A 140,058-nucleotide genomic window follows, 5' to 3' on the forward strand; every position below is an offset into this window, starting at 1 on the left:
GGATGGTGAAGAAGGGTCTTAGGTGGGTTATTTGCACCGTTCGCTACACGTAAAGGAAACGAGTAAGTACAGCCGGACTCGGTGTTGTCTCTGCCATGGGGGTTGGTGGCCACGCTTCACCAGGAGGGAAACGACTGGAGGTGTCATGGGATGGGGGTGGGAAAGGGGAGAGGGCGGGAGGATGTGTCAGGGTGTGGAGGTGGTGGGGTGTGAGGATGTGTAAGGGTGAGGGGGTGAGAGGGGTGTGAGTGAATGCGGGGGTGAGGGGGCACGTGGGGGTGAGGAGGTGCGCGGCAGAGGCCGGGTGTAAGGCTGTGTGAGTGTGCGGGTATGAGGGGGCGTGAGCGTGGATTTGGGGGTGCGGGGATAAGAGCGCGTGGGTGTGCGTGTGTAGGGGACGGCAGCTGGCGAGGGGGGCGGCTGTAGCGGCCGCCAAGCTCCGCTCCCGCCTCCGCCCCGCCGGCGCTGGTGGAAGCCCCCCGCTGCCCGCTCCGCCCCCGTGGGCCGTCGGGAAACCGGGCCGGGGCCGGCCGTGCAGCCCACGCTCACCCCCGCCCCGCAGGTGAGGTCCGAGCGGTGGTTTCTCGCTTCCCCTCAGCGTCGTTTGGGGCGGGACGGGGGGCTGTCGGTGAGCCCACTACTTCTTGCCGTCTCCTTCAGAGCGCGCTCTCCGGCGGCCGGACCGGTGCCTCCCGAGCCGATCGGTCGTTTGCTCTCAGTGGACGGCACGATCTGAACTTCCACACTCTGCCGGTGTGCCCGCCTGTTGGCGGGGCTGTTTCTTAGCTCGGCGCGGGAATACCGTGCGGGCTGGCAGATCGGTCTCCTCACCGAGAGCTGCCCGAGGAGCTGCAGGTGCGTTCCTTCCCGCCCGGCGGGCGGTGATGCGGGAGGAGCAGGCGCTGCCGGCGGCGACAGGTAAAAGCGCTCCCCTCCTTCTCCCCGGACACCTCTGCCCGGTGCGGCGTCGCCTGGTCTTCACCCTTTCCCCCACACGAAGGGGATGGCGCGGTTTTGGGTTTGTGGTTGGGGTTTGGGTTTTTTTTTTTTTTTGAGTTTGTGTGGGTTTGGTTTTTTTTTTTTTTTTTTTTTTTTAAATGTTTTATAGCATGTTAGAGTGACCGGAATGGTGAGGAAGGGTTCAGGTCGGTGACTGAAAGTCTGTACCCGGGATGTTTGTCTTGCAAAATGATTCTCTCAGGCTCTTCCCAGTTCAAACACCGCTCCTTTCCTTCTCGGTGGGTTTTTTTTTTTTTTTTTGGTTTTGTGTTTTTTGTTTTGTTTTGTCGTTTTTTGTTTGTTTGTTTTTGTTTTTTTTTTTTTTTAAGGGAACAGCCTTTAACATTCTACTCTTCTAACCTGCGTTTACATCTTTCAGGTGTAGTCTCTGTAACTTCTCTGTAGAGAAGTTGCCTGCCCCTGTGTTTTTTCCAGCTCTCCCTCAGGAAAAACGTTAGAGCCGTTAGGTTACAAGTCAGGATGCTGAGGAACGGGAGTGAGCAACAACATGGACGTTAATGTAGAGCCCCGGTAAAAACTTTCCGAGTGCTCACAGCGCTGCCCCGAACACTCCCTGGCAGCAACTCTTACCATAGGGAACACCTCCAATTAATAAAGAATAAGACGAAAATGCTGTGATAGGAAAAAGGTACTTAATGAGCTGACTGGAGCTTTTCAAACTTCAAAAGCACAAACGCGGGATCTCCTAAGTGAGAAGACAGGTGAGAAACATACAGATCCTGGCTGTCCTGTAGTTAAACTTGGACATCAGCAAGGCTAAAGAGACAGGTGCTTCTCTACGGGAAGCTGCACTTTACAGGATGGGTTAGGCTAGGTTTCTGAAACTGGACTTGACTCTGGCAACTTTCGGGGGGGAGGAGGGATGGCGGGGGGGGGGGGGGGGGGGGGGGGAGACACACACACCCCGTTGGCTGTGTTACAATGGTATTTTTTTAAATTCAAAAGTTGCTTTCACATGTGATACATTTTAACGTGTTTATGACAGTGTAGGAAATAAAGAGTTCTTGATATACTGACAGAGAGAATTTACAGGGCTAATGTCGATATGAAGAATCACAAAAATAAAGGTTGATGCCTTTCAAGTGTGTAAGCACATCTTTTTTTCAGTGATGAGAATCGATGACTTAATTTTACTGGAATGATTTTAGACTCTCTAAAAACTACTCTGAGAGCTTATTTGTCTAACTCTGGGAGTGCTGAGGCATGGAGGGCAGAAAATTTGGGTTTGACATTGAAAAAGCGAGGAGTATCTTGCAAGAATTCTGATTCATAGCACTCCTTTACTTAGTGAAAATGTTTATATTTATGTTTACATTTGTTTATACATTATAACATCGATGAGCTTCCCTGCCTCAATTTTGTGATTATTTCCAGTGTTAGATGTAACAAAACACTGAGAGACTTTCTCCTAGTAATTAAAAGCTTTTATAAATCGGAAAGCAAGGGTTGGAGGAAGAAGTGCTAAAGTTCTTAAGGTTTAGTGGCTTTTCTCACTATGATGGTAGCAGGACCTGCATCAGAATCAGACTCCGGGTTATCGCTCTTGCATTTGGCAGCCTGACCTCAGGACAGGACCCAGCACAAATCCACAACAGCAGCTGTCTACTTCTTGGAAATAAGTCATCATCAGCTTCAAAAATTGATTTTCATACTACAAGGTGCTTTGTGCTACTTCATCTCAGAGCACTTTCCAGGACAACATTGCTTTTTGAAAATAAAATTAAGCTCTTCCTAGGCAGAAAGAGTGTTATCCCAAATATTATGTGTACAAGAACACCAGAAGTTTGTGGATGATCTGAAAGACCAGATCATAATTCAGTGTCACACATTTTGTTGTGCAGTTCCTCATTCTCTAAACTGCTATTTTGGCACAAATTTACCTCCACAGCTGAAAAGCAGTTGTGTCACTCCTGGCATCTCAGTAACACATGTAGTGGTCCTGACATTGCAGTTACTGAGATTTAGGAATGTTTTATAATCCCAATCTGTTCAGTATTGTTCTGTGATGAATTGCCAAATAAATTACTCGTATAGTGAATCTGTTTAACTGTGGTCTTTCACTTCAAAGTGGTCTTTCACTTAGCTAGCTGTGGGGTTTTTTAAGCAGGTTGTACCCAGCTGAGCTGTGGCACGTGTATTTCCACTGAGCCATTGTAAGTGTGGGTCTTAGGAAAGTTCAGCTGCACTTTGTTCCCACAGTGGCAATTTTAGGACGATGCAGCCTCGAGCACGTTCTCCTGTAATTGACAGATTCTCCAGATGAAATCATGGCTATCTTTATCCAGCGTTCAGGAACGTATTCTGCGTAGTATCGTTCCAGTTACAAACCTGCAACGCTTCCTTTTAATGATATTGTATCTGATTCTGAAGTATTTGTGGAATTTTATTCCCCGCTTTCTATTTCTTTCTCTGCTTTCCTTTGCCCTTACGCTGCTGTCTTTTCCTTTGCAGTGCAAATTGTAGATCAACCTATAAATAACGTGGCTGGACCTTAGCAGCGCTGGTTCCTGTGCCCCTTCTTTCAGGGATTAGCCAGCCTGCTTTGCAAACCTGACAGTCCCAGCCTGCAGATATAATGATTAGCTGGGATTATGAAATTAAATTTATTAATACCTGCAGCCCCTGGCAAGATCTCAGGCACAATGGAACTGCTGACCTGCCTGCACTAAAGCATCTTGGGCTTTCTCCAGATTATGTTCAGACAACATCCTGGCTACACAGTCTACTACAAACAGACTAGCTTTCTTACACCCTCACTTATGTTAATAGTCCTGGAAAAGTCTACAGAGACGGTGAATTTAAGCAATTGGAGGCATTTAATCAGATGTCAGAAAAACAGTCCCATTTCTACTGTTGACCTGCTGCATGACTTCGAGTAGCATTCTTCTCTTTCTATGCCTAATATTTAACATTCTTTTGGCCACAAAAGTTATTTCTACAGATGAAAAGACTTGTGTAATAAGTGCTATATGCCATCACTTTAGTAAAGCAAGCAGTTAAGTGTCAGAAGACATTTAGGTAAATATGAAAGAAATGTAAAATCACCGATGACTTCCAGGTAGGTCAAAAACAAGGGACAACGCAAGCATAATTCCAGTATGTGTGCTATCTAATATATATTTCTCTTTAGTTTGTTTCTGGAAACCTAAATGCACAAATTAATTGGATACTTTTTTATAAAAGACTTGATAATAATCTTGAATATATTACTTGTCAAAAATACCTATTTCATAATAATAATTTGCACATCAGTGAAAGCTGAGATAGACACTACTGAATCATGTATTTTCAGTATAATGCAATGAATCCTTAAAGTAATTTCAACGCAAGTACATTTTAAAAATTATTTATCAAGACAGAGGGGGAAAAAAAACCCCAACAACCAGTCAAAAGGAGATGATAGTACCATAGCAGTGTCCTCATTCTCACCAGTGATCAGAAGTGGGGTGTTTACTTGGACAGAGAAGTTCTGGCCTTCTGTCATCCTCCCTTAATTTCTCAGAACAGGACTATAGTCATAGATACAAAATGAGCAGTCTTTGTGAGGGTCGTACACCCAGAAATAAATGCTACCGAAGGTGAACTGTTTCATCTCATGCATTTGTCTCTTGGTTTTGTGGGGGTTTTTTTGTTTTGTTTTTTGGGGTGCTTTTTTTGTGGTTCCCCCTCCCCCCCCCCCCCCGACATACTAAGTGTGGTGAGGTGTCTTACCCAAACACATGCTATGCATGACCATTATTACACCATGTTACCGAAAACAAACTCTATTGCATAATAGTTAAATACTTAACACATTGCATGTATTAATTGTTCTCGTTGTGATTGGTAAGCCACTGAATGTCTCTGTTGAGCAAAAGCACCTGTAGCTGCAGAGCACAATACTATGGAGTGAAATAAATGGTGGAGGGAGGAAATCGGTGATAAAAAAATGTCATGTGTATTTCAGCTGACTGTTTGTTTGTTTGTTCAACTTTTGGAACAAACTACATTGATATCGTCCTTTGATTTTGGAATTCAAAGTGAAGATCCAATATTGAAGAAAAACAGAGTGATATTACTGCTCTTCAGTCATTCACCAGAACATTACTAGCACTTTCAACGGTAAATAAAAATGAGTCTCTGTTATTTTCCTTTGCAGTTAAACTAATTAAACATTTTTCTTTCTCTAGAAATATACTATAAATGAACAAACATAATTTTCATATCCATGCATAATCTTGTCTTGGAATTGTATTGCTTTGTAAACTGTTAATTATTGATTTTTTTTTTTCTCTAAAGGTTTTCCCTACACTTGGGTAAGCAAACACATGAAAGACATAAATAAAAGTAATTTAATTGGATTATTTGCATGTATGCAGATGTACATTCATACAAGACCTTTCATTATTTATACCACATTAAGCTCTCAATTTTTTTTTTTTTTTTTTTAATGAAACCTCTAGATTTTCTTTGGTGCTATCAAACATTTGTTTTGTTTTAGAGCTGATACTGTCTGCCCAGGTACTGGACTCCTTTCAGCCCGCTCATCCCCAAGAGGAGTGGGGCAGGCTGTGTATCACTTTGCTTATGCATTTTACTCAGACTAGAATGTTTTCAAAGCAGCATAAAGAAGGTAGCGTACTTCCACAAATGTAATTACTTTTACAAAAGACATTAACATTTATGTTCCAGCCACTTAAGAGTTTCTTCTTAGATAAAAAAAAATTATTATGCTTGCTTTTCTTGTTTATTAGGACCCATGAATTTTTTCCCATTAATTTCTAGACATTTAGCATTGTCGTTTTATGAGGAAGAATAAGTGAATGTGACACAGTGTCTCACATCACTGAAAAAAATGCTGCAGGATTTGTTCAGTTCTTGTTTCTTGCACTGATGCAAATCAGGAGTGGTACAACTGTAGCACAGCCACTTGGATGTTCTCAGTATAAATCCATTAAAGTGTAGAGAATTAAACTTTTTTTTGCAGCTTATTTGGCAGAGTGCAACAAAAGGGAGAGCAGTCCAGAAAAGAAAAAAAAAAGTAAAAAAAAAAAAGTGACAGCCATACTTTAAGCATTTATAAATGATATAATTATACCCAAATATTATTTTAAATTTGTCCATGCATTTCTTGAAGTCTAGGAGGTGGGAATTAGTTTTTTTTTTTCTTTTTCCCCCTCCCCTTCTCTTCATACTCTTTTCACAAAGTACTGGAGTATTTACTGGAGCAATTCATACAGTTAAATCCTCTTTTTTCTATTTCTTTTTGGGATGTAGAGCTCTTTGCTGTCTCTGAAAACCACTTGTTCTTTCCAGCCACTAGGAAGGTGTGTGTGAGACAAGTGCGATGACCGAAACACCGGAAGGGATTTCCCTGATAAGAGCGGTCTACCAATGCCGCCTTCGTCTCACCAGACTGTTGGTAGAGGGTGGTGCCTACATCAACGAGAGCAATGACAGAGGTGAAACCCCTTTAATGGTTGCTTGTAGGACAAAACATGTGGATGCCCAGAGTGCCAGCAAGGAAAAAATAGTTAAATACCTATTGGAAAACAAAGCTGATCCGAATATACAGGACAAATCTGGAAAGACAGCCTTGATGCATGCTTGTATGGAAAAAGCAGGCCCTGAAGTGGTATCTCTGCTACTGAGCAAGGGAGCTGACCCAAGCCTGCAAGATCACTCCAATTGCTCTGCGCTTGTGTATGCAATAAACTCCGAAGACAGAGAGACCCTGGAAGTCCTTCTTAATGCCTGCAGGGAGCAAGGAAAAGAAGTCATCATCATCACAGTACACAAGTCCCTGTCGGGGAGGCTGAAAACAAAGCAGTACTTAAACATGCCTCCTGAAGACTTCGAGGAATGCTGTTCCCCAGTTGCTTGCACTTCCCCATCGGAAATAGAATTGAAAACATCTCTATCCCCCGATGCAAGTCCAAATGAAACTAAAAAAGCATTCTTCAGCTTTAAAGAGCTGGATCCTCCTAGATCCAGAAGGGTGGACAACTCATCTCAAACAGTTTCACCAATGAGAAAATCCAGCTCAAGAAAAGTAGGGTCTCAGATGGCACGAGTGCAGTGGCTACACTCTGAGCCTTGGGTAAAGAGCTCTCTGTCAATGTTTCACCAGGATAAAATTGCCTCTTTACAAGAACTTCAGGCTGTTACTCCAGAAGAAGAAGAGGTCTCTTTTAATATCAGTGGCCTTGGCTCATCAAACAGATTCATCACCAGGCACCAAAGTATTGACATAAAAGACACTCCTCATTTATTGAAAACCCTTGATCAAACTGGATCAAGGAAATTATCAGATAATGAGAAAAACTACCAGACTCCTTATGCTGAAGAGGAATATAACTCCAGTGGGATTCCTGAGGGTAAGGATGCCAGTTCGGGACAAATCAGCTTTCTTTCAAACATCAGAAGTATTATCCAGAAGACAAATTTAGGAGCAAATCACTGCAGCTCTGATTCTCAGTTAACTACCAGTCTAAGTCCTGCTGCTGCAGAAGACAGTAAGTCAGTGATAGGAAAGAAAAAGATTCTTTCTCCATCTCACTCTTTGTTACCAAGTTCTAGAGAAGAAGTGGAGAGCATGCCTCTTGTTACTTCAAGCAGGAGAAATCAACCTTTGCTAGAAAGATGGGATTCAGGAGCCTTGTTGTTGGATCAAGCTGCTCAGACAAGACCAGGTTTTCTTCCACCACTGAATGTGAATCCTTACCCCCCAATTACAGATACTGCTCTCATGAACAGGGCTTCTGGGATGATTTCTTGCGGACAAAAACACTTGGTACCAGCAGCACCTGCCTTCCCTAGGGAGACCGAAAATAAGAAAACCTTACTAAGGAGGCAGTCATTACAGAGTGAGCAGATTAAGCAATTAATGAATTTTTAACAGGGGATTAAAAGGTAAAAAAACTGTTACAATATGTACATATTCACTGCACTACCTAACTGTAATTATACATACCACAAAAGATAGCAGTTCTGTAATGTAAGGCGCTCTGCCTTGGAATGAGTTAAATAGCTTAGAGACTACATTAAAAGATACACTGAACTAATGATGCTACTTTCTGCAAACTGAGGAATATGTGGCATATTGTTTTCATAATGTTTTCATATTCACATTGCAGAGCTGCGTTGCACGCATAGCTCTGCCCAGGGAATTCCAGCTAAAGACTGTGAGCTTTCTTTAGCCACCTGGCTGCCCACTGGAAGTCAGTGTGATGCACAGAGCGCTGGAGAGCTCAAGTTCAGCACACGATGCCTGGGAGCCAAGTCAAGAAGCCAGTGCAGCGAGCAAGAAGTCCTGAATAATCGCATGTAAAATGACCAAACTCTGCTTGCACTGACAATTAGGCATGTCAATCAACTTGGGCTTCTCAGGCTATTGGATTGCTGGAATCTGCTCATTTAAAAAGAAGAAGGGCGGGGGGAGGCAGGGGCTGTATCTGAACTAGGGTCTGTTACTTTATGTGGTTCCAAACTCCCCAAAAAACGGATCTTTCTGCTTAGTCACAAGCCTGGGTTTCTTTTCAAGACAGGATACATCCAAATGTTGTCTTGATCAGCAAGGACACACATGCTTGGGAATAAGGAAGAGCTCTGTCCTCCTGCTCAGACCGGTGGGCTGACCCAGGCTGGAGGCCAGGTGCCCCCAAAGCCGCTCTGTCACTGCCCTCCTCAGCTGGGCGGGGGGAGAAAATATCACGAGAGGCTGGTGGGTTGAGATAAGGGCAGGGAGAGATCACTCGCCAGTTACTGTCACAGGCAAACCAGACTCAGGAAAAAAAAATTCATCTAATTTATGACTGAGCAAATCAGAGCAGAGCAATGAGAAATACAGCCAAAGCTTAAACCTCATCCTCCTCCCCTCCTGCCCGGCCCAACTTCACTCCCCATTTCTCTCCCTCCTCCCTGGCAGCGGCACAGGGGGACGGGCAATGGGGGTTGGGGTCAGTTCCTCACACGCTGTCTCTGCCGCTCCTTCCTCCTCAGGGGGAGGACTCCTCACACTCGGCCCCTGCTCCAGCCTGGGGGCCCTCCCACGGGAGACAGTCCTCCACCACCTGCTCCAGCGGGAGGCCTTCCCACGGGCTGCAGTTCTTCACCAACTGCTCCAGCGTGGGGCCCTCCCACGGGCTGCAGTCCTTCAGGAACAGACTGCTCCCGCGTGGGTCCCCCACGGGGTCACAAGTCCTGCCAGCAAACCTGCTCCGCCGTGGGCTCCTCTCTCCACGGGGTCACAGGGCCTGCCAGGAGCCTGCTCCAGCGTGGGCTTCCCACAGGGTCACAGCCTCCTTCAGGTGTCTCCACCTGCTCCGGCCTGGGGTCCTCCATGGGCTGTAGGTAGCTGTCTGCTCCACCATGGACCTCCATAGGCTGCAGGTGGAACCTCTGCTCCACCATCAGCCTCCATGGGCTGCAGGTGGACAGCTGGCCTCACCATGGTCTTCTCCAGGGGCATCTCTGCTCTAGTGCCTGGAGCACCTCCTTCCCCCTCCTTCTTCATTTAGCTTGGTGTCTGCAAAGTTGTTTCTCTCACATCTTCTCACTCCTCTCTCTGGCTGCAGAAACTACTGTGCCTTCCCCCCCAACCCCTTCTGTTACCCCAGAGGCGCTACCACCGTGACTGATGGGCTCGGCCTTGGCCAGCAGTGGGTCCATCTTGGGGCCGGCTGGCATTGGCTCTGTCAGACGTGGGGGAAGCTTCTAGCAGCTTCTCACAGAAGCCATCCCTGTAGCTCCCCCGCTACCAAAACCTTGCCATGCAAACCCAAAATACTGACCTAAAAACCCAATCTGACAGCTATGATATTCACCAAGGAGATTAAAGTCCTCAGTTTGCCTAACTTTAAGCAAAGGACTGAATTTCTTACAGATGGGAAACATTCCTTTGCTTCCAAGCTGTTGCATATTTTTTAAGTATCTCTATCTAAAATCTTTCCTTCCCATTTAGTATTCTGCAATTCCAAACATCTACCTTGTCTTTGTGCATATTCCATAGATGCTCGATTGCTGATATTGCATTTAGCATTTTATAACTCATCTTCTAAAGATTAATAATTATTGAATGTGGTCTGTCATAACTTACAGAAATTAATTGTATTGAAATTGTGTCTGTATAATGTGAATTTCTGTATACTGAAACAAGATACTTTTTTCTGAAAATACAGAGTGGGTACTATCTGCCTTCTTCCAGCTTCAGTCAAAATTCACGCCTAACAAATAAATGTAATGTTATTTAGCCGTGGTGTTAGTACAAGACAATTTCAAGTGGATGAAACATACAGTCCTGTAAATACCTTTTTATGTAAAAATATAAAAATGTCTAACAGTTCCTAGTATGTGTATTTTGAAGAAGGGAACACTTGAGATCTGGAAAGTAAAGGCGTATGGTTTACATCTCTACACAACAGAGTTATATATCAAGTGCTGACCTAAAACTTCAAATTTAAATCTTGAAATCAGTTTTGAGACAAAATCTCTCCAATCTCTAGTGACGAGTGCTAGAAGGCAGACAAACTCACCGTTGATTCTCAAAGGTAGCTAGAATAAGCAAAGATGCAAATTTGTATCACAATTGACAAAATTAATTATTCCCCACAAAATATGGGTATTGAAAGCCATGGTGTCCTTTGCCCTCCTCCCATCACAGCTCTGCTAACCTGGGATGCGTAGCATTCTGGTGGCAGCTGGGAAGGCCCACAGCGAGCTGCGCTATGCTATCACTTTGACTTACTTGCATATGATTGTCACACTCGTTTAGTTTCTCATTGCTCAAGAGTAATCAGTACCCGTCACATTTTTAAACATTTTTTTTTTAACTAGAGATGGACTATCCAGCACTGAAAGACTCTTGGTCATTTCTGGATGGGCTAGCAAAGTCTAGTCTCTGCACATACCCAAACAAGAAGCGTTCACTACGTTAGGAAAAAAACCAAAACCAAAACCCAACAAACAACACCCAAGTTTGCACATTACGCATCCAAAAAATGAGAATGTTCCAAAAGTGAAGGTGTGTACATTTTAAGAGCTACTAAGTACTGGTGGAAACATGGTGAAGGTGATGGAGTATTTGGCTCCATTCAGGTTCTGCATGTTACTTCAGGAGATGATGCTTGATCAGCATCTGCATATACCAGGCAGAAACAAGGATTACGTGGAAATCTTTTTAAGGCAGAAAAATTATGTGGAACATATGTCAATATTAAGTTATTCACTGGGTATAAATTGGTCCCTAAGAACACAACATACAGACACAATAAACTTTTCAAATGTTTTTATGATATTATAAATGGAAATGACAATTTGTAGTCTTTTAATCTCACAATGAAGTTAAATATTTGAAGCTAAAAACATCTTTAAAAAAATACAAATTCTTTTTTTGGAAAAAAATCAACTAAGATCAGATAGTCTAACTGGTATCTTTGCTGAAAGTATAAATCTTGATTTCTGCTGTATTGATTTTAAAATTAATTACATATATGGGAGTACTGCTCCCTCAGTGGAAACTAATTTTAGAAAATGCTCAAAGCAGGAAAATGGCAAATGTCTTGAGAAGTGAAGTTCTTCTGTAGTGTTGCCAGTATTTTGTGCTTAATTTTGATGCAGAAGTAATGTGAAAGGTTAATATTAATGTTTACTGTTGCATCAATGTTACAAATGACCTTCAAAGGAAAAACAAATCCGTTTTGTTCTCTTGATGTTGTTATGATGAATAAATAAAAGTTATTTTTTCCCCTTTCAGGGAATACGGAAATAGACACATTGTTTTATTCACCACTTAGGGGCCACTGAGTCATGACCAAAGGTACTCACTTGTAAGTGTTTTCTCAGGCTGCCTCTACACAGGAAGACTGGAACGGTTAATTAGATTTAATCCAACACAGCTAAATCTGTACGAAGTATTGTTTGAGAGAGGCTCATTCAGTCTAGGTTACTGGGGTTCCACTTCAGCGGAGATACACTTTTGCCACCTTTGAAGTCTTAATCCTTGTCATTTTCCAGTCATCCATAAAGCAAAGAATGGGAAGCAAGACCTGAATTTCTAATGTTAAATTCCCCCTGAAACATCAAAATTTACAAACAACAAAATACCTGTCAGGTGTTCCTTATGCATCTTCATAAAGAAAACACCACAAGCTGAAACTATTTTCTTGTGAATTTTAAGAGCTGTGGCTTCCCATCCAGAATCACCTGAACTAGTTCTCACACCTTACAGTAAAAAACTTGTGAAGCTCGTCCATTCTTACTTATAGAAAGATTAACAGCATAAAATCCTTAAACATTTAAACTATGTAAAACAGAAATGACATTTCTGTGAGCAAGCATTCCTGTTGGTGTAAGTTATAGCTCTCAATAAAGCACACTACCTATGACATTATTGATTTCAAATCTATTTCATAAGTTTAGAAAGATGAAAAACATTTTTTTTTACTTTTGGTTTTCATTTTCCCTGCAAAACGCCGTGAAAATGCCATACAACGAAAATAACTTCTAGACAAATAGTGGTGGCCTCACAAAAAACAGTGGTCTAAAAAACTTCGTATTTTGGTTTAAGAAATTTAGGAACAGTAAGTCACTACACAAGAATGCTGTAAAAAAGCAGTTTTCAAGGTTGTGTTTAAAGGTCAAAATACAGTTTTCAAAATATCCTTCCCTGCACTTTTTGTTTGGCTTTGTTTTATGGAGAAAGGCATTTGGAGTTGCTTTGTTTTGATTTTTGTCTTTTAAGATTACGCAACACTTCCAAAAGAATACTGCCATACTTTGATGCAGCGACACAAGAAAAATGGTAAACTAAACCAGTCATTAAATTCCTTTTTTTCATCAATCCTTAATAAGACCTTCATATTTCTACATCTGTTACGCACGACTAATTGATTTTCCAACTAAAATCAGGTATTTATAAATAAATGGATTTTTACATTAGTAAACCATTACTTCATTAGCTGACCATTTTGTTCACATAACAAGAGAATGGCTTGTTATAGAAAGGCTAACATTAATCATAAATAACCATCCTACTAAAACCATTCCCACTGTATTCATAAAAGGGATAAGGGACAAGATTTTTTTAAAATTAATGTTGAAATCCAGAATTAGAGGAAGAATGCCCATTGTAAAATATTTCCCAGCCACACATTTTCACCTTGAAGTATTACTGGCACTGCAATACCTTCAAGGTAATCAGGTTTGATAAGGATACATACTCTCTGAAAATGGAAAGAAATTTTAAATGAATTAAAAGAAGTTTTAGAACACTGAGATCTACGGAGAAGGCCCCCTGACTCGTGGATATAAGATGCAATTCATAACAAGGTCTCCCCTAAGCTTCAAAAAACAAACAAAACCCAAACCAGCCCAAACACTGTTAATTCCCCAACACTGTAATTTCTGTATTTTTTCTTAAAGAAAAGAACAGGGCCATTTTATCACCAAGTTATTGAGTTATATTTTCTGCATAATTAACTAGCTCTGTCTTCTTTATCACCACAACATAAATTCATGATGGTGGGCTGCGGAAGTGGAAGTTTATGCAAACTCGATTCTGCACATGGTAACTTGGGACAGTCCCAGTTCAGCTTCCTGGGGCTGTTGCACAAAGACTGGCAATATGAAAAAGATAGCATGCACAAAGTGCTGGAATCAAATTTTTGTATCCAAACAATGCACAACAAAAATCACAGGTGAAAGCTTTACAGTGCTTGGACTCAAACATTAAATAGGCTTTAATGGACAGCGCAGAAATGAAGCTGTATTAATATTAGCAAATGGCCTGATCACAGCTGGCTGATAAAACATAAAATGCTTTAATTTGAAGGTTTTAATTAAAGAAAAAGACTGGGTTGTTTGTTTTTTTTCAGTCAGAGTAGGCCAAAACTGAGGAATTCTTCAAATGAATGCTAAATGTGACAATGGGGAGAACTGCTTTTGAAAAATGTGTCTTTGGGGGCCTTTTCTTTGATTCCACAGCACACTTGAACAATATAAACCTCAGAAAATCAGCTTCTGTTGTGCCTTCACCAGTACACTTACATGGTCCTGCAGGATATAACTGAGTAGCTGTGCAGGACTAATGATGTCAATTCTCTTCTGTAATGTGTTAATTTATCTATTTAGTAAGTTCCATCAATTTCACAGAAAAATACAAAGCTTGAACTACACTTGCAGTAAATTAGAAATGTTTTATTAATCAGTTAACTCACCTGGACATCCAGAACAATACCTAATTCCATTAAAGTCAACCAGATTCTTAATATAACAAAGACAATTAAGTCTAAAAACCTGGCTGAAAGATATCAAGACATGAGGCAACACTGACAGAGAAAATGATTCCACAAAGAGGCGGTGGAATATATAGCTCCTAAACAAGGTTTTAAGTACAAGGAACAGATCGCTGACAGAAGGTAAAAAACCCTCAAAACACCAAAACCCAACACAGCAACAGCCAGAGTAACATAGAACTGCCACAGATCCCTGTTTCCAACAGAATAAATAACTGGCTTTCATCTCTCCTTTATTATTTTATTGCAAGCCCCACAGTTAACGCATCTTATACTAGGAGAGCATTTATATGAAGACTGGCATGAAAACAGAGAGACTAATCCCAGTGAATTTATTTACATGCAAGTCAGACCAGGCTGACGTAAACTACATGAACGACTTTACAGGAAACTAAGAGATCCATTGGTAAAAAAGAATACATACAGAAATTCAAATACACAGGACAATCCACAGAGAATAAACAAATTTACCATAGAGTCAAACCATTCTGTCACTGCAAGAATGCTTCATGGAGTTCATTTCCAGCATTTTGTTTAATCTAGTTTTACATGTCTTGTTACCTTATTTAATATTTCTGGTAATCTAGATCATGTCCTCTTTTTATTTTACCCAAATATCCATGTTTATGCATATCCACATGTATTATTCAGTGGTATTTCTTCCATGTTGTCTGCATCCTTAAAAATACTTCTGGCAATTGCTGATAATGTTTTTTAATTAATAGTTTAACCAGTTTTAACTAATTCTAATACTTCAGGTGGGAACTGAAAAATGGGAAAAAGGTTTCTAAATAACAGAAAAGTTTTCCAGTGTGGATGCAAAAAGGCCTAACCAACTGAAAGACAAAATCCCTCAATAAATGTAACTGCCTGCAACAAGGAGCTAAAACAGATCTAGGAGTCTGTTCCAGTCCTGAACATTTATATAAATTGTGGAACAAAAGGAGGAGATACTCTTGTCCCTAAATCTATTAGAAGTAAATGTACGGCTAGAAAGTATTGCTGCTTCTGAATGACCAGCAGTATCTTGGAAAGAAATCTACACTAAGCCTTCAACTAAAATGTTCAATAAAAATAACACAAAACCCCCAATGCTCTTCAATGGCACCTTTCATTCAATAATGAACATGGCCACAGTGATGTGTCCTCAAGCTATTTCCTCTATGTCCCTCAAAAGCAAATTCTGTTATTCCAACACCTGCCCGATTCATTTTGGCTAATGCACTTGATTCTAAAAACTGGCTAATGTCCCCTAAGTGCTTCTTGTTCAATGGCATATCCCAGTAAATAATAACCTCTGAACGATACTATTTCCTACCAATTTATTGTATGTACTATAAATTCAAAGATATGTCTCTAACTTTGGTTTAACTGGAGCTTTGATCATTAATATATCCTGGGGAGTTAGGTAAAAGGGTCATCATCCAGAGAAGGATACCAAGTGATCAGATCTGTTAGCATGCCTTTTCATGCAATGGCTCCCGAACCTGTCTTAGTCAAGATGATCTGGTTTAGAAAGGGGTCTCTGAAGTATTTAAAGTAGTTATGATTAGTTAAGAAATAGTTAATCTCTCTTCCTCCCATGGTATACCAAAGTGTGCATGTAAAGCTCAAAGAAACACATGCTATAAAGAACTGAGAGGTTACATCTGTTCAAATTGGATCATGTTGTCACAGTTAACTAAAATATAAATCGTTTCTCCCAATTCATTAAAAGGAATCACACTGCCAAACTTGACCTTTTGGTGGTTATCGTCATTCATACTGACTGTGTAAATTAAATTAAGTACTCTGTTTAAAAACTAGATAGTTTTCTTCTGTATTTGGAAAAAATATCTCCTAATTTTACCCAAGTATATCTTAGTAGGTGACAAATATGATGAAAGCTCTACCCTTCAATAATCATAGAATCACAGAATGGTTTGGGTCAGAAGTGACCTCAAAGATCATCTTGTTCCAATCCCCCTGCCATGGGGGTTATTAGATAAACCTGGCAAAGGAGCTTGGTTAACAATCAGGAATCTTGAATTTTAATGACTGCATGAAATCACCATATTTCAAAATTTAGGATTAATAAATATAACTAACTTTTCTATCACAGTTGCACTAACACCATAACAAAAAAGTTGTATGAACCAAAAAATGCTGTAATTAATTCTTTAGTACTAACAGCCTGTCCAGTGTTGTGTAAAACATCAAAGTTAAAAAAAAATCATGCATGCAAGAGGAATGGGAAAAGGAAGGCAGGAAGATGCCATGGTAATGTCTCCTCACAGAATCAGCTTTCAGTTAGAAATCAAAATCTCCTCTGTCATGGTGGAAAAAAAAAAAAAAAAAAAGTTGTGATGTTTCGCAAAGACAACGATACACAGCTTGTATCTCAATCTGCACAGATTTCAGTATCTGTATTCATTTTAAGGGATGCAGAAGCAAGAGAGCCAAAAAATGCTTGAAATGAAACAAGTCGGACTCTTCCTGCAGATGATAAACAGGGTTGCAATGATTTGTTTTTCTCAAAGGGAAGTTCAACTTTTGAAAATTTTTGAAATCATATTCTGAGAGTTAAAAATATGCACCGTCCAGGAGAGTTTAGAAAAAATCCTGTACTATCGCAGAAATGTACAACTTTTGCTGCAGGCACTAATCACTGCACAGCTATTTCATTTAGAGTGTCTGCCTTTCAGAAAGATTGCAGCAGAACATTTTATGTAACTCCTGTTATACTTAATTTAGTCTCAAACTCTTGAAAGAACCACCAGCATTTCTCTATCTTATAAAACACTATAGGTCTTTTGACACTGCATCTGATGTATACCTCAATGTAATCCATCTATGTGCTTTACATACAGGACAGGATTATGCTTCATTTTGGGGGTTCTGCTTCCCCAGCACTTCCTGAAGCGCAGCTACAACTCCAACTCAGCCTTCTCACAATCCAAGGACTATGTTGCCGATGGCTCAGAAAGCACGGAGGCAAGCCATGGTGTGAAATGTATAATTATCATGTTGCAGAGAAACTGGTTAGTTTTAATTTGGTAAAAATAACCATTCCTTCTCCCTGGAACATGTAGCATCATGGATATCACTCTTCACATACAGCAAACAGCATCTTCTCTTGACTAGGAGTCAGAACATTATTAATTGCAACAGCATTAAAAATGGAGTGTACCAAGATGAGCTACAAAAAACCCCTTTGGGAACTGCATAGTTCTCTACTTAATACAGTCTTGACTCTTGTCCTCTCCTGTAGAAAACAAAAATAGGCTTTGTCAAAGATTGAGTGTCCCACAGACTTTGTCTGACATAAAAGCAATTAATAGCACACTACTTCGGTCCACAACTACCAGATGGGGCCGTTCTCCCCATTACATGCTTGAAGGGAAGATGTACTAGTATATTTAGGGAACATCAGTAACCTTTACTGCATGCCACTTGGTGAATGAGAGGGAACATGCGTATGATGAGTAAGTAACAATTCTGAACTATTAAAGAAGGCATTAAATTTCTATTTGAGAAGCCTTTCAATAAAGTGTTATACAAAAACTCCTCCAATAACCATGTCTGTGTTCTAGACAATTCTTTTGGGAAGGAAAATCCATTTCCCCGAACAGGAAATCTTCAAGTTTAAAGAGGCTAAGTATTATAAGGTCAGAGATTGTCTGCTTTGTATTTACCATTCTACTCCTATGGCTTTTTTGAATTCAGAATTTTGTGGCTCTAAGATGTCATAATAAACCCTACTTTTATCAAAGTTTTCTCGGATGTAAAGCAAATCTTCTACAGAATACACATCCTCCTTTCCTGTCCAAATAGTGAGGCTGTATCTGTATCAAAAAAAGAGAAAAAAAAAAAAAAGAGAGAGAGAGAAGAGTATGTTATTATCTTAAGCATGTAAGAAAGAAAGACATTGCACTAATAAGCTCCTAAAAATATTTAGGACCATAGTATCTTAACTTTAGGAATGTAATTAAATGCCAAAAACTTTATCTCCTTTACATTTCAAAGTTAAGCAACCACAATTTATGAACTATCAGAATTAACAGTTCTATATGTCCCTGCCCTCCTCATCCCTCTACATCCAGGCAAGTCATCACCCTCTACCCTGCATTTGTGCTACAACTGACACCACTAAGAGTCTCTCCAATCTTCTTCCTATCACAGTGACTTCAAGTTACTGGGAAAAGCAACTGCTGGACCAAAATGCTACCCCAGAAACAGGCACGATCAAACACATCCTAGTTTGCACACAGGGCACGTGGAATGCTTGGTACAGACCAACTAGCTCAAGAATGTGACTGATAAGTCTTTAAATAAGCCTCCGTCTGACACATGCAAACTAAAATTTACAGAGGTCTATTCCTTTGACACATCTTTTTTTCCTCATTGTGGAGGTAAGTCACACAATTTGCCTCCAGTCAAACTTCAAGTTCTTGCTCCTAATGCTAAACTTGCTAGAATCTCCCAGGAGGGCTGCAAAATTCTTAAGATGCACAATCCTACACTGTCCAGAACAATTTATTTGTAGCCTGGTTCTTGTGTGAACTGTTCTGCCGAACCTAGCAAGGATTAAAATAAAAAACTTTAGGCAGACACGCAGGAAAGAAATTTACTAGGCTGAGCTTTTAAAATTTGACAAAATAATAAAGTTACAAGAAGAGCATTATAACAGGAAATATGAGGCAATCTCACTTACAGGTAATTTTCATACTTTTTCACACTTTCATGTTTTGTCACCTATGTGATGTTTAATGATATCATCAGATTAACTGAATGTATCTTCTGTAATGTATCAGAAATACTTTTCTCCCTAATTGCACAGATTTTATTATAACTTTTTTAAAAACTGAAAAACTTCAAAATATCATTTACAGTTAAAAGCAATACCTCCACAATCTCCACATGACAAATGCCTCTTTTTCCCCCTTTGTTTGTTAAAACTATATTAATCTAAAATACAGGTAAATCAGAATTTAGTTGTATGTCAGCAAAAGCAGCTCAGCAATTTCTGTCTAATCACGCCACTAAAAAAGAGTCAAGATATTTATGCTGAGGTTAAGGAGAAAATCTTAATACTTCAGTGGGAATAACACTTGCATCCAATGAGGACATATTTGAGAATGGGACAATTCACAAGACATATTCTTAACATAAGAATATTTTGAAATTAATTTCCCAGTTTAAAATGTTTGATTCTAATTTCCCCACTGTTTCTCCACTTGTTTCTCCACTGTAAATGAGAATAACAGCACTTTATCTTTCCACCCTGTTGTCTCTAATTACTTAGAAATTTTCCAGACAAGTGATTGTCCTAAATTTTTGTTGGGCTTTGACTTTGGTTGGTGCTTAAGGAACAACTTTACTAAAGCGTAGGTAGGCAGAGTAGGTGAAAAAGATGAGTAAATGACACGTTTTATTCTCATTCTATTACATATAAATAATTTTTTTCTATGAAATTTTTATGGGTTTGTAAGAACAGTTTTTAAAAGGAAATCTAAGTCAGTGTTTGGAAACTGCTGAATGTATTTCAAGTACCTAAGCAAACTTAATTAACTTCATAGCAAACTCATTAACTTCCAATCTAAAAATCACCTTTGATGTTTCTACATCACATTATTACAGAAAATATAAATACTAATCCAATAAAAAGTATATATAAGTATTTAAATTGAATTAATTTCAAATTACAACATCAAACTACTTGGTCTCTTTAACTACATTAGTCTTATAAAATGTTTATGAAACTCGATTACAAACCTATATAAGATTCATTACCCATAATAAGTAATTTTAAAAGAGGCTTTTGGAATTTTATTATTTTAAAGAAATGAAGAGTGAACACTTCTGTATGACAAAGCAATTTAAGAACTGAAGGAGATAAAAACCTGAAGGGATAAACAAGAAGAAAAAATATTTTCAACATAATTGGACTAAGTATGTCCACATAAATGTGCTGTATTTAATATAAACAAATATGTGCCTTTATAATAAAGACAACTACGAATAAAGACCCTCAAGCTTACCTATCCGACTGTTGCATTAACCAACACAGCTCAGATATTGACTGTCGTACTAGTGCTGCTCTTACTGGGAAAGTTACAGGCTGGGAAAGTGTATTGCATATCTGGGCCATTTCTTTCACCATCATCCAATCATAGCCTACAGTAAGACCATTTGATTAAAAAGAATTCTTCACAAATACAATCTCTATCAAAATAAAGACACAATGATTTATAGAATGGTTAAGTTGTAAGATGAAACAAGAGCAAACTTGGGTTTTGTGAAAATCACATAATCCTAAAATGAAATCATCAAATTATTATAAATAAAAAATGTCATTGTCCGAGAGGAGAAAATCAATACTAACATGTAAGAAACCCACTGATTTTGAAAATCTTTATTTCCAGTAAATGCACTGTTATTTTACATATAGCTATGGAATGTGATATTTTACAATGTCTAGGAAATTGTATCTTTGTGCCCTCTCTAAAAAACAGTGTTACCACTGACTTCAATATAGACTAGTTTTAACTTGACAGTGACCCTCTAAAAGCAGCTACATTTTTAAAAAAATAGAAAAAAAATTAATCCAGTAAAAGACTTTAAGTTATACAGAAACGAAGTACATAAAACATTTTGTACTGAAAAAAAATGCTAAAATCAAGCAATCTAAAACACTTGAATTGCCTGCTGTTGAGATTTTTACAACCACTGGAGCTAGTTAAAATGGTATTTAACTTTTCTCCTACGGGCTACGAAAAACTTAACTTCAGTAACAGCAATTACTATTTCTTTCTCAATTACTCATATGCAATGCAGTGACTGGAAAGACTAAAAAAGCACTAAATCTTAAAAAAAAAGGTTTTCTTGGGCAAACAGCAACTTATATCAACTTAGTTGAAATCAGTCAAATAAGCTGTTTTTCTCATGTCTTACAGACTGTCATTATTTAGCATCACTATAAAGTGAAATTTAAAATAAAGTTACATTTAGTAAAAAAGGGTACTCAGTACAGTACTTCCAATACGTATTTCCAGCAACTTTTTACTGCACTGAAAATATTTAGGAAAAAGTACTATATATTTTAATAAAATTACTGTATAACATACAACAAAATCCTCAAAACACAATACTAAATCTTGCTAATGAGTAAGTACCAATTTGGAAAGGTGTATAATTTTGCCATTGTAGTTACAGATTATGTTGGAGGGACTATACTACGGCACACAAATGCATGTGCACTGCAATAAAACACCCTAACAAAGTACTTATGAGAATTATGAGAGGAAGCCTGTGAAAAGGACCCTAAAATAATGGCTACATTTTCAGGATCTAAGTTCAAGTTAGGGATTAAAAATAAGAAACTTCAATTATATTCTCAAAACTGAGATTTTTAAAAAGTTACTAACATCAATAAATTGGAAAAATTATTGCAAAAATTAAATTATTCAACAGAAATGAAATGTTAAAAAAATGTTAACCTGCAATTTGATTTCAGTGATCTACTGCAAAAGCACATTGATAGGGTTTTACATTTCCAGCTAACCTATTTTTCTTCAGAAAACGTGCCAGAATTCTGATTACCAAACCAATCCTCCTAGGATTCAGGGAGCAGACTACCTAAAACAGGGCTTAAGCAACTTGTCCCCAAAAATTCCTCAATATGTGCAAATGGGTTGAAGAACAAAATACTGTTTAACAACAGAAATATCAGATTTTTATACAGTTCTGCTGCAACTCAAACATTGAACTAATGGCTGTAAAACACTATCAAATACGCACCAACAACGAAAATAGTAATTCTTACATTCACTATTATTTTCAAATTGACCAGCTGGCATATAACTTTTGAATCAATTATGAAATTAAATTGAAGAAAACAGACTGTGCAGTGTAAGCATTAAATTTTCTATCTTTACCTTTATTGTGTTTGTCAGGGTGCCAGCCAGTTGTCCATCCCAGCGATAAGGTTACATTTGGGAAAAATGAAGTGACAGTGTCGAGGAACCCTTTCGCATCCACTACAGCATTATTTCCATTAGGTCCCGGTAGGATGTCTGCATTGATCCAAACGGGTTGCCTCAAATGCTGCTTCACATCTTCAAGAAGCTCCAAGGAAGGCCGTACGGTTTCTAGGCTGTACCATTAACACAAGGGTGAGATGAAACACCTTACATCAAGGACGGAAAATGTACGGTACATATATATATAAATACGTTAATGAAACTGTCCCTGTAAGACAGACAGCAAATACTGAGGACTCTTTCTACCACAAGTTGACTATTACTGCTGGTATAGATAGCATAAGCCTCTTGTCTCCCTGCTGTCCAATATGACCTGCTTAATGCCTCTTACCTCATGGCTCTCCTAACTCCTGATCCATTAAGACTTTGATGTTATTGAACTCTTAGGAAGGATTTTCATTAAGGAAGCCACTGCAGGCTCTAATATTGTTGTAGTGATTGGTCCCACAGCTCAAAAGTGTGACATAGTAGTGGCAGCAGGAAGGTCTGCCCATCAGATGTTCATCCTACAGCTAATTATTAAGAATGAAATGACTTGAGCAACCAACGTAGCACTACTTGCAAACATTCAACAAAATATATTGTCACATATTCTCACTGTTCTCTCAATTTAAAAAAAAGCATAACTAGAGGACAAAAAATAACCTTTCTCTATCCTACCAAAACTTTCAAAACAGCAGTATTGTGGAAGGAAAGGAAATGTGGAATAATGGGGAAAAAGAATCAATGCCAAGAAAAGACCTATTTTTTTCTCACACAGCAAATTAATTAACATTTTATGTAACATTCAGAAATTTAAAATCATTATGGTCAGTTGTGATTTCCTCACTAATGGCAAGGACCTGTGTTTTCTCCTGTCAGTCATGAAAAGCTCTGAATGAGCCCCCTTCTTGTTTTTCCTCAAAATCTTACAGTGACCTGATACAGAACTGATCCAACAGAAAACTTTTCATGCTGCTCTACAGGGTTAGTTTTCCTGTTCAACATCCTAAACTGGTCCCTCTGGGTGTCACGGGAGCACCAGGAAAGGGAAGGGGAAGAGAAGGCGCTGTGAAGAGCAAGGAGAGGATCACAACTGCTCCAGCTTACACGGATATAAGCCACAGGCTACAGACTCCATGGGTACCTGTTTGAAAAACACAGATGATGGTTAACTGCTCCCATGTCTTCCCAATTCCAAGGCCACTGTACCTCCAGCCTCTTACACTAGTGCTGATGCTTGCCTTAGCAGCAGTGTGTGAGTTCAGAGACATAAAGTGGTAAAAACCTGTTCTCATTGTTTTGTAGGGATGGTTCTGTACCAAGTTATTCCCAAACCTGGCTCATGATGAGGTCAGATGAATTGTGTCAGGATTTGTGGCCAAAAATGGGAATGGCAGCCAGCTGTTACAGTAGGTTAGCTCTAAAGCCAAGACCCTGATCTGCCTCTGTTGTTTCCTGTGAAAAGTCATTTTGCACATTTTAACTTTTGTACTGTTGAGAAAGCTGCATACTGGCAGGAATTCCTCTCAACACTTTCAGTCAGTATTAGGTCAAGTCATCTTAGAGAAAAGCTAGTGATGGCTTGAGTTAACATTATTAGCTGAAGTATTTCTCACATTGTCTGAGGACAGAACAGTCCTCATTCTCCCAGATACAAGGGATTGTCAAAGCAAGTGGAATACTGTCTGTTTTACTACAAAGTACAGGACAATGAAAAGAGAAAAAAGCCCAAAGCAGCATCTCTTGAAACAAACAAACAAAAGAAAAAAAAAACAAAACTGAAACCACCAGACAGCACTATTTTTATTGCACAGCATTTGGAAAATTCAAGCTTACTGCTGATTCTATGTTGAATGATTCTGGCATTTTTTAAGTGGGACTCTGAAGCCCTTTTGCAGAATACATTCATTCCTGTTGATAAAGCCAGCAGGAAATGTGATTATGTGGTCAATCAAGCTGACAGAGTAGAAATATACAAAATATTTCCTTTTAAACGCTGTTGAAATAATCTTCAAAACTTCAGCAATGCTATCCAAAGAATATTACTCAAAATAACATCAAATTCTATTATCACTCATTTGACTATATCTGCACTGTGTGCTTGTATTTTTTAAATGCTTATGCAATTAGACTTTTATAATGCAACATAATTTTAAAAGCTTTTTTAAATCACTGCACTTGGCTGGAAATTCCTTGTGGAAAAATAAGAGGAAGATGTTTAAAATTAATTTAAATAATAATCACAATAATAATAACAACAACAACAACCACCAAACCCAAACAAATCTCTGCTTCTCTTGTCCTTTCCCCTGACTGTCCAGGCAGACATTTACAGATTCTGTTAACAATAAAAGGATTTAGTCTGCCCACAATTTTTGTATTTTCATGAACTTTCACAAGAAAAATGTGATTGCAGTACAGCAGGTACAAATCAATTTTACAACTATCTAGCTTTTAAAAAATGTCTTTTTTTATTTCTTTTTGGTTTTGATAGCATACTTAGGTACTGATGAAGCTCTTTTTAATGTGGAGGTGGATTCTCCATCTGCTGCAAAAAATAGACATTGTACATGTAAATTCAGACAAAGCTAAAGTTAGGAGTTGCAGAGTTGTATAACTGAAAATCACAGCTCACTTTGAATCCCATTTCAAATTTTTCAAAGCAATCTCATGGGGTTTTCAGGTGTATTTTCCATTAAAGACAATGAAACAGCTAATGGTTAAAATTCTAAACGAACCTCTGAAAATTTAATGAAGAAGTTAGGCCAAAGAAACAGAATTTATTTCAATATACATGCACCTTACCACACAAAAAGCAAGACAGCTTTTTTGCATTACAAACCATGCTGAAGAAATATACTGCTGCATCCTATGTGGTATGAGATCGGATATTCAAAGGAGTACACCTCATTTTTTAATTGAGACATCCCCAATAGATTGTTAGTATTGAAGCTGATCAGGAAACAGAATTCCTCTCCTTGGAGAGTGAAGGGGAAAAAAAAAAAAAAAGCTCTGGGAAAATAACGATATTCATGCTGGTAAGGAATGATGTTTCTAAATTATTATGAACTTCAGCAGACCTGCAACAGAAGTTGGCTTTTCAGAAGCTCCCTGAAAACCCTTGAGAATAACACCAGTAAAACTGGATGACAGCAGGAGAGACCTGTGTGCTGCCACACAGAGACCCAGGGGGCTCAGCCCCATTTTGCAGCCTGGAAGCCACTGACTTCCCAGTCAGAAGGTTGTCTTTCCCAATTTCTTTGCACAAGGAGAAGACTCATAGCAGCTTCCCAGATAGACGCTATCATTGCACTTTTCCCGATGGGAAAACTTTGCTCAATAGCAACTCTGTAACAAATTCACTGAATATGAAATCATTATTGTAGTTCAAAACGCTTTTACAGCTTTTATTCTTGCAATGCATTCCATAATACTGATTATGTTTCACTGCATTTTCTGTTCGGGAAGGAATGCATTACAGTAAATTGCACAGTGTGGTGGGTTGACCCTGGCTAGGGGCCAGGTGCCCACCAGAGCCGCTCTATCACTGCCCTCCTTCTCTAGACAGGGGAGAAAAAGTACAACGAAAAAAAAACTTATGGGTCGAGATAAGGACAGGGAGAGATCATTCTCTAATTATCATCACGAGCAAAACAGACCGAACTTAGAGAGGGAATTCATCTAATTTATTACTAAGCAAAACAGAGTAGAGGAATGAGAAATAAAACCAAATCTTAAAACACCTCCCCCCACCCCTCCCATCTTCCCAGGCTCAACTTCACTCCCAGCTTCAAACCTCCGCCCCCCCCAGCGGCACAGGGGGACGGGGAATGGGGGTTACGGTCAGTTCATCACACGGTGTTTCTGCCGCTTCTTCATCCTCAGGGGGAGGACTCCTCACACTCTTCCCCTGCTCCAGCGTGGGGTCCCTCTCACGGGAGACAGTCCTTCACGACCTTCTCCAACGTGAGTCCTTCCCATGGGCTATGGTCCTTCACCAACTGCTCCAGCGTGGGTCCCTCCCATGGGGTGCAGACCTTCAGGAACAGACTGCTCCAGCGTGGGTCCCCCATGGGGTCACAAGTCCTGCCAGCAAACCTGCTCTGGCGTGGGCTCCTCTCTCCACGGGGCCACAGGGCCTGCCAGGAGCTTGCTCCAGCGCGGGCTTCCCACGGGGTCACAGCCTCCTTCAGGTGTCTCCACCTGCTCTGGCCTGGGGTCCTCCACGGGCTGCAGGTGGAATCTCTACACCCCCTCATCCTTCCTCCATGGGCTGCAGGGGGACAGCCTGCCTCACCATGGTCTTCACCATGGGCTGCAGGGGAATCTTGCTCCGGCGCCTGGAGCACCTCCTCCCCTCCTTCTGCACGGATCTTGGTGTCTGCCGATGTTCATACATCTTCTCACTCCTCTCTCTGGCTGCAAAAGCGCTCTCTAACTGTTTTTCTCTTTCTTAAATACGTTATCACAGAGGTGCTGATTGGCTTGGCCTTGGCCAGCAGCGGGTCCGTCTTGGAGCCGGCTGGCATTGGCTCTGTCAGACACAGGGGAAGCTTCTAGCAGCTTCTCACAGAAGCCACCCCTGTAGCCCCCCCACTACCAAAACCTTGCCACGCAAAACCAACACACAGTAAGAAAAAGTTTGGTCTACCATCACCAAAAGATAGTTATCGCTACCTGAAAAATGGTATTAGTAAGAATGCAAACAATATAAAAATACTTTTATCTTGAGATACCTCTTAAAATCCAGCTTGATGCCTTTATTTGTGTTGACAATCTCTTTTAGCCATTCCTGCAATGTGTTGTCACTGTCTGTTTCAGGTGGATGAGCCATGATAGGGTCTCCATTTCCTCCCTTGCCACCACGAAGAAGAACATCTGCTTCTATCATGTGCACATCACCTGTTGATTTAAAAAAGAAAAGCTCTTAACAGAAGCAAATCCAATAGTTCCAGCATCTGCTTCAGAGTCACAATTACAGGGCAAGTCTTTCTACACTAGACTGTGCACACTTACTCCACAAAGATCACCAAATATGAGTTGCTGTCTGTGAAGCAGCAGAGATGCATTTCTTTGGGTTCTTAAGTTACTAAACTCTTCAGACATCTACAAGCGCATGAAAATTGATTTTTGTAGATACATTTGGCCAAGTAATCACAATGGGTTTTTTTTTCAGAGAAACAACAAAGCAAATATGTAAAATGTGAATCCACTCTTGCTAAATTTCAAATATTTTCCCCTCATAACAGGATTCCAGACAGAGCCTTTTAGAGAAAAGATGACCAGAACATTTTAACACTGGCAGAGACTGAGTACTCCCCTTGTCTTGTTCTCAAAACTTACCAACCCATCTCAGCCAAACCTTTTAAAAAAAAAGGCAGGCAGCCAGAAACATCTCATACAAAAATGGTAGCTGACACACAAGACAAGTGACTGGAAATCTTAGGAATGCTGCAAGCTCTTGAAAGCAGCTTTCTCTAATGAGAAGCATCTGAGAGCCTGGGCAGTGCTACCAGCTTTGCAGAGACTTCAATATATACAGTTACTTAGACTGAAATTACAATAAAAAAGGTAATTATACAGTCAATAGAAAGCACATTACATATAAAATTACATAAATTACATATTGCCCCAATATTCACATCAATTACATAAAAATTCAGTGAAATAAATTGCTCACAAATAATCTGAAATACTTAAATAATCTTGAACAAAATGGGGGGGGGGGGGGGGAAGCAGTAATAAAACTGTCCTGTAGAATACAAGAAATATTACCCAGCGTGTCACAACATCACACAATTTCAAACCCAGAAGATCCATCTGTATAGGGTCAAAACTACCTGAGAATCCCTAACCGTTTCTGAAGATGGGACACGTTGTGCAGTACAGCCCTGACAAAGCCATCACAGGCAGCTTTCCTCACAGCATTACAGCTGCTGCTCAATGGGCTGGCACCCACAGCAAAGCTGGTTTGGGAGTTACGGTAGTTTCCTATGAGGTTTTGCTATGGAAGGAAGGAAGGAAGGAAGGAAGGAAGGAAGGAAGGAAGGAAGGAAGGAAGGAAGGAAGGAAGGAAGGAAGGAAGGAAGGAAGGAAGGAAGGAAGGAAGGAAGGAAGGAAGGAAGGGAGGGAGGGAGGGAGGGAGGGAGGGAGGAAGGAAGGAAGGAAGGAAGGAAGGAAGGAAGGAAGGAAGGACGGACTGATTTTTAATCAGGTCATTTCCATTTTCTGTTTTCCAGAGGGATCCACAAACAGAAGCGTCAGCACACTGGGAAGGGTGACCTAATAAGAACAGGAAAAAACAGGGGCAACTTGACCACTGCTGCCTAGGCTGGTGTATCAGGGAGCTGCGGTCTAACTTCAGTACGATCACATCAGACGAACCAGTTTTACCTGCAGCAGCAGTTCCACTGTGCAAACGTATAAACTGAACAACGTTCCAAATAAGCTTGAGTGCATGAAACCAGAAAACTCCTTACTCATGCCCCTGTGCTGCTGGTGGGCAATGAAGGGCTTTGTTAATCTGAAGGGCTGACCTGACAAAGGGCCTGCACGTCTGGTAGCTGGTTGCCTTTTTGCAACTAAGTAAGTTTGTCTAATAACAGGGTACCACCTCCAAACCTTGTCCTGCCGGCCTTAAGTGATGCTGGACCGGCGGTTCGCAGGTGCAGACGGCTGCTCCGGGATGGGCTTCGCTTCAGAACAAACCGGGAGCGCCTGACCGCACGACCGGGCCCCCTCTTTCCGTCAACCCTCAATGTTAACAACGAGGCGGCCACCCGCAGGCAGGGCGGGCTGGCAGCGGCTCACACTTACTTCTGGCGGCCTCCCCGGCTCGGGCCTTGCTGTTCGCGGCGTGGAACCATCTGATGGCCGCCCCGTCTCTCGCTCTGATGCGCTGCGACCTCAGAAAGTAATCCACCGCCTCCTCACTCCAGGCGCCTGCGGCGGCACGAAGGGAGACGTCCCCTCAGCACCGCCGCTCCGCAGAACCGGCCCCGGGCTCCCCTCCACCGCGGGACAGGGGGGAAGAGACGGCGGGGGGCGGGGGAAGAGGCCCGGTCTCTGCCGCGCAGCTCTTACCCTGCGCCTCGTCCGCCATTGCCTCAGCGGCGGGGTGGGGTGGGGGTGCTCTCCTCCAACTGCTGAGGCGGGCGGAGGGCCGTAGGCTGCCGCCGCTCTCCGGACCGGGGAAGAGCAGCGAGGACCCTCTGTCCCGGCCGGTGATAGCGAGGGTTGTGGGGAACGTTTCCGCAGGAAGCGGAACCAGCGCCCGGCCGGGGCGCAGCCAGGGCACCCCCCCCCCCCCCCCCCTTCCCCCGGCCCGCTGCGGGAAATGGACTACCAGAACCCCCGAGACGCTGCAAAGACAAACACATGCACCGAAGAGTTGTCTTTAAGTAACAGAGGCGAGATACCAAGGAATTGAGTTAGCTTTATTGATCATTATTTAAAAGGAGTTAGTAGAGAGTAAGTGGCAAGAGTCGGCTGTTGCTTTGCTTACCCCGCAACGGACATGGGCAAAAATGTGCCTGCGCAACACGATACCGGCGGCTACAGCCTCCTCCGACCCAGTCACAGTCCGTAACTACCGTCCAACCTTTCACTGTTGTTTCCTTGACCGTCTAGGTGTAGCTCGTTTTTGAGCAAGGACGTGTTTTGTTCATACTGCGCATGGTGTGGTCTTAAGCTCTTCCCCAGAACTGCAGTTTCTCTGGTGTTACATTAATTAGCTCAAGTACAGCCTCAGCTTCCTCCAGAGTAAGATCTTGAAGCCTAAACCCTTCTAGAACTGGTATTTTGAAGCACAGGTAACAGCACAGCAGATCAGATTAAGTTACAAATTGTTTTTGATACAAAAACATAAAATATCCCCTATTAGCATCAAGAAGGCATCACTTTTAATAGTTTCATTATAAAATTGTACCAGCATTTTTACTGAAAACATAGATCTTGTATATATTTAGTTTTGGTTCTGTTCTTGATAAAGAGTGGTGTGACAGTTACCAAACCCCAATTATGGTTCACTGAACCTCCATACAAATCACATGCATCACAAATACATAAATAGATCTTAAAGACCCAATATAAAAAATACGTACTATACAAGAACCTTAGGTATACTAAAAATCAATATCTGTTCACGAAAATTCACACTTAATACATCAATTCTCCCTGAAAGTAAAGGTGGCTAAGAGGTGGCAAAAGCAGTAGACAGGAACAGAAAAGATATTGCAGAATTCTTGTCTGACTTATTATTGCTAAGTGTAGAATATGTCAAGGGTAATCTGTTTTTATCCTTGTAAGGTCAAATTGTATGAGGACTTCTGAGCACAGAGTAAAGAAAAAAGCAGCAGTATTTATAAAAATAGCATCCATTTAAGTTGGATAAATCCTTATAAATACAAGAAAGAAATCAGTTATTCTGTAAAAAAAAATTCAGAGCATATGGTCCTTAAGCACCAGCATAATAACCTAATATTAAGGACTTCAACTACAAAGTCTTCATAAACATACCTGCAAAATTCTTCCTCATGCTAAACGTGTCAGAAGGCATGCCCTTGTATTTTGTACTGACACATGAAGTTCGTGGTCAGCTACAGAAGATCTCGTATTTGAATCTCAAAAGGCAAGAAAGCAGTTTTGTGCCAGCTTCTACTTTAGTGTTTAGCTCATTAGCACATGGAACGCACATGCTGCAGAGATTTGAACTAACCATACCAATTTTTAGTAACACATTTATCTGAGGTTAAGAGGCAAGACAGTATGGCTTAAAGTTACACTACATATAGTAAATGCTACAACTGTGTAAAGAGGTAATAAAAGCTGCCCTCTTCTGCACCTGTATTAAGTGTAAATTTTCAGAACTTCAGGAAACATTACAAACTACAATTCTTTTGTGGTAAAGTAACCAGAGAGTATTTGAGGGTTTTAAAAAGCAGTTTGAAAAATCTATTAAAACATAACAGGTTTAGAAACTTCAACATTTTTAGTGTTTGTAGCATTGTAACTTTGGTGTTCAGATCTAGCAAATGAATATATTGCTTATAATCAGCCTCATCAAAACAGATGTTCTACAATGAAAAATATTAATTCCATTTTCAATGGTAGACTTGTAGGATCTGACATTCCACCATGAATCACAGGAATTAGAGCACTGTCTAATTCATTCAGGTAGTTCTGTGGAAGAAGGTGACCTCCAGATCCAGCTAAGTATTCAACCTGGAAGGAAAACATACTAATGTTGATATTAACACTTTATTAACAAGAAAACGCACTTCAGCTAGCATGAGTGACAGAATAACATTCAAACACTGGCAATTGTATGGGTTTTGAGGTCAATCATTCCCAATTCTGCTTGCTATTGAGAAGCATGCAACATTCCCCCTGGGTTTACAGGGCACACATCCTCTGCATCCCAGACTGCTTCAGCCTGATGTCCAAGAGTGATCTTTTTATATCCTAGTATCACAGTTGCTATTAGATTAATAGATTAATTTCAAAATATTCTACTGAAAATTAGATTTTTCAGGACTGTATTTCCAGCTTCTCTCAAAAAAGGTAAGGAAGTTTCACACAGAACACCTTCAGAGGCAAGGAACTGAACTGTTCTACAGTTTTGTAATCTTTTGAGGGGCATCGTATCATAAGGGCCCTGCCTTCCCTCTCTTCCATCCTCAGCTTGACAGACCAGTCCTTTTCTGTACATATTTTCAGTGGAAGTATCTCTTAAGAAGTACATTAGGGAGCAAAACCAGCAGAAAACTACATACTATGAAAAAAGATCAGAAAATTAGCTCTGTGATTCTCCAAATTGATTCGAGGCAAAGAGTGCTAGATAAAGTCGTAACTAGGGAAGGACTGCTGCCTTACTACAAGCAGTTATTAGTGAATTTGGGCAGAATAAGGAAACAGGACTATTTCTTTCAAGAAAAATTAGTCATTAAGACAGCTTCTTCATGACATTTCATCCTCAGTCTGGAGCTGGGGCAGGACAAAAAACTAAAAGCATTCAGAAAAAGATCCAAGGTCTTTACAAGAGAGAGATTTCATTTGAAATGGAGTGTCTGCAATAAAAGTTGAAAGATTACCATATCTGAGTCAATAGAAACTCTTAGGCCTATCTTAGTCATCCCATTCTTTTTCAAGGCTTTAAGGTGTGGGCAAAGAGCAGTACTGCAGGCAATAGCAATCTCTTTAGCAAACTGCTGAGGAACAGGACCGGATACTTCATGGTCCTTTAGAAAATAGAATACCTGAAATGATAGAAAGGATAAGCACTGTTAGCAGCCTGGTTGTATTACAAAGTAAGGAAAAGAGTAATTCAGTGTACGTATAACACAGAACAGAGCAAGCTACAATGCTTGTCTGCTTGGCAAAGTATTGTAGTACTATTCATCTATTCAATCAAAATACTTAAGTAACCATGGGAATGTCTGGATTATGTATTTATAGAGTTATCCAGCTAACAGACTTAGACTTTTTCAGAGGAGGAAAATGAAAGTATGTAAAGTTATCAAAGAGCTACAGACAACATTCTGCCTATCGGTATGGCTATACATCAAAAAAAGTTAGTTTCTTTAGTAGTATCACTTAGTATGATTCACTTTACCACTTCACTATAAAAACACTCAAGACGAATGTAATTTACTAACTTCGGTACACTTCATGACCTTTCCCTCTCTTTCCAAGTCTCTGCTTTGTGGAACTTTTTCACTCCAAGTTCCTTCCATTGATTTTCCATCGACTGGGCTTAAAATTCTATGGAAGATAATAGTATGGTTAATAATTAAAACAACATTTTATGATTTAGATTGAGTAACTTATATGAAATAATGTTTAGCCATCTGTAAAGGCTATTTAAACAGCTTTACAACAAAATATAATACAGGACTTGCAACGTGAAAATACAGATACTATAAAAAGAAATATCCTAAATAGGGAACAAACAACACTTGATAAAAACCTAATCTTACATGTTTCAGAAGCTATAAACCATTTTAGGTAAAGTCACTGTTTGATCTAATTGGTCAGACGAGCCACAGGCATATCAAGTCAAGCCCAGGGCCTGAGAAACTACTTAAGATGAGACAAGTTTTGAATATAATTAAAGTTTGAAGCTACATAAACAAGCATTCAAAGCACATCAAGTAAAGATGTCTTACATCTCATTTTGATTTGTTGAATGCTGGCATTCCAAGCAGTGAGTGGCCAAGGGTAGTTCTATGCACTTCCAAGCCCCCCTAACAAGAAGCTTAAAGAGATTAATTGTATCCTCACACAGGCCGATTAATGATTTGATAGAGGACTTTCAAAGGAAACTGAGAGTTCCCACACTCTTCCTGACAACTTCCCAAACCGAGAAAACTGTATTAATTTTGGTGAACTACAAGCAAAATTGTTCTGTTAGTGACATCTAGAGGATTGCAGGTAGTTTACCATTCTATTCCCTTTCAGGTTTTAGTATTGAGAACCATAGATTAATTTCAAGAAATTAAAGGTGGACATTTGAAAAATGAGAAGAAAAATTCTCTAACATGTTTTGCTTTGGTAAAACATTTACCTTTTGTTTGTTTTTTCTTCATTTTCTACCCAGCAAATATCTACATATTCTTTTATGTCTCCTGTATCCATTTTGCCACAAGTTATTTTGAAGTCCTTCTTGTCTCTTAATGCCTGACGTAGGCTTTCCATTATTTCTGGTGTTATTTGTACCATTAGTCCATCTAGAAGAAAACCAGTTAAAATTCCAACTTATCTACAGAAAGATTAGCTTTTTAGTAGAATCTTGGCTTAAATTCTAGTGGGACCAACTCTCTCCTACAGCTTGTTAATAAATGCACATCAAATGGACTCCATCCCTCAACTACAGCATTAAATGTTATGTGAAAGAGGAAGTAATAAAAACCTTTCTTGTCAACAGAACTAAAAGATCAGTCTTAGAAAGGTTTTTTGCATTTATGTGTCAATATATGTATTTCATGAATACAGCAATGAAAATAGTTCCACATATAGGCAGCCATAAAAGGCTTGCACTGACTAAAGCAAAAAGAGTTAAAACTTAGTATGTTTTAAAACAAGTAGGTGAACTAGCATGTATTTTTTATACAGCCTTTGTTTCCAGTAAGTTTTCTACAAATTTAAAAATCCTGAAAAAAAGTTTAGCTTACTAAATAAAGGAATAAAGAGGAATAAAGATCTTGCACAAGACTGCTGCTGTTTAAGTTCTCTTAAGAAGGAACCACATGCAACAAAATTCTTACCTTCAATTATACTGGATTTAGCTAAAAATCCTGAAGATGTTTTTAAGGCTCCATTAAATACCACAAAACTTGCACCTGTAACTAGAAAAAGTAGTAGGAACAAAGTGAGCACCACTTCGTATCACTCAAGTTTGTCATTACTAACATTTAACTTGCATTCCCTTTTAAAGAGGCAGGCAAAAAAGGTACTACTGTACTGAAAGTGCTAGTACAAATGCCTTACAGATAGGATGATACGAAATATACCTCTCTGAAGTGAGAATTTTTTCCAGTTGGACCTTGGCAAAAGAGACCAGCTTTGTTAACTTATTCTGTGAGGGCATATAGTATCCTTCTAAGATACTGGCAGCAAGCAGTCACAGGCAAGCCAAAAAAACCTCTGTATACAAAGAGGAGACAGTTGAAGAAACAGTGGTGTGGGGCTTGGGGGTTTTTTTATTCTTTAAAACAGACATGCCACTCAACTTCTAAATTAAATTTATTTACAGACGATATTCCTGAAGTTTAGATCATTTTCAGTGGTACTAAAAGCAATTTAAAGAAAAGATGAGGTAAGTGAATTTCCATGATACCAATGTTTGCGTAAGTTTGTCACATACAGTGCTTCAATCAAAAACCACACTAAGAAGCTATGCTTAATGAAGCACAGAACAATTCAGTTTGACACTGGAGATGGTAAGAGTACAGCCACATTAATGTGGAACTCCCCCCACCCCGAACTAATGGGCCTTGTTGAAAAGCATGACTCATCAGCTCAGACACACTGCTGTGCTCCACAGCTATATTACTTGCAGAACGGAAAAGATACCTCTGCACTGTTCTCTCTCTCTGCAGGTGGTTTTATCAGTTTGCTAGGTGTTGTGTAGAGGGACTCACTGTTACTGTATTTCCATACACTCAGTTACTGAGACTATTAATTTACATATGTAAATATATTGCCCAATTCACACTAATATTAAATTTTATTTTGAAATATGGAAAGAATCTGATTATGTCTGAAAATGTAAGTTACATTAGTAACATTCTGGCAACAAAGAGGAAAAAAGTATTAGTCTCCATTTAATAAAAAATTTGTAAGAGGTAGCTAAGTATTGATATAAACCAGCAACATTTTATTTTGCATTTAAGTTATTTTGCTGCTTGAATGCTGAACTTTTTGTCTAAACAACTTACTGGGAATACAAAATATTTTCCTTGCAGCCTAAAAGTGAACTTACATTTCTGCTCTAGAAACGTGATTTTTCTCCACAAGCCAAATTAAGCAGCTTACCTTTCCTAGGATGTCCAGTAGCACTGATTGCTTGTGTGTGATAGAGGCCATGCTTATTCTGCACACACACTAAGTGAGAATCTGCTTCAGTATTAAAACTAGCTCCAATACTAATTACATGTTCATTAGAAGAATTTACCACCTTCATTACCTGTAAATACAAAATTTGTCATTAAACTGACAAATTTATTTATGCAGTACTAATTTTAAATACAGATATAAGAAAAAAACCAGCTATCAAAACCAATACCAAGAATTATTCACTTAGTCAATTCCAGAGAGTTTGAACAACATAATTTGCCATGACTAGCTGCAGGAACACTAAGTACAGTCAAAAACACTACTCCAGTTGAGAGGGATGAGTAAGTCCAAGTACCTAAGGACAATGCAGAATATCAGAGTTGTAAGGGTTTTGTTGGTCTTAAGGCTAAATATGCTAACATGCATTAAGCCTCATGCAGTTTACCATTCAGGGTTGGTTTTTGTTAAAGCTGAAGTAAACAAGTTGTAATACAAACCACACTGGCAAAAAAGGTATTGTTTTTTAAGTTTTAAGCAAAACACCACCATCAGGAAATGTATCATAGAATCATAGAATGGTTTGGGTTGGATGGGACATTAAAGATCATCTAGTTCCAACCGCCCTGCCATGGGCAGGGACACCCTCCACTAGCCCAGGTTGCCCAAAGCCCCATCCACCCTGGCCTTGAACACTGCCAGGGAGGGGGCATCCAAAGCTTCTCTGGGCAACCTGTGCCAGGGCCTCACCACTCTAACAGTAAAGAATTTCTTTCTAACATCTAATGTAAATCTCCCCTCCTTCAGCTTAAGGCCATTACCCCTTGTCCTGTCACTACACCCCCTGATAAACAGTCCCTCTCCAGCTTTCCTGTAGGCCCCTTCAGGTACTGGTAAGCTGCAATTAGATCTCCCTGGAGCTGCCTTTTCTCCAGGCTGAACAACCCCAACTCTCTCAGCCTGTCCTCATAGCAGAGCTGCTCCAGCCCTCTGATCAGCTTCATGGCCTCCTCTGGACTCGCTCCAACAGCTCCATGTCTCTCCTGTCCTGGGGCCCCCAGAGCTGGACGCAGTACTCCAGGTGGGGTCTCACAGGAGTGGAGGGGCAGGATCACCTCCCTCGACCTGCTGGTCACACTGCTTTTGATGCAGCCCAGGACACAGTTGGCTTTCTGGGCTGCAAGTGCACACTGCCGGCTCATATTGAGTTTCTCATCAATCAATACCCCAAGTCCTTCTCCTCAGGGCTGCTTTCAATCCAGTCCTCGCCCAGGCTATAGTTGTGCTTGGGATTGTGCTGACCCATGTGCAGGACCTTGCACTTGGCCTTGTTGAACTTCATGCGGTTCGCACGGGCCCACCTCTCCAGCCTGTCAAGGTCCCTCTGGATGGCATCCCTTCCCTCCAGCGTGTCGACCACACCACACAGCTTGGTGTCGTTGGCAAACTTGCTGAGGGTGCACTCGATCCCACTGTCCATGTCACTGACAAAGATGTTAAACAGTGCCGGTCCCAGTACCAACCCCTGAGGAACACCACTCGTCACCGTTCTCCACTTGGACACTGAGCCGCTGACCACAACTCTTTGAGTGCGGCCATCCAGCCAATTCCTTATCCAGCGAGTGGTCCATCCATCGAATCCATGTCTCCCCAATTTAGTGACAAGAATGTCGTGCAGAACAGTGTCAAATGCCTTGCACAAGTCCAGGTTGATGATGTCAGTTGCCCTTCCCTTATCCACCAACGCTGTAACCCCATCATAGAAGGCCACCAAGTTTGTCAGGCACGATTTGCCCTTGGTGAAGCCGTGTATGAGAAAATCCTTGAAAATACATGCTAAAAGATTTTGAAGAAACTGGTGATTTTTTTAGCATTTAATAGTTACCCTAAAGCTTGACTTTTCACTCATCATTATCCACCTGCCAGCATATCCAGGCAGAAGGAAATGTGCATTCAGATAATTCATGCCTTCCCCCATCACCTGCTTGCATCAGTTTAAAGTTCAAAGAGTCTACTGCACAGCAAATAGCAAACTAATCTAAAGAGCTGCTATAAAGTGGAGAATTCACTTGCAGAACTGCCTGGAAATGGATTACAGAATAAAATCATTACAGCCTCTAAGAACCACCCCCACCCCCACCCCCTTTTTAAGAGCTCATGTTAAAGATGTTACTGGTATGATATGAAAAATAAAGACTAAAGGATTTTTGGATTAGACAGCTAATCAATATGGTTTTACTCACCTCATTATACTTTCTTAGGGGTATTTTAATACAGCTTCTACCCATTTCCACATGAACAAACAGGTTTTCTATGGTATTCAAAGTATACTGATAATTTCTAAGGTCCTAAAACAGACAAAGTTTTTATGTTAGCAGAAAATTAAGTGTCATTTCTCACCTTTTATAACAAATATTACCTAGAAAAAGTACTTTACATATGTCCCTAAGACTTCTAAAGAGTAAAGACATTAAGAGTGGCTAAAGATTTACTGGTAATTTTTTTCCTACAGTGATGTAGGTGAAGCATACCTTAGTGAATACATTAACAAATTTATAGCACTGACAAAGTAGCTCTAACTACTTACTAGTGGATTATTTAGACAATGGCTACTTTACGCATATCCTCCCTCTCTGAAAGAAGAGCAAAGCATAGAAGCCACTATCTAGATTAGTTTGTTTCCTGGCTCACATCTTGTCCCCTACAGCTCTAACTCCTTGAGTTATAGCTTGAATACCACACTGTTTCTCCTACCTTTCTCTGACAGAGGTTACCATCATCTCAGCTGCTTCTGCAAAATTTCCCTATTGTGTTTTATTCCAGAAGAACAGCATTAGGTAGAAAATTCTCATTTTTCTAGCTCAGCTGAAAAAACATTTGAAGAGGCTCTTGTCACCAGCTGAGCCAGGTAATTAGTATCTTCCTCAATCAGCACAGCTGTTCCAAGAAGGGTATTCATGAATACATCTCATACTGCATTACAAGTTTCAATTGAACTGGCATATTGTTTTAGCAATATTAAGGATATACATCACAGATGTCCTTTGCCTCCATCATTTACCACTACCTCAGTCACTTGTGTGGTACTAGATTTTATATAATCTTTACTTGAGGATTTGCACCACAGGTAGTTAAAAACATAATATCAAGACAACATTTTGCAGTTATTTTACAATGATTAAAACTCCTGCTGCATCAGAAGGTGTAGTCCTGACAAGGAGCACGTATTCCCACTGCCTGCTTCAAGCTGACACTACAAATACAGCGATGAAGGAGTATCAGAGTAACTCTTAATTCAGCTGAAAATAAACTCCATAGAAGCCCCCTTCAGCAGCTGCTTGAATGCATTAAATTCATTAAATGAAGCCATTTAAAACCAAAAGTAGCAGCATAGCAAAGTCAGGATTGTGAGATCAAACATTGAACATTAAGATTCCTCAAAGTCTGAGGATGCAAATTCTACATTGGTACTGCCACTTCACCAGTCGGGCAGGGAGCTGGCTCATGGAATTAAAATGTGTTTTTTCATAATGGAGGAATCTTACACTAGTTTTTAGATGGTGCAATTCCTCTGACTCCCTATGTAATAACATGGACATCAGCAGTTGGAAAAAGGAAAGCGGGGCCAAAGACTGCAGTTTCATTCATCTCAGCTGTAATGGTCTCTAGGCTCTCAAGACAAAACTTAGTGATCGCCTAAATAATATGTGCAATTCTTTCCACAACCATATAGCACTTTTCATCACAGCATTAAGTTTTAAGTATTAGAAGATGACGGTTACTGGTCAGGAATATAGGCTTAACTAAGTTTAAATCAAATTATTTGGGTAACAGAGGAAAAAATTCTGCACGGAATGGCATGAATTCCAGACCTGACTCACTCCAATGATTCTTCCAAAACTTAAAGTTCTTCACATAAGAGAGACTGGTTAATTGTGCCAAGATTTAGTTTGTGTGACACAGTAATTACTGTTGTAGTCTGAACACAGCATCTGCCTGTTAAGTCTTACCTTCAGATTCAAAAAATGTCAGATCTAAGACTAGAATTCTAGCACCACACCTATGCTTGGAAGAGAAAAATGCAACTGAACAGTGATTATTAACAGCTTAAATGTAAATGTCAACATTTTTCTCATACATTTAAAGCCATTTCTTGCTACCACAACTAATGTGTAATAATATAACATGAAAGATACAGCTTTTCTAACTCACATATAAACACTCGTTGGTAAGAAAGTTTCAAGTCAGGTATGAAGAGCAAAAATATTAGCCCTTTGTCAAAAATAACTCTGCTTTCAAGAATCAGAGATCTGAGGGTATTTTATACACTCTAAATTACAACAGGAAAGGAAGAGAATAAAACATTTACTCACAACAAGCAGATTCATAATTGTGTGTCCTATCTCTCCAAAGAGTGGCTTCCGGTTCCTGAAACTTACTACAGGAGTTGGATATGCTAAGGTGGGGCAAGAAAGTTAAAAAAAGTCATTTTTACTTAACTGTAAGACTTGCTAATCCAAGTATTTACTTGTATTTTCAGCTATAGCCTATGTTTCTTAGTCTCAGTAACTGAGCAGCCAAAGGAACTACAGGCCCTGTCTGATTCTTTGCCACAGCCTGTCCTTCAGCACTGCATGGATTCCCTGCCCACAGTTAAATCCTACTGTGATGTCATTACATGGAGTCACTCTCAGTGGCAGTAATTACGTGGCAGAGACTTGTTGCTGCTTTCATATGCCTTGTCAGCTATGTTTCTAACAATGGGTGATCTGGACAGAAACATTTTGGGTTCAGTCTTTGGGTCACCAGCTGCGGGAGGGGTTGCAAGGCTTTGTAGTTGCTTGAATAAGAGTACCATATAGGTTAACATTTGTGTTACAGCTTTAACGTAGAAGCAAAGTGAAGTACCACTTAGTATTGATGAGGAAGAATAACGTGAATATGTTCATACAAAGTAACATGCTTTGAAGTCCTATGGTTGCAGCAGGCAACATGCAGATAGAAATAACGGAAGGCAAAGACCACCACAGACCACAATATGAAGCCATTTAAAACCAAAAGTAGCAGCATAGCAAAGTCAGGATTGTGAGATCAAAGATACAAAAATTCGTTAAAAAAAAAAAGACAAGTAGTTTGTAAGAGAAAGAATAACAAAGAAGCTACCACCCTCATCAACATGCAGACAGAAGCCTGGCCAGCAGATATCCACTACTGACTCAAGAAATCCATAAATGAGTGAGTAAAACATATTTATGGACTTGCAGCTTCTACAATGGTAGGCTTATTTATCAAAAATGCATTCAGGTCAGGAAAGTTGCCTATGATACATTTTTGAAATCCATTCTACTTAAGCAACAACTACATGCTGCACCTTACCTGAACTCCTCCTCTCTAAACCATAAGCAGCAATGCAACAGGAAACAAAACAGCACCTACATCGCTAAATTAAATGCCTGGCTTATTCAAGCAAATACACAAGCAATTCTAGAAGGCATTGAGGATAGCATCTACTTTCAGATCATGCTCAAGCTAGCTTTGTCTGTCCTTCAAGGCAATGGGAATCTGCGTACACACTTTCCTTTGGTGAGCCTGGAGCAGAGTCAATGTAAATCTCATTGGGAGAGCAGAAAATGCTCGCTCATATCAGCCTGCAACAGACTGTGGAAGGTAATTCCCACGTGGAGGTTATGTCACTACACAACCCCTAGTGGTGCACATTTACATGCTCTCCACCCACCTCACTTTGAAAGAATGTCTCCTGCATTTTTTCAGGACTACAGATTTCAAATATATGTTAGTTATCCTTACAAGTAATGAACACCTTTATTCATTTTATGAAGCAGTAATATTTTGCAATATACTCAATTTCAGTAATAATTTAATTTGATAAACCTGATTTGTCAGAGTTGTAAATTGGGCTTGTGAACTTCTCTTCAAACCTTTCTCCTATGACAACAAAAGTCAGACATTTTGATATTTTACTACTGTCAGTTTTGGTTTCTCAGCTTTCTCATTAGCTGAGAAAAAAAATATTACAGGAGTCTAGCAGGACAATGTAAGTTCCCAACACTCTCAATAGGTGGTTTCCCATGTATGAAACATCAGTCTTACACAAGTGTAATATAAAATACTGCAGAGATTTTTTAAATATTTTGCCGGTCTAAAAAAAGTTTATTTTCCAAAGGGAATTTTACATTTATACAGCTATTTAAAGTGTTAAAACTTACCCCCATATTCTGCTCCCAATCTCAACATTAAACGGATTGGAAAAACTTTTGCCCAAGGTATTTCCAGCTTATGAATGAGAATGCCACAAAGAAAAGGGTTATCTGGTAGAATGTGATCATCAAGTTTCTGAAAAGTTGGTGAAACAAACAGGAATCCTCCATGCTCTTTGTTACCGAGAAAGTTTTCAGTAAAAGTAATGTTTTCCATGTTTCTTATTAACTTTCCTGTAGAAAAAACAGAGAGTCTTTGCACATCTGGAGAAGTAATACATTAGTGTCAAGAAAACTATTCTACCCAGTGGTCTCCTACAGACTTGGAAGCCATACAGTCTGTTTCACATCTTCCTGAAAGTCTGACAGACATCTAAACCCATAGACTTAAGTGCTCTATATTTACTAAATAAACTAACTCGAATATGAAACTAGTTTTTTTCCTAAACAAATGCCAAAAACCCTGAAGTGTACAATGTTCCAGCACACACTAACTGATGAACTGCAATTAACAGACCTGAAATATTTATACATACATGAGTACTGTACTTCTACAGGTGAAGTTCTAGATGTTCTGAACCATGGACTCAAGGACTTATACCCAGAATCTCTAACACAGTATGACTAAGTAACAACAAAAAAACCCCTGCAAACAGGATGCTTACAGAAGTAGATGAAACAAAGAAACTTAAATTCTTTCCTTCCTGTTGTTTTAGAACCCAAGGCTAACACTGCAAGGTTTTTCAACAAAATCATTAGATACTTAAAAATACTGCAAGAAAAATTATGTATAAACTTCCAGCTTTAGAAATCAGTAAAAAGTTAGACATTAAAATTACATACCTTTCATTGCATCCTTATAGATGTCAATAAATAATTTGAGTATTTCACTAGGAAAAATCTCTTCATCTGGCAAACACTGCAACAGAATGACAATTTCTGCCTGACCCAAACCATGCAGTCCATTAGTTGAGAAGTACCAGCACTTTTCTGAAGAATCTTTAATTAAAAATATAGATACCATAGTAATGCTGTTTGCAGTCAGAAAAAGAAAGCTGGATTTAATGAGAAAGAAAATGTGCACTACTTACACGTTATTAGCTTGACATTCACAAGAAAGTTTGCATTTAGGATAAAAGTTAATGGATTAAGACCTCCTTCCACAAGGAGCAAGATGACCTGTTGGCAAGATGGATGTTCTTCCACTAGGGGATCTAAACAAATTAACACCCAATTAAGTTCAACATGTGAGCCTATTAATCAAAAATTAAAGATTATAGCATATGAAAGACTGTCCCACCCTTCTATCTTAACAGGGTGGTAATTATCTCAAACTTAGAATAACTACAGATCAACCAATGAATAGCTTACTCTAAGGTTCAAGGAATGTATAAGAATAAAGCAGTAAGTTCTAACAAAGGTGCAAACTAGGGCTACAATTAATTTGGTAATTACTGATTAATTGTGTATGCTGTCTCCTCATCCATCTACTGGTATGTTAGCTACCATCAATGAGCACAGTCACTACTATAATGCATTTAGGTGATGAAGTATTCTTTTCATTACATATTGATCTTATAATAATATGTTCAATTATCCAACTATCCAATATGCAGCAAATGAGATTAGAACTGTATTAAAATACAAATTATATACAAGTTTAGAAATCTTGCATCAGGTGATTAAATATTAATAATTTTCTCAAATTTTACCTTTTCCTTTTTCACCCACTGCAAGTAAAAGTGGTGGCAGCTTATCACCATCAGGAACAAGGCTGATCTCTTTACGAACGCAATTTTCAACACCACACAGTGCTCTGTAAGTTGAAGGACTAACAGGCATAATACTTGTAGTCTGACCAACTGAACTGGAACAAGTCTTCTCAGCTTCTGCAGTAGGAGAACACTCTTTAGTTTCTAGAGTTACAGATTTATAACTATGTACCACCTCACTCTGGTCTGGAATGGCCTGCTGCGCATCATCTGAAGAAACAGAAGAGCATAATTCCTTCATTCTTGTAATAATATCAATTTCTTCCTGAGGTTTTGGATTTAGATCAGTTAATATGTCATCCTCCTCTGGGTCTGCAGCCTATGAAGAAGAAGAAAGAATCTACACACTTATCTCACAACAAACTAAACTTTCATTATTAGCAAAATGAGAAAGAAATCTATCACAAATACTGAGAACACATTTCATCTAAACAAGAAGAAAGCCACCAAATCTCTTCTGGACGTTCCGCTGCCCGCCCGCCCCCCCCATATCTTTAGGAGTTACATTAGGTGTAGACATATCATTAATTTATTTGTTTGATAACACAAAATTCATATCAAAGCACTGCAGATTAGTAATTTTAGCATACAACAGTCAGATGTAACACAATCAACAATAAAACAAATACCCCTCCAGGAATCTGTTCAATATTACTGTTTCCCCACTCATAGCTACTGAACATTGCCATCATTGTAATTTGCCATTATTTGGATCAGCAGTTCAATACAGCAAGTGTATTTCTACACTATGTACTAGTAGTTGAGTCTAGCATATTTGCAGTCTGATTAATTTCCAGTTTGGGGTTAAACCTATACTGCTCCCCCAGTGAAACAGATATAAGCTATGAGCATAGGCACATTAGGATATGAACTGTCACTAAAAAAACCAAACTCATAAATCAAGAGGTGCACTATCATCTTTCAAGTATGTCTGGCTTGTGTCCTATCTCAATAGGGAAGACTTTACACTGCAATAAGAAAAAACCCTAACAACTCTACACTTGCCCTGTAATAGTTCTCCTGATAGGCCATCAGCTTCCAGCAAATCCTCTGTTTTAAAGAGAAAAATTTTTTTGTGCCAGAAAATAATTAAAAGTCACCAACCCCACAAACAGACAAAAACATGACTAAAGTAACCTCTAATAGACTTCTTCCCCAGGAATTTGCCTGCTGGTGTTTCATTTAAGTTTACGGTTTTGACTTTCACAGAATCCTGTGGCAGCATGTTCAGGATGCTTTGTTACCTCAAAGTACAACCTTCACTTTAAAGCTGCAGTATGGTGGTTTTGTTTGAGCTTCTGAAGCTGCATACAAGAACCATCAACTAATTGCCTCCCACTCACTTTGTCATGCTGCTTTTAATTTTAGACATTGCTCATCTTTGGCAAGTGTCAATATTCTACTATTTCCCCAAAATGGAAGACAGGCTATACCTTTTGATTACTAAAATGGGTAGAGCAAGAGCTCCTAAGTATATTCAGCCTCTGGGAGAAGCGCTGATGCATTTAGTGTCATAGTGATTTTCCAGTTCACTCTCTGTTACCACCCCTCTTTGCTCCATCCCTGGAAACATTCAAGGTCAGGCTGGACAGGGCTCTGAGCAATGTGATGTAGCTGAAGATGTCCCTGCTCACAGCAGGGGGGGTTGGACTACACGACCTTTAAAAGTCCCTTCCAACCCAAACCATTCTATAATTCTATACCACCATTCACTTTCCCTTTTTAATAACTGCTTAAATATTTTCTTCAGGTTGATCACTGATCGTAAATTCTCCTTTTCTGGTAAGTGATAGAGTAATAAATGCAATCTCAAAAAGTCCAGCTGAAACCACGCATTCCTTATTATACGTTTAAGGACATAAAGGCATTTGTCATTTTAGCATCTCGTTCATTAATATTAGGAATCTATCTGCCTTCACTATCTGAATAACTTTAACTTTACCTTTTTTATTATCTGTGAGTATACTGAATAACAGAGTCCAGGACAGACAATAACTGTGGGTCTCAAATCTTCATCCCTTTATCATTTAAGTTGGCTATTCAGTTCTATCTTTATGAATTAGAAGGGGATTTTTTTCATTTGTCTTATTGATGTCTAATTTTTTTTCAAGAGCTCTTTTTATGAGCTTTTCTAGATATACAGGTTCATCAATAATATCAGCACTACTCCTACCATTGCCAACTAATACAGACTAATGAAAGTGAGAAGCACAATCATCCCTATAAAAAATTCTTAGCACTTTCTTGCTGTTACTCTGATTGGATCCTTAGGTCTAAAGTTTCTAGGAAAGCCAGATTCACCTGCAACTTCCTGGAGTTTTTCCTTGTTCAAATGAAGTCACATTTACTATTATCTACTCTTCATGAATTAATGCTGATTTACATGCTATACACTTTGTAACTGTTCAGATCTACCCTGTACAAATATTTATCTTGTCTGGTTATTAGCTTTACTGATTTGTTTTAAAAACTCTTAAGCACTGTTAGAATCACAGAATTTATGTTATCACTTGATACAGCACTTGAGAGCTCTATTTTAAGGCTCCAGCTGACGAATCTCTCCAAACCTTTCCACAAACTTGGATCTACTACTTTAGACTTTTCTTCTCTAGTGCAACTAGTTCAACACCATGAATATGATCTATCTTAAAAAGCCAACCCCTCTCTCATTCAATATTAGTTCACATTAGAAGCGATAAGTAGATTTTGCTGCACCCTATAATGCACTCTTCCAGGGCATTAAACAACTTCTGGTTAGTCTAATCCAAACTATAGCAAATCACTGGAAAAAATCACAAACTTCTATTATAATATTATATATATCTCTCTCATATATATTATAATATATGATTATAATAATCATATATTATAACTTCTATATATGTTAACGACAGGTTTCAGAACTATGGCTGAAGTTACCGTGATAATAGTAGTTAATTAAAGCCTATATAGAAAAAAAACCCCTTGTTTTGGAAAATTTTCTGCCGTACCATTTTTAAGTTCAGATACACCCCAAAACAAACATGGTTTCCTTTGAAGTAAAGTCTGCAGAATATTTCAATCCAAGGACTTCACAGCCACCCACAAAAAAATAATCAAGTAATTGGCTCAGATTCCAAAAAGCTGTGAAGCAGAAGTCATATTAAGGTATGTAAGGGGCCCCATCAATAGCAAGCAAAGGTATATTAATGCACCTACAGATATGTCTTAATTCATACCATATGCATCTCTGGCAAGTCAGGGTTTACTGAACTGAAGTCCTGCGATGACCTCTTTGCTCCAGATGAAAGTTTTGTTGTATCTGCCACTTCGCCATTGGGCAAAATACCATCTGCAAACCAAACTCGCCTCTGCTCTTTGGGGCACAGCCCTAGGACAAGTTAAGAAAACACCACTGACTTCATATTATTGTACTGTTCTAATAGCTGAAAAGGATAAAAATTAAGCCCCTTCTCCTTCCAAATATATAATTTGTTTACTGGAACCAAGCACAGGTAGACAGATAGACCAAGCCAGTCTCCAATCAGGCTAATACATGCAAAAGAAAATCTCATAGGTGCACAGGAATCGCCATGCTTAGTTAAATCTATCAGTTCCTACAATAAGGAAGGCTACTTCCTCAATCATCTCTCTGCAGTAAGATAAGAACGAAATACAAATCACAACTATACGATTAAATACACTCTAAAAAAAGTTAGTTTATCACTTTTTAAAAAACTTAGTTTCACGAACGAAGGTCAGGTGTTCAATAAAAGTGGAACAAAGACACTACCTGGCCACTAATCATTCCTATTTACACAGAGATGGAACCTCTACTGCTCCCTAGCAACTTTCCCTAAACAATTACTTTTTGCTTTTACTGTAAGACTGGCAGTCACAACACAAGCCAGAGATCTCCCAAGCTATATAAAAATTAAAGTAGTATCTGCACACAAAAAAATTACAATATAAATAGAGGACAATGAAAAAACCTGTAGCATCTATGTTTCATAAATGCAGACTTAAGACGGACTTGGTCAAACTCATACATGGCATCAAAACTGAGAACTAAAAGTAACTTTCCAGTGTCCCAGAGTTTCCCTTTCCCACAGAAAATATCAGTATACCAAGTATGTATCCATGATGCAATAAACAACACTCTCCAAAGAGATCCTGACAGTGTTAGACATTTATTATATTATATTTAGCATACCTTCAATACCAGGTTGTTTAAGTACTGAGACAGGCAACAATGCAGAAGGTGAAGGAGAGCTAGCACTACCAGATATCTGGACTTCCTCCAAAGATGGAGCAGCAGAAAACTCAGAGCAGTTACTGGAATTGGGGACAGGACCAGTTGGACTCATCATCCTTTCAAATGCCTGTGCTAAAAAAATGTGGTTAGTTTTTAAGATCTCACAATTGATTATATTTCGTTTGCAGTGCAGTCTTATGGGTATTTTTGCAAGACCAGTGCACAATTTGTAACCTAGTTATGAAAAATGAATACTCAAGCTATTGTACAGAAGAAAATTTAGATTTCTTGATTTTCTACCTGCACATTTGCCTAATTCATTCTTAACATGGGAAGAGACCTCCTTGTACATCTTGCTACTTTGCAGTGACTACATTGAACCGTATGATCCCTATACCTTGGTGAAAATACATATATCATTTAATCAAGTCAAATTCCATTCAGGTGGCATATTAAAAATCTACGTTTTCAACTTGTTATTTAAATATTAATAACCAGGACCTCAGTTATCTCCTGATGTTTCCATAAGCACCAATGCTTAGCTTTCAGTTAAGAAAAAGTTATCTTATGATTGATTTACTGTAATACTGTTAAATGACTTGTAAAAACATCAGGATAGAAAGCTACATAAAATGGGCAAATAATGTGAGAACAAGTGGTCATATGGCCTTTAAACATGTAGCAGGCTGCTGTGGAGGGAGAATAACTTTTGCTAGACTCCTGCCACAAACGACCCAGTAGCATAACTTTATATTTAGTCCTACAGAGTTCACACTTTTTTTTTTAATAAAAAATAACCAGCTTGCTACACAAAGTTTGAAATGAGAAACGAAGTCCAACTAAGAGATTAGATTCTTCCCTACATCTCAGAAATAGGAAAACATGCACCAAAGTAGTGAAGCTCCCCCCAAAAAAGCAAAGCTTAAAGGGACACTAGCTGTACCTATTACTCTTTAATGATTACTGCACTTACTCTGTATTAGGTTTGCATGGCAAAGTTTTGGTAGTGGGGGGGCTACAGGGACAGCTTCTGCAAGGAGCTGCTAGAAGCTTCCCCCACGTCTGACAGAGCCAATGCCAGCCGGCTCCAAGATGGACCCACCAGTGGCCACAGCCAAGCCCATCAGCCATAGTGGTAGTGCCTCTGGGGTAACAGAGTTAAGGAAAAAAAAACTAGCGGCAGCTTTTGCAGCCAGAGAGAGGAGTGACAAGATGTGAGGAACAACTCTGCAGACACCAAGGTCAGTGCAGAAGGAGGAAGTGCTCCAGGCACTGGAGCAGAGATTCCCCTGCAGCTCCTAGACAAGACCATGGTGAGGCAGGCTGTATACCTGCAACCCACGGAGGATGATGGGGAGCAGTTATTTTCCAAGTTGAGTCTGTTTTGCCCGTGATGGTAGTTGGTAGTGATCTCTCCCTGTCCTTATCTCAATCCATGAGCTTTTTGTCATATTCTCTCTCCCCTGTCCAGTTGAGGGGAGCAATTGAGCGGATTTGGCAGGCACCTAGCCTCCAGCCAGGGTCAACCCACCACATACTCAAAAAAACCTTTTTACCTTTATTAATATCATCATAACAGCCAGTACAGACTCTTGCTTCCTTCTCCATGTACTGTAGTTTGCACTTTCGTTTGCAACAGCCACCACAAAAAACCTGAACCAGAAAAAGATTGAATATTACAGGCAAAATTCCAGTATTTCCTGAATTAAGTTCCTATCATTTACTCATTTTACTAAGACAGTTTGTATCATATAAAGTACACATACCAATTTTTGGAAGTAGGGAAGGAGAAAAGGAGCTTTAGCTTACGTATCTTACAATACATTTGTTCGGGGAGAAGGGAAAGTACTAGACTAAAAAGGCTTTTACTGTGTCCAGCTCTGGGGTCCCCAGCATAAGACAGACATGGAGCTGTTGGAGTTGAGTCCAGAGGAGGCCACAAAGATATCAAAGGGCTGGACCACCTCTCCTATGGAGATGGGCTGAGAGAGTTGGGATTGTTCAGCCTGGAGAAGAAAAGCCTCTGGGGACAAGTTATTGCAACCTTTCAATATATAAAGGGGGCTTGTAAGACAGATGGAGAGAGACTTTCTACCAGGCCCCGCAGTGACAGGACAGGGGACAGTAGTTTTAAACTGAAAGAAGGCAGATTTCAAACAGATATAGGGAAGAAATTCTTCCCTGTTTGAGTGGTGAGGCACTGGCACAGGTTGCCCAGAGAAGCTTTGGATGCCCCCTCCCTGGAAGTGTTCAAGGCCAGGTTGGATGGGGCTTTGGGCAACCTAGTCTTGCAGAGAGTGTCCCTGCTCATGGCAGGGGAAGCTGGAACTAGATGATAAAGGTCCCTTCCAACCCAAACCATTCTACAATGCTATGATTATGAATCTCAAGAGCGCCACAATTTGGGTCAGACTACAAAGTCTCTCAAGTCTGCTTTTGATCAGGGGTTCTTCCTATCCTGTTCCCCAGAACTACACCACAATCTACCCATACCATAAGCTTTTGAAATTTGGCAGGTATTTCTGTTGGACCAAAGCAATCCTTAGATTTCTACAAACCAACCTTCCACACGTGGCCAGGAATGTCCACATTACACAGCTACACACTCAGCTCTTGCCAATATTGTCTCAGATTCAGGTATCAAACAGAGCAGCACCTAAATTTTTTTGCTGTGAGTGGATCTAATTACACAAGGCCAGGTGCCCACAAAATCGCTAAAATTGGACTGAATTTTTTTTTTAAGATCATAGCTGGAAGCAGCTGGTATACAATTGCACAGCAATTGCAAAACTCTTCCAAGAAATACACTTGTTTGATTCTAAACCCTCTTCAGCCTAATATTCAAGCCTGTTATCTTCATCTCTCATGAAAAAACTTTCAGATAATAGACAAGCCACACAATGTGTACTCAAAGAGCAGGAACAATATTGTCTCTCTTCTGTAGTTTGGTTATCCCTAAATCAGAATTCATTTGGTTTCAGCAACATGGAACCCCTCTCCAGTAACTCACCTTTCCGCATGCACGACAGTGATGTCGTCTTTTTGTAAACGTGAACTTGACTTGGCATTTCATGCAGTTGGGTGCCTCTGAATCAGGAACCCACAACGGTTGTTTCCATGAGAAAGCTGCAGGTATTTTAAGTGATTCTATGTTTTCAGGTGTTTGATTTCCTCCAGCTTCAGAGCTGCTTTCCCCAGAGTGTACAGGTTCAGAATTTTTACAAACATTTATGCTGGTGCCTGAAAGTAGAGCTTCTGGGGCAACTGAACTGGCTTCTTGGTTTTGTCTCTCAAGTACATCAGTTTTATTCAGTTGTCTCTGACCAACAGCTCCTTGGGAAAGGCCAAGCAACTGCTTTGGTCTCGCACCTTCAGTACAAACATTAGAAACTAGCGCTTCATTACCAGTCTCAGTCAGATCCTGAATACGAGATGCATTCTCTTTTGTTACAGATACTGACTCACCGGCAGTAAGAGATACTTTAAGACTACTATTAATGCTAGTTATCTCCTCCAGTTTTGCTTGCGTATGTTCTTCAGTGACCTCTGTGGGATCCAGGTCATTCACATTTGTTGAATTCCCTGCAACTGCATCAGCTTCCATTACGTTACTATCATTGTCTGAAGAGCTCAACACATTGGACTGAAGACTTTGTCCATACAAGAAATCATCAAGCTCAGCATCACTTATCAGAGTATCACTTTTAATAATATTCTCCTCAACAGTAAAGTCAGCCATAACAGGGCTCATATTTTCATTGTAGTAAGGGTCTATACCAACACCATATGGCTCAGCTTCATATTCCAGAAAAGCAGAAGGAAAAGTTTTGATTTGCTGAGAATCGCTGTCATCAATTACATTCTCAGTATCATACTCCTCTCCATCTGTACTTTTTTCCACAATACTTTCATTAATTTTAGCTATATATCCTTCCTGTTCATGCAAGTCAATATTTTCACAGGATTCACTACCAGAGTGATCAGTTTTAGACTTTCCATCATGAACAGTTAAAATATCACTATTAACCTCTGTCATTTCATTTCGAGGTAGAGGATTAACTTTTTCTTCTGTTAGAACTACTGAACCACTGATAGATAGAGGAAGCGGAAGACATGACAGCGAGGTCTGGACATCCTCAACTGAAATACACGAAGTTGAAACACTGTTGAGTATTTCACTGCTCTTAATTACTTCACTACCCACATTGTACTCTGTGATTTTTTTTTCCAATTCTACTTTAGTTGATTGATATGAGGAGTCTGCTAAAACACAATTTCCAGGTAATGTTTCATGGCTTTTGTGAAATTGAGGCCTCTTTGGCAGATCTGAAGGCATGGATTCAACATTACTCTCATCTTTTGAATCTGCCTTTTCTGTGTCATTCGTTCTATAAATCTCTTTGTTTACTGCAGAGCATCCACTTTCATCTTGTGGTTCACAAGGCAATTTTTCATATGCTTTCTCATCTTTGGGACTGTACACATTCAAATTCTGTGATGTTACAGGGACAGAGGCAGTATTAAGGCAAGCACTTTGTTCAAGCTGATCAAGTACTTCACTGCACTTCAAAGATTCCGTTCTGCGTTGATAATCACGTGGATCCAAGATCTTTGCTGTAGCATTACTGTGTGATTTTAAAGCTAGATGATTAACCTCCTCTGTTTTAAGGTGTCCTGAATCTTGTAGCATTGAGTCCCCATCAGTCTGCTCTGTACCACTGCAACCTGCTGATGACACATAAGCGGCAACAGGTATGCAAGATACACCAAAGCCAATCAAACCTTCACTGTACTGGAAGTCATCTGGTTGCAAATTTTGAGTATTTTCATGAGTAGTCACCGAGTGGATTATGTTACCTGTGTCATTAACAAGATCACACACAGGTATACTACACCTTCCCAGGTTTGAAACCTGAATTTCATTTAAGGAACCACTGTCCACAGTGGACAAAAGATCAGGTCCAGCAACGTTCTTCTCATTTTGTGGTGAATAACTCTGAAGCACTTCACTTGTTCCAGTGTGGGTAGCTAGAGAGATTTCTTCTGATGAAGTATGATTGTTAGCATCCTCTTGCAGTTTTGGTGTTGGGTATACATGTTGTAAGCAATCCAGAACTGAAGAAAGTGAATGGTGTTTTGAGTCATATGGATTTTGAGGTGTTCTGTAGCAGTCATATTCATCTATTTTAAGCAAAAAGAGATCAGAAGCAAAGTTTATAAAACTCCTCTCTTTCCACAGTTTACTCCCTCTAAATCTGATTTATTTATTAATACAAGCTTTAACTTGGCATATGTTACTTTCAAATTCCACAGTAAATAATTTGACCAATATTATTATGCTGGAGAACAAGGCAGCACAGGAACTAACCTGTATTCTGTTCAAATTCATCAAGTAGTTTGTCCAAGTCACAGAGTGCAGCTTTAAAGTAACTGTCCATTCTAATTACAGTTCCAGTGAAGCTTTAGCCTTCTTAAACCTAAAAAGAAAAATACAGCATTTCATTCACAGCATTTTGCTGTTTACAAAGTCAAAGTGTTATTAGTAGAAGAAAACTTCTATGAAGTATATTTTTGATAACACTTTCTTCTCCCTCCATGTAAATAAAAGTATGAGGGCTGCAGACTGTCAGCCTCCATGTACTGTGAACGTGCTCTACAGCATACTCAGTACATGCACAATACACTCAAAAATTCACCTAAAAATCAGGAAATTGAAGCTGCCTTATTAAAACCAAATGCATTTGAAAGCATGTACTATGTCATTATAGTATCAGAAGTTTAAAACCAGAAAGCATACTAAGATCTTCTAGTCTGACTCCCTATGCAGTTTATGCTACACAGTTCACAGGCAAAAAAACAAAATAGGTCATCATTATCCTTGCAACACAAGTGAACCGTTTAAATAAATGATGCCTACATAATCCCAGACACTTCATGCTTTAAACTTCAGCAGGAAGCATAAAAAGTACCCTTCTGTTGATAGAAGTGCCAGCAGAAAAAAAAAGTTTAAGAGTTCAACTCTGACAACCAGTTCAATACTGAGCATGTGAGTATGAGACTTAAACAGATTCTCTTAGTTCCCCAGCTACACAACCAATCAACCTGAATTTAGTTTTTTCAGCCATGACCAAATGTTTCACATAAGACTGAACACAGGCTAAACCCTAAAATACATCAGGAACTATAAAGCAGATAACCAGCTGAAGCACTGAAGTACAAGACAGTCATCTTAACACAGAGCTGCAATGCATTTAAGCAGGTTGAGGTCAGTATTCCTCCCCCATGATAATCAACAAGCTGCCTTTAAATCCCCCTCTTCAGCTTCTTCCAAGGCCAGCAGAAAAAGAAGAAAATCCATCATGGTAATTTAGCTCATCATCTCTATTCTACTCAAAGCACAAAACCCATTAACTTTCTCTGAGACACAAACAAAATTATTAAAAAATAATCTCTTTTTCAGAGACTTACCAACTCTCCAGAAAGCAATTTATTAATCACATTCACTATTGCTTGCCTTACTTCACTGAAGTGTAAGGTTTCCTGTCACCGAATTACTCAGATCAGGTGCATTCACTTACTACCACATTAACATGCATATGACAACTTTTTTAAGATTTGTAGTGTAAATAGAGACTTGCATAAAAAAAGTGAAACAAACAGGATACATCACATCGTTTAGTACTTTATATCCATATATAAGCAAAAAATAAACCATCTGAACATAGCACTGTATTGATATCCATGGCCATGAATTTGTCACTGCTACGGTCTTAACATGCTGAACCGTACTTCAAGTCTCACACAGCTATCTAATGAGCATCAAATAACAACAAGTGCATACTTACTGCTGTTTCTCTTACATTCATTTGAATACAGTTCTTGCCTGGAACAATCATCTCATTTCCCAACCTCCTAGCAAGTGGGAGATTACAACTTGAAATGGACATTATTTCAGTTAAGAACCTTACAAGATTAGCAGCTTTTGTCAATTCATTAAGAGATATTAAAGTAGAGATCCCATCCTTACAGTGTGCATTTATGGACAGCAACAAAACTGATGGTGAAAAATTAGTCAAGCTGATCATATAAACTAGAAATATTGAAGGATTATGAGAAAACTGGGGATCAAGAAATACATAATGCTGATTTTTATTCTCTGTAGGGATTTATTATACAACCTTACCACTCAGATACCACTTCAGTTACAACTCATGGGCACACTAACAGCTGTGACCAAAAGGAATGGTGGTCCAAGGCCTTTCACTACTCTGCAGCCACACATTTGCCAAGTCTTCGTTTGTACTGGCACCAAATCTCATCTCATCCCACAAAAAAACAGGTCAAAGAACTAAAAAGACAGAAAGTCAAGTACTTTAGAAGGAGAACAAAGTTAGGTTTTTTGCTTGTTTCTCCACCAAAACAGCTCTCCAAAGTGAAAGAAACACTAACCTACCACAACGTCCTGGCAAGTGCAAGGATCTGTTAATCTGCCTGCTTCGCTCTTAATTATCTACACAAAATACTGTTTGCAGTTGTAGCCCTGCAAGTTAAGCTCCCAATTTACTGCAATTAAAATTTTGAGTATTTTTAAAATCAGCAATATTTTTTTAAAAACCCAAATGTTAATGAAGCAAACAAACATCTATCATGATCAAATTAGACTTAAAGATATCCTCTGAAATTAGTTTTGTTCAGGTATCTCAATGCCCCTAGAATCTCTTATAAAAAAAATTTTGCATATTTCAAAAAATATATCGAAGAGAGGCAAGTAATCTTTTCAGCTATCTTTATCTTATACTTAAAAAGACCTAGAGATTACCTATTATTTTACACTCTTAAGTGGCACAAGACAAGTTCTGAATTAAGCATGTATGAGTTATTAGATTATAATGCTAGATAGGTAGATTAGAAGGATGCATTTGCACTGTACACTGTTGGCCTGTTGACCTCTCTGAAAAAGGAAACAACTCAATGCAAAGAACTGTAGACCCGAAATCATAGGCAAATATTTACATCTATTTAATACAGATTAAATCATTTCTACAGAGAGCTCAGAAAACTATGATACCTCAGTCTATGAAGCCAATAATGTTGTCACATTTAGTTAAATCTATACAGTTTTGAAATAAAATGGTCCCATTTGAGTTTAGTAAAGCATTTTTAACAACGTGACTTTGAATAACTAGCATATCATTCCTGTCATTTTACTACTCTTTCCGAAGTGTTTCACACTTTCAGCTTTTCTAAAAGAGGCCTCCAAGGGAAACAAAAAACCCTACCACAGTAAACAAGCAATAACTCCTTATCTTATCTCTCTCCCACCTCTCTGTCCTGAATCCATGTATTTGCATTATTAAAGAATTGTAAAATCTTTACGTTTTCTTACATTTCATCATCTTTCAGCAACAAGACCAAGTTGTATGTTTTGCTCCCTAGACTTGCCTACAGCCAATCCCAATGTTTACATTAAACAAAGAGTGGATTAGAAGCTAAGAAAAAGCTGTAGTGACATGTTTTTATTAAATGGCTACTTGTTTCCCTGAGCAAAAGAACTATGTAGGACTCATTTGTTTTAGCCAACTGCATTTGTTCTGAACATATTCTTTTAACAACTGTACTTCTAACAATCTGAAAACAGCAGCACCACCACTATATTTTTTTAAGTGGGTAGAAGTCTCAGTAGAAGAAACAGCCACCATCTCCCCAACTCTAGTCTTACAAAACCATTAAGAAAAAACAACTGAGATGGAAATAATTGTTTTGTATGGGCAAGGAAAGCACGTGCACACATAGGAAGAGTGCTGGGTGTGGTACAGCAGACTACAGCTGCTTATGCACGAAGATCTTTCTACTGCAGGTTTTAGAGGAACTGTTGTGTAAACAGCTTGTCCCTTTACCACTCCTTCAATCGTGCCAATTTAACATCTGTTCAGTGACACTGTGAACAGAGCAGGAACTCACCAAGGTAAAATAGAACTTTTCCTTAGTTATTTTTCATCCAGACAAGATCCTCACATAGATGTAAGGAAAAAAGTATGCCAGCAGACCAGAAAGGGCAATGCATGACCAGGAAGGAATCACCACCAGAAAGAAAAGCACAAGGAAGCTTAATCTGCATGCTAGCAGACACCTTCAGGATATGAGTCAGTGCCCTCCTTGCTGCTGTCACCTCTTACACATTTAAAGGCATGGACCTTTGTTGACTAAACAGCATCAACTGCTGTCTTCTGAACACGTTTCCCAGAGCTTCAAATACACTCACTAGACTCTCTTCAAGTTGGTTCTCAGATGAATATATTTTTTAATTAAACTATTAAACTACAATGTTCATAACTGTATCTGAGGCATTAGTTCTCTGCAGTTAGTGCAGTGAGACATACAACTTGAGGCTCTTACCTGCTCCATTTGATTTTTTTTCAAAACAGAAAGTTTTAAATTTTAAAAAAATGGTTCAATCACTGTCAAAGACCATATGCTTTCATATTAAGCTAAATATTTATGTGTGAGGAGACTTCAAGATAAAATACCAGTCCTTCTCAAAGAGGGAGAAAAATAATCAAAGCATAAAATGACTACCGTACAATGATAACAGCTAGTATCTAATATTGTAAAACTCAGTTTAAAGAGCAAGATCCAATAAAGTTTTATTTCAAAAAGTCAAGTTTACATCAGGTGACACAGTTATGGTTAACTCAGGTAACTTAGTTTTAGACATTTACTTTCACAGATTACTGTGCTGAATTGAGCTACTTAGGTCTGTTATTTCCTTAAGACATTTGACTGTAGTGTACCAGTAAACTACAAGGCTTGACGTCAAGAGAAGTGCTTGGGTGCTCACTTACTACTACTTCAGCCAGAAAAACACGGAAGATGACACATTAATGGATAGAAACAGGTCACATTCCGAACATTTTACATTGTTACAGGTCATCAATTCTCATCACACCATGTGTCCTTATGTACATCTCACTTCCTTAACTGGCAGCTAATCTCACTTGAAGAACAGAACACAAGGGTTTCCAAGCACATGGGTTGGCAAAGATCAATTTTTTTCAGGTTAACAGTCAACTCTTCATTTTGTCAAGTGAATATCCTTCAGCTTCAAGACAGAATAATACTTTTTGTTGATGTACTACAAAAAAAGCACACTTCTCTAGGTAAACATTTGGTATGTTTCTAAGCAAGCTCACCTTAAGCCTCTTATCTTTCTAAGCTTTTACTTGTGCCCTGATTTCAAGACCAGCATTCTTTATTATCTCACTCAAGTTTATTTAGTGGAAAACTAACGCCACTCAACTACCATGTCAGGCAGCAGTCACCATGGTGAACTCGGGAACCCAATACCTAGAACAGCTGACGTGAACAGGATTGAAGCGAGCTATTCTGTGGCAATCTCTGGAAGGATTGGGAACTATTAAAATTTAGGTCATGTCAACACCTGGTGAAATGCCCTTCTTTACCTTCTGAGGCCTCCAAGAGGCTTCAAAGCTTTTCTTATGTTATTTGCCCAGTCAGACAAGGCTTTGTCTCTGGCAAACTCCTAATACTGCATAAAGACAGTATCTTAAGAAACAGAGGCTGTAACTCTTCTACATAAAAACTGCTACCTAAGGAAAGCGAATAATGTGATCTGGATGCCTGTGCAATGAGTGCAAGCTTGTCAGTGCATTAAAAAACACTTTATAGGCCACTTCTTTTATACCCTTTATAAATCACTTCTAATTTAACAGGCATATATTCCAGGGTTTGAAACCAACATTCTACTAGGGACTTCTCAACACACTCTTATTTAAAGGAGAAGATAACACGAGTCTGCTAGGATAGAGAACGGCCAAATTACAGCACAGACTGTCAATTTTATTTCAAATACAGTCTCTCCAAATGGAGGTAGTTAGTAGTTTTCAGTGGTGATAACCTGTAAAATAAAATGGATAAGTTAATTACTAACAACTAAGCAGTTTAATCTCAAGCAGCCTTTTGATGTTTAAGAATCCCTGAAAGGCACTCTCTGTAGTGCTAATATATATAGGCATTACCAGATCTGCAGCTAATCACAGCTAATTACCACTGCAGAATCTAGGCTTGCTATTAGATGGAGCATGCTAAACCAACAGAAGATCAGGCTTAAGATAAAGACACACACAAAATTGCCCTTAATTTTAGGTTATCATGAAAGTCTTTTTGCTCACTGCAAAGGTACATTACTTGAACTCCATCATTGTGTTTAATCATTATCTTTAGTCTGAGCAGAAAGCTACACTGAACTTTTATTCTCACAAAAGGATTTAAGTAGGTTTTTTTTCCAGCTTACCACCCAGCAACTACCATAACTAGAACAAAGCCCCTGAGAGAAACACAACCATTGAGAATTATCTAAGCTCACAGTGCTATAGAAGGAAACTACTACATGAAGCCAGTATGCTGCTTACCTCACCTTAACGGTATTTAATTACCAGCTTTCTCCCTCTTGCATCCCCCGTCCTCCCACCAATATCCCTAAACCATACACCTACCCATAGGCTTGAGGGCCTACAGACAAGAACAAAATTAAGGATACAGCTGCCCATGGAGTTCATCAGCAATGAACTTAACAGGGAAGTTCATTACAACTGAGAAAATGCTTTGTGAAAAACTTACATGTTGTCAAATAAAAGCTAAAATCATTCTTGCTGAGCAAGACAACGTATTATCCAATCCCAAAACTGCAGTGGCTGCTGCCACTGCAAATTTAGTAGATGCATCAGGGGTTGAACATAGAAGTTACAGAAGGTTTCAGACACATAAGGAAAAGCTTACATGGTGCACCGCAAAAAAAAACAAACCCAAAACCAACCAAACTGCCTTGCTTAAAGAGCAACATTGTTAGTTGAACACCATTTCTTCAGAAGAACAAAACTCTTATTTATCAACAGCATTATGATACCATGACCAACACCAGACAATTTTATCCTAGACTTCAACTTAAGCCCCTGGAGATTTTCCTTTAACTTATCCACTGCAGAGGATAGTATCATTCACACTACACAGAAAAAAACTGTCTGTCAACAATTACTGATTTTCCACAGTGCTCCAACACATCAGCAGTACTGTCAGCAGCCAGGCCCACAGCTGAAGAATCCACTTCCTCAATTGAACAAACACATCTCTCTCATACCGCCCACAGTGCCATCACCATTAATTGTATCAGCACTTATTACTCAGCATTAGAAAATGAGTCATGGGAATATGACTATTACACCAGGTCTGAAAGATCACTCCTCAGCAGAAATCAGTGTTCTCTCAATATTCTCACCTTCTCCAATTGGCATTATTAACAACCAGATATTTGTATTAGACAACTCAGCAATACAGCACTAGACACCAACAACATCAACTACTAGCAGTCAACTGGATCGTCTTCTGTGCTCTACTCATTTCTCCCAAATGTACTAATAACTAGTTTTCTGCCATTAGAGCCTGCATTTGAATACGGGCTGAGAATGTTTCCTAGTTTATCCAGAAGCATGTCTTAAAACTTTAAATACCTGTAAGTGTATGGTGTAAGCATGTCCATTGTACTCTGTACCCTATTTCAAAATAAATAGAACAAAAGTAAGGAAAAACATCACTAATATCTCTAAATCTCTAGGGGCAATTAATCCACCTAAGCAATCTAATATGTGCAACACAGCATGAAACGTTGTAACAGTACTACGCAGTTAGCTGCTACAGTGTGCAAATAGCAAACTGTATGCAAAAAAACCACAACAATTTGTTCTTGTTTCACCACCATCTTCCACTTCCAAAGCATGCATTCGCTGATGCTACTGAGACTGTACAATCCTTACTGCACAAAGTTTCTCTAACAGCAGCCTTACTAGTTCTGAAGTATACAAGCTCTTCTTCAGGCCTGGAATAAGCTTCAGCGCCGAATGCCAGCTTTGGACGGTTTGCTCAACCCAGATATGCATCTATGCCAGATCATATATGACAAAGGTAGTTAGCACCCACAAAACAGAGCTGACCGCGGCAAGGGGAGCGCCAAGACAAGGCCGTTAGCCTTGTTAGCAGGAGACACAAGTTAGGACCGCGCCGAGCGCCTCCGTAGAAATCCCCGTGAAGCGCTCCGTGCCCCACGGGCGCCCCAGGCCCCAGGGGCTCTTGCCTCTGCCCCGGCTCAGCCTCCCCGACCCCGCCGCGCAGCCCCGGCCAGGAGGCTCGGGAGGCGCCGGCCGCCACCCGCCTCGCAGTTCTCCGGGCAGCCCCGGGCTCCCCCGCCAGGGAGGGCGGCCCGGGAGGCCGCGGTTGCCGGCGGGAGGACGCCGTCCGGCGACACGACACCCGTGACCGCCGTCAGGCCGCCAGTCCCTCTCCGCGCCTCGCCCGGCGCCCCGGTCCTACCGCGGCTCCCGCCAGCCCCGCACCCACATCCTCACCCCTCCCGGGCCGCCGGGCGAGGGGGACGCGGACGACCCAGAGGAGGCCGCGCTCCTGCTGTAGGATGGGGGGGGGGGGGGGGGGCAGACGGCGACACCCCCGCCGCCGGCGGCGGTTCACCTCAGAGGCAGCCCCTCCCCCCGCCGGCGGCTGCGAGCAGCGACGACAGCGCCCCTTGTTTGTGCGCTCAGCCGCCGCTCCGCGCATGCGCGGCGAGGCCCCGCCCTCCCCGCCGCCACGGCCCCGATGATTCCCGGCTTCGCTGACTCCCGGTCCCGCGTCTGCGCAGAGGCCGCGCTCCGCCGGGGGCGGGGGGGTGGGGTGTGTGTGCGTGCGCGTGCGTGTGTGTGTGTGTGTAGCCAGCGGTGTGACGGATGCAGTCCCTCCACGCGGCCTTTCGCGCCCCGCCGGCAGAGGGCGCCGCCACGTCCCGCCCTCCTCCCGCGGGGATGTCGGCGTGGGCAGCTCGCGCCCTGGGCCTCGCCTTTTCTCTTGACATCACCCGCCGCAGTGACGTGACTCTTACTCCGTCAGTCTTGCCACCAGGCAATATGGAGTCGGGGTAGGCAACAGTGAGTGCCACTTCATCTTGTTTGGAAATTACTGTTAACTTAATTAAATCGGGCCGTTTCACCAAAGCAATAGTTACTGTGCTATTACATATCATTAAGGACAATATCAGCTAATGCATTGTCCTAGTCTGGCCCCCAGTGGCGTAATCACAGGACGTTTTTAGGCATTTCCACAAACAGCTTTTTTCAAAAATAAATTTATTCCAGCGCGTGGCTATATAGAGATGACTACAGTTTTGTCTGGTTTGACTCGTGGATTACTTTCTTCATAGTGTGTAGCCTGAGGTGGCCAGGAGTGTGATTTTCGAAGCACTTTTACTGTATTTTCAACTGGTTTTGCACTAGGAACCGGAGAAACGCTGTTTGAACAGAGGTTTTGGCAGCAGGCGTGTATGGGGCCCCATGACCCTTGGGCTTTGTACTGATGACTCCCCAGCATGCCATTTCCCCTATCCTGTTCCAAAACATCCTCTTTCATCTCCATTGCACGAGCTAGCATGTAACTAACCTTTCTCTGATGAGCCAGAGCCTCCTCTTTGTCATTTACCTGTATATTTATTTAAAAGAGAAAGAAAAGAAACTAGTTTATGAGATAAGAACAAGGCATTCTGTGTAAATCAGCAGTTATATTTGCTCCCCTAAGGACTCACGATGAATAGTTCAGCAAAAATACTAACCAAATCTATTAACATCTTCAGGATTTCATGAGGATTGTCTAGCTCTTCAACCTTCCTACAGTCCACATGGGATGAGAGCAGGCCTGATAGTTTTTGCCCCAGACTGTTCTTGTTCCCTTGTAACTTGACACGTCCTAAGGAAAACATAAGTACAAGAACTGTGGAATTGCTTAGGAGGAGAAAACTACTCTGGAATAAAACGGGCATATGTAAAACTGGATTCTGAAGCACCTCCTCTAAAAGGGCAATGCGAGCTACAGCTTCTCCCATTGCACATAACATGGCAGGCTACCTGCATGCAGCACCACCCTTACATCGCTTAAAGGCCAAATAGACTTTTCATCATATATATGAGCAGACTGAACATAAAGTTCTTTTTGCTGTATGGAAAACACTTTGACACTCTACTTAAAAAATAATTCATGGTAATTTGTTTTTAAACAGTAGGTAGCCTGAAAAAAAGATTCTTTGACATAAGCTGTTTAAAAGTTTCTAAGATTTCTAAAAAGATTAAAATACATTAAAATCACAAAACGTACGTATCAGGATTGGAAACAATGATGTCGGTATAGGGGAAACAGATATTCAAGGTCTATGCTGTTTCAGCATTACATCGTGAGGGCACTCAAGGAATTTAAAAGACCCACCAAACTTCTAAGCCTGGCACATTCAGGTCAATGACTAACACAAATGTATGTTGAAGAGCCATTCCTAAATTCTGCTATGGTTTTGACCATGATATAAGCACTTAAATATTTCTCCTTATCCTTTCTCTTAAGGAAGAAAAGGATAATAAGAATTTTTCCTCTTTTACATAGTGCTTTGTAACTCACGGATGACCACATGAAGAAGAGTAATAAATACTGATGTAGATACACATAGAAAATAAAATTCAGTATTTCAGTGAAAGCTCGGTATATATTTTTTGCATTTCTCCTCCATCCCTAACTCTTATATAAGAGATCATTTGAAAAAAATACCTACAGCATATTAAATTGCTGATAGCATCTAAAATGGCCAGGTTAAACTTGCCAGATGTTAGCTTTTTTGTGGTGTTTTCATAATAAACATCTGTAATATCCAGAATGTTATTGTCGTCCTGGATAACAGCTTATTTATTCGAGCATGTTTTTACTCAGATAATACAGTTCATGAACGTGCAGTAAAAAAGGCCTACATTAAAAGCCTAGACTGGTGGCTCTGATGTCCTACAGTAGTACTTAAATATTCCACTTATACACAGACACTCTACCCTACACATGCAAAACTTCCAGTAGAAATTCTTCAACTACATGAAACACTAACGTATTTACAGTTTTGACATAACTTTGTTCCTTTTTTCTTGACTCTTCAGAAGCTTCAGTTAGCAGTTAAACCACAACCATATATTTAATACAATAAGGTCTGCCCGCGCCGCTCGTCAGCTAACTTCTTTTCTAGTCAACCATTACAGAGGTATAGCGTGCCAATTTACCATCGTCTTTCAGACGTCTCCAGTTTATAAATTTCGTTTCCTTCTTAATCTTTATCACTTCTGCAAGCCTCAGGGCTTGGTCCTTCCTCTGCATTAGCTGCTGCTCAAATGCAATTCTGAAGGCATCTGCCATTACATAAGCTTCATCTTTACTCTTCTTCAGATTTTCCATCTGGTTTTAATTCAAAGAAAATTTGAATATTTTGAATATTAAGCAATTTGGAAGCAGTAGCAGATTTAAAATGTATGTTAAGAGACAGAAAGAAGCCATTAACACAGACAACTTTTAAATAAATGCAATCAAGGAGGTAGGAGAAACCAAACTAAGTGCCTTCTTGCCACATTCAGAAATAATTTTTGAAACATGTATTGAGGTTCTTACCCTTCCTCTTCTACACGTGCACACACCACCACCCATCTACACAGACACGTTGGCAGCAGTGCCTATGTATCTCTGCATGAGAAGAGCTTGAGGACAGCATCAACGTCCCATGCCAGTTGGGCCAGGACCAACAGGAGCAAAAGAATGGTATCTATGCCAGGGATAGTAACTTTGGTACTAAAGGGACATGACAGTACTTACTTTCAAAACCAGTAAGTCAGATGGAACTTCTGCAGTGGGACCACGAGGATGGTTACCACATTTGCAGAGTCAAGTACAAATTAGAAGAAAAAATACTTTATTAAAACTATAGGATTTCACTAAATTAAAACCGTAAGAGCTTGAAAATTATGTTATCAATTTAACTGTGATGTAAATACAGAGTTTTCAGCAAGATCAGCTTGCTGACCTAGCTGGGTGAGTGGGCTTGTGAGTGCTGATGTCAATGTGAGGGAGGTGTGCAACGCACTGCCATGGAGGAAGGGAAAGGGGAGTCATCCCTGTCAGTGGTAGTCCACACTCACACTGCGTATATATTTACAGACTGTATACACTTTGAGCGTATACATATTTGTAGATTAAAAAATATGCATGGAAATAAAAAGAATGAGAGATTTTTTTCTTACTAGTAAATCTGGCATTATAATTACAGTTTCGTATCAGCAAAAGTTAGAGCATTACAAGTATTACAAACAAACAAACAAACAAACATTACTTCTGAGAAGCATTCTTGTTTTAAGACACATTTGTTTGTGTAAGCTGCAGTAAAGTGTTTCTGGCTTTATTTGCCTTTGAACACAAGGACCCCTCTGCTTGTTCGTATTTAAGCCAAGCAGCGTTACCTCTTGCTTGAGATGAAGGAGTTGCTTTCGAGTTACAGCTGCCATTTTAGCACAGGGACAAGGTTGCCCTCCAGAAGTGTTGCAGATGCAGGCTCCAAGAACTGCCAGCTTAAAGTCCAAAACAAACCACCAGTTAAATATCTATCTGCATACACGATACGATCCAAGAGATGCTGGGTGACTAGCAAAAAAACCCCATCCTGAAACTACAAAGAGAGTATAAGTATAAGGGTCAGGGGAAGCAAGGTGCAAAAGATTTAGGCACGATTTCTTTTGACTCACAACTACATGTGTGAAATGTATTTTTTTCTACAAGATAACCTAAAGGCAAAAATTGTCAGCATGCATATGCTACTCCCTGCAGACCTCATTAGAATGTTTTTTCACTCAATAAAGTAAAGCAGTAGGCATAGGAGATAAGAATTAAGATGCTAGGAACAAAAAAATAAGCATGCTGGCTTGTAAAAGCCCGATGCTCCTTCTGTCTACTCTTTCTTTGCAAGATAGGAATCATGGTGCACCACACATTAGAAATCTAATTAACAGGCATGCAAGGGCATATTGTCATTAGCTAAAAATGGGTCCAAAGAAACAGTTAATCAGTAAGCAAAATTTATCTATGTATTTTGAATATAAGCATACCTTTGAACCAGCCATTTTGAAAAACATACAATCATACTTACTTCAAGACCTGTAAAATCTGTAATGTCACTTTTATTCAAGGACATGTTTTCCTGAACAATTTTCTGTTGTTTCACATCTAGCATTGCAAGAAATTCCAAGCACTGCTGATTCAGGACTATGAAATAAAAACAAAGAAAGTGATTAAAAAGTCTGCTGCTCTGACTTCTCAATTTCTGGGTTTAATTACACCCAAATTAAACGGTTCTGTAGTTTAAGCATCAGTTTGGGAATGTGATGAGACTATGTAGATCTAGAAACTAAGATCCCAGTTGGCTTTCCTTCTGTGGTTTCCTAAGGTGATGATCCACTTACAGACCGTGCTGGTTTTGGCTGGAATAGAGTTACTTTTCTTCATAGTAGCTGTACAGGGCTGTGTTTTGGATCTGTGCTGGACACAGCGTTGGTAACACCGGGATGTTTCCGTTCCTGCTGAGCAGTGCTCACACAGAGCCAAGGCCTTTTCTGCTCCTCACACCACCCCACCAGCGAGTGGGCTGGGGGTGCACAAGGAGTTGGGAGGGGACACAGCCGGGACAGCTGACCCCAATGACCACAGGGATATTCCACACCATGTGATGTCATGCTCAGCATATAAAGGACTAGGGGAAGAAGGAAGGAAGGGGGGGAACATTCGGAGTGATGGTGTTTGTCTCCCCAAGTCACCATTACCTGTGATGGAGCCCTGCTTTCCTGGGGATGGCTGAACACCTGCCTGCCCATGGGCAGTGGGGAATGAATTCCTTGCTTTGCTTTGCTTGTGTGTGCGGCTTTTGCTTTACTTATTAAAATGTCTTTATCTCAACCCATGGGTTTTCTCACTTTTACCCTTCTGATCTTCTCCTCCATCGCCCCAGGGAGGGAGTGAATAAGCGGCTGCATGGGGTTGAGCTGCTGGCTGGGGCAAAACCACGACACAGAGATACCATCTCCTGTATTACACTGCCTCAGTACTAAGGGCTCATTTCTTTGTACACTTACAACTAATGCAGCTGTTCTTTTAGAATAGCACAATATTGGGAAAATAATGATGTATGTCAGCTATTTTAAAGCTTTTTCGAAACCAAAAGTAAGGGAAGGAGGCTTGAGCCATCTTGCTTGAGACACCTGCAGAACCTGCAGTTTGAAAAGCTCCACTAGAAAGCTGACAAGCTGAATACCTCCAAGTTTGTGCTACGGGAATCTTTAAGTGCTACGTTACAAGTGAGTGTCTCTGATGGATTCCCATTGTAGCAGGATCAGTTGGTGCTCCTGGATGCGGTTCCCTTCTTCCAGGACGTAACTTGGAGCATGGACCGGTTGTTCCCCTCCACACCCAGGGTGTCACCAGGCCAGTGAGATAAGATAGGTGTACTTCTTTCACACCCAACCTACTCTTTAAGCTATGCATACCTGACTTTTCCTATCATTTCATGGGTTTTTTTTCAGTTCAAGTGACAATGTGAGAAGAAAACAAACACAGTTTATCTGTTTGAAGAGGGTTTCTGCATATCCACTAATATCAGCTACCAGTAAAATGAGACTTATCCTGTCAGAAAGCTTCCTTCATTGCTAAATCCTGAGTTACTCCTGAGAAACAGTATATTAAGAGGAATAGCTGTTGGTGGCTTACTTGCATTTTCAGCTTTAAGAGTTTTAACTTCTTCTGTTCGCAGTTTCAATGCTTCCTTAAGAGCTGCATTTTCACAATATATCCTGCAGAGGATAGAAAAAGGCTGTATTATCTTTAAAAAAATATTTTAAAATGAAAAACAAAATTAGCAGGTTAAAACACTGTACCTAATATGTCCACAAATTAAAATTAGGATTACTGAAAAGTTTGAAGAAAAAAATCAAAACTGGAAAGAGCTGAGTTTGACAAAGTATTATCCATGCAGCATTATACAAGCAATTTCCTCACTATGTAAATAACTATCTGTACCAATAATATGTAGTAGATTGTTAGATCCAAATCTGCTAGCTAGGGGCCAATAGGCAACCTAACACTACTCCTAACTAACTTCTGTTACTCCTAACAACCTGTGTAGGCTTGGTCTGACTGGTACTGAACCAAGCCTAAGAAAGCAGGCGATGCCAGGCTGCCTTCTGTGGAGTCACTCCTCGTTATCCGGGCTGCAGGTGGCTCCGCAGGGAGCAAAACCAGAATCTCTGCACTCGTACAGAGGTTTATCTGCAACCCAGATAGCATGTGCTGTTCAAACAGGCTCACCTTGTTCATGAAACCACACCCTCACACAACCAATTTGAAGGCGCCCAAGTATGCTCAAGTGAATGTTAAAAAAAATAAATAATTCATCTACAAGTAGATGGTGCCAACAACTTCAGAGTTTAAGGAGAGGTGAGTTTAAGTACCACATTACCATTAGAAACTCAAAGAAATTTGTAATTATGAACCTCTGAAACACTTGCTAGAAATCTCTTACTTCCTTGAAAGAACAAAATTGTTATTGGACATGTGACAAAACGGCTCTGGTCTGAATTTCAGAACGTAAACTTCCTGTAGTCTTAATGCTGTTCTCAAGAACAGCTGTACTTTCAAGCATTGCAACCTGAGAACATACAATATGCATTTATAATGCCTTTTTCCTTGCAGTATTGAAGTATTTCCTTCTTGAATAGAAAAGTGGCAATCTAAAGTCCTAAATGTTAAAGTAATACAATTTATTTGGTGGATCCCTTCAGCTATCAGTAAATGCAGCATGCTGTAAATTCACAGTTTTGTTAAAAATTAAATAGTAGCGTGAATTATTTCACTTGAACAAACAAATGGAAATACATATTCTTCTCATCCTGCTGTCTTAGGTATCAGAAAACTTTTTTGCAAAGCAGACTGAGCTCCTGGCTCACAGTTTTCTGAAGCCATGTCTCTAGCTTTCAACAGTTAACACTACTTTTGATGCTTCTAACTACCCGGCTGCACTTCCAATCAAAGTCAGGAAAGCCAAAGAGTTTTTCAAGAGATATCCCTTGACAAGTGTAACTAAGTCAACAGGTGAACAAGACGCAATATCTTAACAAAACTCTTCTTACAAATTAATAGCCTGTAAACTTTTGGCTTATTCTTTGAGTCAAAGTTTGAAAATGTTAAGTAAAAATCTCTGCTGAAATAATTGTATAACTGTTATGGGTAGACTGCAGAGATATCATTTCTACATTTAAGTGAGCCTGCTGGTCACATTTTTCAAGGTCTGTTATTGCATTATTAGTTTAGTGCCTCTGGCATCTTCTGCTTGCCTAACCACATCTGCTGTCCATCCAGAGTAACTCTTATTTAAACAAAGAACCAGTTGATCAGCCTCTCTCCAAAGCATTCCATTTTACCTGTATGTATGCTTATACCTACAATGCAAGAAAATAAAGCAATGATTAACCAGCAAATGATATTTCTACATGCATGCACATACCATTATTTTCTATGCCTCATTTACATTTAAAGTAAATAAGGACAGTCTGGCTCCAGCTGGCTAACATAATAACGTAATAGGGTGAAAACAAAAACTCAGCCTAGCAAAGCTAGCCTATAAACACACTAAAGAATTAAGACTTAGTAATTTTAGTAGTTTGAATTGAAAAATACAAATGTGACTAGCATGAAAATTAAATAAAACTTTCCAAATCTGGAAGGAAATTAGGAAAACATGAAAACCCCAGAAAACCTGATGAAGCAAACTTGGAACACAAGAAAGATGACATATAGCATTCAATGCAATTAAAAAAAACCCTCAAAGATACACAGTGTAAGTCAAATACCTGTCATATTTTTCTGTCCATGTGTCTTCTATGTTTTTAAATCTATCCTGATCAAATTCAATTTCCCATTGCAAAGTATTGATTTCCTGTGGAAACAAAACAAACCTGCAGCAGTTCATTACAAGCCTCCCACTGAAAGGAAGAAGAGGAACTGCTGGTGCCGATTTTGGCACTGGCAGACCAATGATGATAACAATCTATGATACTGTTAAAAATACATTTGCTGCCAGACACAAAAAAGTTTCTGCATCGCTGATCTATGGATTCCAGACCATGTTGCATGAACTAATGCTTGTAGTGGCTTGTGACAAAAACAAACCTGTGCTGTCACATTTACTGTTGTGTGGAAAAGTCACACAGGAAGAGAAACAAAGCATAAAACTGACTTTAACAAGGTAGGTCAATGCCACCTTCCTCCTCCTCATCTTCCCTATGAAAATTTGGCACCCATTTCTTAAACTCGTTGGGAAGTTCCAGCTTCATAACTAAGAAATAATGCAACTTACTATGAATGAATGTGAAAGTTACAACAAAGACCAATGGAAAGTACAGAAAGAACTCTAGTAACTTTCAGGCATTATTTGTAGGCACTATAGCATAAAACATCTAGATCAAAAGAGTGATATGTTAACATTTTCCCTTACTACGAAAAAGGAATCAGAATACTTTAAAAAAAAACACCTGGAACTAATGGCAGATTAGTACTGATTTAAATAAACCATCTGATAACCCCTTATTAATAGCAATGAACTTCTGTGTTTTTGCACACGTGTGAAGGAAACATGCACCCTTACCTTTTCTAAAGTTCTCTTCTCTTCCTCAGTTTTTTGAAGCATTGCTTTTGTATGACTAGTGGCTTTATTAAATACTGCCTGCAAAAAAAAAGCACAACTCTGTCAAAAGCTGTAATTAAGTTTGCTTAATTTGTCTTCAGCAAAATTTTCAGTTTTACATCAAGAGAAGTTCACATTCTTAGTTAAACAGTAATGTGCAGAATTACAAACACTAGCAACTTGCTTGTAAGTCCCAGTGGGTTCTAATTTCAAGGCACTATAAAGCTACGTTGCATAACAACTTGTGTTTCAACCCTATAATCTTTTCTGTTGAAAAATGTAGCGTCAATTAAAATGAGATCATGTCTTCTTCAGGGCTTGTCCACAAAATCAGCTCTTAAAAAACTTGGTTACAACATACTTATACTTTGATCCAGGTGTAACTTACTACGAAAGTCTGCGGGTAGAAACTGCAGAACTATAAACGTGTTATGCAAGTAGGCTAAAAACTAGGAAAGTGATTTTAACATAATTGTGATAGCAAATAAAAATATTAAAAACTGTGAACAAAAGACTGACCTAGCATTTAACGCATACTGCCTTGTAAGACAACAGATGGAGCAGTCAACTGAAAGTGTCTGTGCTTTGTAGCAGATTTCAAGCACTGGCAAAATCTGTAATTTAAAGGACTCAAAAAAAGGCCACATTCTGTAAGTTAAATGGATATGATAAGATATCCTCAAAGATAAAATTATGAGAATTTGCTACAACAGTAGAGTCTTCTTAAATAACGAAAATAATTCCATGCAGAAAAAGTAATAAATCGTAGAAGCCAACTCTGTAGACACTTGCAGACTCAATGCTTTAAATTATAGCCCTGAGAAGAACTTAAGGTTTGGGGGATTTTGATGAGGAGTGGCAGGAAGATTTCTTCTGTTCTCCTTCCTTTACTGCTAAGTACCCAAATTATTTCTGAACAACTCCTACCATGCTCTGCAGAATTCTTAGGGCTTCATCTTTTCCTTCAAGCTGTCTTTGAGATGCTTCAAGCTCAACTTTCAAAATTTCAACTTCCTGAAGCAAAATAAAATAGGTACACTGAGTAAAAGCCAAGGTAATCCTGTTAAAACTCGACTGTAACAGCAATGTTAATTTGCTCTCTTCAAAAAAACAATCTTCTCCTATTTCTACCCTATATGATTCTTTTCTGACTAATGGCTTGCTTGTGATGAAGAAACATTAACAGTGCATGCTAGCACAAAATCCTTAAAGAAGAACACTTGTAATTATTTTTCTCTTCCAATGTATTTGGAAAATAAACCACTGCAGTTCTGCCTTGCTAAAGAAGTTATATCTATCAATATAGGTCTGGACCTTTAAGATAAGTAAGCAGAACAGAATACAGTTTTCTTATATATGCAGTGGTAAAATACATACTAAAATATAAATGGTCTATTAATATGATGTACTGTAAATATTTCATACAAAATATCCATACTTTATAGTGTGAATATCATGTTAGGACTGTTAGATCAAAACCACTACTTGTCCAGAAGAAAACAACAACAAAACAGATTCCTGCTCCACGTACACGCCAGTCATATCTTTAAGCAACATTCCCCCCTTCAGAAGAAAGCAGTTTTTCAATTTCCAAGATTTAAAAGAGAATTTACTGCTTTGTATACTTATCTCTTCTTAACCCCTGTGTAGGTCATTCTGGTTCACCTGTGGTCATACAAAACTTTTTTTTCCTAGTTCTTCCAGTTCTATTACTTCAGCAATTGATAATGAATTTGTATTTGGGAGCAGTGGCAATTTACCAGTTTTATCTAATGAAAAATGAGTAAGGTTCCGTGACAGGTTAACTTCCTGTGCACTGAAGGTTCTTCATGCTAAGACAACTTGAAAATGACATATCATTAGGCTATCGAGAAGTTAAAGAACACAGTGCAGGTGAAGTGCATATTTTTACAGCTGAGAACACCCTGCTCTTTCTGCCTGGACTGATGCCAACACATCAATCCATTTAACCACAGTAAAATTAAAATGTAGGAGTTAACTACCTCTCAACAAAAATGCAGATTAAAAACCCAAAGATGATTCTGTGAGAACTGCAGGTTTTCAGGCCCTGAAGCTTAATTAAAAAAGAAGCTTTTCCTGCTGAAAAAGGAGTACAATCCTTAGAATATTCTCTACATCTTTAAACAAACTTGTCCCCTGCAAAAAAATTAAAAAATCCAGAGTATAAACTGCACCTCACACTCTGATTTCCTGGCATAAAATTTAATGAGGCCTCCAACTACCACTCTAATTTCAGGAACCTGAATCCACCCAAGACTCTGGACACGCCAAGATTTCCCGCTAAACTAACACTGTGCTTTAGTTTGCTACATTAAAAGGAAATGCAGATTTCAAGAGCAGCAACACTCAGCACAGTTACTAACCTCTAGAGCTTCCTGAAGTCGTTGCTTTAGTTCTTCATTTGACATTTCAGCATTAGACTCTGTAGGATTGATAAGAGATAATAAATGGTAAGTTACTATAACATTTACAAAATAAAACGTGAGAATTTGTTTTACCCTGAAAACAGGTAACATGCAGAGGTGAATTTTCATCTTTGTGGCGTTTTTTTCTTCTGGAGCTAATAAACAGATTTAAGAAATACATAAATACTAAGCTCAAACACATTGTTTCACAGCTAAAGAAGTGAAATGGGAAAAAAAGGCCTAAAATAAGGACAATTATTTTATATTTTCCTTTAAAGAAAACTCAACACAATAAAATTTCCATCTTGATGAAAAAAATAATTTCATTTTTTAGATTCTTTTCAGATTGTAACTTTTCAACAATCAAACTCAACACAGGAATACCTAGCACTATTTAGAAGTAGGGGCAATTTTCAAGAGACAAAGATGGAAGTACAGCGGTGGAGTATCCCACAAGGTCCAATATTCCTCTAAGCAAGTGGTTACTATTGGTACTGTTTTTTTTAAAATACATGGCTTAGCTTACTGTGGTGTGTGTAGGTAATAGTGGCAACTTGTTCTAAAGGAAAGAAATAAGCAAGTTATACTGAAATACTTCAGTCAAAATACTAAAAATGGCTACAAATGTAAGGCAGAGCAGCTAAAGTGTAATGAACAGCACTGCCTGTATTTGATTTTGTTTACCGCAGTGTTGTCTTCACAAAAAAATGAATGCAAACACCGGGAGAACAGAGATGTGCAGGTTCTAAAAACAACTGCTTAACCTCAGAACTAGGCAAATTTACAAATTTCAAATAAATAGCAAACAAGATTTTGAAGATTTAGCCATAAGCTTTAGACAGAATCTCTGGGAAGACACACTTAAACAAACCAGGAACCCAAGCAATTCAATTTCACAGGTGTACTGAGAGAAAAACAATGCTGTCCCCACTGCAGGATGCTCCTGGGGAAATGTCACTTTCAAATGCGAAACTAGACACTTTAAAAATGGCCATTCTACACTAAGAAGGGCCACAGCATCATTCACTGAAAAGCAATTCTGCTGTTAAATGTTTTGGGAGGAAGATCTAGGAACAGAGACTGCTCTGCTGGCTCGATGGCTTTGAGCATCTCCTCTTGTGACAGCGGATTTATCTGCTGTGCCAACTAATCCGTGAGGCCGGCTGGATCCCAGCAGGCATGCAATGCACACACGCTTTGTGTAATCCTTAAGAGATTTTGAAGTGCTTTGGCAAACGATTTCAATTAAACTTGATGACACCTTGTAAAGCAGCTGAACTGCTCGGTTTTGTCAACAGAGATTTTTCTCATACTGAATAATTAACTTCTAAATTACTCTTACCACAGCTATTTTGTCGTGTGGGACTAGCAACAGGCTTTTTGGATGATCCATTGTAGAAACTGTTTCTTTTTGAAATGGGAAGAGCTGCAGCATCACTTTCTTCCACTCTCCTTACTGAAAAGAGAGAACTGCAGACCTTTCCAGACCCCTTCCTACATCTAAATGAAGAGGAGTTTTGTAAATTTTCCCCTTCATAAACACCTCCAGGTCTTCTCCCAAGTCCATTTCCCAAGTCTCCACATGTCATGTCATCCTCTTCTGCTTCGTCCATCTTCTCCTCCTGGGCTCGGGTTTTAGGTTTAAGGGGTGGGGGTTGTGATTGAGGGCACTTCACTTAGTGATAATATGAGCAGTGCCTCCCCCAAAGCAACCCGTATTTTAGCTAGAAAAAACCAGAAAAACTCCGTAATTAAAGCAACAAAACAGCATTAAAGTGAAAAATCCGGAGGTCTTGGTGCACGGCCGCTTCCAGGTTCGGGCTGCCCACACGACATCGCTCCCGTCCCTCGGTAACACATTAAAGCAGTGAAACCTCCGGCTGCGGACGGGTCTGCCGGCGGTCAAGGGGGTGGCGGTGGACGGGCAAGGGTGGCAGCGCCTCGGTCACCACCCGCCGCCCACCCGCGATATCCCCACGCTCCTGCCCGCCAGCGGACCCCCACCCCCTGCCGCCCCTCACGGTCCCGGCCCCCCCGCCCGGAGCCCCCGGCCCACCTGCCCGCCCGGCCTCGGCGCTGCCGGTCCCGCCCCTGGAGCACCACGTCCCACGCCCGGCACCGGAAAGCGAGCCAACAGCTCCCCGGGAGGCTGCTCGGAGCGCAGGTTGTCTGCCTAAAGTACACCCCGCCCCGCTCCCCAACCACAGCAGCATTTACAAAAATCCCAAGCAACTTTTAGAAACGTGTTTTTACTTTACAAAACGTAGTCATTCAAAGCACTGATGTGATCCTGCCCCTCTGCTCTGCTCTGGTGAGACCCCACCTGCAGTACTGCGTCCAGCTCTGGGGGCCCCAGGACAGGAGAGACATGGAGCTGTTGGAGAGAGTCCAGAGGAGGCCACGAAGCTGATCAGAGGGCTGGAGCACCTCTCCTATGAGGACAGGCTGAGAGAGTTGGGCTTGTTCAGCCTGGAGAAGAGAAGGCTCCAGGGAGACCATATAGTAGCATTTCAGTACCTGAAGGGAGCCTACAGGAAAGCTGGAGAGGGACTGTTTACAAGGGCACTCAGTGATAGGACAAGGGGTAATGGCCTTAAGATGAAGGTGGGTAGATTTAGATTAGATATTAGGAATAAATTCACACTCTTTACTGTGAGGGTGGTGAGGCCCTGGCACAGGTTGCCCAGAGAGGTTGTGGCTGCCCCTGGCTCCCTGGCAGTGTTCAAGGCCAGGTTGGACGGGGCTTTGGGCAACCTGGGCTAGTGGAGGGTGTCCCTGCCCATGGCAGGGGGGTTGGAACTACATAGTTTTTGAGGTCCCCTCCAACCCAAACCATTCTGATTCTCTTAATTCCCAAAAATTGGTGTTGTCCAGGCACACACACCAGAGATCACCATCCACCTGGTTTCCCATGCAAGCAGTAACACTGAAAGGGGCTGTTCAAAAGCAGCACACGTATGTGTGTGTTTCCACAATGTTTGGTCCTGATTCTGTAAGGAAAGTCCATTTTTTTCACCATTTCAGTTTATGCAAGGGTCAAATTGCTGACGCAGTATTCCTCTGCAAGTCTCACAAAAAATTGATACAAAATATGGAATAAAAAATAGAATCATAAATATGTAACCATAATACTCTTTACAAGAGAAATTTTCAAGCAATGTTTTACTATTCCAACTCACGTATACAAGAAGTTTATTAGCAAGCACTTTCTACAGGATCTTTCACAAGGCTTACAAGCCACCTTTTCAGTGAAGGTTATTTCCACTGTGCACAGCCATGCTCTCACGGGACCCAGGCTTCACAAGCAATTAGAACAGATGGCTGCCAGTATTTTCAGTGTAACCATGTTTTGTATCACTGCGGGTTGGTTATCCTGCCAAATGATACAGTTCCTTGATAAACTTACAGTGTTAAATATGTTCCATGATTGGGATGGTTGATGGAGAATACAGAGAGAAAAAGGAGAAGGAAAACTTACTGTTTAATATTCCACATCAGTGCAGATGTAGCCAGTTTCCTTATACTGTAAGTAATTCCAGAAGTTCTGTGTAATCATTTTAAAAAATTCTCTTACCAAGTCACTTCTCTTCCTTCCAAAATGAAGCACCCTCCTTACACCGTATCGTACTCCTCTCGCTCTACCTTCACCTCCACACATTCAAGAATACAGTGGAGTATAGCAGGGTTTAGTCTAACAATTCAGGAGCAGACTAACTCCTTTTCAGGACACTGTTTTATCCTTTAGAAATCAAAAGCTCCTCAACTGCCATCAGTTATCAGGATTTTACAGCTTTTTTGGGGGGGGGGACAGTGGGAACGGTTTGGTTTGAATTGTAAGCTCAAAAAAAATCCTCAATTATTGAACCTAGTTGCTGCAATCGTGTCATTTTCATTGTTTCAGGCACTGTTGAATTTTCACTTGGGTCATTTCTCCTGTGCGCCTCTCCCAGAGTGCTTCAGAGGCTGTTCCAAAGCCTTACAACCTGGCTATTCTGAACCTTCTTCTAGTCCCCAACTGTATCAAATCACAATCAAATTAATTTTAATTTATCATACAAGAATTATGAATGTCATTTATTAAACCCTGTCAGGAAGAGAACCAGCAGAGTTACTTTTGCACCAAATATCAATTGTTGTCCTTCATCCATTGCTCAATCCATTGCATAATCTGATCCAAATTTCTCTCTAGGTCTTCTGGGGTGTTGCTGGGTAACTGGTGTACAATTTCCTCTCTATATGACAACATAGCTTCCTCATAAAGCGTCTGAAAAATTTCACACTGAATGTTGTCTTGCAGCTTTTTCCCTTTGTAGCCCCTAGAAAAGAAGAACAATACCAAGAAACAGGCTTAGATATGCAGAGAACTATAAAGTATTCTACAGGGAATCAGTAATTTATACCCTAAAAAAATCTTTGATGAAATCACAAAACAGTACTTTACTCCTTATTTATTCCACTGACATACCTGCTTTCAAGTCTGTCATACAGAAATGAATTTTCCGTACGAAGTACAAATACTATATGAAACCATCGTTCAGGGAAAAAATCACAGCCATGATAATCGACAATAACTCCACCCTCACTCATTTTATCTTCTAGTTCATCAATTACCTCCAAAAGAAACAAAGATAGGCAAGTTTATCTGACATTACAGAAAGTCAAAATACAAAAATGGTAGGGTTTGAAGTTGGACTTACCCTGTCTTCATCCAAAATCGGACAATCATATTCCTCATCAAAACCTTCGTACAGTTCTCCTGCAGCAAAAATAGTTTGTGGAACTTTGTGAAGTAAGAGCAGTTATTAAAATTAGTTGTATTGTTATGTTTATTTCAGGTGGATGCAAACAAAGGACAGTGTTTGCAGCAAGGAACACTTTGTCTACAAATCTGTACGAGGACAAGTTTGTTATTTTTACCTGACACAAAGTACGCTACTGTTACATAAATGCTTTTTTAACTCATGCCACCAAAAACATTTCTGTTAAAAGAAATTCATTACCTTTTACTTTAATATATAATACATGCACTACCAGCACAGAGTTACACAAAGCAAAAATATCTCAAGTACTCTGACGGACTACTTTGTTAATATGGCCTACCTTCTTTTGCCATGTCACCCACATTAATATAGGTCATTCCCGCTCTTGATGCAAGTTCTTTTCCGAGTGTGGTTTTCCCAACACCCGGAGTACCTAAAGAGAAAAACCCATGTATACCGGTAAGAAAACAATATGCAAGTCCTCTTCAATTAACCTTCTAAGGAGTCAAAAAGGAAGCTTTTGTCAGTCAATGTTGACAAGTTCATATAAGAAAAAGGGGCAAAAGATGCACGATGAGAAAAAAAATCAAATATGAACAATGTCTAGAGATTAAAAAAAACCCCACACAACTACAAATAATTATCTCACTTTGTGTAGAAGTGTTATTCTAACCGGGATGATGCAAACCCAAACCTCATTTAAAACCCCTAATTAATATGAAAACCCCCCAAGTTTCCACGCAGAGCAGCCCGGCACCGGCTCCGCAGGGACCTCACGCCCCAAATGACTCCAGGCAGTGAACGGGGCTGTGGCCTCTCCCCGCGGGCCCGGCCCGAGCACCGCCACGCTCCCTGCCCGCACGCCCGGCAGCCCCGCCACTCCCAGCTTCGACCGGGCCAAGCGGACGGAATACCACTGGCATCCTCCCGCTTCGAGCCGTCCCGGGACCCGTCCCGCCGCTACCACCGCCCCGCACCGGTAAGCAAAACGTTCGGCCGCCTCATGCTGCCGCTCCGCGACGGCGGCCGCTGGTCGCCTAGGAGACACGTGCGCGGGGGCCTCCGACACCGCCGCCGCACGCCGATGGCGTCACCCGCCTTGCCCGCGGGCGGACGGGCGGGCAGGCGCGCGATGGGCAGCTAAGAGCCGCCGGAGCAGAAGGACCCCTCGGGAGCTCGGCGGTGCGGTGTGAGGGGGCTCGGCCCGGCCCGGCCCGGCTCACGGGGTTCCGCTGCCACCTCAGTCCGCCCGGGTGCTGCCTCGGCGCCGGCCGCCCCGGGAGCGGGGTTCTTCCCTCAGGCCCCGCGGTTGCAGTGGGGCCGCCCGGCGGATGGGCCCCGCCCGGGCTGAGGATGTCCGGAAGCTCCTCGGGAAGGCAGGCGGCGCCGGCGGAGGTAGGCCGCGGAGCGGGGGGACAGGGGCTCGGGGCGGGCTGCGGCCCAAAGTCTGCCCTGAGCGGGCTTTTTGCAGCTTCCGGGAAGAGTTCGGCGGCTCCGATTAGCAGTGTTTTTAGGCGTGATAATTACTCCTTGATCTTTCACTTGGCAGTTCCTCTTCAGTTGCATTTTTTAATATGTGTAAAGTGTTTATTTTCTTACTTATTGATGATCAGTGTGTAAAAAAGGAAACCCCTCACGCCGTCCTATCCGACCCACTGGTAAATATGCAAATTCAACTGAAAATAGCTTTTGTCAGAATAACGTTAAAAGATACCATGCAGAACAAAGCCTATTTCCCGGTTGCTAATGCCTTTCTCATATAGTCTCATGCTTGCTAATGGCCTGTTGTGTTAATTTGTAAGATGTGTAAACTGTGGAGTATACACAGACCTTTTTGGAGATGACGTGTCTATTCTCTTGCTCCCATTTTCATAGAAGTGTGTTTTGGCATGCAGCCTGTTAGAATTGCAATGCTAAAAGGTTATCGTGTGCTTGTCACACACAGACAGTGTGTGACCACTGTGAAATTATTTTGGAACCGTAGGTAGGCTGAAAAGTGGCTCTGGACTCTAAGTTTGTCCACCTGTCCTAGTAGGATAGTTCTCAAATCCAAAATTAAACATTAATGCTATTAGCAGTTTCACTGCTTGTCACTGTCAGACAGATTTCTGGTACATCTGTCTGATTCTAGATCAGTCCAAGTTTCCTCACACAGCAAACAAATAATAATACTTGATTTTATTCTGCTGCCTAAATAATTTTTTCTGTCTTCTGTTTCTAACTCTTCAACGCAAATGGCTGCATTGTAAATGTTAAAAAAAAAAAGAAAAAAAGCAACACATACTGAAAACTATACAGAGATAACATGAACATGACCTTAATCTAAAAATGATATAATTAAACTTATGCTATTTTAGCATTCTTATCTCTGTTTTAATTTTACTTCTTTAGTTTGAATGTGTGTTTGTAGAATTTTCAACTTCTTCTGCTTTGCCAGTTTGCTGCAAAATACTCTGTCACACTGTGTAAGATGTAGCTTTTTTAATGCCGAAGAAGCATGTAATCGGCACATTAAAAAACCATAAATGCCCTAGTATGCCTTTAAATGCTAATGAAGTTCTTTACATCTATGAGATATTCTTGTATACACTTGATAAAAATCTTGAATTTTCTAGAGACAATGGTACCAAATTAAGGGGAGGACAGTGCTACATTAATAGCGAAACATTTATATTTTACCAGGTAACAGATTGGTTGGCACGTTCATTTGATGACTTCTTTGGAAACACAAATATTTCTTCTAGTGCCGTTCCTGTGAAGCCACTAGAAGGCAAGTCTGGAAGAAACCGGCAGCAGAAGAAGAAAGACCTGTCTTCTGTGCCAGAAAGTAGCAAAACCAAAGTTCTGCCCAGAAAAAGAGCAAAGTTGTCTTCAGTGGATGTGCCTTGTAACAAGTCCAGACAAAACTGGAGCCAGTCTCAAGATGAGCCATGGGTAGATAGATACAAACCTGAAACTCAGGTATGAGAATTATTCTAAGTGCTAATGTAGTTGTAACATTGTGGTATAACATGTCGTTCTTATGTTCATAATCTGTATTGATCAGGTTCTAAGTATATTCTCTTTTATTAGAGCAGTGAAGTACTAGTTCCGTTTATGTACTGCCTGTATTTAAAATTTTAACAAGGTATTTATCTGTAGGAGATGCATTTTTCCCCAGGCTTCCTGACGAGATAAAGCTACTGATGAGATGTTGTTTCCTGTCCATCCACTCCTAAACTTTTGAACCTGTTACTGAATTTCAGCCAGATCTGACAGCTACAAGTACTAGGAAAATCCAGAGCTAAAGGAGAGAGAACTGAGTTAGTGCACTCATTATGGGAAAGATAAAAGAAATTATCTTGCAGTTAGCTGGTCTGTTAGCATGTTCACAGTACTTGACTAATTGCAGTTTGTGCTATCTCTTGCTTGCTTTATGCATCTGATAAAAAAAAAAAAAACCCAACCCCAAAATGGTTGTTTAAGGAAACAGGCTGAAATGTCATAAACATACATAACTGGAATATGCATGTACATGTCTGTTGATGTTTTAGCATATTTTCTGTTCTTGAATCTCATCATTACAGTCTTAGAAACCAAGAGGTGTATATATGCATTTCATATATTTTAATCTTGTTTTAGAGTGATCTTGCTGTGCAAAAGAAGAAAATTGAAGAAGTTGAAACCTGGTTAAAAACACACATATTTCAGAGGCAGCCAAAGCAGGTAATCTTGCTAAAATTTGCTGCTAGAGATATAAAACCGTACAAATGAGCTGGATGCAGTTTTATTTTAATTTCAGAGAAAAACCTTAACTTACAGGTAGTAACTATACATCTGTTGCATTATTAGAAATCCATTAAGAACACAGATTAGAGCTTGTACGTTTGTTTAAGGCTTATGCTGCTAAAGGTGGATTCTGGTTTTGCTCAGAAATACTATTTTCTAGCATCCATTCAGTTCATACCTCCTTAGTGTGTGCCTGTACAGCATTTTATCTCTCACAGATTAATTTTAAGTATTTTGGCAGATTTCCAGTTGCACTGACTTGAGGTACTAGGACATTTTTAACCTCTTGCTTGATAAGAGGCATTCTTATACACATGCATCATTTACCAGCCTTGTCTACTATTTTTCAGACCTGATTCTCCAGTTCAGTATGTATTATGTTGGTAGTCTACATGGTGTGCAGTTAACAGATACATTAAAAACTGAGCGCAAGTCTTTTGGAGTTCTGGTCTAGCTCTATCAATTACACAAAATATTTAAGTATTCTGATATACTTGTTAACTCAGTTTTTACTGGGAGGAGAGAATCATTACCAGAGAAACCATAGAAGAAATTCAGCCAATATTCATCTTCATGTTTGGGACTTTTCATTTTTTTTTTTTCTTGTGACAGGGTGGCTCTGTTTTACTGCTAACTGGTCCTCCTGGTTGTGGAAAGACTGCAACTATACAAATATTAGCAAAAGAACTTGGCATTCAGGTGCAAGAATGGACCAATCCAATATCTTTAGATTTTACAAAAGAAGACTTAAGAAATATGTTTGGCCATGGTAAGTATTTTGATTTTTTTTCTTTTCTTTTTTTTTTCTTCCCGTTGCTTTTGTGATTTTTGTATTCTGTATTTTTTTTCTTTTGTGTCTCTGTCACATATGAAGTCAGATCCACATCCATATAAGCTAGATCCTTAGTGTTACTAAGAATCTCTTTTGCTTTTATCTGAAAAGGGATTTAGGTTTTTTTACAGTGTTTACTGCAAAATAATTTGCAGTTTGAATCAGTATAAAGAGCTACGTAATAGCCTGGATATCATTTGAGCCAATTAAATAAAAATAGGTAAGTCTGTATTTGTCTGTGTCCTCAATTGAATTCTACCCGTTAAAAATTCTATTTGTAATGTGTTTGGGAAAGGGCTTGGCTGGTTTTCAATGGCTACTGTCAGAAAATAGCATGGATGGGTATTAGTTCTTGTGGGTATTTGTATTCTACTTGGTATAATATAGAACACATTTTTAATTAGTTTTCTTTTTCAGACTCAAATTTTCATACATTTCCGAGTCAGGCCCAAGCAGCTCTCTTTCAAGATTTTCTACTAAGAGCAAATAAGTATAACAAACTTCAGATGCTTGGGGAGTCCTCAGAAAATGATAAAAAGCTTGTTCTTGTTGAGGTAAGTGAAAACTTGTGAAATCTTGTTTTGAAAACAATACCTTTTATAATAACATTGACATGCTAACTAGCTTCGGTTGGTGGACTGGTGTTGCCAGAAGTTAGTCTGCTTTACTGCAGATGAGTTCTTTATTACTTTTTGAGTCTCTACAGCAGGCTAGAACCAAACTCTACCTGTAGTTAAACTATATAAGATAATAGTCAGAATTTGGAGACTTGTTTGAGTACAGAAACAAGTAACAGAAAATCAAAAAGTAGATCAAAGCAATATTGAAAAGTCATACCCATGTTTCTATCTGATTAGCTTTCTAGCAATATATATGTGTATAAACAGGAAGAAGGACCCCCCCACACACTATTCTTGTTACTTAAGGACACAGGAGAGCGTAGAAGATAATGTGAGAATTAGTACAATCAGAAAGGATTTGAAATTTAGCATTCCCTGGTGTTACGTGGGCAGGAGGGGGTTGTTTAGGGCAGAGATGTGAACTCTGAGGGTTTGTAAGCCGTAACGGGAGGTACAGGAGAAGACTTTATTTTTACTTATTCAGGAGTGTATTTCAGTAGCATTTTATTTCTAAGCTTTTCAGGTTTTTTTTCCTGACAGAGGAATTTTGTGATAGTTGAGTTATCTGTAAACTTTCAAGAAAAAGAATAGATGAGATAAAAACTGTAGCTGAGTTATGTGATGTATTGTAGAATTGAGAAGAGCATAGTTTACTTTCTCTTCATGAAGTCACTTCCTTGTGTAGTTCCTCTCATATCTCAAGTAGTACATCCTGCCCTCTTCCTCAGTGAAGCTGCTACCTTGAGTGTTTATCTTCTGAGTAAAACTCATGATTGTAGGCAGTGTAATCACCCAAAGCTGTTTCTTAGGAAACAATGACAGAAAGAAAAATGTTTCTTTTTAGAGATTTTTTTTTTCCCATAATAAAGAAATGCTATGCTTTGGGGTTTTTTTTCCTTTGACACCCCCCCCCCCCCCGATTATCTTCAGTGTTAGCTTTAAATTAAATTTGAATGTGGCTAACTAACTAGGAAGAAAAAATGTGTAGCAATGTGGTGTGCTATAACTGTCTGTAGGAGAGAGTATTTAAATCTGAATATCATGACAGCAGTTCATTTGTTTTGAATAGGACATACCTAACCAATTCTATCGAGACCCCAGCAGTCTGCATGAAATTCTCAGGTGAGTTGCAAATAAGATTTTAGTTATTAGCTTTAGCCACTTGCAGTTAACTGGAGTTTGATTCTTGTTATATTTGCTTATTTTTCAATTTAGGAGATTTGTTCGTACAAGTAGATGTCCCATTATATTTATAATCTCAGATAACTTCAGTGGAGACAGCAACCAGAGGTTACTATTCCCAATGGAAGTTCTAGAGGAGTTGTGTATATCCAATATTAGGTAAGATCCTTTTATCTCATTAAAACTTGATTGAAATGAATGAGAAGTCAGAAACTAATTAATTTTTTTTAAATGAAATTCAACAGTTTCAAGCCTGTTGCACCAACAAATATGATGAAAGTTCTTAATCGAATAGCTGCAACAGAAGCTAGTATGGTAAGTTGTCAAAACTGGTAACTTCTGTGCAGTGCTAGGATGAAAAGATTTCAGACTTTTGTATCTGAAATATGTTATTTATATTTGTTATTGTATTTGTTTGATCTTTAATAGCAGACCCCTGCACGTCCCAAAAAACCCCACCAGTCTTCTCCAACAGAAAACAAGGAACAAACTGGAAAGATGTCTTGTTTTTAAAATCAGTTCTACTTGATCCTTGTTCTAAGTCTTCAAAGTTACTTCTGAAAATTCTTCTGCCTATTACAGAAGATATATATATAAAATGAAACAAATAATAGGAATAAAAGTAATTTTCATTCCAGCAAGGCCAGAAGAGGTCATGAATGTAAATCCTGTGTTATTCCTGAACTGGTTTGATTAGAACCAAGTCTAATATTGAGTGACACCTTGCAAAGAATTATGTGCATTATTGTCTTTAATATTGCTATATAAAAGGTGGCAACATGCTTAAATGGATTAAATGTTTTAAAGTTAGGTGTATTACATGGTTTTAGCACATGGTGGGTGCTCATGTAGTCTCTTGATGGTGTGTATCAGAGGTGGGTCCCCACTGCCAGAATGATATTAAAATACTCCTTTTTCCTTCTTTTTCTTATTACTTTGAATGTTGCTTTTCCTTGTAGAACAGAGAAAAGAATTATGCTCTTGACAGAACTTCTCTGGAGTTGCTCTGCAAAGGTTGTTCAGGTGATATAAGAAGTGCAATAAACAGTCTTCAGTTTTCTTTTATGAAAGGTAAATAACTATGGTTTTGTTAAGTGAATGACATTTTGACCATTTCTGCTCTGAAGGTATTCTGTTCATTGTTGCAGCACGGCTAGGTGAGGTGTGCAAAATATTTTTGACATGCTGCTCTGGAGCAGGGATTAAAGACACAAAGTTTTGTGTATTTGTGAGGTTTTTGGTTTTTTTAAAGCTGAAAGTGTTTAATTTCATGGGTTATATGTAGTCTTAAAACTGAGTAGTATCTACATGTATGTTGATGTAATTTAATGAAATGCCCTCATTTCTTGGTATCTTTGCTACTGGTGTGTGTTAACTGATCAAAGCTTTTATGATGCATCCCTTAATTGGAAAGGGATATTTTCATTGCTTGGTTCTTTATACTTCTGTATGTCCTTATCTCTACCCTTAAAGCATTTCTCAAATAGCTCATTGACTTTGTATACAGCATTTCTGTAATGATTGATTTTGCCTGGGAGTTCCTACAGCTGTTCGTAAATTGAAAAGCTATGAGGTTGCATGACCTACTGTGAATTTATTGAGTGTATTATAGAATAACTTTGAAGTTCAGTGTTTTAGTAGTCTTCAAAATACTTGCTTGGACAATGCTCAAATCAGACCTAGTTTAGAATTATTTTAAATGTTTAACAACATAATTTTAAATGTTTAACAACATAAAACAAGAGACTCGCTGTTATGTCTTTAATAAGCATTGGAAGTCAATAATTGTTAAGATACCAATGTATGTGAGTTACAGAATCTATTGTTTTTAAAAGTAATACTCTGGCATGCATAGTTCATTCTAAGAACTGTCAGATGGTGCCAGCATTTATATTCAACCTAGAAATAAGGAAGTGAATTCAACAGTTGTCTATTGTATGTTGTAAAGCCAGCAATGCTCTTGTTGCTTTTACTCATTTTCTCTCCCATTCACCTTGCAAATAGAAAAATGTGCTTATGGAATACAGGATTAAACATAGTTTCAAGTCCTTGTTGTAAGAGGTAATGTTGTAGTTTGAGTTTTAGAGTGTATTGAAATTAACCTAGCTGTGTTTGTTAAATTACATGGGAGAAGGAAGGAGGGAGTCATGTTTCTAGCTTTAACTTGCAAACGTGGAAACTAAATTCTTCTGATGTTGTCTTCTAGTATACTGAGTTTGTATTGTTCTGTGTTAATCAGAAAAATAAAATTCCTCTCAGTAAAACCGCTTTTATGATAATGCCATGAAGTTAATAATTAGTAGGTTGGGGATAACTGAGAATAGTTTGCAGTAGCTCACTACTGGATGCTAAGTAGCTTCTACATATTGTAGAAAATATTAATAGTCTTAAAATGACCAGTTTGTGTATTTTTGAAAAAAATTACCTTGGAAATGTAAAAACATGAGAGTTATAAAGAGAACTTGGGAGAAAACAAAGGCACATGGCTTGACAGCTTGTGTACATGACATCTCAGAATCATGTACTCAAGTCATAACACACTGAGCATTCTCTTCTCGTGTTTTCTTTAGCAAATTGAGAAGAGCTGCCTTCATGTTGAATATAATTTTTTTTAGTTGTTCAGGTATTTCAGTTAGGTAAATGACACTTTGTCATTTACAAAGTGACATTTTGTAGATTTTGGAGACACCTCACCTCCTCATTGATCTCCTGAGAATGCAGTATTAGGTTTTAGATTTATGTATTTTCTTCCTTCACTTGTGTATATGTGAAACACAAGCAATACATTCATTCTGTAGTAGTATTAATGGGTAAAATGGATTCATGGCAATTGTGGGAGAAAAGAAGGATAACTACTTGAAGGATAAGTTTTCTTAGCTCTATAAGGATCATTCACCTGCCACTAAATCAAATTGTGGATGAAAATTTTTGAGTTTTAAATTAGAGCAGAAGAAGGGTTTTATTCCCTGGAGCTCAAAACGTTGTGGAAATTAGTAGGCTGTTGGAAGAATCACTTAAATGAATGCTGCCTTATATTTCAGTGAGGGTATTATACAGATAATGCAAATAGAACATAAATTGATAAGTGAACAGCATGTAACTGAAATATAATTTACATATATTTGTACTTGCACTTTATAAAGAAAAATTTTTTAAGAAAGACAAGTTGGAGGTGCATTAGAACTAGAATCAATAAGCAAGAATGCTAGCTTTTTTTAAAGACACATTTATTATTCAAAAAGTACTTGGCACCTTAGCTGTGGCTTAAGGGATAGAAGTGGAATGAAGCATGCTAGTTTAGGTGACTGGGTTGTCTTCCTAATAAATGAGTTTTCTCTTAGCGCCTCATTTATATAACCTTTTCTGTTCTTTTTATTTGTTTAGAACATTAGCAGTAGCAATATAATAAAAAACTTTTTTTGGATTCATGTACTTTATCCTGATTTTATTTTTGCTTTTATTGATAGACTGTTCATTGGAGAAGGAGTTTTGGTCAAGGAAGAAAAAGAGCTCCGCACTAAAATGTGAAACAGCAGTATCTAAAGTAGGAAAGAAAAGTAAATCTGATACTTCAGAACACCAGGAAATACAAGCTATTGGTGGCAAAGATGCTTCTATCTTTCTTTTCCATGCTCTGGGGAAAATAATTTACTCCAAAAGTAAGAAAACTTTGACTTATTCTTCCTTTCAATGATCAAAGCCTGTCAGGTGCTAATAGCTAGATTTGCTAAAGTACGGCTTAGGGTGACCTCTAATTCGCAGGTTTGGTCATTGATAATGGTATAAAACCAGGAATAACAGTTTGTGGCAATTGAGACTGCAGCTGTCTGAATCTAATGGGTAAATAAACGTTTTATTAAGATGTACTACATGTATGCAATAAAATGACATAACTGTAGTTGCATTAGGTCCACATGCTGTCACGTGCATAAAGCTAGATAGATAGCCAGCACGTTTGTTACTTTGCACAAACGCAAATTTTGCTTTTTTGCAGAATTATACATTGTTGTACAGTTATGTTCTGTACTTGTCTCTATTCCTAAAGGTTACAGAACAGCCCTGCAGTCTCGTAGCTACTACCTCCCTTATTTGTGTGTCTGCTATCTTTTCCTCCCTACTTTTTATGTCAACTCCTTGTTTTCCTTTAACAGACACATATGCTCTCTCCTTTCTGACCTGAAAACCCCTTCTATTTCTGTCATACCTTGTCTCCCTTTCCACCTCCAAAATACTTTCCACCTTACTACAACTGAAAGCTCTACTTCTTACACACTCAGGTTCTGTAAATTTATAGAACCTATCTGTTCCCTGTGTATGGTTATAGTACTATATTTTTAACACTTAAAAAAACTGTACTTCATAAGCATTTGGTACTTATTAAATGAGTTCTATCTGCACTTAGCTAAATCAGGATCCACAATGCCACTGGATTTCCACGTTTTGGTAATAATTCACAATATTGATTCCAAAATCAACTAAGTGAAAATAGTGATATGAGGGAACATGAAAATAATTAGATGAAATTTGTCATACGAAGTGTAATGCAACTAATTGCATGTTGTTGACTATATGATATTGACTATATAATTAAGTACTTACGCCTGCATCAGGAGTTTTCTGGGGACTGGAAATGGTGTAATCTAGTTGCTGGTAGAGTTGACAGTTGCTAAAAATGGTGCTCAATATATGAGAAAACTACTATTCACGCAGTTACGCATCTCTGTTCTTGGTCCTATTTAATTTTTATTCTGATTTTGACTATTTAATCTGAAATGTGTGTCTTTTTTGATTATGCGCAGAAATGTAACAACATTTCTGATACTAAAACTAAAGATTGTAAAATTCTTCGTAGGAGAACCAGTGTCAGAATCAGAATTTCCTCAGCTGCTGCCTGCTCACTTATCAGAATACCGTCGAGACACCTTGCTTATTCAGCCTGAGGTACATCTGCAATAACTACTTGATTCCAGTGTGGTTTGAAAAAAAACCCAAACAAAACCAGACAAAAAGTGATTGATGCAAGTTCTCAAGCACAGTGTTTTTATCACTGATCTTGATATATATATAGATATATATAGATATATATATATGTATTCGGTCTGCCTAAGTTACAGAGTAATTAATCTGGAAGGGACCTCTGGAGGCTAACTTCAAAGATAGATTAGGTTCCCAGGCTCCTGATCAGTTGACTTTTGAGTCTCTCCAGGGATAGAGATTCTCTCACTTCACTGACCAACTTGTGGTGGAAGGTGGACTTTCCCTTGCTGCAGCCTGTGATTGTTATCGCTCATTCTTTTGCTGTGCATTGCAAATAGGAGTCTGAGTTCATCTTTCCGTTACCTCCTATTAAGAGAGTTGAAGACAGCGATGGCTTCTGTCCCTCCATCCCCACCATTAGCCTTCCTGGGAGCAAACCAACTCACATTTTGTATATAAGCATCACTTCATAGGTCATGTGTGCCAGTTTCCTAATCATGTAAATGTATCATTGCTTTTATAGGATGCTTTTCCTTAAATGCTGTGTAAAACTTTTTTTTTTTTCCTCTCTAATAGGATATTGTGGAAAAATCGCATATGTCTGGAAGCATGTTTAATTTATACCTTCACCAGAACTATGTAGACTTTTTTTCTGATATCGATGATGTAGTGAGAGCCAGTGAATATTTGAGCAGCGCTGATGTCCTTTGTAGTGATTGGAGTGTAAGTGTCATCTTTTTATACGCACATGCTTTTTTAATACTCTGACATTGAGCTTCTAAATTTTTCTCTGAAGTGTTTATGAATGGTAGAAAGCAATTTTCTTAAAGTTGATGAGAATTAAGCTCTATCACTTCAAACTTACAGTATAGGTGACTGACTTTTTAATAAATGCTAAAGTACATCAACTATAGAAGAGATGCAAGTCCAACTTTTTGTCCAACTTCTGTCAGTATTTTATCATAGTGGAGTGTAGTGTTTGTAAAATATTCTACAAAGTATTTTTAAGTAGAACGCATTTATGCAAAAATGTGTTGGAGACTGTGTGCCTTTTCCCTGAAGTAATTGAGCTAGTTTTTTCTTTCAGCCGCATTGAGTAGGAAGTTTCACATTAATCTAAACATATTCTGGGCATGTAATGTCACTGCAATTACAGAGTGCGTTTTAGTTCAAATGAGACACACTGTACAGAGACCTTGAGTTCACATACTGCCTGACTTCTCTCTTAGACACGGCTTGTGATGGAAAAATACAGTGCATCAGTGGCTACCCGAGGGGTGATACATTCAAATACATCCAGAGCCTTTGCCCACCAACAAGGAGGGATGGGGTTCCGGCCTTTACATAAACCCCAGTGGTTCTTTATCAATAAAAAGGTAAATACTTGATTTTTTTTTTTTTTTTTGGTTGGTTGGTTTTTTGGTAAGTTATGGCAATTGAGTGCTATAGGTGAGACTTGCTCACAGTGCTAAATTTTTCAAATATCCTATTTTGATATAATTTACTTCTGAAAAGCAGTTGCTTGAAGAATTACATTGGTATTATTCTTTTAATGGAAAAGTAAATTGGAGACCTCTGACAAAGTCTGATTCCTGTGTCCAAGTCGGCGTACTGCTGGGAGAGTCTTAATCCCAAGTTAATGGAGACACAATCAGTTTTGAAATACTGTGAAGTGTTCCTAAAAGTTTAAGTTTCTATGCAGTTTAAATCACATTAAACTGTTGTGTAAATTTAACAAATTACTGCTGTTATGTTTTATGTGTTCATCAGAAATTAGCTTGTTCATGAGATACCAAAGGTCTTGGCAATTGTTTACATTGGAACTAATACTTCCCTTGCTGTATCTGGCAAAAAATATTGGCCTGGATGGGTGGACAATTCTATAATCAAGAGATAATATTTTCTGAAAACTTTAATGCCCAGCAAAAGGCAAAAATGAAGGACTTGACCATTTTTATGATCTGTATATGTTAACTCTATAACTGCTTGTATTTTTTTCTGGTCTCATTTTTCAGTAGCTGGCATGTAGTCATCCAGCAGGCAAGAAGAAAGTCTGTCTTTTATACAGAGTATCAATGTTAATAATGATTTTCCAGGTTTTTTACTTGTGTTTATTTTCCCCCAACTCTTACAGTATCAAGAAAACTGCCATGCTGCAAAATCTCTCTTTTCGAGCTTCTGTTTACCACCTGAGTGTCTTCAGACAGAGCTATTGCCTTATCTTGCTATGTTAGCAAATCCAATGAGAAACCAAGGTAAGATGGGTGTAACTCTTGATCTTGGACTCTTTTTTTAATTAAAGCATACTGACAAATTTTGTAACCCAAAACGTCAATGCTATCTGTGCTTTTGCCTCAGTTAAAAAAATACTTATGGTAAATGCACATAGCTGGTATCTAAAAATGTTTCTAGTAACATAGCCAAAATTAAAACTGTCCTGTTATGTTTGAAACAACACCAAGAACATTTTTAAAACTTATGTAACTGAAAGAATTAAAATAAGTATCTCTCTTGGCAGAAGTGAGGTGTATACAATGCTTTATAAATGCGTAAGATGGGGTCTTCATGTTGGAGTATTTGAAGTCATTCTTCCCTTTTTTTTTTTACTGCGTGGATTTCTGGTATCTGTGTACTTTTGAAGTTCATCAGGTTGCCCTCTCACTTGGTCTCTTAAGGTCCTTGCACGTTTTTTGTGTCTGCCCACATCCTTACTAGCTGGTCTAACTGGGTGGCATCGGCAAACTTGCTCATCTCACTCTTCACTCCCTTTTTTCACAGGGTTACATTTAAGCATGTACTGGATAGCCCAGGTCCTAGCACAGATCTTTGCAGAACTGTATTGGCAATGTTTTTCCATTGCAAGAGTTAACCGTTATCTCATAGCCCTCTCCACGTTTCCTATTCATTAATTATTTATCAGACTTTACAATGTTTTCTTAAGCTTAAGGCTTCTTTTAAAATACTTTAGTAGAGGATCTGGTGAGAAGACTTTTGGAAACCTAGTAGGCAATATGAACTCGATCTTCATTGCTTACTGATCCCTTTCCAGTAACATCAACAGACTCAAAAGGCTTTAAAAAACCTTTCCCAGATAAAGTAAACAAAATCCAAGTTTGTGGTGTATTAAAAAAACTGTGTCACCTGAGGTAATCCAAGAACGGACAGTTCATGCAGAAAAATTAATTTTTGGATGACGTACCATACAAAGTTACTGTTTAGACAGCTGGGTCGCTTATGGTATGTTAATTACTTCTAATAAAAGGCATCATGTCTTAACTAAGGCCTTGCCATCAGGATCAATTAATTTTGTAGGCTATGGAATAATAATTGTACGTCATAAATACACAGTTGATGAATGTCAGGGGTTCTTTCATGTGTAGGCAATCTGTAAATATGGTAATGTGGTAAACAGTTTGGAAAAAAATACACATGCACAGTGTTTTGGTATCCAAAATATCCAAATATATACAGGAATACTTGACTAAACTTATGAATTATTTACTTATCAGAATGTTTAATTGTATGTTCCTTATGATCTACCCAATATGATTCTGTTGATTCTTTGTTCTTAGCTCAGATTGCTTTTATCCAAGACGTTGGGAGGCTACCGCTGAAAAGACATTTTGGGAGGTAAACTTGACTTCTGTCTTTTCTTAAAGAAAGTAAGACTTTCTTTCTTTCTGAATATATTGAGGAAAAGAATCCTCTCATAGAGAAACATCTTGAATGTTCATCTATGATGTGACATTTTCCCTCACCTGCAGCATGATAATTTTATATTTTGCCTGTTAAAACTTTTTCCATTTCAAGGCTATTTATCATTGCAGTGTTAGGAAGTAACATTTTTACTATAGTCTTGCTTTTAATCCTTGTTAAGCTTTCTTTTCCATTGTACCAAATATTAGCTCTGTCCTAGACATTATCTGTATTTCTCCAGTGCATGATCTGAATAATTTTTTTCACAACAGAAACATTTACATGAGAGTAAGACTGAATTGATTTAAAGAGTATAGTGTGTTTTGCCTGTTGTTTATCATGACATAAAATACTTTTTAATAGAACATTCTCTTGTTCACATGTGTGTTGGTTAGAGGTATAAGAAAGAAAGTATAATGGAGAATTACCCTTATTTCCTTTGAAACAGTGTATATCTATGGAACTATAAGATACTTTAATGAGTGCCTCCTCTGAAATTAGATAGCAGTACTGCTTTTTATTTTGTGGAATTTTTGCCTTAGAGTAAACCTTTGTTTAGAATGCATTTTTTAAATAAAACTATAGCCACTGAAGTTCCTCTGTCTTAGATATTAAATACTGAAAAAAATACTTTTGATTGCAACTGCAAGACTGTAGTGCTCTACTTACAGATTGTGTAGTGCTCGTGGGGTGACGTGGCATGACATGTTATATTGTGACTCTAATGAGCCTTCTGAATCATAGGCATAATTTATACTAGGGCCTCAGTTACATTTCTATAACTTTAGTAATCTCTGAAATAAAAAAAAGTTGTAATTGCATCTTTTTCTCGTAAGGGATCGAGATCAAAGTTAGCTGGAATAAGACCAACTCTTCCATCTCTTAACCAAGAGAGAGAGTTTGTTAGGGCGTCTGACAAAGTATATCATATTTATCACTGTGGTGTTGCTGTCTGAGTTTATGAAATACTGGTGTGTAAGGTAAAGGCTGTATTACCCAAGAACCACCCTGTTCCCCAACAGTGGTATTAAAAGCCATTTTGCTTGCTAGTCATGAAGAAAGGAAAGTGTCCCTAACTAGTATATTTCTTTGCAATCTCCCTACTCTAAGCCAAAATGTTTGTAAGTTTACAAATTAATTGTAGACTTTGTTATGCCATTACTTTTGTCTGCAGCATACCTTTAAATATTGATAAAGGTTTTGAATCTGCAGGAATAAGTGTGTGTCATTTAGAGTTTTATCTGAGGGGTAGCTTTCTCCTGAAAACATGGTAATCCTTCATTTTTTCACCATTTTGGAAAGGAAGTTTGAGGAACAGATATTTTAGTAAGCATTTGCTTCCTTCAGGAATCCTAATTGAAAATAATTTAATTTGTGTTATTAAGCAGTCCTTAAAATAACCTCTGTGCAGCTGTTGCAATGGGAATAAGACTATTTTATTTGTTTCCTGTTATATTTATTAATGGAATGGGAATGGTACTGTAGTAAGAAAACTGTCATCAAGGAGAGTGCATGGTATTTGATCAGCTGGAATTGGTGTCAGGATGAGTTTTTGTTAGTATCTGTGTAAGTTTTCATTATTCCCATGTAAAGTGGGAAAAATAATAAAGGAACATTAGTAACCTACTGATATAGAGATACTAGAAAGTTTGAGAAGTGCAAATAGTAAAAGAAATTATAAAATATAGAAAGATTTCCTTTCCACTCTTTATTTGCCTGTTTCAAGTTCAGTTGCTCCCTGTTCTAAAGGATTTAAGTTTTACTTGGAAAGGGTCTAGTGTATCATGGGCTGTTGTTTGTAAGTTGTTAGCAGTTCATGTACCTGAGGAAAACAAAGCAAAACTACTGTTGCCATAAGGAAGAAACTTCAAACAATGGTGGGTACTGGAAAGTGATGGAGTACAAACACGATCTGGTGTTTTGCTGTTGCTGTTGGTTTGAGGGTATGTAGCACAGTCTTTTCCCCGAGAGGAACTCCAGTGTCTTCTGTAGGCTATCGTGTAAGCTAGATGGGGTTGAGTTCTGGGCACAAGTATCTCTACCTGGAAGACGTGTGCAGAACTGTAAAAACATAATACAGAAGGTAGTGATGTAAGCACAGAATGTGAGTAGCTTGAATTAACTGTGATCAATGGAGACTATTACTATCAGAAAATGTGAAATCCTTAAGCACCAGCGAAGAAGGGTGAGTGACCCGTGTGGTACATGGGTAGTCTTTCCTATTGCAGCATCTCTGTGAGAGAGCAGGAAATGTTCTGTTGCTTGTTGGGGTGGGTTTTTTTCCTCTTTTTATCTTTTTCTCTCTCTTTTTCCCTCTCTCTCTCTTTTTCCCTCTCTCTCTCTTTTTCCCTCTCTCTCTTTTGTAGTAACTTACTGTTGCAGTGATAATTTTACAGGTTAAAGCTTGAAACACTCACTGACAAAGATCCTGGGATACCAGCCATATTTGTTAGCTCTGAGGAGGACTGTACTGATGTGCATGCTGTGGAGATAGCTGTACAGATGGAGAAAACCAGGATGAATGAGAATGAACTGGACGGATTCCCTCTCTCTTCTAGCCAATGCAGTGGAACTGAACTACCTTGCAGTCAGCCTCAGCCTGTTGCAGCTCAAGCAATCATGGAGGAAGATGAATTAAAAATAGAGGAATATGATAGTGACTGAGTACAACAAAATATCAACCAGTGACTTGCCTGAGTAGGTTAATATGCTACAAAGGGCTTTGCTAAAGAGAGTAGTCTGCACAAAAGTACTGCTTTAACTATTAGTTGAAGCTAGGGGGCCACGTCTAAACCTGCCATGTCAGCATTGAGACAGCTCTCCTCAGCTTCCTCTTAACTTTGCGGGATCAGACCTGGCTGAATAATAAATGACAAGCTCTTCCCTGCCTCTCCTGAGCCATGAAATCATCTATATTGATAAAAAGAGTATAATAAATGACTGAAATTAGTTTGAAAGAGACTGTAGATAAGTAGTGTCACTCTTAAGTTATTTTTATTTTTTACACATTTTAATTTACTTTGCAACTGTACAGTATGTTTCCTGAGTACACATTTGATAAGTTGTCAGCATTTGAAGGTTTTATTAAAATTTTTACCTTCAAAAAAAATTGCTGTTTGTAAGCTTGGCCCTACTGAAAGAAGAGATTGAAGTGTATGTGTAAAAAGTTTGATATCCCATACTGTTGATGTAAATAAAACTACTGTATTAATACTGTTTTGTATTCTGCCACAGATTTTTATGTGTTTGGAAATTGAACATGTGTTGACAACAGACTACTTTGGATTCCTTTTTGAAAGATATTTTCATAACTTATGCAGGGTAAAATGTAACAATCAAGCATAAGTCCTTCTCGTTCTTTATATTTTGTAGGAAGTTAATGGTGTAGTATGCAGTTTTTCTCCTTAACTTGCAGTTGTGCTGGGGGGAGAGATAATCCTGGGTTTGGCAACTGACATGTGAGAAGTGTGTTGTGATTGGATAGACCATTTAATACTTCGCTGTTTCTCTGTAACTGAAATTGGGCCATGCAAATCAATCTAGTACATTGCTGTGGTTAGTGATAGCATAGCAATAGGAAAAAAACTCAAACCAACCAACTTTGAATGTGTAATATGTGTTTGCGTTTCTGTATTGCTTACATCCAAAGTTTAGTAGAAGAAAATACATATTTATCCATGATAATTGTGGAATTAATGCTGCTATTAAAGTGTCCAGATTTGTTCTCTCTCAAGGGACAGATGTAGTCGTTACAGCTGTTTAATTTTGAAGAGGGAAATTCTTAAATTCTGTTACAGCTATACTCATTACAGCAAAGTCAAAATGCTTTTGGCTCTTGATGCCCCTTAACTCCTTTCTTCCATATGCATAAACCAATGTGCATAAGCAGTTGCAGGTGAATGCTGAGCTGTGATGTTTTAGGGGGAAAGTCCAACTTCCACCGTGGGTCTAATTCTACTTACTCTGACATCAGTAACAAACCAACAAAAATGAGAGTGATGGTGAGTGCTTCTGAAAGAAACTTTTGTTATTTTACACTCTCATTGATACGGATCCTGCGCTAGAAGGATCAGGAGATCCTGAACACAACAATCTCATAGTCTTATGGCTTGAAAGAAACTAAGCGTATATTTAAAAGCAGCAGAAGACCCCTGGCCCCTTTTCACCCGCAATAAAAGGATTTCTCCGAGCCAACAGGGAAAGCAGCAAAGGATATATGATATCTTTCCTCTTTCCCAGTAAAAATTTTGTTTCTTCCCAAAACCATGTATTTGTTAATGTGTTGGAAAGAAAAACATAGTGTTCTTTTCTTTTTATGGAATATAAATGTGTACATTTGTATTCCTGCAGGAAAGTCTAAACTGTGATTAATTCAACAGGGTATACTAAACAAATCACTGTCTGTGCAAAAAGAAAGTACACAAACCGAAGAGTGGCTCCTAAATAAACGCACACGTACAAAGGCCATGGATGCCAGACTGATGCGTGGGACTTTACGCACCGGCATGCCAACAAATTCAATATATGCACATTGCTGCCGCTTGCCCCGCAGCCACCAGTGTCCTGGATGTGACGGGGAGTCCAGCGTTTCTGGACGTCCGTCTCCATCCCCTGAGGTCTCTCCAGCACCCGGGAGCTGTGGAGCAGGCGGCTGCCCGGGGGGGCTGGGGACACGGCTGCGTCACAGGAGCACAGTCTGGGCCTGGCCTCTGGCTGGGGACACGGTGCCCACAGCAGTTTTGGGCACTTTGAATTGCCTGTGGTTCGGAGACAGCTGTTTGCCCGCATTCCACGTTCATCTCCAGAGTGGCCTCTGCGGGCGCTGGGCTGGAGTCGGGCTGCCAGCGGTGTAACCCAGCTCCCGCTCAGACAGCTGGCTCCTCCTGGGGTGGGGAAGGGTGAGTTTTGTTCACAGAATTACAGACCTGTGAAAACTGGGAGCCAAAAGAGAAACAGTAGTCAGATGCAGCAATACCATATTCTAAACCAGATCAAGACTTGTGGAAGGACAAACTTCTGGGGTTTTCTAATGTGTTTTATCTTCTGATTCAACAAAAACATCTGCAACAGCAAGGTGGCATGTATTCATTGTGCATAAAAGGCTTTCATACAATAGCTGAAAAATGCTACTGATAAAAGAACTTTTGCCTTACGTGACTGAATCACACTAAAAATTGAGCGAGGATCCCCCAAGCCCCAGCTGGCCCTTCAGTAGTGTGGAAGGAAAATCGCTAATGCCTTGCGGACCTTCCTTCGTAAGCCCCACTAGCTGGAAAATACCTGCAGCATGACCCAATGGCCTCGCTAAGTCAGCATCATCCAGTTACTGAAGGAGTGAGCTCTTTGTAAAAGGACAACCTGCCCAAAGCTCTTTTATCCCACTGTCTGGAGCTCCCTCCTGTGAAGCAGCCCACGCAAAAGCACTCTGCTGTAATTTATTGTGTTCTGCTCATTTGCCATGTACTGCAGTTCCGTGAAACAAGTGCCGTGACCCAAAGGCACGTAAACTCTGTACCTGCCCCTCTTGGGCAGTCTGGCTGCCTCCATGTCCTCTCCGGGAGCTGTAGGCACACACTGCTCTGCTCTGACCCAACCAAAATCATTTGCAGGCTCCCGCCATGTTGGGGGCTGTGGGATCCCAGCTTTTAAACGCAGGTCAGTCCAGAACCTTCCTCTTCCAGGTGGTTTCTCAGAGGCAGCCTGCACAGATGAGGTCTTTACACAGACACTGGCACAGGTGATAATGAAAACGCTCCAGAGACTGTGGTGGCTGCCTTTGCTCAAGGCTTGCAAACTAACTTTCAGGAGCAATTACAGTCTGTTCCCATCCAGTGGCAGACCAAGCCGCCTGCTGAACTAGCTACTGTTGCCCATCACTGCAGTGCAGGTCAGGAGAGGGAAAAGACACTGGGCAAAACTGAACTCATTGCAGCACCAATTCAACATTTTGCGCCTGGAAATACTGAAATGCTCCTGACAACGCACGTCATTATTGCAAACAATAAGGACACTGGAAGTCAGAGTGTCCTTACAGACCTGACCGTAAGCCCTCATGCCAGACAGGCACTGTTCACCTAACTCTTTCTTCAGCCCGCATTCTCAGAAATGTGATTAAGGCAGCCCAAAGGACATCGACATCACCACTCCTTTACTTTCTTTAGACCGCACTATCCACATTCATCTATTAAGGGCGAGATTGTTTCTTGCCTACTTGATACCGGCACTTTCCAATGGACTTCATAAGCCTCTGGTTTTCCTGCAGTTTTTTTGTCATCAGAAGCAGTAAATGCTGTTGGTATTTCAGGACAACACATATTTCATCTGGTAACACCTCCTTCACCTACAATTATCAACCCCATTCCTGAATACCATGCTTTCCCTTTAAGTCCTGCTGCCCCTGTTAACATTCTAAAAGAAACCTCTTATATAAATTAGGTTGTACTGTGTATCACAGCCCAGATATGCCTGCACCAGGACAGGGTGAATTTGTGACTCCAGCTATTGTCAAATGCCAGGCCTGTCTCTCCATCATGTGTAACAGTTCCTTGGGAAGACAACTCTAACTCTGAACATCCCCTCTTCCTTCCTCTTTCCCCCAGCTTTTATTGCTGAGCACAACATCATGTGGTGTGGGATATCCTTTGGTCAGTTTGGGTCAGCTGTACCAGCTGTGTCCCCTCCCAAATTCTTGCCCATCGCCAGCCCTACTTGCTGTCAGGGTGGTGTGAGACACACAAAGCTTCTTTAAGCTGTTCTTACCAAAATGGTTAAATGGACAGAATTCACTGTCCAGACTATTAGAAAGACTTGGATCAAGATCCGTCCTGCAAACATCCCTCACAATTGTAGTTTATCCATTGATCCAGAGAGAAGTACTTTTGACAATCTGAGTTTCAGCCTATCTGTTCCTCTGCACCACTGGGATGTGTCACTGCACTGCTGCATCCCGGTGAGGCTGTATGAGGAAAAAAACATTACACTTTGCAAAGTAAGCAGATACTAAACTGGTGAGTGCCACAGAAATATAGAATGAAAACAAACAATATTTTCTTTTTTTCCTGTAAAGTTGCTGACACGGACTCTGCCAATGACTGCCTTAAACTTGGTACTGCTCACAGGATGAGGGTGAGATCACAGAAAGAATGTGGATGAGGGGACCTTGGGAGGACTCTGGACCAACCTCCTGCCCAAAGCAGGGTCAGCCCTGGGGTCAGCCCAGGTGCTCAGGGCTTTGTCCAGCTGTGGCTTGAAACCCTCGTGCACAGAGGTGGAAAAAACCACAACAGGAAACCTGCCCCACTGCCTGACTGTCCTTATGGGGAAAGGTGCCCCTGATCTCCAGCCTCAACTGCCTGGTTTCAGCTGATGCCATGTGCCTGTGGGGGCAGATGGCCCACTGTGATGTCACCATGTGGTGGATGGTGATGTCAGCGAGCAATGGACTGTGACCTCGCATCCCTTGCTGCTTATCTTGGGGCGCCAGCAGAGGCCGGCCCAGCCTGGCTCGTGCCTGGACTCCTGCCGAGCACGCGTGCGAGGTCTGGAGGGTTGAGTGAGGCTTCTCCCAGTGCTGGGTGGTGCTTTGGGGGCTGCCGTCGGCAGCTCTCGGTGCCTGTCCCGGAGCTGTCCCCTGTGTTTCCCCGGCCCTGCCTGGATCAGGCAGCCGGGCACCGTGTGGGGTGCTTGCAGCAGCGGAGGTGAGCCGTGCGGGGAAACGTCCTCCCGGGGTGGCCGTGGGGCGGGCGATGGGGCTCGGGGAGCCGGGAGGGTGTCCTTCTCGAGGGGCCTGGGCATCTCTTCCTCCCTTCCTCTCCTCCCTGGGACAGCGAGTGACCGCAGCCTCTCTCCCTTTTGCAGCACACAACACCCTTTGGCAGCATCGGTGTCAGCAAGGGGGAGCAGCTCCTCATCTTCAGTTCTCCCCAACCTGCTGCGGAGCACAAACATGGCCATGGAGGCAGAGTGGAGCTGCCCCATCTGCCACGAGGCTCGAAGTGATGTTGCCTGTGTGATCCCTTGTCTCCACCAGTTCTGCCTGGGCTGCATCATGCGGTGCGCAAAAACACCAAATTGCCCACTCTGCAGAACACTGATGGCAAAGATAAAGTTTTCTATGCGGGGAGAAGATGATTACCTAGAGCATGTCGTCGTGCCCCCTGCACAGCCATCAGTTGCCAGCAGCCAGGCAGGCCAAGCTCCCGGCCATCTGGACAACAGCAGCCCCCAAAGCCCTCTGGCATCCCCTCCATCCTCTCTACTGGGGGTGCCATTCCTGGAAGAGCAAGAGGCTGCGGGGACAGAGGCTGGGGCTAGCATGGGTGGCCTGCAGCCTGAGGTCTGGGCGGCACTTTTCCAGCGACACCAACATCTCCTCGACCCTGTGCTGCCCTGGCTGCGCTGGGAGCTGGAGGAAATATATGAGGAACAGTGGTGGCTGGTAATGGGAACAGAAAAGCTGATCCTGCATGCCCTGTGCTGCTGTGGGCTGGACGAGGAGGCCGTGGTCCAGCAGATGGAGTTCGGCCTTGAGGAACATACAGCACCACTGGTCCGCGGCCTCATCAATGTCATCGTGGACCGGTGCAGTGAGGAGGCCCAGAGGCTGCTGCGCTCCTACGCTGCCGGGGAGGAAGGCGACAGCCCTGCAGGCAGCTCCAGCCCCACCAGCTCCCGGGGGGGAACTCTCAGCCTCCACCTGGACTCCTCCAGCAGCCCTGCAAGCTCTGACAGGGAGAACCAACCCAGCACATCAGAGGCCACCCCCCTCAGGGGTCCCAGCCGCCCCCCATCTGCGCCTGTCCCTGTAGTGCAGGAGCAGCCCCAGGAGCAGCCGGGGGAGGTGGCGCTGGCAGCAGGTCCCTCTGACCAGGCCTGCAGCCACAGCCCCCCCGCTCCTGGCCGGAGCAGGGACCGCTCACCTGGGGGGCCCCGGCGCCCCCCAAAGAGGAGGGCCCACGGCCCCCAGGACTCTCCCCAGCCCTGCAAGAGGCCGCCCCGCCCGCACCACTAGCAGGGCTCCCTCCACATTTAATTGCAAAAAAAGGAAATAAATTCCTGTTTCCCTGACACCGTCTCTGGCTGCTGCTTTCTCCTTCTCTAGGTGCCTTTCCCTGCCCCTCACACCCCACCACGGGTGGCACCAGCCTGCTGTGTGCCTCTATCTCCCCAGCTACTGACACTTCTGCTCTGCTCTGGTTTGTCTGTCTCTGTCTGACATCAGCCAAGGCAACCTCGCTATGGGGAGGGCTGTCAAGGAGGAATGGACAACAGGCGGGGCCATCCGAAACAGAGACAAGCCTTGGGCTAACAGTATTTGGCCGCTACAGAGCGATTTCTACCAGCTCGGGCCTTTACCAAGAAAAACAAGTCTTTCAACTTTCAGCTCACGCAGGTTGGCATTTTACTTCTCCTTTGTCCAACAGAGAAAGTGATGAAGGAAGGTGGGGTCATCCCAGATCACAAAACAACTCCTTGCTAAAGTTGACACTCAACTGTTGAAAGCTCCCGGCTCCTGGTCCTGGGTAAAGTGAATCATATGGCTGATAAGAGCTCCTGAATAGGGAAGCAAAAGGTTTTCTTTGCATAGGGGTGGTGGGACCAGAGATATTTCAGGCATTTTGTACAACACCTCTACTCCAGAGCAATGGGGGAATGAGAGAAGAAATTTAGAAATATCACCAGAGGAGAAGAGATAAGGACCATGAGCTTGGGAAGGTGCAGATGTTGAAGCATATGCTCAAGTGTTACCTTCTTGCATGCACCCTGTGCACTCATGTTCTCCTAAAATCCCACAGTTACAGCACCAGGAGGGCTTTGGTAGGGAAGTGTCATCTTCTAAGCTGAATCCTATCAGCACTATCTCTGAGAAATTGTACAATGATGGTTAAGTGGCTGTATGTGGTCTTTTTCAAGAAAGTCTTCCTATCTGTTTGTGGTGGCTTGACCCAGGCTGGAAGCCAGGTGCCCACCAAAGCCGCTCTGTCACTGCCCTCCTCAGCTGGGCAGGGGGGAGAAAATATAACAAGAGGCTGGTGGGTTGAGATAAGGACAGGGAGAGATCACTCACCAGTTACCATCATGGGCAAAACAGACTTGACTTGGGGGAAAAAAAAAAAAAATATCACCAAACAAATCAAAGTAGGATAATGAAAAATAAACTCAAATCTTAAAACCCCTCCTCCCACCCCTCTCTTCTACCTGAGCTCAACTTCACTCCTGATGTCTCTCCCTCCTCCCCGCCAGCGGCACAGGGGGACAGGGAATGGAGGTTGTGGTCAGTTCATCACACGTTGTCTCTGCCGTTTCTCCTGTCACATAAAGGGTGTGAATCTGATGTGTGGCTAAGGGAGGCCCTCCTGTTCAGTCACGAGGTTCAGAAAGGACCCTCTTGCTTTCTAAATTCCCTCTCAGAGAGGAGCCTAGGTGTGGCTAGGTCCAGTCTTAGTCCCAGACTTGGTCAATGGTTTATGTCTAAAGGATTATGTGTGTAGCCGCTTATCACTGTCAACATTTGCCTAAAGGACTTTCACTGAGACAGTTTCACAAAGTTGAAACAGGTAATTTTTTAAAGCAACAGATATAAGAGTTCAGAATTGCTAGTGATACATACACTTATTGCAATAGTGCTAATATATGATTATAATGACAGCAAAATGCTATCCTGGGTATTCTTCACCAAAAGGTGAAGGCACAATGCTTACCAGGAAGCCATTCCTATCTTGGGTGGAGGAGAAGGAGCACAGCCTGTCAACTGCCTCTTCTGGGTCTTCAATCTCTTCTCTTCTCCCCAGGGGTACTTTCCTCAATATCCTTTATACCCCACCCTTAGCTATTACCCTCCCTAGGGTGGTGTTTAACATGATTTGAGTGGAGAGTTGAGTACTAGAGTCATATATGTTTAGCATGTACTTCTTTAAGCTCATTGTCATACTTAGGGGTGTCAACTTTAATATTAATTTCACAGATAATTAAGTGAAAGTTCTCACTCCAGGCATTGTGGCCTTCAAGATTCTGTATAAAAAATGTTTATCTGTTTATTCTGCATTCTTTAGCCAAAACAGGACTGTCTTGCTGCCTTAAGACTCCTTCCTTCAGCTGCTTCTTGTGCCAACCTTGTGGATCTCCATCTGCAATGTTTGCACAAGAGATAAGCAGACACTAGTGTTTTTAACTTCTTATGTGCAATTCTCAGACCTCCTCAGGGGAGGGCTCCTCACACGCTGCCCCTGCTCCAGCCTGGGGGCCCTCCCCCGGGAGACAGTCCTTCACCAACTGCTCCAGCGTGGGTCCCTCCCATGGGGTGCAGTCCTTCAGGAACAGACTGCTCCAGCGTGGGTCCCCCACACGGTCACAAGTCCTGCCAGCAAACCTGCTCCGGCGTGGGCTCCTCTCTCCATGGGGCCACAGGTCCTGCCAGGAGCCTGCTCCAATGTGGGCTTCCCATGGGGTCACTGCCTCCTTTGGGGACATCCACCTGCTTCGATGTGGGGTCCTCCATAGGCTGCAGGTGGATATCTGCTCCACCATGGACCTGCATGGGCTGCAGGGGGACAGCCTGCCTCACCATGGTCTTCACCACGGGCTGCAGGTGGAATCTCTGCTCTAGTGCCTGGAGCACCTCCTCCCCCTCCTTCTTCACTCACCTTGGTGTCTGCAGAGTTGCTTCTCTCACATCTTCTTACTCCTCTCTCTGGCTGCATTTTCTATTGTTTTATTCCCCCATCTTAAATATATTATCCCAAAGGCACTACCATCGCTGCTGATGGGCTTGGCCTTGACCAGCAGCAGGTTTGTCTTGGAGCCGGCTGGCATTGGGTTTGTCGGACATGCGAGAAGCTTCTAGCAGCTTCTCACAGAAGCCAACCCTGTAGCATCCCCGCTACCAAAACCTTGCCACGCAAACCCAATACACTGCTATTGATAGTCTGCATCTTTTAGCCCTTCCTTTTACAATTTGTTGCTCAAGTCCAAGCAATAATAGACAAAGCACAATACAATGTGGGGCAGAAAGTCCATACCATTTAAAGCCCAGGAGTGGTACTCCAGAATCCTATCTGAACTACCTTAGGCAAGTGACAGTAGTCTTCCCTTAATCTTCCCTTAATCCCAGTTTTGTTCTTTTGCCACAGTCCTCACTAGAGATGAATTTTAGTCCTCACTAGAGCTACTCAGGCAACAAATGCTGTTTCCCCTTGGAAGAGATAAAGTGCAGCCTAAATGATCATAGATGGTAAGAATTTCTTACGCTTGAGGTGCCTGGGCCCTCGAATGTCCCTGGTACATTTTCCTTACCTCACCTCACTTGAGTGAGGATAGGGATTCTGGCAGACCTAAGAAGCACAGTCAGGAGACAGGGTGACAGTTTCAGCCCCCTGCCTGTCTGTACTTTATGTAAAATGACAGAACACCGGTGCTTTCAGCAAAAGGCCAGAACTATTACAGTAGCACAAAAATATTTCCCAGGGTCACAGAGAATATCTGTGGAAAACCGAAGAAGTGAGCAATGTCTCCAAGGTCTTGATTTAATCACTCAGTAGGAAGAAATCCTTCTGTCTGCATCTTGATGAATCCAGGTACAGCAATCAGGAGTGTAATATTTTGTAGCTGTAGAGATTCGTGTGTTGAGTGTCAGACTGAAATCTTCATTTATTTTCGCTTTGTGGACAAATACAGTTTTAAGAGTATTTAAATAGTCAAGGATAGTATGCCAAACAGCCAAAGAGCCGCAAAGGGAAAGTCCTGTTTAACTCATTTGATATCCTTCTACGATGAGGTCACCCACCTCGTGCATAAAGGGAAGGTGATATCTGAGTCTTTCTGGATTTTAGTAAGGATTTTGAAACTGTCCCTCACAGCATCCTTCTGGACAAGTTGTGCAGCTGTGGGATGAAGAGGTACATGGTGAAGAACTGGCTGAAGGGCAGAGCGCAAAGGGTTGTAGTGAATGGGGCTACATCTGGCTGGTGACCAGTCACCAACAGTGTTCCTCAGGGTTCAATTCTAGGCTGGTTCTGTTCAATGTTTTTATCAATGATCTGGATGCAGGAATTGAATGCACCATTAGCAAGTTTGCTGATGATCCCAAACTGGGAGGTGCTGTTGACTCTCCTGAGGGACAAGAAGCCTTGCAGAGGGATGTAGATAGATTGGATCATTGGGCAATGATTAATAGGGTGAAAATTAACAAGTCCAAATGCCAGATTCTGCACCTAGGATGGAGTAACGCCAGGCACAAGAAGGAGTGGCTGAGCACCAGCCCTGCGGAAAGGCATCTGGGGGTACTAGTCGACAGCAGCTCAATGTAAGTCAGCAGTGTGCCTTGGCAGCCAAGAGGACAAACCACGTCTTGAGGTTCATCAAACACAGCATGACCCACCAGTCAAAAGGGGGGATTATCCCACTGTATTCAGCCTTGGTGTGGCCTCATCTGGAGTGCTGTGTGCAGTGCTGGGCCCTGCAATTTAAGAAGGATATGAAGGTCCCTGAATGTGCCTGGAGGATGGCAACAAAGCTGGTGAAAGGGCTGGAAGGGCTTTTTTTTAACCTGCAAGTTACCCTTGTTTATTCCCAACATTTTTTGTGGAGACCGGAATATTGCACTGAATACGTCATCAGAAAGTACCTCAGCATTCTGTGATGCATTGCTTTTACAGAGTGAGTCCAAGGTTGCCAGGAGATAGCCAGCTTTTCATTAGACATAAGCTCAAAATGCTTGGAAGGTAACCCACACAATAGTCTGAAACTGAAAAATGATGAAGGCTGACCTTTTGTTCCACCCTCCAGATAAATACAGGCACAGGAATAGAATAACTGGTGGCTACAACTCAAATTGCAGCTGTCATCAGTGACCTGAACCTGGAGTGCTTTTGTCAACTTCCCTTCCATGGGCCTTCAGATAGGAAAATCAAGATCAGCTTCTCTCATTCAGTGTTATTTATTTCTTGAGACTGGAAATGCTGACATTAAAGAAAATTAAAATAATGACGTATCAATTAAACCATATCACAGAGGTTGTATTTACATATATGTCGTGTCAACACTGAATGAGTAGTTCTGCTTTCTTGATATCTAAATGGAGATGTGCTTGGAATAAAAATACACTTGGAAAGCTGGGCACGGATACATGTTAGGTTAATGTCCATTGTTCTAATTAATGTCACGACTGAAAAGACATCATTTTGATTATATTACAGAAAAGTTAATGAAACACAGGGGGAAAAAAGCAAAGGAAATTTTACACCAGCTTAGCTATTTCGTGCTGTATACCTGGCAGTGAATGAAGACATTTTAATGTCTTGTAATACCTCCATGCTCAATTACCTCTCTGAAATGCCTGTACACCAACGCACACAGCATGGGGAATAAACAGGAAGAACTAGAGGTCTGTGTGCGGTTGCAGGGCCATGATCTCATTTCAATTACAGATACATGGTGGGATAGCTCACATGACTGGAATGCTGTCATGGATGGCTACGTACTTTTTAGGAAAGATGGGCCAGCAAGGCGAGGTGGTGGAGTTGCTCTTTATGTGAGAGAAAAACTGGAATATATCGAGTTCTGCATAGGGGTGGATGAAGAACGAGTTGAGAGCTTACGGGTAAGGATTAAGGGCCAGGCTAATATGGGTGTTTACTACAGGCCACCTGATCAGAATGAGGAGGTCAATGAGCCCTTCCACTGACAGCTGGAAGTAGCCTCAAGATCAGAGGCCCTGGTCCTCATGGGGGACTTCAACTACCATGATATTTTCTGGAAAGACAACACAGCCAGGCACACACAGTCCAGGAGGCTCCTGCAGAGCACTGATGATAACTTTTTGACACAGGTGGTGGAGGAGCCCACGAGAAGGGTGCTGCTGGAATTTACACTACCAAACAAAAAAGGATTGGTTGAGGATGTGAAGGTTGGGGGCAGCCTTGGCTGCAGTGACCATGAGATGGTGAGTTCAGGATCCTGTGTGGAAGGAGCAGGGCTATAAGTAGGATTACAACCCTAGACTTCAGGAGACCTAACTTTGGCCTTTTCAAAGACCTGCTTGGGAGAATCCTATGGGTTAGGGCTCTAGAAAGTAAGGGGGTGCAAAAGAGCTGGTCAATATTCAGGCTGTACTTTGTCCTAGCTAAAGATGGGTGCATCCCGAAAAGTAGGAAATCAAGCAAAGGAGAAAGGAGACCTGCATGGATGTGCAAGGAGATCCTGAAAAACCTCAAAGGGAAGAAGAAAGTTTACCAAATGTGGAAAAAGGGACTGGCCACTTAGGAGGAATATAGGGACGTAGTCAGAGAATGTAGGGATGCAACAAGGAAGGCTAAAGCCCACTTGGAATTAAATCTGGCAAGGGATGTCAAGGACAACAAGGAGGTCTTTTTCAAATACATCAGCAGCAAAAGGTAGACTAGGGAAAATGTGGGCCCTCTGCTGAATGAGGTGGGTGCCCTGGTGGCAAAGTATACAGAAAAGACAGAGTTACTGAATGCCTTCTTTGCTTCAGTCTTTACTGCTAAGGCCAGCCCTTAGGAATCCCAGACCCTGGAGGTAGGAAAGAAAGTCTGCAGAAAGGAAGATCTTCCCTTGGTTGAGGAGGATCAGGATGGAGAACATCTAGGCAATCTCAACATCCACAAATCCATGAGCCCTGATGAGATGTCCCCATGAGTGCTTGGGGAGCTGGCAGATGTTATTGCTAAGCCACTCTCAGTCATCTTTGAAAGGTCATGGAAAAGAGGAGAGGTGCCTGAGGACTGGAGGAAAGCCAATGTCACTCCAGTCTTCAAAAAGGGCAGGAAGGAGGACCCAGGAAATTATAGTCTAGTCAGCCTCACCTCCATCCCTGGAAAGGTGATGGAACAGCTCATTCTGGGGGTCTTCAATAAGCATTGAAAGGAAAAGAAGGTTATTGGGAGTGGTCAACACGGATTCACCAAGGGGAAATCATGCCTGACCAATGTGATAGCCTTCTATGATGGCATGACCAGCTGGGTGAATGAAGGGAGAGCAGTGGATGTTGTCTACCTTGACTTCAGCAAGGCTTTTGACACCATTTCTCATAACATCCTCATAAGCAAGCTTAGGAAGTGTGGGTTGGATGAGTGGACAGTGAGGTGGGTTGAGAACTGGCTGAATGGCAGAGCTCAGAGGGTTGTGATAAGCATCACAGAGTCAAGTTGGAGGCCTGTAGCTAGCGGTGTGCCCCAAGGGTCAGTACTGGGTTTGGTCTTATTCAACTTATTCATTAATGATCTCGACGAGGGAACAGAGCGTACCCTCAGCAAATTTGCCGAAGATACTAAACTGGGAGGAGTGGCCGACACACCAGAAGGCTGCGCTGCCATTCAGTGAGATCTGGACAGACTAGAGAGTTGGGTAAAAAGGAACCTAATGAAACTCAATAAGGGCAAGTGTAGTGTCCTGCACCTGGGGAGGAATAACCCCAGGCACCAGTACAGGTTAGAGGTTGATCTGCTGGGAAGCAGCGCTGTGGAGAAGGACCTGGGAGTCCTGGTGGACAAGAAGGTATTCATGAGCCAGCAATGTGCCCTCATGGCCAAGAAGGCAAATGGTATCCTGGGGTGCATTAAGAAGTGTGTGGCCAACAGGTCAAGGGAGGTTATCCTCCCCCTCTACTCTGCCTTGGTGAGGCCACATCTGGAGTTCTGTGTCCAGCTCTGGGCTCCACAGTTCAAAACAGACATGAATTAGTGGAGAGAGTACAGCAGAGGGCTACAAAGATGATGAGGGGACTGGAGCATCTCTTGTATGAGGAAAGGCTGAGAGAGCTAGGTCTCTTTAGCCTGGAGAAGATCTGATCAATGCTTATAAATATCTAAAGGGTGGATGTCAAGAGGATGGGGCCAGAGTCTTTTCAGTGGTGCCCAGTGACAGAACAAGGGGCAATGGGCACACACTGGAACACAGGAACTTCCATTTGAACATGAGGAAAAACTTCACTTTGAGGGTGACTGAGCACTGGAACAGGCTGCCCAGAGAGGTTGTGGAGTCTCCTTCTCTGGAGATATTCAAAACCTGCCTGGATGCAATTCTGGAGCAACCTGCTCTAGATGATCCTGCTTTAGCAGGGGGGTTGGACCAGATGATCTCCAGAGGTCCCTTCCAACCCCTATCATTGTGTGATTCTGAAATTGTGATACTACATTTTACCATGACATGCCAAATTTGTCATAAAGTAACACCTGAAATATTTTCTGAAAATGGTTCCAGCGCCATGTCATTAGCATATTATCAAACAAGTTAAGGAATACCATTTTTAAAAAGCAGCTCATTACAGTGCTCTTTATTGGATTCTAGTGTTGTCAAAGATACCAGCATTTATGGTAAATGCCTTCCATAAGCAAGCCCTGATTTTGCTGTAACAGGAAATAATCACAGACTGAGCTCCTATGATAAACAGTGTCAGAATAAACGCCAGAAGCTTTTGTAATCATACCATCTACACAAGAAGACAGCTAATTTTGAGATCTACCTTACAACACTGAATTCTAGCTAGTAGCATAAGGAGAATGCTATGTTATGAATAAAAACATCTGACCCTGTGTATACCATATCAATGAATCATAGAATCATAGAATCATAGAATATCCTGAGTTGGAAGGGACCCATAAGGATCATCGAGTCCAACTCCTGGCTCCACACAGGACCAGCTGAATCAGAGCATATGACTGAGAGCATTGTCCAGGCACTTCTGAACTCAGTCAAGCTCAGTGCTCTGACCACTTCCCTGGGGAGCCTGTTCCAGTGCCCGACCACCCTCTTGGTGAAGAACCTTTTCCTGATATCCAACCTAAACCTCCCCTGTTGCAGCTTCATGCTGTTGCCTCAGGTTCTATCACTGGTCACCAGAGGGAGGGGATCAGCACCTGCCCCTTCGCTCCCCCTCGTGAGGAAGCTGTAGGCCGTGATGAGGTCTCCCCTCAGTCTCCTCTTCTCTAGGCTGAACAAACCAAGGGTCTTCAGCTTCTTCTCATACATCTTCCCCTCTAGATCCTTCACCATCTTTGTTGCCCTCCAATAGTTTTATGTCCTTTTTGTACCGTGGTGCCCAAAACTGCACGTAGTACTCAAGGTGAGGCCGCACCAGTGCAGTGTAGAGTGGGACAATCACTTCCCTAGAACGGCTGGCAATGCCGTGCTTGATGCACCCCAGGATACAGCTGGCTTCCGGGCAGCCTGGGCACACTGCTGACTCATGTTCAACTTGCTGTTGACCAAGACCCCCAAGTCCCTTTCAGCATGGCTGGTCTCCAGCGTCTCATTGCCCAGTCTGTATGTATAGCCAGGGTTGCCCCTTCCCAGGTGCAGAATCTGGCACTTGCCATTGTTAAACCTCATGCGGTTGGTGATTGCCCAGTTCTCCAACCTGTCCAGATCTCTCTGCAAAGCCTCTTCACTCTCGATGGAATCAGCAGCTCCTCCCAATTTGGTGTCATCTGCAAACTTGCTCACAGTGTCTTCTAGTCCTACATCCAAGTTGTTTATGAAAACATTAAAAAGAACTGCCCCTAAAATGGAGCCCTGGGGAACCCCACTAGTGACTGGCTGCCAGCCTGATGTAACTCCATTTACCATAACTCTTTGGGCCCCACCCATCAGCCAGTTGCTCACCCATCTCACTATGTTTTTGTCAAACTGTATGCTGGACATTTTGTCCAGAAGGACACTGTGAGAGACAGTACCGAAAGCTTTACTGAAATCTTAAAAAATGACATCAACTGGCTTCCCTTGGTCACCTAGATGGGTGAGCTTGTCATAAAAAGAAACTAAGTTTGTTAAACAGGCCTTTCCTCTCACAAACGCATGTGGGCTGTGGCCAATGACTGTGTTGTCCTTCAGGTGTTTTTCAGTAACTCCCAGCATAATTTTCTCCATAATTTTACCAGGCACTGAAGTGAGACTGACAGGCCTGTAATTACTAGGGTCTTCTTTCTTGCCCTTCTTGAAGATTGGAACAACATTTGCCAGCTTTCAGTCAATTGGGACCTCTCCAGATTCCCAAGACGGCTGAAAAATAATTAGAGAGGTCTCACAATAACATCAGCCAGCTCTCTGAGCACCCTGGGATGACTCCCATCTGGCCCCATGGACTTGTATGGATCCAGGTGGACCAGCAAGTCCCACACAAGTTTGGGGTCAGCTGGGAGTTTATCGTTACCGCAGTCATGGTCCTCCAACTCGGGGCATCGGGGTCCCAGAGCCCGTCATCAATGTTGAAGACAGAGGTGAAGAAGGCATTAAATGTCTCTGCTTTATGAGAGAAACTTACAAACTATGACCCTGTTTGTAAGGTGACCATTCTCATCCAGTAACGAGCCAATATTCTCTCTGGTCCTCCTTTTGTTATTAATGTACTTACAAAAGCCCTTTTTATTGTCCCCCACAGTACTGGCCAACTTCAACTCTAACTGAGCTTTGGTCACACAAATTTTCTCCCTACAAAGGTGAGCAGCATCCCTGTAGTCCTCCCACATTGCCTGACCCTGCTTCCAGCAGGCCTACACTTTCTTTTTCTGCCTAAGCTCTAGAAGAAGATCCCTATTCAGCCAAGCCAGCCTTCTGCCCTGCCTGCTTAACTTGTGGCATTTTGGAATTGCCTGTTCCTGAGCTCTTAGGAGGTGGCCCTTAAAAAGTGACCAGCACTGATGGAGTCCGATGCCTTCAAGAACAGTTTCCCAGGGGACCTGACTGACTAGTTCCCTGAGCAGCCTGAAGTCTGCTCTCCCCATATCCAGGGTTGAAGCTTTGGTGGCTGTTTTCCTCCTATTGACAAAGATTTTAAATTCTGCCACTTCATGGTCACTATGGCCAAGACAGCCACCAATCGCCACTTCCCCCACAAGACTTTCTCTGTTCATGAGTAACAGATCTAGGAGGGCACCTTTCCTTTTTGGCTCTTGTAATACCTGTACCAGGAAGTTGTCATTGAGGTGTTTCAGGAAACTCCTGGACCTGCTGGTATCAGCTGTGTGGTGTTCCCAGTTGGCCTCTGGCAAGTTGAAGTCCCCCATAAGGACAAGGGCAATTGATCTAGAGGCCTCTCTTAGTTCCTTAAAGAATAATTCATCAGTGGCGTTGTCCTGGCTGGGTGGTCTAATGGCTGACAAACACTTCTATTCACCATTAAAAAAGTAACACTGTCAACCAATATTCTGCTTTCTGCATCCTCACAAGTTATTTGCTGTTATTGTCCAAGAGAAGTTTTCTTACTCACCAACCAAATATACCAGTGTCAAACTGTCAGCAGAACTATTTCTGAATTGTTACAAATCAGGAAATCCCAGATGTTCATATTTGAGGAACTGACCATATTTCTGACTGTAGCTACAACAGTTCACACTGAATCCATTGCAGCTTGAATAACAGACACCAACAAGCCATGGACGAGCATGTTAATTCAGAAAGCAGCACAAGAAACCAAGGGGAAATTTCCGTGAAATCTCAAACCTGACTCACAGCAGGTTGAAAGACAAGTGAATTCTGAAACACAAGCACTGCTGAATTGTGGTTATGCTGCAATATGGTCTGCATCCACAGGTTTGACAAAACAGGAGGTTCTACAGGCTTTTTCCACATTCGGCTACTCCATCTTTGTCTATTCTCTGCATTAGATCTGCACTAGTGTTAAAACAGCTGTGTGCTGAGCAAGCTGAGGAACTGATTTAATGAAAAATAGCGTGGAAAAAATTGTAGGGTGAACACTAGTGTCCATCTTAAAGCAGAATGTGAGAACAAATCACTGGAGGGAGAACTGTACATCCACTTTTGGTGGGAGCACACATGCTCAGTTAATGTGACCTTGGCTGTTACTGGAACATACATATTTAGGGGAAAAGGAAAAGGAAAGGGGAAAGAGGAGGAAAGGGGAGGGAAGGGGAGGGAAGGGGAGGGGAGAGAAAGGAAAGGGAGGGCAGGGGAAGGAAGGGGAGGGGAGAGGAGGGGAGGGGAGGGAAGGCAAAGCAAAACAAAGCAAGGGGAATGGATATGGAAAGGAAAAAAAGGAAAAGGAAAAGGGGAAAAGGGGGAAAGGGAAAAAGGGGAAAAGGAAAAGGGGAAAAAAAAGGAGGAAGAGACCATGGCTATGATGCATAATGATACTTGCAAATAGTTTACTGCAAGTTTCTGATGTTGAAGCACTGTCACAGCTGGCATCACAGGAGCAGTAGCAATGTTTCTGCAACATGAACTTAATTTATTGTGGTAGCTCTATTCTCCACAGTTCGGAGTCATTCAGACTTATTGGCTTGTTTGTAAATCATCCAGTTTTCCTTCTCTCTAAAAGGAAGTGATTACAGGACATACAAGTGTCTTGTTCCCTTGAACAAAAGCAGAATAAGCCTCTTGACTGAGCTGAGTGAGTGGGGATCTGCTCAAAAAATTACATATTGCTAGAAGACCTCCATCAGTCTCTTTAATTGTATCACAGTCTGAGAATGTAATTCTACTGCAATGTTTGGACAATGTGCTTACAAACTGATGACCTTTCTTCATCAGTGCTTAAATCTGAACATAATTTATGTTAGCCTTATACAAACAATTTAACAAGAAAGGCAGTTTAAACTATATCTGCTGTACTCTCAACCTAATTGTTTTCTTACCAAAATGTCAGGGATATTACCCTTTAAAAAATAAGATAAAATAATATTATCTGTTTTTTCACTACATGCAGGTGTAGAAAACTTTCCTGATCAAGAAATAGAGAATTTTTACACTTCTCTTAATAGATTTTTAAGAAATGAAATGAAAATACAGTTGTGTAGGAATTTTGGGGAGCAAGTCTTTGGAGTCTGACTCCACATATGCTCAACTACTCAACTTAGTGCATAATTTCATATCTTAACTAGCGACTATGGGAGAGCTTCCCAAGGGAAATTCTACATCTTGCTTTCAGTCATGCTTTTAAATCCTGAAAGGCTACCACCTCTATAATACTACAACAAATACAAATCTTTCCATGACAGCTTATTATGTATAGGCAGAAAAAAAGGCAATTTAATTTTAATTTTTATATAAACAATGGGATACCTATTAAGGTTAGCACTAAAGACCAGCCTCAGGTATACTTTAACATTACTGAATCAAAACTGGAGTACTGGGTTGCTATATCATGAAAAACTGAAATCTCTATGGATGGAATTTACTCATCTGGATGAATAGGGCCCTAAAAGTCAAACTCCTCCTCAATAAATAATATGTAAGTAAGTGAAATGTAAGTGAAAACTAATAGAACAATATCATTGTTGGGGCAAGAGAAGGATCCATTTACTTGAGGGAAAAGTGCATGACCTAAACTTTTTACATCAAGAAAAATTCTCAGCTTGTGCTCATCACTTGAAAATATATTTTCAGTTTTTGTTGTGTTGATCACAAAACACCATGTTATTATCTTGAAATGGAGAATTCTTGTTCTGAGCAGGAAGCTGAGGCTCATGTTGTTCAAAAGAAATTATAAACTCAGTGTTTAAAATGTATGTTTTACAAAACAACATGTCCTTTTAAAATTTTTTATAGCAAATCTCCTTCAGCTGTGCTAAACAGGAATATTGTAATGAAAAAAAAAGGCTTTATGATATGTACACAAACCATTAATTATGTTGTATAGTTATTTAAAATTTGATTACAGGATCACTATAATTTTCATTGGCACAATTAAAATGGCACAGCACAAATTCTATAAGACACTTTGGAATGAGGATATGGAGGTCTTCCAGCAACCACTGAGCTAGGTTTTGATTTCTTGAAAAAGCTTGAAAAGTGGGGAAATTACTAATGAGAATGAGACATTCGGTCTCAGTTTGTGTGAAGATCCTGCTGCAACTCTTGCCAGAGCTGGAAACACCAGCTGTCCTCAGTCTTGCTCAAGCCAAACTTTGATTTAGTAAAGGACAGCTTTACAGCTTTTTCTAACATTCCTCCTCCCTTCCCACTGATATTCCCTTGGACAACTTGCTGTTTCAGACATGAAAGTAAAGCATTTTAAAGCATAGGGATGATTCTGGGATTGGTGATGGAGGAACTATGTGTATACCATCCATACATTACCATCTGGCAAACAAATATGTCTCCTGCTTCATAAAGCAATTTGACTTTATTTTCTTTTCCAGTTCACACTGTTTAGTTGGACTTCCCAGAAGGAAAATTTCCTTGGATCCAAAGTAATGAGATGTTTTCCAAACTTATCTCATTTTGCACAGAAGGAGACCAGTCAGGATTTACATTGGAAGAACTAAGCTGTTTTAAGTGTGGGCTGGATATGCAATAGCAACATTCTGTTTTATAGTACACCCCAAAGGCTTCATCTGAGACCACTTCTGTATAGTGCTGAGTATAACTACTGAACACCTCCACTTTTTCTTTTAAAATATTCTGGACTAGATCTGGCAACAAACTTGCTGCAGAGACCCACCGATTGTTAGGTAATTTATACAGCCTCCCATACAACTGCTTTTCAGAAGTCTTGTTGCCATCTATAATATTTTACTGTGACTGTTCAATATCTCCCTGTTGTTTTTGGTTCTCTCCTGAGAGAACAGGAGATATACATATCTGCATATAGCAAAGATATTTAATAGCCAACTAAAACAAGCATGTGAAAGGTTAATTCTCCATGAGAACCAGTCTTGCAAATCTTTGAATTAATAAAATGCTATATTTAAGCAAGAAAGAAAAAAGCGAGGAGATGACCAGAGGATCCCTGAAGTCTGCTAATTAGTGATTCTTTCCCATATTTAAATCATTACAAATTAATTTAATTCTCAGAAACACCCATAATTTAGATATATGTTTGGCTGGACAATAATAGAAGATCATAGTCACAGAATTGCAGATTCACTCATCAGTCTTGTATCTTTCCTCTGAATAAAGGAATTTGAGAAACCTGTGGAAAGATATAGGGGACTAGGAAAACCCTTTTTGGCTAACCATATCTTGAGAGTAGACATTTTGCACTGAATAGTTATAATTAAGGCCTTTGTAGACCATGTAATGTTGGAGGCTCTCAAACTTCAAGTTTATCCACTAGAAAGGTATCCAGAAATTAGTACACTTACCTAATTTGGACAATTGCCTTGGGTCTAATTTGATTGTCAATACAGGAAGACATCTTTTTTCTGGAACCTTAAATCTCAAGAATCAAACAATTAAGTTTCTGTTTTAAACAGAATAGGCAGGTTTGGACAGCATGGACACTTACAGAGCTCTTGTAAATGTTACTCGTATTTCCTAGCTTAAGCAAGATTAACCATACAGGAAGCCAGGATCCACACCTGGGTTTAGTATTTCTGATCACAGGGCTAACATCTCCTGAGTCAACAAGCTGGACTCAGAGGACAGAATCACAAACAAAAGCACAGGAATACAGGGCAAGGGAACACCTTTAAGGCTCAGAAGTGCTTGTCTTTTGAACAGGAGCCTTGCATTTCCTTTTAACCAAAATGTTTCAACTCCTCCAACTTTGAAATCTGAGAGAAGCTTTAAAATAAATAGAGGAAATCTCTCTTTCTGAAGGTTGTAATTTTGCTAGTAATGGGTATCTTTTTGCCACAGCCTCATGCCTGTGAATTGTCAGCTTGAGGACATCTGTAAAAAAGACACCTGAGCACTTAGCAATGCTACACCTGAGGGATGAGCTTGTTTTTTTTTCTCCACACTAAGACACAGAAGAGGAAAATTATTTAGTGTTACGCAAACTACAGCACACCCTTATAATTAAAAGTTTCAGAGAGACCTTAAAATAATTTTCATGATCAAATGATACATATCCATAGAGGCATTGATGATTTTAAAAGAAATGGCAACAGGCAAAATTCAAGTAGCCACACTCCTTCCTATTTGGAAATCAAAGGTAAAACTCTCAGTGATATCAGTGAGGACAAGAACAGTCCAACAGCAACTGCTTTTGAAAATTGTATCTTACAAAATCCCCACTGACTATATGACTATGCCGTGCAGAAATGGTACCCAGTAAATTCCTTGGCAAAGCACTAGGTAAGTAATAGAGAGGTAGGAAAAGAAAAATAATCTGTGAACAGCTAGAGAACCAAAGGGTTTCACATCTTCGAAGCCCGACATCAGGAGTGACTTTCATGTGCAGAACTCCGACGTGCACCTTTCTGTCATTTTTCCCCATCCAGGCAAGTACCTTTTGCATGAGCCGCAGTGGGCTGAAACACGCCTTGCAAAAGTGCCTGCTGCCAGCTGTTTTGTGCATTGCAGTCTGCAGCACAAACTGTACATGTGCCACCGGTTCCTTGCTCTGTTCTCATCACTTGTTCAAAGAAATGCAGTGTGTGTGTGAGGTTACCAGAGCAAAAGTGACATCTGTCTGATGTATTCCCCCCACCCTCTGCCGATCAGCAACAGACAGGGCACAGTTTATCCCCACTTCGTAATATCCCGGACCAGCACCACCTGTCCCCTTCACAAGACTGGGCCACAGCAGTGAGTTACCCCTTAGCTAGCAAGCTTACCAGTCATGGACCACATGTGGAGACTGATACTCTTGCTAGATTGCTCCTTGCACAACAAATCAGTTCACTTGATGCAACTCTTCAAGGAGAAATACACCATCCTGTGGTGGGTTGACCCTGCCTGGAGGCCAGGTGCCCACCAGAGCCGCTCTGTCGCTCCCCTTGTTCACTAGATGGGAGAAAGGGTATAACGAAAAGCTTGTGGGTCGAGATAAGGACAGGGAGAGATCACTCACTGATTATCGTCATGAGCAAAACAGTCTGAACTTAGAGAGGAAATTCATCTAATTTATTACTAGGCAAAACAGAGTAGAGCAATGAGAAATAAAAGCAAATCTTAAAACACCTCCCCCCAGCCCTCCCATCTTCCTGGGCTCAACTTCACTCCTGGCTTCAACCTCCGTCCCCCCCAGCAGCACAGGGGGATGGGGAATGGGGGTTATGGTCAGTTCATCACACTTTGTTTCTGCCACTTCTTTCTCCTCAGGGGGAGGACTCCTCACACTCTGCCTCTGCTCCTAGGTGTAGGTTTCCATCCCGTAATGCCACCAAAGTTAAGACTTAACCACATCCAGAAACTGTCAACTGAAAAGACACTAGTAGTAAATATCATTGTCAAGGGTTAAAGCCACATCCAGCTACTATGGATTTTCAAAATTCTAATGTCGCTCTTCAGGAATATATTCTGGACTATAATAAGCACTAATATAGAAATTTCCTATTCCAGTTATTAATTTTTAGTTATGTCATAAATAGAAGTTCACCACTTCTGTTTTCTTCTTTAGAGAAAAATGACCTGATTATTCAGAAATACTACAAACTATTTTCACCAAAAGCACTATTCAGAAAACACACTGAATGTTCAAACATCTAGTGGGATAGAAACAAAATCTGAATAATAAACCAACTCTTAGGAAATGGATCACATATAATATTCAGTTGTCAGTTCTTCCCATTGTCACTTTGATTTCTGAACTGCACCATGACTGACTCTACACTTCTGCAAGGGGAAAGTTTTAGAAGGCTGACCTCCAGGACCAAATTTTTGAGTAACACTCTCAGTTTCCTTTGGGGTATGTTTTTGTAGTTCACTTACTCAGATATTGCAAAACTCCCCACCCTGGTACTAATTATTGCCACTTCAGCAGGATCAGTTGAATTATACCTTCCAAAGGTTGTCTTCTGAAAACTCAGCAGCTAGCAGTACAACTCAAAAGGAAGTAAAAAAAAAATCTCTTTTAAACAGGGCTTTGCTGCCCTGTGCTCTCAAAGGTGCAAAGCATTGCAAGGGCAAGGGTGAAAATAGAATTCTAGTATACAAAAAATTATTTGTTTCCTTGTTTCCTCACTTCTAGGAGCTCTAGCCAGTGCTCCTATCTGGGTGGAAAAGGCATAGTCAGGCATAAGACACCTCTGCCTTTGTGTGAGTCCTTCCAGTCTCTGGCAGACTTTTTGGCATGTGCCCCCTCCACTCACCTTCCTTAACAGCAATAGTATCATCTCAGCATGGTGAAGCTAGCCAAAGCTGAGGTGTCTGCATCCCTTTTCATGCCTTCCAACCTGTGCTCTAGAGATTACCAGAAAACTTTCGTCTTTTCCACATGATTCCCGTCGGGAGCTTTTCGCAGCCTTTTTTGTTTAATTCTGTGCTGCCAAGTGAACCACAGACATTGCCTGACTTGTAACACAGGCGGTTTAAGTGATGGTTGCGCAGGCTGAAGGGCAGGATGGCTAGATCATGGAGGGATTCTACAATGAAGTGCCATCTTTTTCTCTGGAATCACAGATAGTGACAAGATCTACCGTAAGGCTCAGTAACGAGTAGCCTAGTGGTTTTTGTTGGTTTTGGTTTTGGGTTTGGTTTTTTTCCCTGCATAAATTTGATAGTTCTGCTTATCAAGAAAAAGTGGTGTAAAAATTCTGTCCCACCTCACTGTTTCATTGCAGGCCAAAAAGTTAGAAAAGAAACAGACAAGCCTATAGATCTTCCAATTTATAGCACTTGGCATGTCATTTGGCTCTGCAAATAAACTCATTTGGAGAAGGTGCACCCATTTCTCCACCTATCTCACATCCTAAGGGTGCAAAAGGTCAGAGCAGACCAACAGTTTGAAGCCATAAAGAAAAAAGTCCAATAAAGTCCATTAGGAGACCTAGGCTCTACAGACATAATCCAAACACAAAGACCTCAATCTTTCTGAATAAAACCCCTTTCCATCTAACCCAAATGAGGATGCAATGAGCTGGTGAGGAGTTGGTAGACCACAGGCCTGTGTGAGCACACTATTCTTCTATTACACCAAGCTAGCTGGGAGCCCACAGGCGCAGGACTCCATGGAGATCTCGCTGGAGATGATATACACTGCTTCTCAGCAGGGGCATTGACTGGAGTATGCTGCCTACCAGGTCAGCTACCTGACCTTTTGTCCAGTGATTCAGTTGAAAAGCAAGGAGAAGAAGGAAGCAGCAGACACTGGCTTCTAGTCCTACTAAGTCAATGAGATCACACTGTCTTTCACCTTTCAGAGTCAAGTAAATCTGGTAAACGCCTTATTCCTTAACAGGAGGACAGAGAATGGAAACCAAAGGAATAAAACCCCAAAGAGGTGTTCAAAGTATCAAGAAGGGGAAACGTAAATTTATAAAGAAATGCAGTTTTATTACAAGTGCTCTGTAATTACTGTCATGTAAGTATGCTAGTGGAAAAAGTATTTATTAAAGAAAAAGACTGTAAAAAAACCCCAAACCTTCTATGCAGACCCAATTAAGACAATTTTTGAAGTAATTCTCAGTAGCGCAAACACAATTGGGAATGATGCTGCAGCTTTAACATAACAAAAAAGAGTATGAAAAGTCCACATGTGAATCTGTGGGAAAAAATAAGGAACATATATAAAACTGAAAATTACTACTGAAATTCTATAGGCGTATTTTTAAATTTAGTGCTAGGTACCTGTGAACACCTCTGTGCATGCTTAGCTTTGTCCAAGAGAGAGATTTCTTTGTAAAACCACTGACACAGGTGCAGTCCTCCACTGCTGGAGTACGGGGAATTTTGCCTTTGAGTTGAGCAGACACTGTAAGCTGAAGCTGAATCTCTTCCTCACCCATCCTGTCTTCAAGCCCTGCGGGCACACAGTGACCCTCAACACATGGTGATGTTGGCGGCTGTTTATCATGAATAGGTAGCCGTATTGCATGATTCATGAATCATGGAAAAAGGTGGTAATGCCATATTGAGGTTTCTCCACAAACAGCCAACTCTTCACCTGTGGAGCAGGTTTCTGGAAGACCACCTGTGTCTGCTCCTCAGATGCAGTGTCCAGCCTCAGCTCAAGCTCTCCTTGCTGCGTCCCAGCTGCGCCCTGCTGCAACACATGTCGTCCCTCTGGGACTGGCACATCTGACTCTCAGGTGAAGCAAGTGGGAAGCTGGACAGAGGTGCAGTGTTTCAGCCACATAACCCTCCAGCCAAGGCAGAGAGCAGCTGCCTTTCTTTGGTCTGTCCACCTGTACTCAACCACAGCTCAGGACCATTGACTTCCAGAATTATTGCTGTTTTGTTGAATAAAATCTCCATTTCAAATATCCTACTATTACTCTTTATTCTGAAAAAAGCTAAAGACCTGTTTCTGGAAGATTAGCTATATGTTAATTACTCTATAGAAAGAATTAAGTCTGTAAACTCACAGGATGCCTATGCAAACAACAAACAAAAATTGAAAAAGAGGAAAAGTTGTAGGCTAAAAAGATATTTAAATGCCATAACCGATTTGCTGTGATCATTATTAGCAGATCACAAAAGATAATAAAATATAGCTTAAGTTAAATTTGAATAGCAGTACAATGGAACATTCTGTTTCACTGGAATTCATCGATTTGATAATAAACTAAGACACACTGGAAGAAGACAATAGTTAAAATAGCATAATGCCCTGAAAAACCTGTGAGAAATACACTCTCAGGTTGATGAACTGGGGCTTCAGGGTAAGCTATGACAGACAATGTGGAAGTGTCAAAGGTCTTTATAAGAGGGTTTAGCACAAACTACAGAAGAATACTTTTTAAAAAAATATGGATTTGAAAAGGATTATTGGATTTGAAAAGTTATTCCAAGCTTTGAAAAACAGTTAATACCTGGGTTTAACATCCCACTTTCTGCATTTCCAAACTGTGGCATGTTTATCACACCACCCATCTCCAGCTAGCACAGGGAGAGAGACTGGTGCTCCCTTTTGTGATACTGATAATCAGTGCTAACAACTGTGATATCTGAAACATTGCCATGGGTACCACATTAAAATAAATCGTGAAAAACTTTCTTTTACCACATAGCAACTTTTTGGCATGCCATTTTGGCATGCCATTTCCCCCAGACCTGGACTTAACCTCATCCAAAATTTGCATTGCTTTTCTGCGTTTTCTGTGCTTGTCACAATTTGCTCATATGCCAAATGCTGAGCCCCAAGACAGGTGCAGACAGATTTCATCAGGATTTGTAATTGCCCTGCAAATGGCCTGACATATGGTGAATTAAATGTAACGTTGATAAATGGTAATACACAGCAGGTTCATGAAAACCCCAAAATGCAGAGATACACATGAATGAACCAGAATTCATCATCGAGGCCATCCTGGAGTGTGAGGAAATAACTTCTGTCCACTGAGGAAGTGGACTTCTTGTTAGCAAACAAACCATACATTACAAAACTGCATAACCAAGTTGGTGTGAGGTGTTTCATAGCTGAAATGAAGATGTTTGGAACACCAGCGCACATAGCTTCACTGCAGCAGCTTGTAATAAACAGAGGTCTCACATGCTTATAGTATTTAATTTAAGCCTGCTCACCCAAGTCCAAGTGCTATTTCCTCATCACAGAAATTTAACTTTATGTGCATGTTTAAAAAGCTGATAGCAGCTTCCTCATGCTATTTAGGAGTTGCTGGCTTTGCGGCTGTACTTGAAGAGGTGGACCTACTGTGCCCCACAGGAAAACAGTCTATGGTCATGCTTCTCCCTCCAAGTGCTAAGGCTCATGGGGCCTTAGCAATAGGAGGATTTGCTGTGCATCATGCATGTATGGGTAATTCTGAGTCCAGCCAGGCATGAGCTATGGGAAGCATATGGTGACAGCACTTGTGACAGAGTTTTCCTTAGAAATCAAATCAAAAGTTTATGTTTTCATTGAGCCTTTTTGTAGGGTCTTTTTAAGGTTTTCTATTGCCTGTTAATCAGAAGGCGTAAACAACATGGACTGCGTGGCTCCTTTTTTAATCAAATAGTGTCTTTAGTTCAACCAACTGAAAAATTGTCAGATGTTGGATCTCGTTAAATGTGAGTTTGTTGCATCCTCTTAACTTACTTGGTGGTGACAGCTTCAGAAATGGATTCTGCTGCATGTATAAGCTGTCTTTCTTGCATAAAATTCCAAGCTAAAGCTCTGATCTCATGAGAACTGCAGATTTATACCACACTGACAGAGGTAGCATTTGATATTCTATTAGGTAATCAGCTATTTCCTACTTTCATCTTCTTCTAAAATTAGATTTAAAAGACCTTTCTTCTGGTTCATTAAATAAGGATGGAGTTTGAAAAAGAGGAATTTTGTGTCTTCACAACCTCATTAAAAAATAAAACCTTTTGTGTCTGTGTTCCTTTTAAGGAGTTAAGCAACGTTTCCTACACTCTAGACAGGGAGGAGCTCATGTACCTTTACACCTTCCTATATGCCAACAAATAAACTTTGTGATGACAGATTATAAGACCTCGCTACCGCTTCTACAGGAGTACCTGGAATCTAACTAGGAAAGTGGTAATGTCTAGAGATAGTGATCTCACCAGTCTCTGCACGTTTTTCCTACCCAGTGGTCTTCTCTGGTCTTCAGCCTCAGAGAAGGCTGTAAACAACCACAGAAGTTTTTGGAAACACATTTTTATGTGGATCTATGTGAAAAGCTCTTTGATTTCAAAGTTCATTGTGGGAATTTTAAAATCTGTTGTTCTCTTGCTCATAGCTTTTTAGCAGTTCTCTTTTTTCATTGTTGAAAGCTACGAAACTTTGTCCAAAATTGTTTTTCCCAGTTCTTTGTGAAAAAAAAGGACTTGACCTATCTCAACACTCTCTTTCTATTTTAAGATAGGGAATAACTTCTCTTGACAGTTTTTTAAGAAAACGAGATAAATATTTCTTTACTACATTCAACAAGCATAAATTGGAAGGTGCAACGGAAAGTGAAAATTCCTTATAGAGTTGTTACAAAGGCATTATACGAGCCCCCAGTTCCCCGTGCATGTGCTCCTACCTCTACTGTGCTATATTAAGTCTGGAGTGGAGCATGTGAGTTGGTGACTGAAACCATTTGAAGGAAAAGATAGTTTGGAAATGGTCTATACTGAAGTACGTATACATGGTAGATGGCTGTGTGGATATACATATCTTATGCACACAATCATCTGCGTGAGTATCTGTGTATCTATAAATGAAATGGAGGGCCGGTATCATTATACTGAGGACAGAAGGGCCTAAGCCAATACCATATGTAAGATACCTCATGTCTCTGTTGGGGATACCAAAGACAGTACAGATGAAATCCATCATTCACTCTTGAAATCTCAGTCATGCAATGGCACATGAAAGGCAGGGCTGCAGGGCCACTCCTGTCCCATTGGCAACAGAGAAAGGCTCATCTCAGCTCCGAGAATGCTCCTGCAAGGGCCCTCGGGGGGGGGACGGGCCTTGAGTACGACTTGAGTGACGTGGGTCTGGCTTAGTTGTGTATGCTGCTGCATCCAGACCACAGCTTTCTTCTTCGTGCTGTAGTTTACCTTGCCAAAAAGGCCTTTTTCACTTTGAAAAGCTTCCCTCTTTCGTAAATGAATAAACTTTCTACCAGGAAGGCCATTGGACAGTTCCTGAGGGTCAGTCGAGGGCTCAACTAAGGAGTGTCTTTGATGAAGCACATTGCTCCATGCAAACGTAGCTCTTCAAGGAGCACCAAGCCCAACGTTTTCTCTTGCCAGTGCGAACCTGCTCTGAGAGAGTGCAGTGACCAGCCCCGGAGCTCTGGTTATCCCTGCAAAGTGGTGCTTGGATGCAGAGAAGCTGTGCTCTGAAGCCCCCGTGCCCCGTACGCTGGCAGGGATACCACCGGTCGCGTGGCCTGTCATGACTGACTGGCAGGACCAGTCCCCCAGGCCCGTTTGCCCGGAAAGGCCTCCGACCAGGGGTCTGCAGGGCCGGGAGCTGGGGAGTCACTGCGCGGGGAGGGGAAGCACAGGCCGCCTGCTATGGGAAGGCAAAGCCCAGCAGCTGGGCCAGTCTTTGGTCTTCGGCCCTCCCGGAGCTGGGGGTCTCCTATTGAAAGGCTGTCCTGAGCACCCAGCGGGTGGGTACCCACCCATGTGGACGGGACAAGGGTGCCTGGTTTGAGGCCGGACACCGGAGCTGGCTCCTAGCCCGCAAGGGACATCAGGGAGAGAAAGAGCTTCTGTCCCCAGGAGCTGCCGTCAGTGGACGGACGGACGGACGGATGGACGGGAAGGGCAGGAGAGGGGGACCCCCACGCACAGGGTTCTGTGGTGCTTTGGCTGGGATGCTGCCTGCCTCTCCCAGCGCCCCGTGCCTGCACGTGCGCACGCAGACGCACGCAGTCACACCCAGGCAGACGGCCACCATCGCCTTTTGTGCCCACAGCCTTGCCGTGAGCACATGCGTGGGGCTGCAGAGGGGCCCCCGGAAAGTGGCCTCTAAGCCCGGCCATTCCTGCATCTCGAGGAGCTGGAGGACGCCAAGCTGCGTAGCCTAGGGAAGCCTGGACACCTCCAGGGCTCAGAGCTGCCCAGAGCTTTTCCCGGCCTCTGCGGGAGCCGACACACACGCCGCCCTTCCTCATCTCTCACTTTCCCTGCGCCGGCAGAAAACGTGCCGGCAACTTCCTGGGCCTGACAGCGGGAGCAGCACCCTCATGCTCATTACAGCCTAGTCCCTTGTGAAGTGTTCACGAGAGCCTTCCCCGTCAGTGCTGCCTTCGCGGTCGCTACTGAAGAGCAGGCCGTTGCTAACAGGACGACAAAGCCTTTTGTAACATGGGCTCTCCACTGGACACCCCAGGAGGACGACAGTGCTGTAGGGACAACATGCCCCCCAGTCAAGCCATGGCATGAGCCCCACCCCCAGCTCCCAGCAGCCCCCACGCCACGTGCCCCGGCAGAGACACTGCTCTTCCCGTCACATCACGTGGCCTGTGGTGGCTGACTGGCAGGACCAGTCCCCCCCCGCCCATTTGCCCGGACACCCCTCTGACCAGGGGGCTGCGGGGCCCCTCCTGTCCCCTTGACTGCAGAGAAAGGCGATGCAGGGAGCTGCATGGTCACTCTGGCTGGGCACGGGCACCAGCAGCTTTTATTGGTCACGTTCCCCTTTGCAAAGGCACTCCTCGCCCCTGCCACCCGTTGCCGACAGCTCTCCTGCTGAAAAGGCTGGCCGTCGTGACGGTTAAGGCCCCTTCCAATGGATTCTCCGGGGCTGCTGGCAGCTTCTGGGCAGGGCCGGCAGTCCCTGGGCCTTCCCTTCCTCACGGCGCTCCAAGAGCCTCGTCTTCTCCCCCTTGCTAAAGGACACAGAAGAAAGGGCCTCAGCTCTGTGGCTGGGGCGAAGGGCCCGCAACGCCCCAAAGCCTGGCTCAGGCCAGTAGTTCTCTGAGGTGCTGCCGAGGCCAGCCCGCTGCTCTGCGTGGCGTCTCGTGGGCCCTCGTGCCCCAACCAGTCTGCAGCGAGAAGAGTGCCGATCAGCCGGGGGTGAATCCGGGCAGGGCCGAGACTCGGACACACTTACCTCGCCCATGCTGTCTCCGGGCGGCACAGCTCTGCCCGCCCCTCAGACGCTCTCGGCCACGCAGGGCTTCGGCATCTCTCCTTCTCCTGTAGCCTCTCCTTCAGCTGCTCGGCATAGGCCTTTCTCAGGAGGTGGGGAGGGCGATAGGGATCCTCAAACACATGGCGGCAGGGGCTCTGCAAAGGCAGAAGACACTCTCCTCAAGCGCTGCCACCAATAGCTGGGGCTGCTGCCAAGGCTTCGGCCCAGGCGTGTGACTTGCATAGGCTTGGCTTGGTGTCCAAGGCAGTGCTGCTGGCCCCTCGCAGAGGCGCAAGGGCACAAAAGAGACTGCCTGTGCCACAGCCAGCTGCGCGCTTCAGCCTGGGGCCTGAGGGACAGCTTCTCCTGCAGGGCAATGTGCAGGGCAGCGGGCAGAGAGCAGACCCCTGCCTGGCCAGCTGGCCAGAGCACTGCGGCCGTGCCGCTGCCGGGAGACCTTCCCTGCTGCCCTCCCAGGGAGCGGGGAGGGGAAACGCCCTTGTCCCGGGAGCTGCGAAGCGCATGCCATACCTGGCCTCGGCCCGTGTTCTGCCCCGCTCTGTTGGCATGGTATTGGCGCCACACTTCCGCTTCCACCTCTTGGCGCTTGGATGCCATCAGCAGCCGGAGTCTTTTTTCGGCCCTCTCAGTGCGGAGGGAGCTCGTTCCCTGGAGGCCAAGCACATACCGCACGCCACACATGCGGCGTTAGTCTCCTCGGGCTTGGGCAGGGCAGGAGGCAGCTCTTGCTGCCTCTCCTGCCCGGGCCCAGAGCCCGAAATGCGACGCAGGGCTGTCAGATCCCTGGGGCGTACCGTTCGTGAGGGCTGCGGAGCACACGCAGGGAGCTGCAACCGCGGCTGAGCTGGAGGTTTGGGCTGCTTCAGCTTCTCCTGGGCCTTGTCGTGGAGCGCTGGCAGGAATCTAAAGAGGCAGGGCAGGCTGAGCTTGTGGGAGTCCAGTCTGAGCCGGTTGCTCCGGCACCACCAGGCCGTTGGGCAGGAGGGCGACGTGTCCAGCAGGACGTCGTCTCCGGGGCCTTTCGGCATCAGCGCAGGCACCCCGGCCAAGGGAAACATCTCACTCGCACTACAGCCAGGGTACGGTGTGCCCCCGCGCCCCCAGCCACACCGCTCCTCCAGGAGGCTCACCTGCCTTGGCCAGCTTCCTTGGCTCTAGCCTGCTGCCTGGCTAGAGAAACCCTCCGCTGAGCCAGGAACACCGGATCTAGCACGCTCACTGCAAGCGGGAGGCAAGAGAAAAGTGCAACAGCGTCTTTGGGACCCTGCGGGCCAGAGAGGAGCACCCGCAGCCCCCTGCCAGCCCTCAGCTGGGACATTACCTCTGCGGGCACCCCCGCCCCAAGGTGCCGACTCTCTCCTGGGCTTCAGCGAAATCGCCGGGGCCCCTTGGTGGGGGCTCTCAACCTCAAGCCTGGAAACAAGAGGGCACCAGCTGGGTGAAAGGGCGCCACCCTCCCTTGGGGCTGACGCTAACAGGCTGCTGGCAGGCATCTTTGGGAGCCACTGCCAAGTCCCTGGGGGACGCAGCTCTCTGTGGGACCTGAGGGGCCCCATGGTCTCCACCAGCCTCTGCCGCTGCTTCCCTCCCTTGCCTTCCTGCCAGAAAGCTGATGATCCCAGCACGCGCCCTCCCTGCTGCCCCCGCAGACCCTCCCGCCTCTCCCCCTCCCTCAGGGTGCATCCAGAGCGGACTGGCCGCTTTGCCTGCACTCTCCAAGGCAGAGAGGAGCGAGCAGCGGCCGGAGCGGGCAGCACTCCTGGGCAGGAGCTGGTCTTGCCTGAGTTTGGCAGGAGAGGAGCCCCAGCAAGAGGGTGCCCCCACAGCAGGGGCTGAGCAGTTGCTCCCTTGACCAGCTGGGAGCTGCAGAAGCCATTCTGCTCACCTTGGCAGCGTGATGACCCCGTCCCGACTGAGCCGACTAAAATTGTTTTTGCCTGCAAAGGCCACGATACCCATCATCTTGGAGTCCTGCAAGGGGACAGAGACACGTCAGCAGACGCCCAGGGCACGTGCTGGTTGCTCACAACGGCGACAAACCGTCTCGCTGCTCAAAGAGCAGTGTCGGCAGGTGTCGGCAGCCAAGAGAAAGCTGCTGGAGAGAGCTTTGACAGCATTGCCACATAGCCACGAGGAGCAGCCCCGGAGAAATGACAAGCTCACCCCGAGAAGAGCTTCCAGCATGTTCCCTGTGGGATCCAGCTCCAGCAGGCAGTCGTCAGAGAAGGTCATGCTGACCACTTTTCTTCGTACAGCAAGGATGCCAATGCCCTTGAAGGAGAATTCCACCTCCTTATTGTCTCGGAGGGCCCCAGCAAAGAAAAGCAGGGTCTCGTGTATGCAGCGCTCCACGATTTCTTGGCGGAAGTGGATGTCAGTGGCAATCTGCTCGAAGTCCAGCTGTACGAGTGGTGTCTCGTCTAGGGAACAAGCGCAAAGCAACCGAGTCACTCTCACCGCAGTTCAGCCGCCTCCGAGACAAGGTGCCATCAGCACCCAGCCCTCGGGCCACGCTCTGCCAGAGCGCGTCCCCTTTCAGCTTCGGCCGCCTCTCCAGAACGGACGTGACGGACAGCGGAAGGCAAAGAGCAGCTTTGCCTCCTTCCGCGAGCAGTCGGCTGGAGCGTAGGGTAAGCTGGGGAGATGAGGCTGGCTCCCCGCGGAGGGGCGGTGTGCTGGGCTGCGGTACGTGTGCCCACCCTCAGTGCTCTCCAGGTTGGAAGAGCCTTTGCTCGGCCATGTCACAGAGGAGCGGGCACCAAGCCAAAAAGCCAAATGCAAGGGCTGTGCAGGGGAAGCCCCCCTCTTCTTACCAGGAATTTTGCTCTTTGCACACTTGAGCTTGTAAAATTTCCTCAGAAGCCTGCACGGCTGGAACACGGGTCTCTCCACAGGCAAAACCCTGTCCTCTCCCACCGTGGCACGCGCTGGGACAAGGGCAAATCTCCCGACTCCAATGTCCACTCCCTGAAAACGCAAGCAAGAAGAGGGAGCATTGGCAGGGCTGGGCAGAGGCGGGAAGGCTGCCAGGTGACTCGTGTGGCCCAGGGGACGGTACGTTGTGCCCTGCTCCGGAGGCCTGGAGGGGCAGGATGGGGCACGGGCGGGAGGCAAGGCTCACCCTCTTCTGCAAGAGCTGTCTCCGGATGTACCTAGATGTGGAAGCCCAGACTTTGCAGATTTCTGGAAAGGAAAGGAAAGGAAAGGCATGCCATGCTCTGAGTCAGCGACGGCCAACCGTCCAGCAACCCCTACGCAGGGAGGCGATGGCGACAGTGGAGTGCCCTCAAGCCCCGCCTTGCCCCGAGCAAACACTCGCAGCACCGGGGCAGCCCAGCTGCCTTCTTGACCGCCCCCCCAGCCTCCAAGAAGCCCGCCCTGTGCCCAGGACGGGCCTGGGGAGGAAAGGCAGGCATCCGTAGTGTTTTGGGGAAGGGGATCCCGCCCTTTGACACGGGCAGCGGCTAGGGGCCTGGGCTGCCAAAGCCACCCTCGCGCCCAGAGGCACCATCAGGCGGGGCTGGCCTTGCAGCTGCCGGTCCCCCCCCAAAGACCTCCGCTACAGCCCCAGCCTCAGGGTTTCCCCAGCTCGTCTCCACTTCATCTCGGCTCCGAGAGTGCTCCTGCAAGGGCCCTCCGGGGCCTTACCGCTGGTGGTGAGCTCCTTGAGGGTTGGCAGATCCTCGGGCATCAAGGGGTTGAAGAGCAGGTATTTAATCATCTTTGCCCCCTTGCACTGCGGCAGCTGGGGGAGAGATGCTTGTCCTGCTGCAAAACCCCTCTGCTTCTCTCTTCTTCCTCCTCTTCGCCACTTCCTCAAGCGGCGTCTCCAACGGTCTCCCGCCGCCTGCCCTCGCCTCCTCCTGGCAGCAGGGCAGCTCCTGCACAGCAGAGCGCTGGCGAGAGCAGCCCTGGGGTTGCCCAGGCCTCGCCGTGGAGTGTGGCCCAGGGCGCACGGTGGGGAGAGGGAGCTGTCGCTGTGATGCCGGTGTCCCACTGTGACGTCGCACCATGTCACAGAGGGCTGTGGGGACGCGTCACCTCGCAGCCCCACCCACGTTTGGGCCCGGCATGGGCAGGGCAGCCCCGCTGGGCACCCGAGGCTGCTGCGCTGACACTCCCGCCTGCGTATCTCAACTCAGTCCCCCTGGGCCGGCCACAGAGGAACTCTTGGAAGCCGGGAAGGAATGCGCATTAATGATGAAGAGGCTTCGCGCGCTCAGAACGGGGCTGGAGAGGTCCACCCCAGGCCACAAGGGGAAGCAACCCGAAGCTTTGGTTCACGAGACAACGCTCAGCCCCTCCTGTCCCCTACGGCCACTGGGACAGACCTCTTTCACCACACCGGGATCCACAGAGGAGGACCGCAACAGCACATGGTGCGTGGGCTGCTGCGAAGACACAACGTGCCTTGCAAAGGCATCCTCCCACACACACTCGCTGTCCTGGAAGACTTCCCTAGGTATGAGTATTGGCTCCCCAAACGCTCTGTCCAACCCCCAGCGGCCCCACTATCCCACAGGGACCCTGCGTACAGCTCCAGGAGGAAGAGAGAGGCTAACAGCAGCGCCAGGAAAAAAGGGGAAAGCCCTGCAGGCAGAGCGAAAGAGGGAAGAGGAGACCGTAACCCGAGCAAGGCACAAAGGTCCCATCAGCCCGCACCCCAACAGCAGAGCAACAAGGAGCCCCCAAAGGGCTGAAGCTCCCCCCAAAAAAGGTAGATAGCAATGCGCCATCCAGAAAAGCAAGGCGCACCAGAGTGCAGGTGCCAGCACGCTGAGCAGCGTCACCGAGCAGCCTGTCCTGCCGTTGCTCGAGGCAAGACACATGCCTCTCATTGCTCGAGGCAAGACACATGCTATGGAAAGGAAGAGCAGCAGCAGCAGCATGCGAAGAGATGGGAATCTCACCCTTCCAGGTCCCGTGGGAGCTGGGCTCTGGACTGCCCCAAAGAACCCCCAAATTCCAAGCACTCAGTGGCATCTGCAAACTTGCTGAGGGTGCACTCAACCCACTAGCTATGTCGTTAAGGAAGATATTCAGTAGTAGTGGTCCCTGTGCAGACCCTTGAGTGACATGGGTCTGGCTTAGTCGTGTATGCTGCTGCATCCAGACCACAGCTTTCTTCTTCGTGCTGTAGTTTACCTTGCCAAACAGGCCTTTTTCACTTTGAAAAGCTTCCCTCTTTCGTAAATGAATAAACTTTCTACCAGGAAGGCCATTGGACAGTTCCTGAGGGTCAGTCGAGGGCTCAACTAAGGAGTGTCTTTGATGAAGCACATTGCTCCATGCAAACGTAGCTCTTCAAGGAGCACCAAGCCCAACGTTTTCTCTTGCCAGTGCGAACCTGCTCTGAGAGAGTGCAGTGACCAGCCCCGGAGCTCTGGTTATCCCTGCAAAGTGGTGCTTGGATGCAGAGAAGCTGTGCTCTGAAGCCCCCGTGCCCCGTACGCTGGCAGGGATACCACCGGTCGCGTGGCCTGTCATGACTGACTGGCAGGACCAGTCCCCCAGGCCCGTTTGCCCGGAAAGGCCTCCGACCAGGGGTCTGCAGGGCCGGGAGCTGGGGAGTCACTGCGCGGGGAGGGGAAGCACAGGCCGCCTGCTATGGGAAGGCAAAGCCCAGCAGCTGGGCCAGTCTTTGGTCTTCGGCCCTCCCGGAGCTGGGGGTCTCCTATTGAAAGGCTGTCCTGAGCACCCAGCGGGTGGGTACCCACCCATGTGGACGGGACAAGGGTGCCTGGTTTGAGGCCGGACACCGGAGCTGGCTCCTAGCCCGCAAGGGACATCAGGGAGAGAAAGAGCTTCTGTCCCCAGGAGCTGCCGTCAGTGGACGGACGGACGGACGGATGGACGGGAAGGGCAGGAGAGGGGGACCCCCACGCACAGGGTTCTGTGGTGCTTTGGCTGGGATGCTGCCTGCCTCTCCCAGCGCCCCGTGCCTGCACGTGCGCACGCAGACGCACGCAGTCACACCCAGGCAGACGGCCACCATCGCCTTTTGTGCCCACAGCCTTGCCGTGAGCACATGCGTGGGGCTGCAGAGGGGCCCCCGGAAAGTGGCCTCTAAGCCCGGCCATTCCTGCATCTCGAGGAGCTGGAGGACGCCAAGCTGCGTAGCCTAGGGAAGCCTGGACACCTCCAGGGCTCAGAGCTGCCCAGAGCTTTTCCCGGCCTCTGCGGGAGCCGACACACACGCCGCCCTTCCTCATCTCTCACTTTCCCTGCGCCGGCAGAAAACGTGCCGGCAACTTCCTGGGCCTGACAGCGGGAGCAGCACCCTCATGCTCATTACAGCCTAGTCCCTTGTGAAGTGTTCACGAGAGCCTTCCCCGTCAGTGCTGCCTTCGCGGTCGCTACTGAAGAGCAGGCCGTTGCTAACAGGACGACAAAGCCTTTTGTAACATGGGCTCTCCACTGGACACCCCAGGAGGACGACAGTGCTGTAGGGACAACATGCCCCCCAGTCAAGCCATGGCATGAGCCCCACCCCCAGCTCCCAGCAGCCCCCACGCCACGTGCCCCGGCAGAGACACTGCTCTTCCCGTCACATCACGTGGCCTGTGGTGGCTGACTGGCAGGACCAGTCCCCCCCCGCCCATTTGCCCGGACACCCCTCTGACCAGGGGGCTGCGGGGCCCCTCCTGTCCCCTTGACTGCAGAGAAAGGCGATGCAGGGAGATGCATGGTCACTCTGGCTGGGCACGGGCACCAGCAGCTTTTATTGGTCACGTTCCCCTTTGCAAAGGCACTCCTCGCCCCTGCCACCCGTTGCCGACAGCTCTCCTGCTGAAAAGGCTGGCCGTCGTGACGGTTAAGGCCCCTTCCAATGGATTCTCCGGGGCTGCTGGCAGCTTCTGGGCAGGGCCGGCAGTCCCTGGGCCTTCCTTTCCTCACGGCGCTCCAAGAGCCTCGTCTTCTCCCCCTTGCTAAAGGACACAGAAGAAAGGGCCTCAGCTCTGTGGCTGGGGCGAAGGGCCCGCAACGCCCCAAAGCCTGGCTCAGGCCAGTAGTTCTCTGAGGTGCTGCCGAGGCCAGCCCGCTGCTCTGCGTGGCGTCTCGTGGGCCCTCGTGCCCCAACCAGTCTGCAGCGAGAAGAGTGCCGATCAGCCGGGGGTGAATCCGGGCAGGGCCGAGACTCGGACACACTTACCTCGCCCATGCTGTCTCCGGGCGGCACAGCTCTGCCCGCCCCTCAGACGCTCTCGGCCACGCAGGGCTTCGGCATCTCTCCTTCTCCTGTAGCCTCTCCTTCAGCTGCTCGGCATAGGCCTTTCTCAGGAGGTGGGGAGGGCGATAGGGATCCTCAAACACATGGCGGCAGGGGCTCTGCAAAGGCAGAAGACACTCTCCTCAAGCGCTGCCACCAATAGCTGGGGCTGCTGCCAAGGCTTCGGCCCAGGCGTGTGACTTGCATAGGCTTGGCTTGGTGTCCAAGGCAGTGCTGCTGGCCCCTCGCAGAGGCGCAAGGGCACAAAAGAGACTGCCTGTGCCACAGCCAGCTGCGCGCTTCAGCCTGGGGCCTGAGGGACAGCTTCTCCTGCAGGGCAATGTGCAGGGCAGCGGGCAGAGAGCAGACCCCTGCCTGGCCAGCTGGCCAGAGCACTGCGGCCGTGCCGCTGCCGGGAGACCTTCCCTGCTGCCCTCCCAGGGAGCGGGGAGGGGAAACGCCCTTGTCCCGGGAGCTGCGAAGCGCATGCCATACCTGGCCTCGGCCCGTGTTCTGCCCCGCTCTGTTGGCATGGTATTGGCGCCACACTTCCGCTTCCACCTCTTGGCGCTTGGATGCCATCAGCAGCCGGAGTCTTTTTTCGGCCCTCTCAGTGCGGAGGGAGCTCGTTCCCTGGAGGCCAAGCACATACCGCACGCCACACATGCGGCGTTAGTCTCCTCGGGCTTGGGCAGGGCAGGAGGCAGCTCTTGCTGCCTCTCCTGCCCGGGCCCAGAGCCCGAAATGCGACGCAGGGCTGTCAGATCCCTGGGGCGTACCGTTCGTGAGGGCTGCGGAGCACACGCAGGGAGCTGCAACCGCGGCTGAGCTGGAGGTTTGGGCTGCTTCAGCTTCTCCTGGGCCTTGTCGTGGAGCGCTGGCAGGAATCTAAAGAGGCAGGGCAGGCTGAGCTTGTGGGAGTCCAGTCTGAGCCGGTTGCTCCGGCACCACCAGGCCGTTGGGCAGGAGGGCGACGTGTCCAGCAGGACGTCGTCTCCGGGGCCTTTCGGCATCAGCGCAGGCACCCCGGCCAAGGGAAACATCTCACTCGCACTACAGCCAGGGTACGGTGTGCCCCCGCGCCCCCAGCCACACCGCTCCTCCAGGAGGCTCACCTGCCTTGGCCAGCTTCCTTGGCTCTAGCCTGCTGCCTGGCTAGAGAAACCCTCCGCTGAGCCAGGAACACCGGATCTAGCACGCTCACTGCAAGCGGGAGGCAAGAGAAAAGTGCAACAGCGTCTTTGGGACCCTGCGGGCCAGAGAGGAGCACCCGCAGCCCCCTGCCAGCCCTCAGCTGGGACATTACCTCTGCGGGCACCCCCGCCCCAAGGTGCCGACTCTCTCCTGGGCTTCAGCGAAATCGCCGGGGCCCCTTGGTGGGGGCTCTCAACCTCAAGCCTGGAAACAAGAGGGCACCAGCTGGGTGAAAGGGCGCCACCCTCCCTTGGGGCTGACGCTAACAGGCTGCTGGCAGGCATCTTTGGGAGCCACTGCCAAGTCCCTGGGGGACGCAGCTCTCTGTGGGACCTGAGGGGCCCCATGGTCTCCACCAGCCTCTGCCGCTGCTTCCCTCCCTTGCCTTCCTGCCAGAAAGCTGATGATCCCAGCACGCGCCCTCCCTGCTGCCCCCGCAGACCCTCCCGCCTCTCCCCCTCCCTCAGGGTGCATCCAGAGCGGACTGGCCGCTTTGCCTGCACTCTCCAAGGCAGAGAGGAGCGAGCAGCGGCCGGAGCGGGCAGCACTCCTGGGCAGGAGCTGGTCTTGCCTGAGTTTGGCAGGAGAGGAGCCCCAGCAAGAGGGTGCCCCCACAGCAGGGGCTGAGCAGTTGCTCCCTTGACCAGCTGGGAGCTGCAGAAGCCATTCTGCTCACCTTGGCAGCGTGATGACCCCGTCCCGACTGAGCCGACTAAAATTGTTTTTGCCTGCAAAGGCCACGATACCCATCATCTTGGAGTCCTGCAAGGGGACAGAGACACGTCAGCAGACGCCCAGGGCACGTGCTGGTTGCTCACAACGGCGACAAACCGTCTCGCTGCTCAAAGAGCAGTGTCGGCAGGTGTCGGCAGCCAAGAGAAAGCTGCTGGAGAGAGCTTTGACAGCATTGCCACATAGCCACGAGGAGCAGCCCCGGAGAAATGACAAGCTCACCCCGAGAAGAGCTTCCAGCATGTTCCCTGTGGGATCCAGCTCCAGCAGGCAGTCGTCAGAGAAGGTCATGCTGACCACTTTTCTTCGTACAGCAAGGATGCCAATGCCCTTGAAGGAGAATTCCACCTCCTTATTGTCTCGGAGGGCCCCAGCAAAGAAAAGCAGGGTCTCGTGTATGCAGCGCTCCACGATTTCTTGGCGGAAGTGGATGTCAGTGGCAATCTGCTCGAAGTCCAGCTGTACGAGTGGTGTCTCGTCTAGGGAACAAGCGCAAAGCAACCGAGTCACTCTCACCGCAGTTCAGCCGCCTCCGAGACAAGGTGCCATCAGCACCCAGCCCTCGGGCCACGCTCTGCCAGAGCGCGTCCCCTTTCAGCTTCGGCCGCCTCTCCAGAACGGACGTGACGGACAGCGGAAGGCAAAGAGCAGCTTTGCCTCCTTCCGCGAGCAGTCGGCTGGAGCGTAGGGTAAGCTGGGGAGATGAGGCTGGCTCCCCGCGGAGGGGCGGTGTGCTGGGCTGCGGTACGTGTGCCCACCCTCAGTGCTCTCCAGGTTGGAAGAGCCTTTGCTCGGCCATGTCACAGAGGAGCGGGCACCAAGCCAAAAAGCCAAATGCAAGGGCTGTGCAGGGGAAGCCCCCCTCTTCTTACCAGGAATTTTGCTCTTTGCACACTTGAGCTTGTAAAATTTCCTCAGAAGCCTGCACGGCTGGAACACGGGTCTCTCCACAGGCAAAACCCTGTCCTCTCCCACCGTGGCACGCGCTGGGACAAGGGCAAATCTCCCGACTCCAATGTCCACTCCCTGAAAACGCAAGCAAGAAGAGGGAGCATTGGCAGGGCTGGGCAGAGGCGGGAAGGCTGCCAGGTGACTCGTGTGGCCCAGGGGACGGTACGTTGTGCCCTGCTCCGGAGGCCTGGAGGGGCAGGATGGGGCACGGGCGGGAGGCAAGGCTCACCCTCTTCTGCAAGAGCTGTCTCCGGATGTACCTAGATGTGGAAGCCCAGACTTTGCAGATTTCTGGAAAGGAAAGGAAAGGAAAGGCATGCCATGCTCTGAGTCAGCGACGGCCAACCGTCCAGCAACCCCTACGCAGGGAGGCGATGGCGACAGTGGAGTGCCCTCAAGCCCCGCCTTGCCCCGAGCAAACACTCGCAGCACCGGGGCAGCCCAGCTGCCTTCTTGACCGCCCCCCCAGCCTCCAAGAAGCCCGCCCTGTGCCCAGGACGGGCCTGGGGAGGAAAGGCAGGCATCCGTAGTGTTTTGGGGAAGGGGATCCCGCCCTTTGACACGGGCAGCGGCTAGGGGCCTGGGCTGCCAAAGCCACCCTCGCGCCCAGAGGCACCATCAGGCGGGGCTGGCCTTGCAGCTGCCGGTCCCCCCCCAAAGACCTCCGCTACAGCCCCAGCCTCAGGGTTTCCCCAGCTCGTCTCCACTTCATCTCGGCTCCGAGAGTGCTCCTGCAAGGGCCCTCCGGGGCCTTACCGCTGGTGGTGAGCTCCTTGAGGGTTGGCAGATCCTCGGGCATCAAGGGGTTGAAGAGCAGGTATTTAATCATCTTTGCCCCCGTGCACTGCGGCAGCTGGGGGAGAGATGCTTGTCCTGCTGCAAAACCCCTCTGCTTCTCTCTTCTTCCTCCTCTTCGCCACTTCCTCAAGCGGCGTCTCCAACGGTCTCCCGCCGCCTGCCCTCGCCTCCTCCTGGCAGCAGGGCAGCTCCTGCACAGCAGAGCGCTGGCGAGAGCAGCCCTGGGGTTGCCCAGGCCTCGCCGTGGAGTGTGGCCCAGGGCGCACGGTGGGGAGAGGGAGCTGTCGCTGTGATGCCGGTGTCCCACTGTGACGTCGCACCATGTCACAGAGGGCTGTGGGGACGCGTCACCTCGCAGCCCCACCCACGTTTGGGCCCGGCATGGGCAGGGCAGCCCCGCTGGGCACCCGAGGCTGCTGCGCTGACACTCCCGCCTGCGTATCTCAACTCAGTCCCCCTGGGCCGGCCACAGAGGAACTCTTGGAAGCCGGGAAGGAATGCGCATTAATGATGAAGAGGCTTCGCGCGCTCAGAACGGGGCTGGAGAGGTCCACCCCAGGCCACAAGGGGAAGCAACCCGAAGCTTTGGTTCACGAGACAACGCTCAGCCCCTCCTGTCCCCTACGGCCACTGGGACAGACCTCTTTCACCACACCGGGATCCACAGAGGAGGACCGCAACAGCACATGGTGCGTGGGCTGCTGCGAAGACACAACGTGCCTTGCAAAGGCATCCTCCCACACACACTCGCTGTCCTGGAAGACTTCCCTAGGTATGAGTATTGGCTCCCCAAACGCTCTGTCCAACCCCCAGCGGCCCCACTATCCCACAGGGACCCTGCGTACAGCTCCAGGAGGAAGAGAGAGGCTAACAGCAGCGCCAGGAAAAAAGGGGAAAGCCCTGCAGGCAGAGCGAAAGAGGGAAGAGGAGACCGTAACCCGAGCAAGGCACAAAGGTCCCATCAGCCCGCACCCCAACAGCAGAGCAACAAGGAGCCCCCAAAGGGCTGAAGCTCCCCCCAAAAAAGGTAGATAGCAATGCGCCATCCAGAAAAGCAAGGCGCACCAGAGTGCAGGTGCCAGCACGCTGAGCAGCGTCACCGAGCAGCCTGTCCTGCCGTTGCTCGAGGCAAGACACATGCCTCTCATTGCTCGAGGCAAGACACATGCTATGGAAAGGAAGAGCAGCAGCAGCAGCATGCGAAGAGATGGGAATCTCACCCTTCCAGGTCCCGTGGGAGCTGGGCTCTGGACTGCCCCAAAGAACCCCCAAATTCCAAGCACTCAGTGGCATCTGCAAACTTGCTGAGGGTGCACTCAACCCACTAGCTATGTCGTTAAGGAAGATATTCAGTAGTAGTGGTCCCTGTGCAGACCCTTGAGTGACATGGGTCTGGCTTAGTCGTGTATGCTGCTGCATCCAGACCACAGCTTTCTTCTTCGTGCTGTAGTTTACCTTGCCAAACAGGCCTTTTTCACTTTGAAAAGCTTCCCTCTTTCGTAAATGAATAAACTTTCTACCAGGAAGGCCATTGGACAGTTCCTGAGGGTCAGTCGAGGGCTCAACTAAGGAGTGTCTTTGATGAAGCACATTGCTCCATGCAAACGTAGCTCTTCAAGGAGCACCAAGCCCAACGTTTTCTCTTGCCAGTGCGAACCTGCTCTGAGAGAGTGCAGTGACCAGCCCCGGAGCTCTGGTTATCCCTGCAAAGTGGTGCTTGGATGCAGAGAAGCTGTGCTCTGAAGCCCCCGTGCCCCGTACGCTGGCAGGGATACCACCGGTCGCGTGGCCTGTCATGACTGACTGGCAGGACCAGTCCCCCAGGCCCGTTTGCCCGGAAGGCCTCCGACCAGGGGTCTGCAGGG

The 140,058-nt window shown here is 42.9% G+C and overlaps 8 protein-coding genes across 15 annotated transcripts; 2 read left to right on the plus strand and 6 right to left on the minus strand.

Annotated features, from left to right (window-relative positions):
* The first annotated feature begins 6,346 nt into the window (after positions 1 to 6,346).
* ANKRD34B (ankyrin repeat domain 34B) lies at positions 6,347 to 7,897 on the plus strand. Its single transcript, XM_010312362.2, has one exon. The coding sequence runs from the start codon at positions 6,347 to 6,349 to the stop codon at positions 7,895 to 7,897; it is 1,551 nt and encodes a 516-aa protein (XP_010310664.2).
* A 5,523-nt stretch (positions 7,898 to 13,420) lies between these two features.
* Positions 13,421 to 29,567, minus strand: FAM151B (family with sequence similarity 151 member B). 2 transcript variants are annotated; one of them, XR_012832994.1, is made up of 7 exons: positions 29,378 to 29,567; positions 29,111 to 29,236; positions 27,031 to 27,196; positions 22,208 to 22,425; positions 20,377 to 20,447; positions 17,966 to 18,115; positions 13,421 to 17,535 (listed from the first exon to the last, which is right to left on the minus strand). XR_012832994.1 is itself a non-coding variant. In XM_075739995.1 (7 exons), exons 1-7 carry the CDS (start codon positions 29,394 to 29,396, stop codon positions 17,508 to 17,510), a joined length of 843 nt encoding a protein of 280 aa, XP_075596110.1. In that variant the 5' UTR covers positions 29,397 to 29,541; the 3' UTR covers positions 13,421 to 17,507. The 2 variants fall into 2 exon arrangements, 1 of the variants encoding a protein (XP_075596110.1); XM_075739995.1 differs by having other exon boundaries at positions 20,312 to 20,447; positions 29,378 to 29,541.
* Positions 29,568 to 29,718: 151 nt separating this feature from the next.
* Positions 29,719 to 61,710, minus strand: ZFYVE16 (zinc finger FYVE-type containing 16). 3 transcript variants are annotated; one of them, XM_075739226.1, is made up of 18 exons: positions 61,606 to 61,710; positions 53,438 to 53,546; positions 51,080 to 53,250; positions 49,626 to 49,722; positions 48,028 to 48,201; positions 47,054 to 47,205; positions 43,776 to 44,154; positions 43,155 to 43,277; positions 42,907 to 43,062; positions 42,073 to 42,297; positions 40,219 to 40,301; positions 38,089 to 38,193; positions 35,828 to 35,978; positions 34,558 to 34,638; positions 33,858 to 34,020; positions 32,950 to 33,055; positions 32,386 to 32,550; positions 29,719 to 31,516 (listed from the first exon to the last, which is right to left on the minus strand). In XM_075739226.1, exons 2-18 carry the CDS (start codon positions 53,505 to 53,507, stop codon positions 31,355 to 31,357), a joined length of 4,563 nt encoding a protein of 1,520 aa, XP_075595341.1. In that variant the 5' UTR covers positions 53,508 to 53,546; positions 61,606 to 61,710; the 3' UTR covers positions 29,719 to 31,354. The 3 variants fall into 3 exon arrangements, with proteins under 3 accessions (XP_075595341.1, XP_075595339.1, XP_075595340.1); XM_075739224.1 differs by having other exon boundaries at positions 61,485 to 61,710; XM_075739225.1 differs by lacking the exon at positions 61,606 to 61,710 and adding an exon at positions 61,473 to 61,586.
* A 528-nt stretch (positions 61,711 to 62,238) lies between these two features.
* Positions 62,239 to 75,275, minus strand: CCDC125 (coiled-coil domain containing 125). Of its 2 annotated transcripts, XM_075740515.1 has the most exons (13): positions 75,179 to 75,275; positions 74,465 to 74,846; positions 73,081 to 73,139; positions 71,624 to 71,710; positions 70,658 to 70,735; positions 69,864 to 69,949; positions 67,726 to 67,808; positions 66,116 to 66,231; positions 65,433 to 65,540; positions 64,209 to 64,380; positions 62,735 to 62,868; positions 62,566 to 62,604; positions 62,265 to 62,416 (listed from the first exon to the last, which is right to left on the minus strand). In XM_075740515.1, exons 2-13 carry the CDS (start codon positions 74,733 to 74,735, stop codon positions 62,399 to 62,401), a joined length of 1,251 nt encoding a protein of 416 aa, XP_075596630.1. In that variant the 5' UTR covers positions 74,736 to 74,846; positions 75,179 to 75,275; the 3' UTR covers positions 62,265 to 62,398. The 2 variants fall into 2 exon arrangements, with proteins under 2 accessions (XP_075596629.1, XP_075596630.1); XM_075740514.1 differs by having other exon boundaries at positions 62,239 to 62,604.
* A 981-nt stretch (positions 75,276 to 76,256) lies between these two features.
* On the minus strand, positions 76,257 to 79,006 carry AK6 (adenylate kinase 6). Of its 3 annotated transcripts, none has more exons than XM_075739619.1 (5): positions 78,860 to 79,006; positions 78,223 to 78,315; positions 77,820 to 77,878; positions 77,588 to 77,733; positions 76,257 to 77,438 (listed from the first exon to the last, which is right to left on the minus strand). In XM_075739619.1, the coding sequence occupies exons 1-5, from the start codon at positions 78,885 to 78,887 to the stop codon at positions 77,249 to 77,251; spliced, it is 516 nt and encodes a 171-aa protein (XP_075595734.1). In that variant the 5' UTR covers positions 78,888 to 79,006; the 3' UTR covers positions 76,257 to 77,248. The 3 variants fall into 3 exon arrangements, with proteins under 3 accessions (XP_075595734.1, XP_075595732.1, XP_075595731.1); XM_075739617.1 differs by having other exon boundaries at positions 77,163 to 77,438; positions 78,797 to 78,892; XM_075739616.1 differs by having other exon boundaries at positions 77,163 to 77,438; positions 78,745 to 78,873.
* Positions 79,007 to 79,030: 24 nt separating this feature from the next.
* Positions 79,031 to 96,687, plus strand: RAD17 (RAD17 checkpoint clamp loader component). Of its 2 annotated transcripts, none has more exons than XM_075739614.1 (16): positions 79,031 to 79,277; positions 80,565 to 80,843; positions 81,504 to 81,587; positions 82,263 to 82,419; positions 82,900 to 83,036; positions 84,172 to 84,224; positions 84,318 to 84,443; positions 84,530 to 84,599; positions 85,244 to 85,355; positions 87,752 to 87,943; positions 89,137 to 89,225; positions 89,838 to 89,984; positions 90,491 to 90,637; positions 91,396 to 91,516; positions 92,834 to 92,891; positions 95,354 to 96,653. In XM_075739614.1, the coding sequence occupies exons 1-16, from the start codon at positions 79,236 to 79,238 to the stop codon at positions 95,619 to 95,621; spliced, it is 2,082 nt and encodes a 693-aa protein (XP_075595729.1). In that variant the 5' UTR covers positions 79,031 to 79,235; the 3' UTR covers positions 95,622 to 96,653. The 2 variants fall into 2 exon arrangements, with proteins under 2 accessions (XP_075595729.1, XP_075595730.1); XM_075739615.1 differs by having other exon boundaries at positions 79,041 to 79,277; positions 80,627 to 80,843; positions 95,354 to 96,687.
* A 30,141-nt stretch (positions 96,688 to 126,828) lies between these two features.
* On the minus strand, positions 126,829 to 128,336 carry LOC142599497 (uncharacterized). Its single transcript, XM_075740411.1, has 4 exons — positions 128,103 to 128,336; positions 127,819 to 127,956; positions 127,267 to 127,442; positions 126,829 to 127,042 (listed from the first exon to the last, which is right to left on the minus strand). Exons 1-4 carry the CDS (start codon positions 128,334 to 128,336, stop codon positions 126,928 to 126,930), a joined length of 663 nt encoding a protein of 220 aa, XP_075596526.1. The 3' UTR covers positions 126,829 to 126,927.
* Positions 128,337 to 134,122: 5,786 nt separating this feature from the next.
* LOC142599498 (uncharacterized) lies at positions 134,123 to 135,531 on the minus strand. Its single transcript, XM_075740412.1, has 4 exons — positions 135,298 to 135,531; positions 135,014 to 135,151; positions 134,462 to 134,637; positions 134,123 to 134,237 (listed from the first exon to the last, which is right to left on the minus strand). The coding sequence occupies exons 1-4, from the start codon at positions 135,529 to 135,531 to the stop codon at positions 134,123 to 134,125; spliced, it is 663 nt and encodes a 220-aa protein (XP_075596527.1).
* Positions 135,532 to 140,058: the final 4,527 nt, after the last annotated feature.

The sequence above is a fragment of the Balearica regulorum genome, chromosome Z, assembly GCF_011004875.1.
Source record: "Balearica regulorum gibbericeps isolate bBalReg1 chromosome Z, bBalReg1.pri, whole genome shotgun sequence".
Classification (NCBI taxonomy): Eukaryota; Metazoa; Chordata; class Aves; order Gruiformes; family Gruidae; genus Balearica; species Balearica regulorum.

Excerpts from the sequence above, each read along its gene's own strand:
- ANKRD34B (XM_010312362.2), top strand. The coding sequence starts at position 6,347 with ATGACCGAAACACCGGAAGGGATTTCCCTGATAAGAGCGGTCTACCAA.
- FAM151B (XM_075739995.1), bottom strand. Across the intron at positions 27,197-29,110 it reads AGCCGGGGAGGCCGCCAGAA|GTGATGTGCACATGATAGAA; the intron begins GTAAGTGTGAGC and ends TTAAATCAACAG. Across the intron at positions 22,426-27,030 it reads ATCAAGCTGGATTTTAAGAG|CCTAGAAACCGTACGGCCTT; the intron begins GTATCTCAAGAT and ends TTAATGGTACAG.
- ZFYVE16 (XM_075739226.1), bottom strand. The coding sequence starts at position 53,507 with ATGGACAGTTACTTTAAAGCTGCACTCTGTGACTTGGACAAACTACTT. Across the intron at positions 48,202-49,625 it reads TTATGATGATATTAATAAAG|CACAGGCATTTGAAAGGATG; the intron begins GTAAAAAGGTTT and ends ACATTTTTTTAG. Across the intron at positions 43,063-43,154 it reads GAATGTCAAGCTAATAACGT|ATTCTTCAGAAAAGTGCTGG; the intron begins GTAAGTAGTGCA and ends TTTTAATTAAAG.
- CCDC125 (XM_075740514.1), bottom strand. The coding sequence starts at position 74,735 with ATGGACGAAGCAGAAGAGGATGACATGACATGTGGAGACTTGGGAAAT. Across the intron at positions 70,736-71,623 it reads TAAGAATTCTGCAGAGCATG|GCAGTATTTAATAAAGCCAC; the intron begins GTAGGAGTTGTT and ends TTTTTTTTGCAG. Across the intron at positions 64,381-65,432 it reads TCCTTCATCTCAAGCAAGAG|ATGGAAAATCTGAAGAAGAG; the intron begins GTAACGCTGCTT and ends AATTAAAACCAG.
- AK6 (XM_075739616.1), bottom strand. The coding sequence starts at position 78,805 with ATGCCAGTGGTATTCCGTCCGCTTGGCCCGGTCGAAGCTGGGAGTGGC. Across the intron at positions 77,734-77,819 it reads CGATTTTGGATGAAGACAGG|GTAATTGATGAACTAGAAGA; the intron begins GTAAGTCCAACT and ends TTTCTTTTGGAG. Across the intron at positions 77,439-77,587 it reads TATGACAGACTTGAAAGCAG|GGGCTACAAAGGGAAAAAGC; the intron begins GTATGTCAGTGG and ends CTTCTTTTCTAG.
- RAD17 (XM_075739614.1), top strand. The coding sequence starts at position 79,236 with ATGTCCGGAAGCTCCTCGGGAAGGCAGGCGGCGCCGGCGGAG. Across the intron at positions 84,600-85,243 it reads CTGCAACAGAAGCTAGTATG|AACAGAGAAAAGAATTATGC; the intron begins GTAAGTTGTCAA and ends TTTTCCTTGTAG. Across the intron at positions 87,944-89,136 it reads GAAAATAATTTACTCCAAAA|GAGAACCAGTGTCAGAATCA; the intron begins GTAAGAAAACTT and ends AATTCTTCGTAG.
- LOC142599497 (XM_075740411.1), bottom strand. The coding sequence starts at position 128,336 with ATGCCGAAAGGCCCCGGAGACGACGTCCTGCTGGACACGTCGCCCTCC. Across the intron at positions 127,957-128,102 it reads CTCCGCAGCCCTCACGAACG|GGAACGAGCTCCCTCCGCAC; the intron begins GTACGCCCCAGG and ends CTTGGCCTCCAG. Across the intron at positions 127,043-127,266 it reads CCGGAGACAGCATGGGCGAG|CAAGGGGGAGAAGACGAGGC; the intron begins GTAAGTGTGTCC and ends TGTGTCCTTTAG.
- LOC142599498 (XM_075740412.1), bottom strand. The coding sequence starts at position 135,531 with ATGCCGAAAGGCCCCGGAGACGACGTCCTGCTGGACACGTCGCCCTCC. Across the intron at positions 134,638-135,013 it reads AGAACACGGGCCGAGGCCAG|AGCCCCTGCCGCCATGTGTT; the intron begins GTATGGCATGCG and ends CTGCCTTTGCAG. Across the intron at positions 134,238-134,461 it reads CCGGAGACAGCATGGGCGAG|CAAGGGGGAGAAGACGAGGC; the intron begins GTAAGTGTGTCC and ends TGTGTCCTTTAG.